General features: G+C 45.5%; 1 protein-coding gene across 1 annotated transcript; it reads left to right on the forward strand.

Moving 5' to 3' along the window:
• Window positions 1-21806: 21806 nt before the first annotated feature.
• Window positions 21807-103747, forward strand: ARFGEF2 (ADP ribosylation factor guanine nucleotide exchange factor 2). Its single transcript, XM_052650395.1, has 39 exons — window positions 21807-21988; window positions 35575-35605; window positions 36705-36828; window positions 44477-44623; window positions 45613-45792; window positions 46149-46380; window positions 51733-51801; window positions 53732-53883; window positions 56686-56816; window positions 58000-58234; window positions 59444-59543; window positions 60247-60386; window positions 61732-61840; window positions 62782-62950; window positions 64762-64873; window positions 65485-65690; window positions 66797-66881; window positions 66984-67155; window positions 67782-67933; window positions 69117-69245; window positions 70258-70416; window positions 74396-74543; window positions 75664-75763; window positions 78207-78247; window positions 78349-78518; window positions 81878-82029; window positions 83816-83988; window positions 86667-86827; window positions 88434-88564; window positions 88699-88828; window positions 90049-90184; window positions 90610-90748; window positions 90857-90911; window positions 92369-92483; window positions 95086-95216; window positions 98141-98309; window positions 99478-99616; window positions 102082-102199; window positions 102739-103747. The coding sequence occupies exons 1-39, from the start codon at window positions 21868-21870 to the stop codon at window positions 102913-102915; spliced, it is 5340 nt and encodes a 1779-aa protein (XP_052506355.1). The 5' UTR covers window positions 21807-21867; the 3' UTR covers window positions 102916-103747.
• Window positions 103748-117031: the final 13284 nt, after the last annotated feature.

Genomic DNA, 117031 nt, shown 5'->3' on the forward strand with positions numbered 1-117031 from the left:
TAGCATTTTATGATTCCATCTTCTGTACACGTATTGAAATCTGTTTTCACTTTTAAAACATTTACTTAAGAAAAAAGTATTAAAATTCCATGTCATCAGGGCTGGTATTCACTTGGTACCAGCGTGGCCACGTGGGTTGCTAGAACACTAGAAGATTTTCATGATGGTTGTTAAATAGCACCACTCTGAATCTCCCAGGTGCTCCCTGGATTTCCAGGATGCACCCACGCCCTCTCTTGGGACTCTCCAGCCTGACCTAAAATCTAGCACCTAAAGTGTTAAACCCAGGGCCAGCTGGAGCCTCTTGGACACGCTCTCTGACTAAGGTTACATGTTTTTTTATATCACCTCTGGATAATCTGTCGACTCGTCAATATACATGCATCAGATGGAAACACTAAATTATCAACTGTTCCACGAAATAAAAGCCTCACCCTTGATCCCTCGAATCACCAATTATTGTTAATTAAGTCGCCTCTTCTGATCCTAATGATGCTAGAGACATCGTTTTGCACAGAGGTGACCAAGCAGGCAAGGGCACCAGACCAAGCCCTCTTTTCCTCCCTGCCCATTATCTCGCAGCACTCCTTCCTTAATTTCCACATCATGGGCACATCTGTGACTCCTGGTGGCAATCTGATATTCCTTTTTTTAATTCACGATGACTGGCCTCACCCTTCCTCCACGGTGGGACATATGGTCCATTTTTGTTCAGCTTTTCAAATTTTAAAAACTCTGTTGGAAATTGAATTTCCATGTGGTGCCCATCTTTCTGGTAATAAGCAACGGATTTGCTTCCTGCTTTCAAACTCGTTTTACGAATCACAAGACGCAGTTTAACTTTTCGTCTGCAAATGATTTTTGTGGGTGCTCTTTGAAATAAGAATCTTGAGTTCGATTGCGTAATGCTGCCATTTAATAAATTATTTATTTTGACTCTAAGTCCATAAAGGATTTAAAGTGGTTTTTAAAAATATGTACAAGATGAAATCAATACATGAGGGAATCGGGGAGAAGGAAAAATAAAGAGCAGTACATCTGATAGGTATTGTGCTCAGCTGCTGGCAAGAGAAACCAGAAATAACACCATAGACATTTATTTTTCTCTTACATAACTAAAGTCTGGAGGGAGGAGGTCCAGAACTGCTGTGACAGATCCACAATAACTGAGGATACAGGCTCCTTCTAGCATTTTCCTTCATTATCCTTAGAATGTGGTTTCCATCCTCAAGGTCATTTCTCATGGTTTGAGGTGGCTATGGGACCTCCAGCCATTGCAGCCACATTTTAGGCAACAGGAAGCCAGAAAGGAGAAAACCCTGCCTAAGTGTTCTCTAAGGAGCTTCTTGGAAGTTCCAGCCCCAAACTTCTATGTATCTATCACTGGCCAGCATTTAGCCCAGCTGCATAGGAAACTGAGAAGTAAAGTCTCTTAACTGTGCATACTGCCACCTCAAATAAAATTAGGGCTTGGTTGCCAAGAAAGAGGGGTAATGGATAACAGGTAGGCCCCTAGGAATCTCTGCCACAGGTCAGAAAAGGGAAGAAAGCTAGGAGTTGAGCTGGTTCACAAAGCTGCCTACCGCCAAGATATTTCAGGTATCTGGTGATCCGATTGTCTTCAAGCATCCTAGTGACGATGGCAGAAAGGAATCTGTGGCTAAATACAAAGCCTTTTACCCAAACAAAGAAAGCAAACCTATTGCTGGGCTTCCCTGGTAGCTCAGTGGTAAAAAATCTGCCTGCCAGTGCAGGAGACATGGGTTTGATCCCTGGTCTGGGAAGATTCCACACACCTCGGAGGAGCTAAGCCCATGTGCCACAACTACTGAGCCTGTGCTCTGGAGCCCAGGGGCTGCAACTGCTGAGCCATGCACCATAACCACTGAAGCCCGTGGGCCCTAGGGCCCATGCTCAGTCACCACAATGAGAAGCCCGTGCACCACAGTTAGCGAGTAGCCCCCTCTTGCCGTGACTAGAGAAAAGCCCGCATGGCCACAAAGACCTAGCACAGACAAAAATTAATAAATAAAATTATAGATACAGATACAGATATACACAGATATGGGCTTTCCTGTTGGCTCAGATGGTAAAGAGCCCGCCAGCAGTGCCAGAGACCTGGTTTGATCCCTGGGTCGGGAAGATCCCCTGGAGGAGGGCATGGCAACCCACTCCAGTATTCCTGCCTGGAGAATCCCTTGGACAGAGAAGCCTGGCAGGCTACAGTCCGTGGGGTACAAAGAGTCGGACACAACTGAGCGACTAACACACACACACACATATATGAAAGCAAATCCATTGCTCAGAAGGAAAAAAACAAAACTGGGAATTTCCTGGTGGTCCAGTGGTTAGGACTTCATGCTCTCATGCCTGAGAACTGGGATTCAGTTCCCTGGTGAGGGAACTAAAATCCCACAAGCTGCACGGCCAAACTAACGAATGAACGAAAAAACTTACCTTTTCCAAATACAGAGGTTAAAAAGAAAGTCTCCCCACAGGTCTTCATGAGGAAGACAGGCAACATGATGGGTAATATCCTTAACAATATTCCTGCAATAAAGGGACAACACGATTCTGGGATTTGCTTCAGAAACTTAAGACAAGGGAGCGAGTGGGAGAAGAGCTCAAAGCAGATGGGCCATGAGTTGAAAATTGCTGGACTGGGTGATGGACACATGGGCCTGTGTTTTATGCTTCCCTTTGGTTTGGTTATATTTAAAGTTTTTCCATAATAAAAAAGGATTTAAACTCTGCAATGAATCCTTTCCAACAATTGCTTTTTAAATGTTCCTTTTAATAAACTTGCTTTAAGCTTAATTGTCAGGCAGTTTCTCTCATCACTATTCTCTCATATTTTTTTGGCCTTTCTATCTACTTTCTTTATCAACTTACTTTTTTAACAGCTTTATTGAGATGTAATTCACCTCTTGTACTAGTCACGCTTTTAAAACACACAATTCACTGGTTTCTCACAGAGTTACGCAAACATCAGCATGGCTAATTTTAGAATATTTTCATCAGCCCACAGAAGAGATCCCATACTTAGGAGAAGTCACACTCGCTTCCCCTCCCCCAGTCCCCCCTCTCTTACCCAGTCCTAGACGAAAACCAGTTGTCTGCTTCCTCATTCCATGTATTTGCCTAGCCTCTATATTTTGTGCAAATGGAATCATACAATATCATTTTTCCCATGTGTGACTAGCTTCTTTCACTTAGCAAAATGTATTCAAGGTTCATCCACGTCATGACGTATATCAGTATTTCATACCTTTTCATAATCAAAGAGTATTCCATGTTATTGATATACCACATTTTGTTTATCTAATCATTGGATAAAATGTCCATTGATGGACATTTTAGTTCCTTTCAATTTGTGGCTACTATGAATAATGAAGATATTAGCTTTCAAGTACAAGTTTTTGTGCAAATATATATTTTCATATCTCTTGCTTATATACCTAGGAGTGGAATGACTGGGTTAAATGATAACTCTATATTTAACATTTTGAGGAACTGCTGTTTTCCTAAGCGGCTACATCATTTTACATTCCCACCACTAATGTATACTAGTTCCAGCTCCTTCATAACCTTACCAACACTTATTACGGTCTATTTTTTATTTTAGTCACACTGGTAGGCATGACACAGTGTCTTATGGCTTTGATTTGCCTAATGATTAGTGATATTGACCATCTTTTAATGTGTTTATTTACCATTTGTATATCTTCTTTGAAGAAATGTCAGTTCAAACGCTTTGCCCACTCTTCAGTTGGTTTATTGTTTTTTTTTAATTTTTGGATTATAGGTGATTTTTTAAAATATATTCTTGTTACAAACCCTTTATCACATACATGATTTACAAATACTGTCTACCATTCTGTAGCTTATCCTTTCACTTTCTTGATGGTGATCTTTGAAGCAGAAGAGTTTTAAATTTTGATAAAGTCCATTTTATCTATTTTTCTTCCTAAGTCCCTTGTGCTTTTTTTGGTGTTAGATCTAAGAAGGCTGTATTTAACTCAAGGTCACAAAGATTTGCTCTGACGTTTTCTTCTAAAAATTGTATAGTTTTAGTTCTTACCTTTAAGTCTGTGATCCATTTTGAATTATTCTTTGTGTATAATGCGAGGAAGGGATCCAAATTTATTTTTTGGATGTGGACATTGACTGGTCCCAACATCTCTTGTTGAAAGATTATCCTCATTGAATTATCTTGGCATCCTTGTCAAAAAGCAACTATGGGATTTACTTCTACTCTTTTGGTCTGTTTCTTTGATCTACGTCTGGCTTTATGCTGAAACCACATTTTCTAGATTACTGTAGCTTTGTATTAAGTTTAGAATTTGGGGATTGTGAGTCCTCCAACTTTGTTCTTTTTCAATTCAATTCTGGATCTTTTGCATTTCCACATGAATTTTAGAATCTGCTTGTTGATGGGAAAGAAGCCACGTGACCATGATCAAGTTAAACATTCCCCTGTGCCTCAATTTCCCCATCTTTCTTAGCATTCTTACGAGAATTTAGTGAATTAATGCATGTAAGAATCTAGAAGAGTGCTTGGAACCTAGGCTGGGACCAGGGTGAGACGAGTAAGTAACTTCGTTCGTTAGTTCAGTCGCTCAGTCGTGTCCGACTCTTTGCGACCCCATGAATCGCAGCACGCCAGGCCTCCCTGTCCATCTCCTGGAGTTCACTCAGACTCACATCCATCGGGTCCATGATGCCATCCAGGCATCTCATCCTCGGTTGTCCCCTTCTCCTCCTGCCCCCGATCCCTCCCAGCATCAGAGTCTTTTCCAATGAGTCAACTCTTCACATGAGATGGCCAAAGTACTGGAGCTTCAGCTTTAGCATCATTCCTTCCAAAGAAATCCCAGGGTTGATCTCCTTCAGAATGGACTGGTTGGATCTCCTTGCAGTCGAAGGGACTTGCTTTGGTGCAAAATTTAAGGGACACCAAAAACTTGATGATTAAGATAAATGATATTTGTAATGCCATATTTTTAAAAAATCAAATGAATGTAAAAAGCTCATGATAGATAAAAATGTGTGTGTGTGTGTATGTGTGCTTAGTCATGTCCGACTCATTGCAATCCCATGGGCCACAGCCCGCTAGGTTCCTCTGTCCATGGGATCCTCCAGGCAAGAATACTGGAGTGGATTGCCATTTCCTTCTCCAGGGGATCATCCTGACCCAGGGATCGAACTTGGGTCTTCCTGCATCTGCTGTACTGGCAGGTGGATTCTCTACCACTGGGCCACCTGGGAAGCCCTGGATAAAAATAGCCAACATTTAAAATATACAGGAGCAGTACTATAGGGGACTGACTTCCCTGGAGGCTCAGTGGAAAAGAATCCGCCTGCCCATGTAGGAGATGTGGGTTTGATCCCTAGGTTCGGGAAGATCTCCTGAAGGAGGAAATGGCAACCCACTCCAGAATCCTTGCCTAGGAAATCCCATGGAAATTCCATGGACAGAGGAGCCTGGCCGGCTACAGTCCATGGGGTTGCAAAAGAGACACGACTTAGCAAGTAAACAATAGGAACAACAAAGCACTGTAGACTTTGCCTCTTGTCCCAGACTCCAATAGGGTGCAGCATGGCAGTGTTTCTGATCCTGTCCTTACAGAAAAGGTTAGCATTTTGTTCGTGGTAGATTCTTTGGTATTCATTTTTATTTTTGTAAATATTGCATTATAAATATCATTTCTCCCAATCATGGAGTTTTTTTGGCACCTCCTTAAATCTTGCCTGGCTTGCTTCGACCTACCTGGCCCCAGCCTTGTTTTGCATAGAGGAAGCATTCATCACACCCTTGCCATTGTTATTGCTTCTTTCGGTGGATTGCTAACTCTTTTGGTGACTTGCCTGAAAACTTTTATAAATATCTATCAGCTCAACAAGAAGAAGAAAAATAAGAAACAAAGTCAAAAAGCAAGGGACAGGATGGGAGAAAATATCTGTAGCTTATCCAAGCATAAGATTAGGGCCCAAAATATGTCAAGAACTCCTACAAATGCAAGACAAGGGAAGCTAAAATAAATAAGATATGAGGATGAGTGTACAGCACAGAGAATATACCAATATTTTATAATAATTTTAATTACAGTATCATCTGTAAAAATACTGACTCATTATGTCGCACACCTGAAACTAATACGATGTTGAAAATCAACTGTACTTCAATATAAAAATATATATATATATCTTTTAAAAAAAGAACTTCTACACATTAATTTTTTAAAGGACGAATGATCCAAGGCTACAGCAAGCAAAGGAGAGAAACAGGCAATTCATGGGAGAGGTAAACCAGATGATCAACAAATATATGAAAAACCTCAATCTCTCTAGTTATGAAACACACATTTTGAAACTAATGTTATCAAGTGTTGGCAAGAGTGTAAGAACATGGAATTATAAACTGATAGCAACCTCTTTGGAGGGAAATTTGGCGTATCTATTAAATTAAAAGTGTACACACCCTCTGGCTGAGCTATTCCACTTTTTTCTACTCCAGAGAAAAACATGCCCACGTGCACAAGGATGTTTATTGAGACTTCTTGAGACTTTGCTTATAACATCAATAAATTGGAAACACCCTTAGTGTTCTTTAAGGAGAAAGCTGATTTAAAAAAAAAAAGTAAGGACTTTCCTGGCGGTCCAGTGGTTAAGACTCCAAGCTTCCACTCTAGCGGACACAGGCTCAATCCCTGGTCTGGGAACATCCCACATGCCTCAGGGCAGCTGAGCCTGTCCACCACAAGAACTGAGCCCACACACTCCACATGAGCAGGGAGTAGCCCCTGCTCGCCACAACTAGAGAAAGCCTGAGCACAGCAATGAAGACCCAGCACAGCCAAAAAATTTAAAAAAAATAATTAAAAAAAACTGTGATATGTCCAGCAATCCCACACCTACCGGGGAGCCCAGGTCTGTGGCAGCATCTCTATCACCAGCCTTGATCTACGGGGGCCAGCTCCCCTGAGCTCTGTACTGGCAGATCCCAATTGGGCTTGATAATGGAGCAGTCCCTGGGCCCTTCTGCAGAACGGGCTCACAGGATGGGGTTTCCCCACTGTTACAGACCTGCCTGTCTGGGTCTTGGCTCCCTTCCTTCATGGTCTGCTAGGGCAGTTCTGGCATTTCTGTCACACCCCCTTTTTTTTTCAAGCTGCCTTCCTGGGAGCATATGAGCATCATCCTTCTCCTGGGGAAATGCCAAGGTGTTAAATCACAGGAAAATCCTCACAAATGCTGAGGTCATTCATAGGCAATCTCACGTTATCTCCCTATACCCCGCCCTCTAGACCCACTCCATCCGCACTCTTCTGGCTCTGGCTGGTACATGTGAAACTGATTGTGCAGAAGCTCCAGTATCTAATCCCCTAGGCAGGCTGCACTGCAATTTGGCTCTTGGAGATGGGGTTGGGTCCTGTTGGTTGGATCTCCTTGTCTAGAGGTGTCCAAGAGAGATTGGAAGAGTCCTTAGCTAGATCGCGTCAATTTCGGCCTCTGCAATCACATAGCCCTGGGTTCAAACTCAGGAGCTCAGTGCTTCCTAGTTATGTGGAAATTCACTCACTATCTGTGAGCCTCCATCTCTCCACCTGTGAAGGGCAGGGACTAGCACTGGCCTCATGGGGTTTGTCCTACGCATTAAGTGAGAAAGCACCTGAAGAGCTCCCAGCAGAGTGCCTACCTGGCTGAGCTGAACCACTTACACTGCGGTTGTTGCTCAGTCACTAAGTCGTGTCTCACTCTTTGGAACCCCATGGACTTCAGCACACCATGCTTCCCTGTCCTTCACTATCTCCCAGAGTTTGCTCAGATTCATGTCCCTTGAGTTGGTGATGCTACCTAACCATCTCACCCTCTGCCACCCCCTTCTCCTCCTGCTTTCAATCTTTCCCAGCATCAGGGTCTTTCCAATGAGTTGTCTCTTCGCATCAGGTGGCCAGAGTATTAGAGCTTCATCAGTCCTTCCAATGAATATTCAGGGTTGATTTCCTTTAGGATTGACTGGTTTGATCTCCTTGCAGTCCAAGGGACTCTCAAGAGTCTTCTCCAACACCACAGTTCAAAAACATCAATTCTTCAGCACTCAGCTTCCTTTATAGTCCAATTCTCACATCCATACATGACTACTGGAAAAATCATAGTTTTGACAATATGACCTTTGTTGGCAAAGTGATGCCTCTGCTTTTCAATATGCTATCTAGGTTTGTCATAGCTTTCCTTCCAAGAAGCAGGTATATTTTAGTTTCATGGCTGCAATCACCATCTGCAGTGATTTTGGAGCCCAAGACACTTAGATGAGATTTTACAAACAGGAAGAAATGCTTCCCAGAAACCAGTGGGGAATTGAAAGCAGTGTCAGGCTTTGGGGGAGAGGAAGAAAGGGACTTGAGGGGGGAAAGGAAACACACACTGGGTTCCGCTGCAGCTGCAGGGAGTCCGTGGGGTTCTCTCCAGATCCTTCTATATTGTGGGTACTGTCCTGAGCAATGAGGGATTAGTAACATCCCTGGCCTCTTTCCCCAGATGCCAGTAGCACTCCCACCCCACTGTGCCAACCTAGTATGCCCAGGAGAGCAAAGCCATCCTCAGTTGTAAACCACTGCTCCAAAAAGATTTAAGCCTCCCAGTGAAATTGGGAGAATAACATGTTAACATCTGCCTTGTAGGGCAGTGGGACAGATTGTCGTTATTATAATGCGTTTATTGCACACTTACTATATGCCGATGTCTGCGCTAATGCTTGGTGTTAATCAGCTCATCTAAACCTCCAGCCCATCCTACTTCTCACTCTCTCCTTATCCTCACTGTCCACACAAAGAGATTACAGACTTCTCTCTTTTCTTCAAATTCAACCAACACCTTCCAAAGGTCTGTCATGTGCCAGGACTCGGGGAGGTATTATAGGTATATAACCCCACTGGTCTGTGGGTCAATTCTGCCAAATGGAAGGCACTAGTTGGAGATTGGAGGGTGAAAGGAAGGGAAGATCCAGGCATTTTTCCTCCTCTCTCTGCTTCCAGCAGCAACTCCAGCAGCGACTGTGTCTCCTCTGTGGTTCCAACTGCTGTCCCATAGCCTCTGCCCCACAGGTCCTGGCTCCTGCTGCCTGTCAGGGCTTCCACCAGCTGCCCCAGGCTCTAACGATATGCGTGTGCACGCGCACTCAGTCATGTCCAACTCCTTGCAACCCTGTGGACTGTAGCCCACCATGCTCCCCAGTCCATGGGATTTCCCAGCAAGAGTACTGGAGTGTTTTGCCATTTCCTGCTCCAGGGGATCTTCCTGACCCAGGGATGGAATCATTACTACCAACTCCTGTCTTCCTCCCTCTACAAGGTGGCAGCCTCTTCCTACTATGGTTAATAACTGGGCTGCTTAATAAGCCCTGTTAGGCTTTTCAGTTCTTCCATCACCCACATAACCAATTCCCTGTGTTATCTTCCCTCAATTTGAATACTTGAGGTGCTTCTGCTTCTCTGATTGATTGGACTCTACCTACAGGATTTGGTTTCCTCCCGTGCTGTTAGAACAGAACGACGAACTCTGGGCAATACTCGGAATGTATCTCCTGAATACAAGAATAAAGATGCTTGATAAATGTGTTAGGACTCTTAATTATAAGTGACCAAAAACCCAACCCCAAATGGTTTAAGCAGCAAAAGGGAACTTATTAGCTTATATAACTGAAAAGTCCAGAGGATGTCCTGATTTCAGGCAGAGTTTGATCCAGGGACTCCAATGCTATCGTTAGCATGAATGTGGATGTTTACAGAAGCGAGAAAGGCCCGAATAAACTGTGGGAAATGTTGTGAGTAGTACCCCAGAGGCTTTTTTCTCCTCCTTTTCTTGACTTAGGCACAGGGCTGTCTGGAATCAGATGGCATTTTCACAAATGTCATATTTCCACAAAACACGTGATTTGGTGATCTGCACAAGATGGTCTCCTTTGTATATTGCTAAGTAAAGATTTCAAGATAAAAGAAAATTAAAGAGCTATTTTCCTCATTATTTCACAAAGAACATTTTAACCACCACTATCCCTTAAGGGGAAAAGACTAAAATATTAGAATAAACAGCAGATATTTATAAAAATTTCACTGCTGCTGCTGCTGCTGCTAAGTCACTTCAGTCGTGTCCGACTCTGTGTGACCCCATAGACGGCAGCCCATCAGGCTCCCCCATCCCTGGGATTCTCCAGGCAAGAACACTAGAGTGGGCTGCCATTTCCTTCTCCAATGCATGAAAGTGAAAAGTAAAAGTGAAGTTGCTCAGTCGTGTCTGACTCTCAGCGACCCCATGGACTGCAGCCCACCAGGCTCCTCCGTCCATGGGATTTTCCAGGCAAGAGTACTGGAGTGGGGTGCCATTGCCTTCTCCTAAAAATTTCACTACATTGTTGTTTTCCTCAAAGTACCATGAATTGGTTAAAATAAAAAACAAAACCAAAAACAAATCCAAAACCTTCCTCATTGTCTAGCCAGATTGTATGTGTGTGTGTGTGTGTGTGTGTGTGTGTGTGTGTGTGTGTATAGTTGGGGGGATGTTAGGTACCCCAGCTCTAGAAAATTCTGAGATGCGTAAAAAGTGGTTCTTGCCTTAAGGAGCTTCGGGTTCCGGGAAGAAAAAAAAATAGGATAATTGCTTTAATCCTTGAGGCACAAGTAATAAGACAACCCGGAGGCAGAAATCAGTTCTGACTGTGGGGAAAGCCAGGTGGGGAGCAGAGATCTGAGTGGGCTGAGATGAATTCTATGTGCCCATAAGTCTGGGAGGTAATTTTTCCCAGACCAGAGAGAATCTACTGTTCCTAGAGTCTTGGTACCTTTTAGGAGCAGAGATTCTATTGCCAAATAATCTCTTCCAGTTGGGGCATTCATGAAAGCAAGGAGAGGGTTCGGTATGCTCTCCTCCTGGGCCCCAGACACTCTGAAAACCATCCCCTCTGATAGAATCCGGCTTAGAAACTAGCTTTTAACTGCCTGCCCACCCCCGATCCCGGGCAGGTTTGGGAGGGGAGCAGCAGTCCCGGGGTGGGGGTGGGCGGGTGGGGGGTTGGTCAGGAGACAGGTGGGGTCCTCGCACCATCATGAGGGGCCACAGGTGCCTGGAACTGTAGACTTCACAGGGCTGGGCTCCATAAGACTGAGAGCCCGCGCCCCCCACTCCTAATGCCTCTTGGAGAATTCAAGGGACATACAGGGCAGTTGTAGCCGAACTCATGGTTAGGAGGAATTACCCTCTTACCTTTCTAGTCCCAGAGCTCCCTGCTGGAAACGCAGAAATGAGAACAGGCAACAAAAGAGAAGGTCAAAGATGGCGGTGGGGGGGGGGGGGGGGGGCGGTGGGAGTCACAGGGAGTATAACGCAGAGGTGTCAGTGTACCAAAATCTTGATTGATTTTTGCACAAGACTGGCAATGAAAATAAAAAAGGAAAAGTCCCCAGACTTTGTAAGATGGGCTCATGGGAAATTATGGTGAGGGAGATTTTTTTCTGATTAGCTCTGGGGAATGAAATAAGCTGGTATGCACTCACACATGACATAACTATCAGAGGTTCTCCGGGTGCCAAGGTAGCTCAGGAGAGTGACTCTAAGGCAAGAGGAGGAAGCCAAAACTTTTTTCCCTCCTTTTTTTTCCCCCCAGAAGAGAGTAAAATAGATCCAGGTGGCGTCTATCTGAACTGCCTGAACATTGGCGCCCTCTGATGGCCAAGATATAGATTGTGTGAAAGTTGAAGATAGAGGAGGAGTGGAAGGTCTTTGCCTTTTATGAGAAAGGGAAAGGTTAGTGTCTCAGCCGGTAAAGAGCCAGCCTGCGGATGCAGGAGACATAAGACACCACAGTTGGATCCCTGGGTCGGGAAAATCCCCTGGATACGGAAATGGCCACCCACTCCAGTGCTCTTGCCTGGAAAATCCCATGGATTGGAAACCTCGTGGGCTACAGTCGGACAGGACGGAAGGTGCTCGCACAGCCCTGCTCTCTCTCTCTCCAGGGTTAAGAGAACTGCCCATTGGAAAGGGTCATCTTGGAGCTGGAGTCTATAACACCCTTCTCCTTCTGAAGCCACCCCCTCCAACGTTCCCTGGCTCAACGTAAATGGCCTCACCACCTGTTCCCCAAATAAGAATCCTGGGGATGGTTCCAGACATTCTACCTTCCCTCATCCTCACATTCGGGTCGATCCTGAGACCCAATCGTTTAACTTTTTTCTAAACTGGTCTTGAACCTTCCTGTTTTTCACCACCTCTCCTGCGCTGGTCCAGGCCACCTTCCTTCCCCGTCAGCTGGAAAACACCAGAAGCTTTCCCCTTTGGAGTATTCTCACTTAGACCCATTCTAGCAGGACAATATTTTCCTTTGTCATCAAATTATTTTTTTAAATTAAGTAACTGTTCAGGTTACTGCACTGTAGAACAAATCACCTCAAACCTTAGTGGCTTTAAAAATTATTTTAATTTTCCAATTTTCCAATTTTCGTTCGTTACAACAACGAAAACTGTAGTGACTTAATCATCAGTACCTATCACTGTTTCTGTGGGTCAAGAATTCAGCAAGAATGTGGTTTTGGCAGCTCTGGATGGAAATTTCTTCTGTGACTGGAGGGTGACAGTGACTTACAGGGACTGGGGCTGGGACACTGGGAGGCAGAGCAGCTAAGGGGGCCAGGGGCGGGGGCAGGGTCTCCCTCCCTCCACCTGGGCCCTCCAAATAGGCTGCTGGGCTTCCTCACAGCATGCTGGACAAGGGCAGCATGCCTGGTTACAAAGCAACTCAGGGCTTACACACAAGTGTCCCGTGAGCTGAGAGGAAACCGAACCAATATTTATGATTTAGCCTCAAAAGCACATAGCGTCACTTCTGTCCTACTCTATTAGTTGATCACTGCCTCAGCAGTCCACCCAGTTTCAAGGGCTGGGACATAGATCTCACCTCTCCATGGGAGGAGTCTCAAAGAATTTGTGGCTATATTTTAAACCTGCCGCAACAACTAGTTCTTGGTAAAAATTTAAAGTATGATACAGATAAGGCTTCCAACACCCACCACGTTAGTTTACGTGTTTATCTGCTTCTCCACATTAGAAATTAAGCTCAATTAGGCATGTCACTGGTGATTCAGTGGCTAAGACTCCATGCTCCCAATGCAGGTTCTATCCTCGATCAAGGAACGAGATCCCACATGCCACAACTGAGAGTTTGCATGTTGCGCTAAAGATCCCACAAGCTGCAACTAAGACTCGGCACAGCCAAATAAATATTTTAAAAAACAAGAAGGAAATTAAGCTCAGTGAGGGTAAGGACTTGAGCATTTTGTTCGCCGCAGTGTCCCCAGTGGCTGGAACCGAGTGAGAGAACCATGGGGCAATGGGACAGAAGGAAATGTTGGTCGCCGTCCTCTCTGCCTAGATTAGGCTAAAGCTTCCTCGCTCCCTCCTCTGTGGCTCTCTCAAACTCCTGCTGAGGCACTCTACTAAGCCGCCACATCTTAAAACACAGCGTCCTGCAGACATGATGAGCTCAGCTCTGGGCGACTGGCAGCCTGGATTCAAACCCCAGCACTCATGTGAACCTGTGTGTGACTTTGGACAAGAAACCTCAGAAAGCCTCAGTTTTCTCTTCTATATAAAGGAGGTACTATTACCACACGTATCTCCTGGGGTGTGCGTGCTCAGTTGCTCAGTCATGTCCTGCAATTTTCAACCCCATCTTCTGGGGTAGTGTTGAGCTAATTTAAGCAAAGCATTTAGAACAGTGTGACCCGGGGGAAGTGTTGCTTCTGCTGCTGCTGCTGCTGCTAATTCGCTTCAGTCATGTCAGACTCTGTGCAACCCCATAGACGGCAGCCCACCAGGCTCCCCCGTCCCTGGGATTCTCCAGGCAAGAACACTGGAGTGGGTTGCCATTTCCTTCTCCAATGCATGAAAGTGAAAACTGAAAGTGAAGTCGCTCGGCCGTGTATGACTCTTAGCAACCCCTTGGACTGCAGCCCACCAGGCTCCTCTGTCCAGGGGATTTTCCAGGCAAGAGTACTGGAGTGGGGTGCCATTGCCTTCTCCGAATATGTATGTTACCCACTATTAACTCTCTTGTTTCTACATTGTTAGTTATTTTTCCAGTGTATTTTCTTTACTTTTAGAACAGCTTTGTTGAACTTTAATTCATATATCGCACAATTTACCTACCTCAGGTAGACAACAGTTTTTACTGTATTCACAGACTTGCTCAACTATTACCACAATCTAATATCAGAACATTTCATCACCCTCTGAAGAAACTCTGTATACATTCAGCAGCTGCTTCTCACCCTGTCTCTCCCCAGTGCTTGAAAACCCTTTATCTATACTCTGTATCTATGGGTCCGCCTATATCCGTGATATTTTATTTCTTGTGTTGCTTCACCCTTGACCGGGTCTTGTTTCCCACTCCTGATTGTAGTAGAAGATAATATAAGATCCGGGAGACCTTGCCTTCTCCTCTTTTATGTCCCATCCCGAATCTCAAACTGTTCTTCACCCAGTGGGCATCTACTGAGAAAGTTAAAAACTGGCTCTCTGAGTAAGAACAAATACAGAGCCCCTACTATGTGCAAGTTAATGAGCTACATGCTTTACATACACTGACTCATCTTCACACAAACCCACAAGGCTGCACTGCTACTGTTCCCGTTTTACTGATGAAGAAACTGATCTCCAGCCTCCCTCGTGTTGTGCGGCTTGGTTTTGCTAATCAGTCACACCCATACCAGCCTTCAGTTTGGAAGTGAGTGCCGTGAAGGAGGTATACCTAAATCCATCCAAGAAGAGTAGGCCTGCAGTTTGCAGACGTGGAGGTCGTGGAAATGACCTTGTCCATGGAGCCTGTATCCAGGATGATGGCAGGGGATCTTTCTGGGGTAGCCCAGGAATGAAATGTGGACATTGCATCTGGCTCCAGAGCCTCCAAACCTGATTTTCTGGCCCTCCCAGAGTTTGTATCAGCTTCTTGATTTATCTTATTTTTAATGTTTTGGGCTTCCCTGGTGGCTCAGACAGTAAAGAGTCCGTGAGGTCACCAAGAGTTGGACACAACTGAGCGACTCACACTTTTGCTTTCACGTTTTAGGATGCACAGTGCAGCATGCAGGATCTTAGCTCCCAGACCAGGGATTAAACCTATGTCCCGTGTAAGGGAAGTGCAGAGTCTTAGCCACTTGACTGCCAGGGAAGTCCCAGCTTTTTGATATATTTTAACAAAACCCTTTTCTGCTTAAATTATCTAGCATGAGTACTATTGTTCACAGTTGGGAACCTCATCTGATACACTCCCTGTCTAGATGTCAGTTTCTTCGACTGCTGAAACAAATTGTCACAAACCTAGTGGCTTATAATACCAGAAATTGATTACCTTACAGTTCTGGAGTCCAGAAGTCTGAAATGGGTCTGACTGGGCCAAATTCAAGGCGTCAACAGGGCTGTGATCCTTTCAGAAGTCTCTAGGGGAGAATCTGTCTTCTTGCCATAGACATTCTAGAGGCAGCCCACATCCCTTGGCTTGTGGTCCTCTTTTATCTTCAAAGCCAGCAAGGGCATAACTCTGACCTTTGCTTTAGTCATCACCTCTCCCTTCTCTGGCTTTGACTCTGACTCTTCCAACCCCCTCTTTCCTTTATAAGGACTCTTGTGATTATATTCAGCCCACACAAATGATCCAGAATAGTCTTCCCATCTCAAGATTCTCAGCTTATACACCTGAAACTAACACAACATTATTATTTTTTTTTTTTTTTGCCATACCTCACGGCATGTGGGATTCTAGTTCCCTGACCAGGGATTGAACCTCCGCCCCCTGCATTGGAAGTGCAGTGTCTTAACCACTGGACAGCCACGGAGGTCGACCTAACACAATATTGTTAATCAACCACTTGTTGTTGTTTAGTTGCTAAGTCATGTCTGACTCTTTTGCGACCCCATGGACTGTAGCCTGCCAGTCCATGGGGTCCATGGGATTCCCCAGGCAAGAATACTGGAGTGGGTTGCCATTTCCTTCTCCAAGGGATCTTCCCAACTCAGAAATCGAACCTGAATCTCCTATACCGGCAGGCAGTTTCTTTACCACTGAGCCACTAGAGAAGCCCATACTGTTAGAAGACAGAGTTACAACTCTACCGCAATATAAAATAAAAACTAAAAAAAAAAAATCTCAGTTTATTCCCATCTGCAAAGTCCCTTTGGCCACATAAGGTAACAGGCACAGGTTCTGGAGATTAGCACGTGGGTGGGTATCTTTGGAGAGTTACCAGTCTGTCTGCCGCAGTTGGGTTCTCCAGGAGCTCACTCATTCTGAGATAAGGATTCGGATGCACATGGTCTATTTGGGAAGTATCAGTAGGAGAGAGGGGAAGCGAGACAGGGGAGGGAAGGAAGCCACAACTGCGTGTGCGGCCAGAGCCGTCTGTTCACTGTTGGGTAACTCTCTCCAGCGTGTCAATCCACTGGCTCTGCTGGTCTATCCCAGGCTCAGCCAAGCACACATCTGTGTCCACGGAGAGCACTCAGGCCAAGAGGCTGGCATATTTAAAAACAAAATAAATACCAATACAGCGTGTAGCCAACACCGTCAGTGCCCCAGCCGTTTGCCCTGGGTACTCACCTCTGCTGCAAAAGCTTGCTTCCCATAAGCCCTGGGGCTCGTGAGCAGGACACAGTGTCAGAGCTGATGCCCCTAGAAGCAGCCTTTAGGTAATAATGGGTGGAAGTATGTGCATGGACACCCTGGCTCTCCCATCCCAAGGCTGGGATAGCTCTGCAGCATGCCTACCCTGGCTCCCAGAATTGCCCCGTGGGATGAAGCCCCAGATGCGCTCATGGTAATGGGCTTGATAGCACACCTGTCTGGGCTCCATTGTCATTCCTCTGCGGCTGTATCCTGGGATCACCTCCCAAACACACTGGAATCCTTGTCTTGGGGTCCTCTTCTCAGGGATCCCAAGCCAAGATCCAGGGACAAACAAGTAAACAACAAAACCCCACAACTGCGGTGTCTTAAATATTTACACGGGGCAAGTTAACACTGTTTTAGTGCAGCTGGACGCACAGACACAAACAAGGAGAGTAGGACTTCCCTGGTGGTCTGGGAGCTAAGACTGTGTGCTTCCAATACAGGGAGTGCAAGTCTGATCCCTGGTCAGGGAACAAGGACCCCACATGCCTCTGGGCACGGCCAAAAAATCCCAAAAAAACCAGAATACAATTGCCGTATACATAACCTCCTTTGGAGAGAATACCAGAGAATCTTGAAAATCTACATTTGAGGCTTTTCCTAAATATGAGGCCCCAACCAAATGGTGCTTCTGCCTTGAACCCCCTCCCCAGCCCTGCTGACAGGCATTGAGGAGGCTGCGCTGGAGTTTTGCTTAAAGTAAACATGGAAAATAAATTTGTTTCCAGGGAAACAGTGACACACAAGGGCACTGTGGGAGCGGGGGGCGGAACACCCTGGACGTCTGGGTTTATAAAGAGGCTGTGTATCGTGGGAAGAAACCAGACTGGCAGCTGGAAGGGCCGACAGCAGGCACAGCCCCAAGGGCCTTAAATGACTGGTACTTGTTACCAAGTCGAGACATTACTCAGAGGGGAGCGGGAGTCAAAGCAGACGGCATGGGCTGCCAACTTTATCCATCAGGACTAGACTCAGCTGCAACAGATAGGGAACTGGAAAGAAAAGGTGCTTATTTTTATCTCATGTAAAAGTTAGCACCCCAGAACTGGCATGGCACCCCAGAATTGGCATGACTCTCCAGAACATCAGGGACCCAGGTGCCTTCTCTCTTGTTGCTCTGCTGAGAAAAACTCCTACCCCAGGGAGTGCCTCATGGATCCAACACGGCTACTGGACAAAGGGAACTGGGAGGAAGATGGTTAGACAAAATGCAGTGTGCCTGGTTAAGTTTAAAGTTCAGGTAGACAGCGAATACTTTTCAAAATACAACTATGTCTCAATTATCGCATGGGACCTATTTATTCTAAAAACAGGATTTCTTGTTTAGCTGAAATTCAAATGTAATGGCTGTAACAGATGACCACAGGCTTAGTGGCTTAAAGCTATGCAAATATATGCTCTCAGGGTTTGGGAGGTCAGAGGGTGCAATGGATCAGCAGGGTGGTGTTCCTGAGCAGGTGCTCAGGGCACTTGTTTCTTGACTTTCCCAGCTTCTAGAGGTTTGTGTTCTTTGGCTTGTGGCCCCACAATCACCCCGACCTCTGCTTCCAACAACATATCTCCTCCTGACTCTGACCCTTCTATGTCCCCCTACTAAGGGCTCCTGATTACTCTGAGTCAACCAGATCATCCAGGATAACTTCCTCATCTCAAAACCTTTAACTTAAAACAAAAAGCTCCTAACTTTATCACATCTGCCAAGTCCCTTTAGCCTTCTAACATAGTCTATTCACTAGGGATTAAGAGGTGGATGTCTTTGGGGATGATTTTGTGCCAAGGAAAAACACAGAAGTTACTCCACCTCTCCCATAACTTGCTGATTAAATGACTAAGTTCGGTGGCCCCCAATCCAGCCTCCTTCATTCTGTCCTTCATTCATTTGCCCCACAGTTATCGATCACTTCCTGTGTGCTCTGTGCAGAGACGTGAACAGGACAGACCATGCCTCCAGCTGCATAGATGCATACTCTACCTCCGTTAACTATTCTGACATGAAATTCATAGACAATGGAATCTTCCCACACACATAATTTCTTGGAAAAGATAATGACCTAATAAAGATGAAACAAAAGGAAGGCAATGCGTAATTTGCAGATTTTATTTCAATGTATAAATGTTCAGGCACAATTACACTAAGAGATAAAGCAGTCAGCTGCTGGAACCTGAAAGTCGAACCCCCTGGATTATGACAGCTGCAAATGCCAGGGTGCCATTGGGCAACTCAAATATGATAGTTGACTTCAACATTGGTGATGTGGTTTTGAAATGGTGAACAGTATTTGGTCATGTTCCAGATAAAGTACAGTGTTCCCTTGAATTACAACCACAGTTGCATTCCTGGAAAATTCAATATATATTAAAACCATACTAAAAATGCTTTGTGTTTATAGGTAAAGCAGATATAGGTTCTAGGTTCACCTCATTATAGGTTTTTCCCTTCCAGGAGTGTCTAGTCCAGCCACAAGAGATAATGCGTTATTCTTTGCTATCTGGGCTTGTCCAGTTCTCTGCAGGATAAGGACGAACAATCCAGCTCTCCTATCATGACAATAAAAACACTTCCTCCACAAAGATCCAAAAATTCCCCTGAGGGTGGTCCCGCCTCATGGAGAAGCACTGATCAAGAGGAACAGAGGTGCCTAAGCCAAGCTCCGGATGGGAACAAAAAGAGACACAGGGTGGCTGGAGAGTTCTGATCGGGAGGAAAGGGGGAGAGAGATGAGGCCTGAGAAGTCAGCCACACTGAGATACTTAGACTCAGTTCCAAGAGTGATAGGGAGTCACTGCAGGGCTTTCAGCGGGGGAATGATGTGGCCTGACCTTGTCCACACGGGGAGGGCTCAAAACATCTGTCATTCAGTGGATTGCTCTGCATTCTTCTGAGTTTCGCGTGCTCATTCATTCACTAATTCATTCAACACCTGAGGACTGAGGAGCGTGTGAGTGATGTATGTACTGCTGTATAACAAGCTACTTCAACATGTAGTGGCTTACAATAACAATCATTTGTTGTTTTCCTCGAATCTGTGGGTTAGCTGGGCAGTTCCTCTATTGGTCTCACCAGGGTTTCTCAAGCTGTTGAATTTTGGTGGTAGGTCAGCTGGGGCTGCACTCAGCCAGAAGCACTGGGACAATGAACCTCTCTCTCCACGGGCTCTTTCTTCCAGATGCTTCTACACATCCATCTGAAGACCTCAGGATGCCCAGGTTCTGGAAGAGCACAGCCTCACTTTCAGCACATTCATTGGCTAAGGCAAGTCATGAGACTAGTTCAAGGAGGTAGAGAAACAGACTTTTTTTAAAGATAATATTTATTTATTTTAAACTTGACTCTGTTCCAGAAAGTCTTTAAATATATATATATATTGAAGTATAGTTGATTTACAACGTTGTGTTAATTTCAGCTATCCAGCAAAGTGATTCAGTTATACATGTATATATTCTTTCCATTATGGTTCATCACAGGATATTGAATATAGTCCCCTGTGCTAAACAGTAGGACTCTGTTGTTTATCCATCCTGTACAGACTCTACTTCTTGACCTGAGGAGCTGCCAAGTCTTGAGACGGCAAAGGAACTTAAGGCCATGAAACCTGCAACCTGGCTCCAGGGCAGGCCCTGGAGATGTAGCCTGCCCCTCTGTGGCCTGTACCCTAGTCAGACAAGGAAGTCAACTAGGGAAAAAGGTCAGAAAGTGCTGGAGGGAGACAGGGCCTCCCTGAGATGTTGGAGCTGACACCTGAGAATCTGAGCATGTCTGCGTCAGAAGTTTAGAAGATTCCACGGAAGACCCTGCTCTTGCATGATCCCGGAAGCACCACAGCCCCCCCCCCCCCCCCCCCCCCGGAGGGGAAGCTCAAGGGAGGGTCCAGTGGAGATCACCGCTGGTGTGACATCACTGGCTGTGGGAGACAGTGGGCTGGAATAACTGTCTCCTACCCTCCCTGGTAGGCCTGTGACCCTGGCCATGTTTGCCTTCTTCCCCTGTCTGATGCCCCCAAGTGCCCCCCTCCCCCACACCCTCCAACCCGGGCCTGAGACACAGAACTGGGAAGAACCAGGGATTTACGGGAATAGATGGATACACTCCAGGGGGAGGTGCACTGGGGTGGTCCTTGCTGACACCACCGCGCAGGGACGCAGCACCTGGACTGAAAGCCAGGAGTCGGCTCTGCTCCAGGGGCAGGAAGGCTGCGTGTCTTGCCACTGAGGTGGGGAAATCCCGTTTGGAGAGTGCGCATAAACACACCTCCTTCCAAACGCTGTTTCTGCTTCAGCCTTCCCTTCACCTGCCCTTTCGCCCCACGCCTCACCCCGCCTTCCCTTGCTCTCTCCCCGTCCCGGCCTGTTTTCTCGCGTCCTCCCCTCCCTGGCTCCTCACGCCCCTCTCCCCCGTCTTTCCCCCACGCCCCTGCTCTGCCCCTGAGCGCTCCTCTTCCTCCTTGCTCTCTCCCCGCGGCCCCTCACTTCCCGCCCACCTCCTCCCTTCCCTCACCTGCACTTCCAGCTTCCTCTCGTTTGTTCCTCCTGACTTCCCCTGACTCCCCTATCATCTCTCCCTCGCCAACTTTCTCCCCATTCTGTCCCTCGCCTCCTGTCTGTCCTCTCTCGCCATCTCTCGCTTTTTTCCCAGTCTTCTCTTCCCTCTTCCTTCCTCTCCAGTTCCCTGTCTTTCCTTCATCTCCCACCCGGTCACTCCCCCGTCCTCACGCTCCTCGTTGCCTCTTTCTCCTCACACCTCCGTCACCCCCACTCCTCCCTGTCACCTCTTTTCTTCTGTCCTTCACGTGCCCCCTGCCTCCGCCCATTTCTACTCTCTCGGCAACTTTTCCGCCCTACTTTCCCCGACCCTCGCCCCCTCGGCCCCGCCCCCTGCTACAGACCCCGCCCCTGCCACCGGCCCCGCCCCCAACCACCGGCCCCGCCCCCGAGGTCACGGGATGGACGGGCGCCGTCGCTGCTCCGCCGGTCACGTGGTCACGTGACGCGCTCCAACATGGCGGCGCCGTGTGGCCGCGGCGTCGCTTCCTGACTGGGTGGCGCGGACGGACGCAGCTGGTGCAGGCGGGGACGCCGGGCCCGCATCCTCGCTCGCCCGCCCGCTCGCTCCGTCGGCCCGCGGGGCTGCCAGCCCCCGCTGGGCCGGGGCCATGCAGGAGAGCCAGACCAAGAGCATGTTCGTGTCCCGGGCCCTGGAGAAGATCCTAGCCGACAAGGAGGTGAAGCGGCCCCAGCACTCTCAGCTGCGCAGGGCCTGCCAGGTGGCGCTCGGTGGGTGAGCCGCCCCGGCCCGGCCCCGCGCCGGCCTCCCCATGCCGGCCGTTACCCCACCCGGCCTCAGCCCGGCCTCCTGGGCGCCTCTTTCCCCCCGCGACCCCGAGGCCCACCCGCCCGGCCTCTTTATTATATCCGAGGGGGACCTGGTACCCTGGCAGCTCGGGACTGGCCCAAGGTCACCCAGCAAGTTGGTGACAGGGCCGGCTCTCCAGCCTCCCAGCCCTGGGTTCTTGCCACGACTCCCTGCCGTCCCGTTTCCTGGTTCGTTCCCTCGTCACCCTCAGAAGCAGCAGCTCTTCCTCCAAGTTTTTCTTTACGTGGGTTCTGCTGGTTGGAGTTGTCCCTTGTGAGATGGGCAGGTGGGAAGAGCCGCCCAGCTGGTTTAGGGAAAACTGAGGCCTGCTTTGTAAGTGCCCAAGTGGTGACTGTTTTTCGTTCATTTGGGATCGCCCATAACTCCTTCCAGGAGGGAATGTAGAGAGGGTTATCCTGCACCTGCCAGATATTGTAATGTGCACGAGATCTACTCCTTCTAAGAGGGTCTGTGAGGCTAGAGATACTTGTCTTATTCACCGCAGGAGCCCCAGCAGTGTCTGGCACACGGTAGATGGTACTGACTTGAATGGACCGACAGATGACTGAGCAACAGTGAGAAGTCTTATTCATCCCTAGTTAAAACCTTAGTAGTTGATTCCATTATCAACATCCTTTTAGTTTTCGGTCATTCAGCAAATATATATTTATCAAGTGCCCACTGTGTACCAGGCACTGAGGATACAGTGGGGAAGAAGACAGACAAGGTATTTGTTCTTACAGAGCTCATAGTCTAATAGAGGAGATGAAATAAGTAAATTTAAAGATTAATAAGACCTTTTGAATACTAATACATACTTCTGTACTAGTAAACTTTTTTGTAATTACTTTTGTAAAATTTTTTGTAAACGAGCAAAATGTAATAAAGAGGGCTTGAGACAGCATGGTCAAGAAAGTAGTCCTTTCTGAGGAGGGGACATTTGAGCCAAGTACTGAAAGTCAGGAAGTATCCACCATGAGGAATTTCAGGAGAAGAGGGGGTGAGGATCAGTACATTTGACCGGAGTTGGGTCTCGGATTAATTCGCTGTCCCAATGCCTTTGCTTTGGAATCTGTAAAAAGACCTGTTTTCCTAACCAGTGACTGAGTAAAAGGAAAGTTTTATTTTCTTCTGTCACCTTTTGAGGTTTGAGGTTACCATCATCTTTCTCCCTTCATTTGGTGCAAGGAGCTCTGGGAGTCTTCTCTTGCGGCCTAGGAATGGGTTTGTGAGCTTTGCCATTATTTTTCTGGAAGGCCCTAGCTTTTGTGGGTCTGAGACACCCTCAGGGATCAAGAACTATTGATAACAAAGGTGGTTGTTGCTGGGAACAGATGCTAGTCTTGTGAAATTCAGGATCAATGGAGGAACTCACTGAGACTTAGATTTGTAAAGCTTTTTTATTCAGAAATCCAGGGCTAACTGTTGGATATTGTTTTATCAGGAATGCAGGATAAACCCTACGAAGCAGTTAGGCGAAAGCGGATATTTACAACCCCACTTTGAAATCTGCCTGCATTCTATTCTCTCATTGTTACTTTAAGTGAATTGTTGCAGAAGTTTGCAAATGGTTATTTGGCAAAGTTTTCATTCTCCCTTCAGAAAACTTAACATCAAAATTAAACTGAATCATATATCACTTTGTTGGAACCTACTTATAAAATCATCACATGGGTTATAAAAAGAGCCTAAACATTGGGAGGTTTCTTGATATGTTTAGATTATATCTTTGTTGAGAACTCCAGATTTTTCCAACCTGAATTGTGGAACACACATTCAGTATTTTGGTAGTGAATTGAAGAAATAGCCTATTCTGAAAATATAAATTCTCCATTAAAAATATTTTTCTTGTCAAACAATATAGATGAGTTAAATAAAATATCCCATATAATGTTATTTAAGAAAAAATTAACTTATAAAGGAAGTAATTGACACAGGTAATTGAATAGCTGATTGTCATGGTAGCTCATCATCAAATTGAGTAATTATTATAAAGTAACCTGTGTAAAGTGTTAAGTTAAACTGATCATCTTTTTTTTTTGTTTTAAGACAGTACTTGTGTGTCATTGCTGTTAAGTAATAAAGGACTGCAGGAAAAAAGACACAGCAAAGGATCTGGTGATATTTTACTCTGCATCTCAAGGCCCAGTTTTGTGTCCAGTAAACATAGCTGAAGGGGGCTTCCCAGGTGGCTCAGCAGTAAAGAATGCACCTAGTGCGGGAGATGCATGTTCAACCCCTGTGTCGATAAGGTTCTCTGGAGCAGGAAATGGCAGCCCACTCCAGTGTTCTTGCCTGGAGAATCGCATGGACGGAGGAGCCTGGCAGGCTGCAGTCCAGGGGATTGCTAGGAGTAGGACATGACTGAGCACGCGCATGGAAAGTGGCTGAAACATTGCTGTGCACAAGAAGCATTGCAGGGCGGCGAGTAGTGTAGAGATTTCCTATCATTTTGATAAGAGGAACTGTAAGGGACCACTCAAAGTTGAAATGTTGACCAATAGGAGCTGTTCCTGGAAACAGCTTCTGTGACCTTCCAGGAGTTGTGGTGTATTGGGGGGAGGGAACAGGGGATGCGGGGGCTGTGTGGTGTAGGGGTTTGGAGTGTGTTCTCTGGACTCACCTGCCTGGCTTCAAATCCCTTGCCTTCCAATTGCTATCTTTGTGATCTTGAACAGATGTTACACCTTCCTGTTGGGGCTGTTATAAAGATGAAGTTAATTGACATGTGCACAGCATTCAGTAGGTACACTGTATAGGCTTGCTGTGCTGTTTACTTTTACTATTTGAATCTGTGACAAACCACAGACACTGTAAGCACCTGGCTTGATGTTCTTAGCTTAGGTTGGTTCTTCATTCAGGAGTGACTTATTGTTCTATTTGGTTTGTAGATGCAATAAATAAGAATATAATTACATGACTAAAAGCCTGTGTTTAAGAGAGTATTAACTTGCCTAGCTCAGTGAAGACAGGAGTTGTTCCTTGTGAAAGCAGTGAAGATCAGGATGAATAGGTTTGGAGTAATCTCAGGGATTCATGCAAAGGGCCGACTCATTGGAAAAGACTCCAATGCTGGGAAAGATTGAGGGCAGGAGGAGAAGGGAACTATAGAGGATGAGAAGGTTGGATGGCATCACCGACTCAATGGACATGAGTTTGAACAAGCTCCAGGAGGTAGTAAAGGACAGGGGGAGCCTGGGGTGCTGGGGTCCATGGGGTCACAAAGAGTCGGATAACGACTTAGCAACTGAACAGCATTCATCTTCACTACAGGCCAAAGGCATAGGTAGGGTCTGCCCAGTTAGAAAATCGTGGCCCTCCAACCTCTATTGAGAAATCAAAAGAGCCTGTGAGTGTATTCATCACCCCAGGGATGCTGTTGCTCTTTACTTTCATAATGAAGTTTTGAGGACTGCAAGGAGATCCAACCAGTCCATTCTGAAGGAGATCAACCCTGGGATTTCTTTGGAAGGAATGATGCTAAAGCTGAAACTCCAGTACTTTGGCCACCTCATGAGAAGAGTTGACTCACTGGAAAAGACTCTGATGCTGGGAGGGATTGGGGGCAGGAGGAGAAGGGGACGACCGAGGATGAGATGGCTGGATGGCATCAGGGACTCGATGGACGTGAATCTGAGTGAACTCCAGGAGGTGGTGATGAACAGGGAGGCCTGGCGTGCTGCGATTCATGGGGTCGCAAAGAGTCGGACACGACTGAGTGACTGAACTGAATAATCTCGAACCTTTCACCCCTCCAGTTGGAGCATATAATTACATTTTTAAATCTTCCTTTCACACCTGCCTTACTTGAGAGTTATTCTTTCCCATGATCTTTTTATATGTCTGGTTTTAAACCCTGTGATAGAATCCGGAAAAGTGGAACTGATGAACCTATTTGCAGGGCAGGATTAGAGATGTAGCGGATGGATTTGTGGACACAGTGGGGGAAGGAGATGGTAGGACGGACTGTGAAAGAGTAGCATTGAAATATATTCGTTACCATGTGTAAATAGAAGCTAGTGGAAGGCTGCTGTATAACAGGGAGTTCAGCCTGTTGCTGTGACGACCTAAAGGGATGGGATAGAAGATGGGAGGCTTGAGAGGGAGGGGATATACGTATCCTTATGGGCGATTCACATTGTACGGCAGAAACCAACACTTTAGAAAGCAATTGTCCTCCAATTAAAAATAAATTTAAAAAAAAACTATGACGTTTAGAGACTTGACAAGATAATCTGAGCATTTTTAAATGGTGTGGGAAGATTCTGAAATCTCCAAAACTTGAACTGAATTGTTCTAACATTGCTCTTCATGTATAGGAGACGGAGTGTCTTATTTCATCATTTAATACCCACGAAGCACCATGTAAGGGCTGAGTGCTCTGTAACTGCCAGCTGTCATTAAACATACCTGTGTTTTTCGTATGAAATTCAGTGACTTTAATCTTGGAGCAGTTTTAGGTTCACAGCAAAATTGCATAGGAGGTACAAGGAATTCCCGTATTCCCCCCTAACACGCATGCTATTACCAACATCCCTCAGCAGAGCTGGACGTTTTTATAGTGGTGAACCTCACATTGCTGCATCATTATCACCCAGTCAAGTGAGTGACTTTTTAAAAATCACGTCATGTGATAACTATATGAAATCAACCATGTGCTGAGCGTTTCTGTGCTCCAGGCATAGTGCCATATGCTTTACCTGCAGTTTGGTTCTTATGATTATTGTCCTTATTGAGGCCTAAAGAACTTGGCCGGCCGACTCAGCCAGAAAGCCGTGGAGCCAGGCTGTGAACACTGGCATCCTGGCTCCAGAGCCCACGGTAACCATCACCACCACTGCTTCTCCGCAAGGAAGCGCTTGTGCTGTATGAGGTACTCAGTGAAGCCTTAAACAGTCATTATATTGAGGCGAAGTTTCTATGCAGTGATGGTTTGGTAATGTTTCAGTAATGTTCAGTAAGAGACCATAGTTTTTGAGTATGGTTGAATTGAATTTTGAGATGTAGTATTTGAAAGCCTGTAATCAAAAAGATCACAGCTTTTTCTCTGCAGCTTTTTACTGCATATGTATTTGGTTTAATTTCGGGTCTAAAAGGAAGAAAGAAATGAGAGTAAAGAGCTGGTTTCCCATAAGCTTCATTTGATGTATTAAGTCTTTCTGATTAGGACCTCTGTCTCTTTATCAGCAGTAAATTCCCTCTTCTTCATTCTAGAGTTGTGACATTTAATTGATGTCCATCTTTGGATACAAGCAGGCAAAGGGAAACCAGCTCAAGGGCAACTTGCCCCCATCTGTCCAGCCAGGTGGGCAACAACTACAACATGCAGCTGACATATAAATCATAAAGTCCAGTTTTGGACTTGAAACTGTTTAATATACAGGGTTTAGAAACATGTGGATCATTGGTGATCTTAGCTTGAGCTGTTTTGGTGGCATGATGTGGGTGAAAACCAGACCAGAGTGGGCTGAGGAGTGAGTGGGAGGTGAGCAACACACAAACCTTTCCCAAAGATTGGCTTTGCCGTGAAGGGGAGGAGGGAAGTGTAGATCAGAGGAGTGCTCTGGTTTTTCTTTTTTTTAAAGATAGAAAAACTCAAACTTGTTTAAATGTCTTTAGGAAGAAGCCAGTTAAGGGAGTACATTCATACATTTTCATTCATTCATTCAGTTGCTAAATTATGTTTGACTCTTTCTGACCCCGCCAGGGTAGCAAATCCAGGCTCCTCTGTCCATGAGATTTCCCAGGCAAGAGTACTGGAATGGGTTACCATTTCCTTCTCCGTGCATGCCAAGTCATTTCATTTGTGTCCAACTCTTTGCGACCCTGTGGACTGTAGCCCTCCAGGCTCATCTGTCCATGGGATTCCCCAGGCAAGAATACTGGAGTGGGTTGCCATTTCCTTCTCCAGGGGATCTTCCTGACCCAGGGATTGAACCTGCATCTCTTAACATGTCCTACACTGGCAGACAGATTCTTTACCACTAGCACCACCTGGGGAGCCACATTTCCTTCTACAGGGGGTTTTGGCAGGGGTTTTGGATACAAGCAGGCAAAGGGAAACCAAGGCTCAAGGGCAACTTGCCCCCATCTGTCCAGCCAGGTGGGCAACAACTACAACGTGCAGCTGACATATAAATCATAAAGTCCAGTTTTGGACTTGAAATTCTGTTTAATATACAGGGTTTAGAAACTAAACTAAATTTTAGTTGCATATTAATATACAAAAACATTCAGCATTCACATGACCATATAGCATGGTAAGTTGCTTTTTTCCCTGTACGCTGTTGTTCCTCTAACTTTGATGTGTTCAAAATAACTGTTCTCACCCTTAGAAGGAATATAAGTGCAAAATTTGAAAAATATCAAAAATATCCCTAAATTATCATAAAGTAAGGCTTTCAGTTGGAATACAGAATAAAACTTTAATGTTAGCAAAGTCTGGTGTTTTGATTAGACATTTTGTTTATGAGTGCTGTGAATTATAAAAATTTTGAGAAATAGTAGGACTCTTTTTTAACTGACATTATTTTTTGTTGAGAAGCTTTATGATTATTTTGCAGGAGGAGGTCCTCTGTCTAGAAGCAGCACTAAAAATTGGATTTTGTTTATTGAAAAGGATTTATTTATTGGATTGGCAGAAAATTCATTGGCAGCTGTGTTGGAAACTTTGCACATTGATTAGTCTTGTAATCCTGAACTGATAATTTAGCTTTTGGGAGCCTTGGTTTCCTGGGATGAGAAAGGTGATAATACCTGTATCACAGGATTATTGTAAAGGTTACATGAACTAACACAATAAATAACTGACAACGTACCTGGCACCTAACAAACGACCTACTGAAGTTCAGAGGCATTGGCGTTACTTGCATTTAAAGGAGAAGGAACTGAATGCTTGTTCTTCTCTGCCTCCCTTATTAATTGGTTTATGGACGTCTTTGCTGGTCTCTGACATTTCAACACCAGCAAGGCAAGTGGTTGGAAGAGTTTAGAGCTCTGCCCTGTGCTTGTAAATCTCCCCTGAGATTACAGAGTCTCTGTAAGCGGTGCTGGGGAAAACAGTAAGATCATTCTTTATGGAAAAGCGCAAACTTGTGAAAACGTGTACTTAATCAGCAAGTACATGGAGTCTCTCATATAAATAGCTCAGAACTGTGTTTAATTCTTACCATTTTCACCAGGCCTAGGGGGCCTGCCAGGAAAATACTTGACTTTCTTTCCAGGAAGGTTATCTTAGAAAATACTTACATGTTTACTAGTTCATTCCTGGAGTCTTTCTATAAGAAGCTTCTTTGGGATTACTGTCTTGGTTGTAAATGAGTCTTTGGGCTTTTTTATTCGGTATTTCATTAGGTTTTCTAGACTTGTAGAACAGCCTTCTTATGCCGGGACCTAGAAGTCTTAAAATTGTCCTCATTCCTAAAGAATGGTGGTCAGTGTGTTCTCGTTCTCTACACAGTCCTTTTGTCTTTTGACTGAGCCAGGGTGACATTCATTCAGAAGGTATTTATTTGGGTGTCATACCTGCTGTCAGGACACACAAAAAACAAAGACCTCGTTCTCATGGAACTTGGAGTTAATGGGGAAGAAGGGGCTGTTCAAATAAGCACGTTTTCTGAGTCATACCAGAAACGTGAAAAGTCCTGTGAAGGAGAAAAACCTGATCCCACAGGCAGAGTGGACAAGGGGTGAAGGAAGGTTTCACTGAGGAAGTTGAGAGCTGGATGACAAACATTGAAGAGGTGAGGGTGAGAGGCACTTTGGCAGCAGGGGCAGAACAGCGTAGGCAAAGGCCCTGCGGCAGAGAGGAGTAAGGCAGTTCGGGAAAACGAACAGATACGACTGCCTGTGATTCTACAGTTACCTTACAAGTTTTTTTTTTTCCCCCTAAGTTTTAATAATAATAATTTTTTAAAAAAGAAACTAAAGGAGGCCACTGACTGGGGCATGGCAGATGAAGGGGGAGAGGGTTTGGAGGTGAGGCAGGAGAGGCAGTCCAGGCCCCCAGCACACAGGACCTTGGAGGCTGTGCTGAGGAGTCTGATTTTTAGACCAATAGCATTGAGATAATACCGCAGAGTTCTAAACAGGGAAGAAGTTGATAAAGAGGTTAGTATTTTGGAAAGATCACTTGAGCCATTATGTTCAGAACATCTTTGAGGATGCCCAGAGGGGTTGCCCAGGGACCACTAGGGAGGCAGTTATCATCATCCAGGGGGGAAGTGCTGGGGCCCAGCCTTAGAGTAGTGCCAGGGGAAACCGAGTAGAATGAAGGGATTCCCCTCTGGGTTAGAAGGGAAAGCTAAGAAAACCTGATGTTGGATTGGACAGTGCCAGAATGTGGATCAGTAAGGCTGACTCTTAAATTTGTGACTCACCCAACTGGATGGATGGTGGTGTAGTTCCTTAAGATGGTTGTGGAAGACCATCTGGAGAGAGGTGGGTGGAGGAGCTTGATCTGAGTTGGGACTTGGATATTGGATGAACGTACGAGGTTCGTGTTCCTAAGGCAGGCCTGCACCGGAAATGAGGACTGGGGAGTCGTCCGAGCCCAGGTGGGAATCGAAGGGGCAGGCGAGGCTGCGAATGCCTCTGAGGAAGAGCTGAGTGTTGCAGAGAAGGAAAGGCAGGAGAGCCTGGGCCCGAGGAAGCCCGGCCCGCCTGGCTGGGCAGAGACGGCTGAGTGTGCCAAGGAAATGGAGGAGAGATGGGGCGGGACGCAGAGGGCCAATGGCAATGTGTGCTTACGAGGCCAGCTGTGCAGTGTGCTCAGGCTCGCTCAGTCGTGTCTTCATGACCCCGTGGGCTGCAGCCCGCCAGGCTCCTCTGTCCATGGGGTTTTCCTGGCAAGAGTACTGGAGGGGGTTGCCATTTCCTTGTCCAGGGGATCTTCACAACCCAGGGATGAAACTTGCATCTCCATGTCTCCTGCATTGCAGGCGGATTCTTTACCACTAGCGCCGCCAGAGAAGCCCTTAAATCGAGAAGATTTCTGTGAGGGGAAGTCAGTAAGGTCAATCACTGCAGAGAGGTCAAGTCAGACAGCAACTGGAAAACTGCCCATCAGCTTTTGAGCCCTGCGGGTCATGGGTGACCTTAGCTGGAGCTGTGCTGGTGGCACAGTGAAGGTGAAAACCAGACCGGAGTGGGTGGGGGCAGGCGTGGGAGGTGAGGAAACGGACACGACTCTTTCCCAGGCTTTGCCTGGGGTGTGAAGAGGGAGAGGTGGATCATGGAGGGTTTTTTGGTTTTATTTTTATCTTTGTTTGAAGGTAGAAGAGACTTGCAGGAGGCACTGGCACCCCACTCCAGTACTCTTGCCTGGCAGATCCCATGGACGGAGGAGCCTGGTGGGCTGCAGTCCATGGGGTCGCTAGGAGTCGGACAGGACTGAGAGACTTCACTTTCACTTTTCACTTTCATGCATTGGAGAAGAAAATGGCAACCCACTCCAGTGTTCTTGCCTGGAGAATCCCAGGGACGGGGGAGCCTGGTGGGCTGCCGTCTATGGGGTCGCACAGAGTCGGACACGACTGAAGCGACTTAGCAACAGCAGTAGCAGCAGAAGAGACTTGAGCTTGTTTCAACATCATTGGGAAGGGAGCCATTTAAGGGAGAGGTTAACTAAGACAAAGGATGGTTTATTCATTCAACAAATATTGAGCGCCTGCTCTGTGTCTAGGAATTCCTAGATGCTGGGGATTCAGCAGTGACCAGAACAGACCAAAGTCTCTGTTGTCACAGAGTTTATGTTCTGCTGGGGAAGTCGGAGTATAAGTGAAACAGAGTATGTCATAAGTGGTAAATACGGTGGTGAAAGACTAGAAAAATTGGTGTAAAGTGAAAAAACAGGGCAGGTAAGGTAGTGAAGAGTCACAAGGAGCGGTCGGGTGGCAGTTTCAGGTAACGAGGGAAGAGGTGACATTTGAACAGTCATCTGAAGGAATCGATGAGTGAGCCTGTGGATATCTGGGGGCTGGAGGGCGTTCCAGGAGGCAGGAGGAGCTGGTGCAAAGGCCCTGGAACAGGAACTGGCCATAAATGAGCTGGGGTGGGGGGAGGTGAGGTCAGAGGGGATCACAGGGGCCCAGATCTTTCAGAGGCTTGGAGGCCAAGATCAAGACTGTGAGTTTTACTCTGTGTGAGATGAGAAGCCAGAGGAGTTCTGTGCAAAGGAGCAGATGTTATCAGATTTACTTTATAATGGTTATGGATAATCTATTTTGAGCAGATATAATCTGATTTATATTTTAAGGGAATCCCTCTGGCTGCTGTGTAGAGAACGCTGTGGGCCATGAGGAACAGTGAGAGTTGAAGGCATGAGACCAGTTAAGAAAGAGGCTCTCGGTCCAGGCAGGAGATGGTGACAGTCTGGCTTGGCGTAATGGGGGTGGTCCCCCGTGGTGAGAAGTGGTCAGATTTAAATAGTTCCTCAGAAGGCAGCAGGGACAGGACACTGCAAAGGTGGAGGGAATTGACACTACTGTTTTCCAGCAGGAGAGAGTGCGGGTTGGCCAGTTTATGTATTGGCTAACAGGAAGTTGAAGGAGTCTCCTTGTGGCTTTTAATTTTTGCATGAAATCGGCTGTTTCATTGGTTGTGAGTAAAGAGGAATGGTGACATCAAGAGGGAGAGATAGGGTATTTGAGGACAGAACGCGATGCGCAGTAGTCTTCGTGGAGAGGTAGAGAAGGTGGGCTTAACCAGCAGTGTCTAGGTACTGCTGTGGTTGGTCGTCAGGGCCTTTAGAGACCTGCCGGCTTTCCCTGCTGTCAGGCCTGTCATTGGGTGGAGACTGGTCAGAAGGGAATGGTCATACAAGCTTGGTATTTGGCCAGAAGTTAACACTAAAAATCAGAGGACAAGTCAAGCCTATTGTTTGGCAAGGAGAGGAACCAGTCAATCCTAAAGGAAATCATCCCTAAATATTGGAAGGACTGATGCTAAAGCTCCAGTACTTTGGCCACCGGATGCAAAGATCCGACTCATTGGAAAAGACCCTGATGCTGGAAAAGATGGCGGGCAGGAAGAGAAGGGGGTGACAGGATGTGATGGTTGGATGGCATCACCAACTCAACGGACATGAGTGTGAGCAAACTCTGGGAGATAGTGAAGGACAGGAAAGCCTGGCGTGCTGCAGTCCATGGGGTCACAAAGCATAGGACATGACTTAGCAACTGCACAATCACGGCAACAGATTACAATCCTGCTAATGGGATCTGTCCTGGGAAAATGAAGAAAGGGAAAGCTGACAAGTTGGTCTAGTCAAGTCTGACAGGCCAAAGAAGGGTCCTACTGGGGCCAGTTAGTAGGTCAACTGGAAGGACAGGAGCTGGGCAGGTACAGGGAGGAGCTGGAAGTTCCAAACAGGGATAAGATTCAGAGTGTGACCAGTCCCTCCGGCCTGGCTTGCGGGGAGGGGAGGGGGAAGGCCTTGTGGATTTGCGTGGTGGGGGGTGGGGGTGAAGCAGATCGGATGTATGAGGGGAGGTGGAGGTTCCAAGGGATGTTGCGGAACCTTGCAGAGTTGACCAGCGATGGCGTCGTTGAGGTTGGTCGTGGTCACTGTTGGACCTAGCCTGGGAGCGGAGCAGAAGGAGGTGAGCTGGTGCCAAAGTCATCAGTGAGCCAGGAGGTGTGACCCGAGGGGTTCGTACAGGACAGTGATGCCCAGAAGGCGTTTCCCGGGGAGACCGCGTGGCCTCGCCGCTGCCGCACCCGCCCAGGTCTCCCTCCTCTCCAGCCTGCTTATTTATTGCTGCTAATTGCCCAGTTGGCAGTTAGGAGAGCAGGGCCTATTAAAACGTGGGGCAATAAACCGGAGCAGGTGTGCCCCGCCACCTGCTCCTCCCCTTCCCCCCTCCCCCCGTCTCTGGAGCAGACAGCCGGGCTGTGAGTCCTGCAGTGGCGCTTCCTGGCTGTGGCCGTGGGCAGGGGACTTCACCTCTCTGGGCCCAGATTCCCACCTGCACAAGGTTAGGAGACGAGCCTCTTGTCTTCCGGAGGCGTGAGGAGGGCCAGATGGGCCCATGCCCTTGTGAATGTCAGCTGTTCCGTGAGTTGTGTTCCCTGAGTTGTCTTCTTTCCCTTGGCTCTCTGCAGTGCACCAATGGCAGTAGAGACTTGGCACTGTTACTGACTCCTGTCTTAAGGGCCAGAGAGCTGACGTTTATTGGCCACCTGTGTATGCTTGACCCTGCCTTAGCCATGAACACTTCGGGTTTCTGAAAAGTTACCCACACCCACCTGCCTTGTTAGAGTCTCTGGAGCATATGGAGCTGCTTTTTATCATGCTCATGTTTTTTTAGAGTAGGACATCAAGATTCAAGGAGGTTTAATAACCCACCTGGTGTCATTCAGGTGAGAGATATCCATGCCAGAACCTAGTTCTGCCAGAATTGCCAACCCATTTCTTGGCTTTCTCTCACCAGGCTGTGTCATGTTGAATTCTGCAAGCTGAAAGCTTGGCCACCAGCCTCTTGGGCTGGATTTCGCTGGCCACTCCTGCAGCCTGAGGCCTCAGCTAGAGGAGGCCAAAGCTGCTCCTTCATGGATTCTTGTCCTGGAGGGGCAGGAACCACACCACGGAGCTCTGTTTAGCTGACCCAGTGTGTCACAGGCCTTATGGTCCCTGGGCAAGATGTTTGATATTAGTCATCCGGATGTTTCTCTTCTGCTTTCTTATGTGTGTAGAAAGAGGACATTGAAAGATTGGCTCAAAAGTTAAAATTGCCACCTCTTGTAAAGTTCAGTTACTCGGTCTTCACTTCCTAAAAGTTAGTCTGGAATAGAGTTGTCTGGGAGAGGAAATCTGTCACCCCCAGCACCATGTTCTACGGTTGCTAGGATAACTAACGCAGTGTCTGTAGACGACTGGCTCACAAGAGATTGTATAAAGAAGGCTGGCCTTTTGGAGGTGATCTGAATACATGGAATTCAGGTGGACCGGCTTCACTGGCCTGCTTTGATAATACCGTGAGCCTGCCGAACGCACCACGTAGGAATGCATTCGACTAAGTGGATGCAAGGGAACCAGCGTGTTTAGATAGGATGTTCTTGTTTCAGTGGTGCAAAATCGTGTCCTCCTAGAAATAAGACTCTCTTTGAGATCGTGATTGCTGAGTGTTGACACTGTATCCGTAACCATAACCGTGTAGTTGATGTTCCCTCCATGGTAAAGGTTCATAAATTAATTTTAACTCATAAAAATTATGTATATATATTATATATATTATAAAACTATATATATAAAGTATAATTATATATATTAGCACAGTAGAAATGTCCTTAATGCTGCTGAACTGTACACTTAAAAGTAATTAATATGATAAATTTTGTGTTAGCATATTTACCACAACTTTTGTAAATGCTAAACCAAAAGTATATATACTTACCGTAGAAAATGTGGGAAAGAAAGATCATCATCGCTTTCAGTATTTTGTTCTGTTTGTTTTCTTTTATATATACCTTACCTGCTCCTAACATGCCTCTCTTTCTTCCCCACCAGATGAAATTAAAGCAGAAATAGAGAAGCAGAGGTGAGCCCGGGCGCCTTCTCCTTGCTGAAGCGCAGTGTGACGGGAACTGGAGGGGGCTGCGGGAACTCCTTCCTCTGCGTGTTTCCTCCTGTTCTGGTCCCGGGTGGAGGGTGGGGCACACACTCTCCCAGCATAGTGCTGGACACACGGCAGGACTCTGTATCTGTGTACTGATGCCAGGTTAACTGACTGCTGGCTAGCAGCTGCACATTTGGAGGAGAGGGTGTGTGCATGTGAGTGCTAAGTTGCATCCGACTCTTTGCACCCCCAAGGACTGTAGCCCGCCAGGCTCCTCGGTCCATGGGATTCTCCAGGCAAGCATACTGGAGTGGGTTGCCATGCCCTCCTCCAGGGGATCTTCCCAACCCAAGGATTGAGCCCCAGTCTCCTGCGCTGTGGGCAGATTCTTGACCGCTGAGCCCCCTGGGAAGCCCCCACGGAAGGCTCACCAGCATTAACTTGACCTTCCTTAGCCTCTCCTCTGGGGCTTCTCCTGTGGCTCAGCAGTAAAGAATCCACCTGCCAATGCAGGAGATGCAGGTTTGATCCCTGGGTCGAGCAGATTCCCTGGAGGAGGGCATGGCAACCCACTCCAGTATTCCTGCCTGGAAAATCCAATGGACAGAGAAGCCTGGAAGGCTACAGTCCTTGGGATCACAAGAGTTGGACCCGACTTAGCAACTCAGCACCAGCAACCACCTTCCCTTGACAGAGGATGCAGAGCCCTGGCTCGTGCAGGTCATGCTTCCTCAGGCAGGAGGACAGCATATGCTGTTACAGGGTGGCCCCTCATCCTCAGAGTATTGAGGCCAGAGTCCCCCCTTCAGAAATGCAGCTCTGACGTGGCATCTAGGATCTGTACCAGGCTGCTGACGTGACAGCCTGTCATCAGAGATCTTGTTCTCTGCGTGTGGCGCCTTAGTGTGTTTTTCCTCTAATGCGTGTCTTTAAACTCCTCCCTGTCTAGCCCCCCAGATCTGGTTTGCAGGCACTTTTAATTAAATGATTGCAAGTGGGAGTGGAAATTAAAGTGGTGGGGGAGAGTAGCAAAAGCAAGCTTTTTTAATTCATTTCCCCTCTCCGGCCCTCTCTGCTTTAGGCTCGGTGCTGCTGCACCGCCAAAGGCAAACTTCGTTGAAGCTGACAAGTACTTCCTTCCATTCGAGCTAGCTTGCCAGTCCAGGTCCCCCCGGGTGGTCAGCACGTCCCTCGACTGCTTGCAGGTACTGTGTTTCATCTTGGTGGTATACAGGGTGTTCTCGCAGGCTACAGGCCACGGACCTGCCCCTGCTCTCAGATCAGCTGCGACAGCAGACTAGAAACAAAGTGTGCAGTGAACGTAAAGCGCTCGGATCGCTCTGAAACCACCCTCCCTGCGCCCCAGTCCACGGAAGAACTGTCCTCTGTGAGAGCGGCCCCTGCTGCCATAAAGGTTGGGGACCACTGCCACAGGAGCTGTGCCCATGACCCTGGTACTCAGAACGCTCTGAACTGGTGGACGGAGGAGCTTTTCACCTCATTCTTTATATTACTGTCAGGGAGAGAAGAATGAGAGGTCTGATCTCTTTACTTAAAAAAAGAATTTGATTCCCAGAAGTATTTTGTTGATCTCTTTGTGTGTTTTCCTAAATAAAACCTCTAGCATTGATTGAATTATTGGTACATATGCAGGCACAGAAGGTGTTTTATGCAGCTTCTTTATTGATGGCATTAATACTCATCAAGTAGAGAGAGAGAATCAGCTCACGTTATTTGTGGTGATGGTCTGTAAAGTCGCTGTGAACACAGAATTAGCGAGTCCTGAAGCGTTGTTCCTGGATGAACTCCAGGACTAGGCTCCTGCAAGCCTCTCCAGTCACCTGCTCACCAGTTGACGGACATACAGCCTTACTCTCTGTGGGTTTCTGTCTGCGTACTTGCCTGCTCAGTTGTGTCTGACTCTCTGTGACCTCATGGACTGCAGCCCTCCAAGCTCCTCTGTCCATGGAATTTCCCAGGCAAGAATACTGGAGGGGGTTGCCATTTCCTCCTCCAGGGGATCTTCCCGACCCAAGGATTGAACCTGCATCTCTTGGGTCTCCTGCATTGGCAGGTGGATTCTTTACCACTCAGCCTTCGGGGAGGCTCATGTTTCTGTTTAAAGATACCTTATTCACAGCAACCTGCATTGTTGGTTTATTAGCCTTGAGCTCATGATCAGCAGCACTGTGATACATGCCTGAACAAAGCTGATCACACGTCCTTTCTCTTCAGGGCACATCCCTGCCTTCTTGTTCTTAGCCACACTAAGAGAGCGCTCAGCTCTGTGCACGCGGGCCTTTTTAAATGGTAAAATCACCAACAAAAAGGACAAGAATGTGAACACCATGGCACTAAAGAGATCACAGAAAAGTCACTGCTTACAGTAGGAAAGCTGAAACAAGACGGCAAAGCAGCTCCTTGTTTGACCTCAGTTGGGAACTTGACCATCAAGTGATTCAAATTTTTCTTTGCACTGTGGGTGTCCACAAATGACCATATTAGTATCCCAAGTATTGATTTGGAACTTACATTTTAGTAAACGGGAGCATTCACAAATGCAAATCTATGAATAATGAGATTGACTGTATTTAGGGCCACAAGTAGCCTTGTTATAAATTCCTTCTGACTGGAAGCAGCCAGCCATGCAGAAGTTAGGGTGACTTGGCTAGTGGTGTGCAGGTAGTGAGGGACAGAAAGAGCACTACAGCTCAGGCTTCTTAATTTTTGGTCCAGCATTCTTGAATTTTTCCTGAGGTCTACTGAAGCTTTGGTTTCCCCAAGAAACATTTGTTTTTAACCCCCGTGGGAACCTACAGCAATGAAAAGAGCTAGGAAAATTTTTTTAAAATACAGTGGAGAGATACACAGTTTACCAGTACTTTCTAGAACAGGAATAGGGAATAGTTTCTGTATTATGATTGCTTAGAAAAATTATCTGGAGCCTCATCTGGGTTTCTTGAGAAAGTGCCACAGTTGATTGATTATGTCTGCTGAGACCCAGGACTGCCAAGTGGCGGTGGGCATGCCACACTTTTGGCATCTCTAGTCTAATATTTACTCTATTAATCTCTCTTCTTTGCTATAGCTATTCTTAAAAATTGATGACAGTTTCTTCACAGAAGCAGCTCTTCCAAATGAAAAGCCATTTCTCATTCAATATAATTCTGTACAGATTGTCCTGTGTGAAGCGTGTCATCAGCCAAGAATTTTCAAATACCAGGCTCAAATCCTACTTCTAGCCTAAAATATTTGTTGCTGTGAACATTTTCTGAGGAAAATTTGGCTTAAGTTTAATTTTCATTGTTTTGTCCTCATGTTGAGGTTTAGTTTGGAAGCTGGTGCCGATAGTTAACATTACTGATGTGCTAAACGACAGCTGACATCTGGAGCACTCAGCCTGTGCTGGGCCCTGTGCTAAGAGCTTTATCCCCATCATTGTGTTTAATCTTCCCAACACCTGTCTGAGCTTCTTACTCTCATCCTCATTTTTTAATTAATGAAACTGAGGTTTAGAGAATAAAGTGTCCAGCTCTGCCAAGTTCCCCGAGCCAGGCGGTGATGGGATTGGGTGGGTGTCTAGGACTTGTTTACTCCAAGCCTGTGTTTTTAATCAGGGGTCCTTAAACTATCAGTTCAGTCGGTTCAATTGCTCAGTCGTGTCCGACTCTTTGCGACCCTATGGACTGCAGCACCCAGGCCTCCCTGTCCATCACCAGCTCCCGGAGTTTGCTCAAACGCCTGTCCATTGAGGTGGCGATGCAATCCAGCCATCTCATCCTCTGTTGTCCCCTTCCCCTCCTGTCTTCAGTCTTTTCCAGCATCAGGGTCTTTCCCAGTGAGTCAGCTCTTCACATCAGGTGGCCAAAGTATTGGAGTTTCAGCTTCAGCATCAGTCTTTCCAGTGAATATTCAGGACTGATTTCCTTTAGGATGGACTGTCTGGATCTCCTTGAAGTCTAAGGGACTCTCAAGAGTCTTCTCCAACACCGCAGTTCAAAAGCATCAATTCTTCGGCGCTCAGCCTTCCTTACAGTCCAGTCTCACATCCGTATATCACTACTGGAAAAACCATAGCCTTGACTAGACAGACCTTTGTTGGCAAAGTAATGTCTCTGCTTTTTAGTATGCTGTCTAGGTTGGTCATAGCTTTTCTTCAAGGAGTAAGCGTCTTTTAATTTCATGGCTGCAGTCACCATCTGCAGTGATTTTGGAGCCCCCAAAAATAAAGTCTATCACGGTTTCCATTGTTTCCCCATCTATTTGCCATGAAGTGATGGGACCAGACGCCATGATCTCAGTTTTCTGAATATTGAGTTTTAAGCCAACTTTTTCACTCTCCTCTTTCATCAAGAGGCTCTTTCTGCCATAAGGGTGGTATCATCTGCGTATCTGAGGTTATTGATATTTCTCCCGGCAATCTTGATTCCAGCTTGTGCTTCATCCAGCCCAGCGTTCCTCATGATGTACTCTGCATATAAGTTAAATAAGTAGGGTGATAATATACAGCCTTGATGTACTCCTTTCCTGATCTGGAACCAGTCTGTGCAAATCTGGCCTGCAGCCTGCTTTGGTGAATAAAGTTTTATTGGAACATAGCTGCCTTACTCTGTGTAGACTGATGTAGCAGAATAATACAGACAAGAGACATTTATTTTCCACAGTTTTCTGGGGGCTGGGGAGTCCATGATAAGGACCAGCTGGTTGAGTTCCTGGTGAGCCCTCTTCCTGGTTTGTAGATGGCCAGGTTGTCACTGTGTCCTCAGGTGGCAGAGCAAGCCAGGAGTCTGGTCTCTCCTTCTTGTTAATGTTTATTTGGCTGCACTGGGCTTAGTTTCAGCACGCAGGATCTTGGTTGTGTCATGTAGGATCTTTGGTTGCAGCGTGCAGGCCCTCTAGTTGTGGTGCAAGGCTCCAGAGTGTGGGCTCAGTAGTTGCGACACGCAAGCTAAGTTGCTCCACAGCACGTGGGATCTTAGTACCCCGACCACGGATCACACCTGTGTCCCCTGCATCGCAAGGCAAATTCTTAACCTCTGGACCACCAGGGAAGTCCCTGGTCTCTTTTCATGGAGCATTAATCCCGTCGTGAGGACCCCACTCATGGCCTCATCCAGATGTAATTACCTCCACAAGACCCTCCCTCTTGCTACCATCACATAGAGGGTTAGGACTTCAGTTGGGGAAGCACAAGCATTCAGTTCATGACAACAGCTGGGCGCTTTCGTTGGCTGCCCTCCATCTCCTGCAGCTGAGGTGAAGGGTTGGAATGGAGTTCACATGACCTGCAAAGCCTGATGTTTAGCAGGTGGTCCTCTGCAGAAACAGGCTGCCGGCCTCCACTCGTCACTGGTAGCCTGTACTTCTGGCCTCTTTAATTATCAATAGGCTGGGTTTTCCTAGAAATGGTCTTTTTTCCTGAAACTCGGTGTACATGTGAGTATGATATCTGGTGGAAACATTGACGTCCTGCTTTGCTTCAGCAACTTGAGTTACAGTACCTGTCTTAATGCTTTTGGCATATGGTTAGCTCTCTTTTTTAGACTGGAAGTTTTCTGTGATGTGGTAGGTACACCAGGATTTCTTTCCTTAGTATACAAAATGTGTTGTCCTTTTTATGACAGTAAAAAGTGGCTAGGTGCTCCCGGGAATACTGAATGAAAAAAAATGATTTCCTTTTAGGGTTTGTCCTTGCACAGCCTGTTCAACTGGCTTTTCCTGGTGTGGGCGAGGTGACTTCTGCCTTGAGGTGGAGGGCCAGTGTCCCAGAGGAAAGGTTGGTTTGGTCAGGGTTGAGGCCAGCTGTGGTGCATCTATCTTGTGCCCTGGACGTTTTAGGGCATCCCTTTTTTAGCCTGGGAAGTTGAGCAGGTAGCAGAGATGCTTTGGGTTTGGTTTGTAAAAGCACAGAGCTCAGCGTTCCCTTTCCCTTATTCTCATGATAAAGATCCTTTCCTTCAGCTCCTGGTCTCCACACACTACCCTAAGGCCAGGACCCGGAGGGGAGAGAACTAGTTCCGTCTTGCCTAAACTAGTGAGTGATCTCCAAGTTTTCCTGGGCATAGACCAACCACAGAAATTATTGTTGAGACTATTCTCTCACAGTATTTCTTCAATTATAAGATCATATAAATGTGCTACTGGTATCACATTACATATATTATAAACCATACAAAAAGAGACCTTTAAAAGAGTAAGATAAAAAGTAGATAGAGAGTTCTAATATTTTATTTCTACATAAAGCCGTGGGAAACCTGGTCTAAGCTACCTGGTTCATACCACAAACATTATCTTTTAGCTTTTATTTCTAAAAGACTTTGTATGTCTTAATGCTCATTTTAAAATCGATATGTAATAATATAAGTTGTACATAACTACATTCTCTGTTAGAAATTTCTTTTAGAACTATACAGATATGGCTGAAGTTCCTTAGACCACAAGCCCCAGACCCAGTTGCCTGTTTCGATGTTTTAATTCTCTCTCTTTTTTTTTTTTTTTAACATAAATGGTACCATTTATGATAACATTTTCCTATAGAGGACTGCATGGTAAATATTCAGGTGTTTTGCAGGTCATATAGTCCCCGTTCCAACTCTTCGACTCAGCCATAGTAGCTGGAAATTATATCATAAAGCATTTATACTTGTACAGATTTTTCTATGGCTTGCTTTTTACAACATTGGTTTCAATGTCTGTTAAAACACCCCATGCAAGTAGAGGGCATTACTGATAAATGATATTTTACCATTTTATTTATCCCTCCTCCTTCTGAGACTTCCCAAGTGGCTCATCTGCCTGCTAGTGCTGAAGACACAGCAGATATGGGTTCAATCCCTGGATCAAGAAGATCCCCTGGAGAAGGATGTGGCAACCCACTGCAGTTTTCTTGCCGGGGAAATCCCATCGACAGAGGAGCCTGGCAGGTTACAGTCCATGGGGTCGCAAATGAGTCAGATATGACTTAGCAGCTAAACAACCACCACCACAGCGCTGCCCTCACAGGAAGCCAGCCTGCGGAGCCGTGATAAGAGGGAATGACACAATGGGCATCTGGGCTTGTTCTTCAGGAACACACTTGAGGGGCCTCCTTGGCAGCCAGGGACCCTGCACTGCACTGCACAGCACGGGGTGCATGTTGGATCCCTGGCCGGGAATGTGAGGTCCCACGTGGGCTGCCGGGGCCAGAAATAAATAAAAACCATGACCACGCTGGAGCACCTCCCTGCCTCCGTGTGGCGCTCCCTGGGCTTGATCTTGAGCCCCACTGTGTGCAGGCCTCTTCCTGCTCGCTTGGTCCAGCAGTGTCATACTTCTGCTCTCAGCCTCTCTCTCAACCAGTTTTTCTTCCTGTGTGTTGAACGGCGGTGCTTTCGAGGCTAATAATGAGGAAAAGCCATTGAGAAGTGGCATGAGGCCTCGGCGGGGGGCGTGTCTGCGTGTCGCAGGGGCCAAGGCCCTGTGATTGCCTCTGGAGCTGTGTCACTCCGGGCAGGCAGATCAAGAACGTGACACACCAGAAACGAAAAGGATAAAGAACAGAGCAGCATCTGTCAGAGTCTTTACTAAGTCGCTGGAAGCAGAGGGTGCCTTAAGAGTTCACGGACCCCAGAGGGCCTATCGCAGATGAGTGGTTCTTTTTATTCGGTCAGCTGTCAGGACAACCTGGATGACTTGGAGAAAAACATCGTTTCCTGGGCTCCACCCAACCAGCCTGGTCGAGGACGTCTGCGTTGAGGTCCAGGAGGCTGTTGCTATCACAGATCCCTCTTTGACTCTGAATATCAGCCTGGCTTTGAAACCATCCTGACCTTTGAGTTCCCTTCCAGTTCTCAGATTGTCCCTGACGAAATCCAGGTCAGGAGGGAGGAGGCCCATGTCCAAACTGATGTGTCACCTGACCCTGAGGGCACAGCCTGGACAGCCTCTTGTCTCTTCAGTGGCACGGGTGACATGCAGTTTGATAGTGTTGGTGCAGAATTCAGTGAGGATTTTTACTTTAATTTTTGGAATGAAATCGCACGGGCCTGAGTCACCATTCAGAAAGAAGGAAAGCCTGAGCCACAGTATGTCTTAGTCCTGCTCTTGCTCACAGCTGCTTAGTTCTCCCTGAGCTGGAGCAAGACTTGTTATCGTTAGTTTTTAATGCATCTTGCCTTTTGCAGGGGCGTGGGGGGGAGGTTTTTTTTAACAGCTTGAGATACAGTTCAGATGCCTGTAGCTCACCCGTCTGAGGTGTACAATTCCATGACTTTGGTATGTTGACGGAGTTGTGCAGCCAGCCCCACAGTCTAATTAGAGACCGTCTTTATCCTCCGAAAGAAGCGCCATATTTGCTCATTTTTGCAGTCGCTCTCTGTTTCCCTGGAATCCCCCAGCTCTAGGCAGTTGCTAACAACTTCTGTCTCTGTTATATATAGTTTTTAATTTCTCATTTTTGTTTTTTTTAATTTATCTGGCTGTGCCGGGTCTTAGTTGCAGCGTATGGGATCTAGTTCCCCAAGCAGGGATCAAACCCAGGCCCCCTGCTACATTAGGAGCCAAGAGTGTTAGCCCCAGACCACCAGGGAAGTCCCTAACTCCTCCATCTTTCACAGAAGTGGTTGTGCACTGGGGGCCATTCTGCACATGCCTTTTCCCCTGGCCACTCTCAGCGTTGTGGGCTCTTCTGCCATCAGGAGTCAGGCTGGGTGCTGTGCTTTTGGCGTGACCATGCCCCCCACACCCAGGGGGAGCAGAGGGATCTCTGGGAAACGGAAGTTAGAGGCCAAGCCCACCGCCTGCCTCTTAACCGCTGTGGATGGGCTCAGCCTTGGCCAGGCAGAAACTCCTCATGTCTGTGCTTTCTGTGTTTAGAAACTCATCGCTTATGGTCACATCACCGGCAACGCCCCCGACAGTGGTGCCCCCGGCAAGCGGTTGATTGACAGGATCGTGGAAACCATTTGCAACTGTTTTCAAGGCCCTCAGACCGATGAAGGCGTTCAGTTACAAATCATTAAGGTATTTTTGTCTGTCTGCCTAGTCTAGATTTTAAATGAGAAAACTCATCCCCTCTGGGAATTTTAATTTCTAATTTACCATGTGTTAATTGTCTCAGGAGGCACTGAGCTAGAGCAAAAATATGTAAGCATCACTTAGATCTTTTGTGAAGTGTCAGAACTGATTAGCGTGGACCAAGACAGAAGAGCAGAAACAGGTGTGTTTTCAAAGTAGATAGTTCCACTAATAATCACATAAATTGCTTGTGAATTAGATTGACTTGAAATCCTCTACTGTCTCCCCTTGAATTTCTGGATTCCCGGACTGCCATTTCTCAGCAGGTCCTATATCGATACTTTTATCACCGGTTTGCCCCCGTCCCTTTATTCTCCCTTCCCATCATCCTGTTCCATTTCTGCTGCCAGGAATGGTTTGGCATGGGATGGTCCCGTCTGCTTGTCAGAACCAGTCAGGATAGATGTGGTCAACGTTTCAAATCCTAAGTCCTGGACATGTTAGCTTTGTGAGGGATGGCTCTGTGCTAGCTGCACCCTACTTAAAGCTCCGTTGAAAATCCACCAGGGAACTGGGAAGCTGATCTCCCCACCCCACCCCACCCTACACCTCCATCAAAACATGTATATTTTGTGATCAACGTATGTGAGATCAGGTTGGAGCATTTTCCCTCCTGAGAGAAGTGTCTGGGTTTTTTTTTGCTTTTAAAAAAGTAACCTGGTAGAGAGCACACTTCACAACACAGCTCAGTTACTTCACATAACTTGGGTTCTATGGAGTTGTAAGTGTGTTTAAACTTTTTTGAACTTGGAGCAGCAGGGACTTGGCTCTTGGTACTAATCATCCAGTTTAGCTCACAGAGCCATCTTCTTAAACCAAACCAAATAAAAACAAAGGCAAACCTTTGGTTTTTCCAATTCCAATAGAAGAGTTGGACTCTGAGAGGATGGGCAGCGGGCACTCCTGAAGATGAAGGTTTTGGATTTTTGTTTCAGGCTCTTCTCACTGCGGTCACATCCCCGCACATTGAAATTCATGAGGGCACCATCCTGCAGACGGTCAGGACATGTTACAATATCTATTTGGCCAGCAAAAATCTCATCAATCAAACCACCGCCAAGGCTACCCTCACTCAGATGCTGAACGTCATTTTCACCCGCATGGAAAACCAAGTGGTGAGTGGTAGCAGTTACCAGCTGCTGTGAGTGGGACACCATCCCATGCTGTGAAGTCTTTCCTGTGTGGCCTCGGTGCCTGGTGAAGAGTCTTTGCATCTTGTAATTAATCTCTTCTTCCTCTGAATTCTCTGCACTCTGTTTTTGTCCTTGCTTTAAAAAGCACAGAGAGAATCTCGATGGGTTTTGAAATTTGCATTCCAGATTTGGTGTGAGTTTGTTGAAGGAATTGATTTCCTTTTTTAAATTCTATCCTTCTGTTTGGATATTCTTTATGCAACAGGCTGGCTTTTCTTCTGTTCCTTATCAAAACGCTGTATCCATTTAGATTGAATCCCTTTTTCATCGCCTTTCAGTTGCAGGAGGCCAGAGAATTGGAAAAACCAATCCATTCGAAACCACAGTCCCCTGTGATCCAAGCTGCAGCAGTGTCCCCAAAGTTCAATCGTTTGAAGCAGAGCCAGGCACAGAGCAAACCAACAACTCCTGAAAAGACAGATTTAACCAATGGCGAGCATGCCAGGAGTGGTTCCTCGGTGATCACAGAGAACGGACATGCCCCCAGAGAGAGAGGCCCGTCGCTCTCAGGTACGGCCCCTGTGCCTCCCTGTCCCCCAGTGACTGGGCCGTCTTGCATCCAAGGGGCCGGTGAAGGAGCTGTCTGGTGTCATGACAGGAAACCTCCAGTAGCTCTTTCTGGGCCTCCCCTTGACTTCCTCTTTGATTTTCTCTTATGAAACACAGCCCAGGAGGCCGAGTGTCTCAGATCCCGTTGTCAGTTATGAGTGTTTTGGTTGTGTTGTGTTTTTTTTTGGTGGGGGGGTTGTTCTGGAATATATCTAGCTACTGCTGTTTGATGTCAACTGTAGTGCCATGGGTCCACTGTGGAGTGCTTGTGTCCCAGGAGGTAATCGTTTGGGTGGTTGAGCCTTTAATGTCTGTTTCATCTCCCAGAAGAGGACACGGACATCATTTGTCACTTATACACAGGCTTTCTGTGCTCTGCCCACTTACGGGCAGTTAGTCACTATTTATGGACATCTTCGAAGGGAGCCAGAAGGTGGGTGGGTGGGTTCATAGAGGAATAGGCACACAGACAGCTCTGTCTTCTTCTGAGACCAAGTACACTACTACTTGGTTGTGCTTGCTTTTTTAAATGAAAGGTCTTCTGCACCCGATGATAGTCTTGAAGTAAATAAAACATTAGGTGTGAAAGTTTTGAATTGGGTTGTCACGTAAGATTATTTTTTAATATTTACCTATCTTTCACTGTGCAATTTGTGCAAACAAAATTCTAAATTCATCTATTTTTCAAGAACATACCTTATTCCCAAGTGATTTCTGCCAAATAATTTTTCACTCTAGCTGATGGTTCTACAATGAAGTATCTGACCCGCCTTCATAACTGGCCTCATATCTTCTTCTGCCCCATTATTGGCAGTGAGGTCTGTTGGTGGTATGTTGGCTACCCAGAGCCCATACTTGAGCAGTTTTTGTTCATCTGTAACTTACCAGAGCTTGGCATGGGTAGGAAGAGACCAAGTGTTGTTTCTGGAATGTTGTTCTGGATCAGTTCACCCAAGGCAAGGATCAAAGGAAAAGCTGCCACAGGGAATCACACGTGTCTTGGGTGCGCACTGTTGGCTGCCCAGTGTCACGTGTCTTGGAAGGTGTTCAGGAAGTCCTGACCCACCTTCTATATCAGTTTTCATCTTTGCCTTATTAACTCTCAGAGCAAAGAGCAGGCAGGTTTTTACTGGAACCTTTATCAGACTGTGGCCAATCAACAAATATTAATATTTAAACACACTGTAGTGAGTGTAACTGTGCAGATGGAAAAGCAGGTCTTTCTGAGCTGCATGAAAGTGCTTCCACTGCAGCCCATTTTCCACTCAGCAGCCAACATGATCTTTTAAAAGCATGGATTAGATCAGGACCTCCCTCTGCTTCAACCCCTCTGGTAATTTCCCATCCTGTCCCATTCATAATGACGTCTGTGCCTGTCCCATCTCCATGATGTCCAAGGCCCTGTGTGTCCTGCCTCCTCCCACCTCCCTGTACCTTCCTTTGCTCCCTTTCTGCTTGTTTGTTATAGGATGTGCAGGTGGTGTTTCTGGTTCTTGAAAATGCAGCGCTTGCTGTTGGTACCTCGGCACCTACTGTCCCCTACCCCGCCTTTGTCTTCAGGCTTCATTTCTAACTGATCCCCTCTCTGAAGCTCCCCGTCACTCTGTCCCATCACCCTCTCTTATTTTCTTCATGGCACTGATCACTACTTCAAATCACTGAAGAGTTTGTGTTCACTTGTTCCTGGTCTAAGGCATCAGCCACCCCATTCACCACGATATTCCCAACACCTGGTTTGGTGCCCAGTACGTATAGTCAGTAAATACCTTTTTTTACTGAATGAATGGAGTGTGGGGGGGATTTGATTTCTAGAATATGGTTTTACAGAAACCCAGGAACCTAAAATTCTGCTCTAACACAGAAAGCTTTACACTTAGCATATTGCTGTGGATTGTGTTGCCTCAAGGTGTAATACACCCCATGAGGCTTCTCCCAAGATGGTGGGCATCAGAGTGCCTCTAGGAATCAGACCACAAACCTGCAAGTGGACGATCAGAGTGGAGGTGCACCATCGCCCTTAAGAGGGACAGGCAGGCCTCCACTTGTCCAGATGTGGCTCTAAAGAAAGAATGCGTCCTTCAGGAGAACCGGATGAGGCACCTGGGAGGAAGGGCAGCCTGAGAGGCAGATGGCAGAGGTGCTGGCCGACAGACACAGCGCCCTGGGTTGGAGTCCAGGCTGCCGAGGCCCCCAGGGGCTCCAGTGCCTGTGTGACCAAGATGACCTGTCCAGCTCTCCTCTTGGTTCCCTCCCCTAGACTGGCCATCAGGGAGGCCCCGCTGCCCCGAGCCAGTCACTGTGCCAGGCGTGGTCCTTGCTCCCTGGGCACTCCACATGCGTTGTCCTGCTTCACTGCGAACCTTCCCGGCCTTCCTGAGATAAGGTGCCTCCTGGCGGAATCTGTGTGGATGACAGCTCACCAGCAGACCAGAGGATCTTCCTCCCCTTGGCAGATTTTCATCCCAGGTTGATAAAACTGATCATCTGTCAGTCTTATCAGCCTGTGCAAGAAGTGGATTGTATTGCTCTTTGTAAATTCACAAAATGAGATCTTTGAGCCTGCAACATGCTAGCTTCTGTGAACCTTAGGGCATGGCCAACAGGATTCCCTGGGGACCTCACCCCATTTGTCCATTCACAGCCCAAAGACCCAACTATTCTTGTCAATTTTTTAAAAATACAGGTTTATTGAAATTCAGTTCTGTAAATTCACCTGTTTAAAATGTACAGTTCAGTTCTTTGTAGTATGTTGACACAGTTGAGCAACAGTCAATCACCACAATCAGTTTTAGAGCATTTTTATCATACCCAGAAGAAACCCTGTACCCAAGAATAGTCACTTCCCATTTTCTTTTTATTTTTAAGATTCTTACTTTTTAACTCCCAGCATTAGACTTAAGCATTTACACACATGTACAGCTAATATGTAGTATTGTAGGTACAGTTACCAGTGTGCTCACAGACGTCTTCGCTCACTCTTTTTGTCTTGCATCCCATTCATTAAGTGAAAAACAGCCCAACAACTTACCAAGCCTGCAGCTCCTCTGATGAAATATATTCATCGGGCTGCTAATTCTTGGGTGTTCATTGTGTACAGGGGACTTTGGAATGTTTAGTAGAGATTAGACCCTGTCATCACAATTCTGTTAAATCATAGCATCAGAGAGTGTCGGAACTAGAAAGGAACTTAGAAATACCTAGACACGTGAGACACGTGTTTACCAAAGCATGATCTAGATGAGGTGATTTTTAGATGGCTCATAGGTGAATGGTTTTTATTTTAATAGTTATACATTTGTTCTAACATGCATTAACAAAGTGTGATTAGTGTTTGAAACCTTTGTTTTGTGAATATTAATTATTGCTTACAGTGAGTTAAAGATCACTGTGATATATATGTATACACATGTAATATAATAAATGGTGCATGAAATGGCAAAAATTATGAAGGTTGTGTGTGTTGTAGCCCCGTGTTCCGGGAAACAAGCTCACTCAGAAGGACAGTGCAGATAGTGGAGTGCAGTTGATTACACTGGCCGGCCCAAGGCAGAGTCTCCTCTTAGCCAAGGACCCTGACCAACATTTGTGAAAACCTTATATACCCTAAGTGTATAAGGTTCTCTGAAACTAGTGTGAACAAAGGAAAAAGAAAGATACAATCATAGTTGATCCGTGATTCATATGCCTTAAGCCTAGGTAGTTAACAGTGGACAGTTATCAATAGGCTTGTGGTCATACCCCAGTAAGCATAATAGAATGTATGATTCTATTTGGTTACACAGATAATTAGGGTATTCTTTCAGGTGATGGAGAGCCCTGGGGCTCTTCCTTCTGGGGGCCTGGTTTTCCTGTTGATATGTCGTTTCCACAGATACTGAGCATATAGCTCAAAGTCCACAGTCCGGCCCAAGATGGAGTCCTGCTTTCAAGAGAGAGCCTGTTCTGTTTCCTTCTTCATAGGTAACACTGATCTAGACTGAATCGTCTTATTTAGATGAAGAAACCTTCTAAACCTTTAGAAGATTTTGCCTGTGACTGAGGGCTTTCCTAACCTCCATTCAAGTTCTTTTTGCCCTCTAAGGAGAACATTTGTTATTGTTTACTTGCTAAGTTGTATCTGACTCTTTTGCAACCCTGTGGACTATAGCCCACCAGGCTCCTCTGTCCACAGGATTGCCCAAGAAAGAATACTGGAGTAGACTGCCATTTCCTTCTCCAGGGATTTCCCTGACCCAAGGCTCTAACTCCTGTCTTCTGCATTGAAAACCAGATTTATCAGCCCCATAAATTTAGTGCTTTCCAGTGTACAGGCTGGTGCACGACTCTGGGCTCACTGAGATCATTCCTTTGATGTGTATCTCGGCTCTCTGGCTCCAGTCTCCTGTGTGTTCCTATCCTGCGTCCCCTCAGGGTGCACCCGCTGGAGGGGGTGGCTGAGGGCTCCAGGACCTTTGTCTCCATCCTGAGCTCCCTCCGGGCCTGCCACAGGGGGCGTCCGGAGTGGTTTCAAGGCTGCGGCATCCTTTGTTCACTGATCTGATGTGTGGAGCGGCATTTTTCTTTCACTTGGTTTAAGTGCCCAATGGAAATGAAAACACTTCCCTGTTGCTTCTCCAGGACCAAAAGCAGCAAATCGTGGCCTGATTGGCCACGTTGTTAAAGATCATTGTTAAAGAAGAATTTAAAGCATTATTTTGGTTTTCTTTAACATGATGGCCCTTAATATTTACTTCCAAAAGACTAGTCGAGTGCTTGTTTACTGGTTCTCCCAGAACTAGTTTTCTATCAAAACAACTGGTAGCACGCCTTTTCCACTTAAACAGTTACCATCTTATAGAATAAGTGCATTTAGAATGTAGCAAGTTCCCAACTATCACGTGAGAAATCTCATGCTAAGTTCTGGGTTTACACTGTGGGAAAAAGAAGCAGCCAGAGGCACACCATTTACCAAAGCTCTGGGTATACGAGGTGAAGGGGCAAGATGACGCTTCTCCTTTTGTTCTGTCAGAAACCATAGCTGGATAATATCCAGCTGCTGCCTGCAGCCTGGGGGTGGTGGAGGGGGCCCTGGCCGGCAACTGTGACTCAGGACGGAAGAGTGTCTAAGACTGTGGGGTCTTAGAATTCCACTGCTGCCCCCAAGTTTCCACATTTTCTGGGACATGGTCAGATTTGGCTTTGGAGAGGGCTTATTTGCACTCTTGCTTTGGACTGTGACTCTGGAGAACACTGACTTAATCTCCACCTTACTTCACTTTCCTTGGAAATGCCCACATATATATGCTTGCGTTTGTGTATTTGGTGTGTGTGTAGGGACTGAAGACGGAGCCCAGGAGGTGGTAAAGGAGATCTTAGAAGATGTGGTCACGTCTGCAGTTAAAGGTGAGAACCAAGCACCCAGCCTCCCCTCCTCCTCGCTCCTCCACTCAGGCCCCCAGCCAGGTGTGTTAGTGGTAGAGTGCACCGCCGCCACCGCCTTCTGCACGCTCACGGAAACCAAGTCTGCCCATCTTTAATATGGAGTTTGGAAGTCACTTGTGACTCGCGATGGGGTCCATTCTCCCTCTGGTTGGGTTCAAGATGCGCAGTCTGACATTGTAGAGTTGGGTGTGCCACCGCAGAGGTCCACGCCCTGTAGAGCCAGGTTTCCCAGGAGTGGGCGGGGAGCCCTGAGGCAGTGAAGTTTCCGGGCTAGACATCAATGTGTCCAGGGGACAGTCCCCACTTCAGCAGGTGTCAGATGCACAGAGAAGCTCTGTTAGTTTTGTTCGACTTCATTCATAACTACCCCAGTTTTTGGTGTAGTTTCAGTGGAATTAACCTTGTATAGCTCAGAATGACTGTTAGATGATTTTTCCTTTTGTTTTTACTCCAACTCTCAGGTCAGTGGTTATGTGCTGAACACTGAACTTTGGGGTCAGTAAACCATTAATGAGTTGAGAAGTCAATAAATTAGTGGTTTGTAATCCATCTGTTTAAATGGGAGACAATAAAACAAAAATAGGTACAAACTGGATGTCTCGCATGTAGTAGTGTTAAGCACTGTTCCATGAAACATGTTTCAATGATTTATCTTTGTGCACACATGTATACGGGGTCCTAACTTTTAAAATGTATCTCTTAACGAGTGAGCATCAAGGTCAGAGAGTTTTGACCCAAGCACTGTTCCATGAAATATGTTTCAATGGTTTATCTTTGTGCACACATGTATACCGGGTCCTGACTTTTAAAATCTCTTAACGAGTGAGCATCAAGGTCAAAGAGTTTTGACCCACTGCTCAAAGCCCTGTCTTTTTGTTAATTTAAGGTACCCCCAAGCTATAGTCATAGATTTCATTGTTGGTTTAACTCTTTGAGAAGTGTCTTTAAAAATAAAGTGATATTATTTCATACCTTTAGATTTTTCTTTCCTGGGGCCAACATATGAGTATATGAAGTCCTCACATGGTGAACCTTGTCTGTCTCACTCATAGTGTCTCCTCCAGCCCCTACCCTAGAGCTTGGCATATAGTAGGCACCTGATAAATCTTTGTTGAATATGTTTCAGAAACCATTTTTGAAGATTGTGCTACTGAGTTGTTTAGTGTCCCTTAAATAAATTAAGATAGCAATCCACATGGTAAATTTCTCATAGAGTTCACCTGTTCTGCTAGTCATCAGATATGCTTTCTCTCATGAAATGATGGAATCCATTTAATTCTTTGTCTTTTCCTTTTCCACATGGCTGCCAGGAAGCTCAGATCTCCTTTTTTTCCCCCTCCTGTGACTAAGGTTTTCTATCATAGCTATCAGCCTCTTCATTTACGTGACTCTTGTTCTCTAACTCCTACATTAGTAACCCTTTCTGTGCATTTCTGTTTAGCTGCTTCTAATTATCTTCAGAAGTAGGTAGGGGTGGACAGGGCTGCTATATTGCATATTTCTGAAGGTACCATTGACCCAGACTACAGTATAAAGTAACCTGGAAGTGGGGCTGTGGGTAACAGACACAAAAATCCAGAAAGGGAAAAAACAGTAGCTTGGAGGTTAGGTGAATGACTTCCTGGGACTTCTCTGTTTAAGACAACGTGCTCCTAATGCAGGAGGTGCAGGTTCGATCCCTGGTCAGGGAGCTAAAATCGCACATGCCTCATGGCCAGAAAACCAAAACATAAAACAGAAGTAATGTTGTAATGAATTCAATAAAGACTTTAAAAATGGTCCACACCAAAAAAAAAAAAAAACCTTAAAAACCCCAAAACTTCTTCTTGGTGTCAGGCCATCTTTTAGGGTAAGTACTGACTTGATGATGACTTTTGCATTGTGTTTTAAGAAGCAGCACAAAAGCACGGGCTGACGGAGCCCGAGAGGGTCCTGAGTGAACTGGAGTGCCAGGAACGTGCCGCCCCCCCTGCAGCTGATGAAAACTCCCAGACCAACGGGATAGCGGACGACAGGCAGTCCTTGTCATCAGCAGATAACCTGGTGCGTTGGTGATCGTCCCATCAGACTCCTTTCGATGTTTACTTTTTCTGTAAGATGCAGAATTATATCTCTGTCAGAAGAAGCCAGTGAGAACCAGCAAGCCCTGTTTAGTTATTTAGTCATACCATCCTGGCCTGATATTCTGTGTTCTTGAAACATGCTTGTTAATGCTGGTGGTATGTAACGTTGTTAAACCCTATTTATTCAGAACTTTTAAAAACTTAACATTTCTTGCCATTTTTCTCAAAATGGTATACACTGATTACAGAAAGAATAAGGGAAATACAGAGAAAGAAAAATAAGGAAGTAGAAGTCATCCATAATGTAACCCAGAGATAACATTTGTTAAGGTTTTACTTACACTGTAGATTTTTCTCTCCCTCCCATGTTTAAACCACTTAAATGTAATAACATGATATGCATGCTGTTTTGTAACCCGCTTTTTAGATTTAAGGTACATTATGAACATCCTTTCTTAAGTGTGTCTGCTACATTATTTTTTTAGATAGCTTTGTTGTTCTATTGAAAATGCTATCTATAAACATTCAAAACAGGAAGAAATGTGATCTGAACTTTGCCTCCTGAACTCACTCAGTCTCTCCCTTCTCCTTTGTGTCCCAACTGTTCAAATGATCACACACACACACACACAGACACACACACACACACACACACGAGCCTTTTTATGTATTTCTTTTTCCTATTCATCACCCTGTTTCATGGAATGTTAGTTACTGATAAACTAGATACCTGTTTATGTACTGTATGTTTATCCACTTTATGCATAAAAATAATAAGATTTTCTCTACAACTATTCCCTACTCCACCCCACCCTGACTGTTGCCCCTGTCTCAGTCTGTTTAGGCTGCTTTAATAGAATACTGTATGCTGCTGCTGCTGCTGCTGCTAAGTCGCTTCAGTCGTGACCGACTGTGCGACCCCATAGACAGCAGCCCACCAGGCTCCCCCGTCCCTGGGATTCTCCAGGCAAGAACGCTGGAGTGGGTTGCCATTTCCTTGTCCAATGCATGAAAGTGAAATATGAAAGTGAAGTCACTCAGTCGTGTCCAACTCCTGGCGACCCCATGGACTGTAGCCCACCAGGCTCCTCTGTCCATGGGATTCTCCGGGCAAGAGCACTGGAGTGGGGTGCCATTGCCTTCTCCAGAATACTGTATACTGGATGCCTTATGAACAACAGAAATGTGTTTCTCACAGTTCTGGAGGCTAGGAAGTCCAAGGTCAAAGTATTAACAGTTTCAGTGTCTGGTGAGAGCCTGTTTGTTTCCTGGTTCATGGACAGCCGTCTTCTTACTCTGTCCTGGCAGAAGGGGCAAGGGAGCTCTCTGAGGCCTGTCTAACAAGAGCAGTAATCCCGTCCGTGAAGGCTCCACCTCACTGCCAAAGGCCCCATCTCCAAATTTCATCACATTAGGGATTAGGTTTCTACATAAGAAATTCAGTGAGGGGCTCACAGATATCCAGACTGCAGCAGTCCCCTTGGGGCTCTGTCATCCCCATTGAGAAGGCACTGGTGGGGGATGCCCTGGGCCTGATGGATATACAGCATTGACGCATGTATAAAATTCGACGACAGTGAGAACCTGCTGTATAGCACAGTGCTCTGTGGTGACCTAAATGGGAAGGGGGTCCAGGAAGGAGGGGTGCATGCATACGTACAGCTGGCTCACTTTGCTGTACAGTAGAAGCTAACACAACCCTGTAAAGCAACTGTGCTCCAATAAAAAATATTTTTTTAAATGAATGCACGTATATAGGGATGTGTATAAATTCACACGCGGTATCTGTGTCACGTATTAGACTGCAACTTGCTTTGTTCCCTCAACACTTTTTTGGACATCTTTTCACATCAGTAGTACGTATATGTCTAACTAATTTTTTAATGGCCATGTGAAATTCTATCATGGATTACCATAATCTATTTAACCAGTTCCTATTAGGTTTTTGGATTATTTCAGATTAATCACAGGAGACAGTTCTACAGTGAACATCCTTGTAGATAGATCTTATTCTTTTGTGACCCCGTGGAGTGTAGCCAGGCTCCTCTGTCCCTGGGATTTCCCAGACAAGAACACTGGAGTGGATTGCCGTTTCCTTCTCCAGGAGACTTTCCCGACCCAGGGATGGAATCCACATCTGCATTGGCAGGCAGATTCTTTATTACTGAGTTACCTGGGAAACCCAACAGTATTCTTAGAAATATCTTTTTTACCCAAACTAATATAATTATCTATATTCGTTTTGGGTTTTTTATGATTTAACCTTTGCTCAAAGGCAATGGCACCCTACTCTAGTACTCTTGCCTGGAAAATCCCATGGGTGGAGGAGCCTGGTAGGCGGCAGTCCATGGGGTTGCTAAGAGTCAGACAGGACTGAGCGACTTCACTTTCACGTTTCACTGTCATGCATTGGAGAAGGAAATGGCAACCCACTCCAGTGTTCTTGCCTGGAGAATCCCAGGGACAGGGGAGCCTGGTGGGCTGCCGTCTGTGGGGCCACACAGAGTCGGACACGACTGAACCGACTTAGCAGCAGCAGCAACATTTACAAAAAACCACTCACCACCACTTTTTGAAGGACTTGGAAGGAAGTTTTAGAATTGCTGTGACAACTCCCCCAGAAGCTCCTGTTTTGACATATTGTTTCCTCCCCCACATCCTTCACCTCCGCCAATGAGTAAATAATTTACATTTTCATGAGATAATTACATTTCTTATTTTTGAGAAGAGTCATCCTTTTGTTTGGACCCTTTGATTTTTCTCATCTCTGTTCTGATCTTAGGAGTCGGATGCTCAGGGACACCCAGTGGCCGCCAGGTTCTCCCACGTTCTGCAGAAGGATGCCTTCCTGGTGTTTCGCTCCCTGTGCAAGCTGTCCATGAAACCCCTTGGCGAAGGCCCCCCGGATCCAAAGTGAGCGGACAGCAGTTCTTGGCCGTCTATAACCCTAATGATCCAGGAGGGTCTTAGGGGCTCCAAGAAACCCCACTGCCTTGTCCCCTGGTTGGTGTAAATGCAGGAATTTACGGGACGGTTTTACAGTGTTTTCAGGCTCATGAAGGTCCCACAGTCCTCTTATCATAGATTGTGTGCCCACCAACCAAGATTATTGGGCCCAGTTTTGCTTTCCTTGGTTTATATACTAAAAACAATCGTTCGGTTGAAAATTCACCCTCTTTCTCCTGACTGATGAATTTAATCATCTGAAGGTGAGAGTCCCCCACCTGGATGCATAGAGAACCTCAGTTTCTTGCCCTGAATGGAAACTTCTGTTTTCATGGATACAGATTTATGCCCCAGATCCAACCCAGAGAAGCCAGACCTTTAGAGTGAAGGATGTGCCACAGGGAAGGTGGTGCTGTGGGGCATCAAAGCAGAGGTTTTGGAGCCACGGGGAGCTGCCTTCAGCCCTGGCTCACCTGAGACCAACTGCATGGCCGTAAGAGCTACGGAACCTCATCTGGAAAATGGGAATATGGAAAATCAACCCACAGGATCATCTACCTAAAATGGTAGAATGATATCCCGAGCACAGGGCCCAGTAGTTCACGGTAGTTTATAGTCACTGTTATTGTCATTATTACTAGTTGCTAATTACAGTCCTCTTCTGTTGAGAATATGATGACCATTAGGGAAAAGTCTCTTGAAGGATTCCCTTTCTTTCCATCCCTGTGGGCAGGGATGGGAGCCTGAGGCAGGTAGATGAAGAGCCCTGTTCTCATTGTCTCTAAACGTAGAGTGGGACAGACAGTCTCACATGATGGATGTGAAGTAATTGCTTCTGTTAGATTAGTTGCAGAACCAGGTTTCCAGAATCGGTTTGCACTTATTTTGCTCCTGCTGTATTTTCTGCTTTATGAGTGGGAGAGAGAAACAACAGTTGGCAGCTCTCGTTCTCCCAGGGCCTGCAGGTTCTGAGAACCCACCTCATGCCAGCTGCCCTCCCTCTCTTGACATTTTAGGTGCTGTTGCTGATTCTTGAGTCCCCGGCTTCTGAGAAAATCCTCACTGATAGAGGAGTGAGACCTTGTTGAGAAACATCCTTTCTGAAATGTTGACTCTCAGCGCTGCCCTTGTTCTCTGCCTCCTCTGCCAGGTCCCACGAGCTGCGTTCCAAGGTGGTCTCCCTGCAGCTCCTCCTGTCCGTGTTGCAGAACGCCGGCCCGGTCTTCAGGACTCACGAGATGTTCATCACCGCGATCAAGCAGTACCTCTGCGTGGCGTTGTCCAAGAACGGCGTCTCCTCAGTGCCTGATGTCTTTGAGCTCTCTCTCGCTATTTTTCTCACTCTTCTCTCAAACTTTAAACTGCACCTGAAGATGCAAATAGAGGTATGGACTCCAAGTTGACTCTTTGGGGGTTTTTTTTTTGAAGTTTGATGACGCTTTTATATGATGTGTTAAATACTGGTGGGAGCACAGTCTACTTGCTGGCACCCCAGAGAACTTTTTGAGCAAGAGAATTCCTTTTCATAAAAAGTTATGCCCCCAAATCTTGTATATGTGTGTTCACTCATTTGTGTCTGACTCTTTGTGACCACATGGACTGTAGCCCACCAGGCTCCTCTGTCCATGGAATTTTCCAGGCAAGAATACTGGAGTGGGTTGCCATTTTCCTTCTCCAGGGGAACTACCCAACCCCGGGATCAAACCCATATTTCTTGCATTGACAGGCAGATTCTTGACCACTGCACCACCTGGGAAGCCCCAATCTTGTATACCTTTCATTATAACCAAAGGTTTAAATTGTGTGGTCTTTTGTTGGGCTCAGTCCCCCAGACATGTTTGTTTAGCCTATAAATTGTTTGAAATAACTTGAATTAGTATCCAGACTGAGAAGTCAGGGACTTCCCTGGTGATTCAGTGGCTAAGACTCCGAGCTCCCAATGCAGGGGGCCTGGGTTCCATCCCTGGTCAGGGAACTAGATCCCATGTGCCATAACTAGAAGCTCGAATGCTGCAACGAAAGATCCCAAGCGCCACAACTAAGTAAGACCTGAAGTAGCCAAAGAAATAAATATACATATTTTAAAAATCAGGAAACACGATTCTCCATATAAATCCATATTTCTGATTTCCTCTCAAAAACCCACAACTCCAATTCTGCCTTTCCGCGTGGCAACTCTTGGCTTTTTCTCTGGAGCAACTGCACACTCTGATGGGGCTGTGTTCACTGTGGTCCTGCCCTCCTCACTCTCCCACACACACTTGGGTTCCTGTGCTGGGCAGCCACCTGCACACACAGACACACAACCGGGCAGCCACCTGCACACACACACACATACACAGCAGCCACCTGCACATACACAGACACACCCACACCCCCACACCCCCCCGGCCTCCCTCCACATATACACCCCCCTCCCCGGCCTCCTTCCACATACACCCCCCCTCCCCGGCCTCCCTCCACATACACCCCCCCCTCCCCGGCCTCTCTCCCTGCTTTACGAATAGACTCTGCCTGCTTGTAAAGGCTTCAGGGGTTTTGAGCCCTAATTTAAGCTATTAATTGCTGTCCTCCTTTATCTTCTTGTCGTATAGGTCTTTTTCAAAGAGATTTTCCTGAACATTTTAGAAACATCAACAAGCTCTTTCGAGCACAGGTGGATGGTCATTCAGACCCTGACAAGGATCTGCGCAGGTACTGTCTCCCAGAGTGGGGCTCATCCTTTTGACCTACCCAGAAGCACTTCTGAGGCTTTCATTCTCCACAGTCCAGATGAAGACCTTGATCCCCTCCTTTTAACGTTGTAATCAAGTGCTGAGGAAACCGTTCCCTTAAAGGCTGCTGCTCACCTGATGACAAGACTGTTCTGCCTGGGATTTTCTGACTGTAGCACAGAAAATCTCATGTCCTGGGAAACCTCTTGATCCTGAAAAACTAGGACACTTGTCACTGTCCAGAAGCTGAACATGGTTTATAAGTCACAGAGTCCCAGGTCTGAGTGTCCTAACTCCTGACTAGGTGCTAGAGTAAATTTGCATTTCCCTTCACCCAGTTGTGTGACGATAAACTGAGCGTCTATTTGTCATCAAAGTAACCTCATCAGAGTTACACGGCTTTAAGAGTTGGATGAGGCAGTGGTTCTCCCTTTTTGACGAGGAGAGTAAGCTGTGAGAGTTTGAGTGAGCAGCCTGAGATTTCAGTGAGTGCCAGGGCAGGCCTAGGAGGGCCTCCTGCATTTCTAGTCCTTCCATCACACACTTCCTGAGTGAGTGTGTCCAGCCTGAGTTAACTGATTCACTGGGAAAACTTTTTGACCAAGGAATCTCATTTAATAAGGAAACATAGCTGTTCTCTGTGTTCAGTCAGAATTTCTAACATCCATGTGTTATTTTCCAAGATGCCCAGTGCGTTGTAGATATTTACGTCAACTACGACTGTGATTTAAATGCTGCTAACATTTTTGAGCGCCTCGTAAACGATTTATCCAAAATCGCTCAGGGAAGAAGTGGACACGAGCTGGGAATGACGCCTCTGCAGGTAAAACCACTGAGAACGTTCATGTATGTTTACAGTTGATTCACTTCAGTGCCCGTTTGTCAAGCGCTGCCATGTGCCAGGCGCTGTCCTTGGTGCTGGGGATGCAGCAGTTAACAGAACACAGACGAGCACACTCACGTGCACAGTTGCTGTGGTCCTGACACTTAGAAGCAGACCATGAAGAAGCAAGCTGCAGGGAGAATAAAGCAGGGACGATAGGGGTGTTGGAGGCGAGGGTGGGGCCATCAGGGTCGTCTCCCTCAGAAAGTGACGCTTGAGCTGAGACCTGTAGGGAGCCTGTTCACTCTGTCACCTTTCCATAGATGGCGTGAACACAGGATCCCAGTCTAGAGTAAAGGCAAAGGAGATTGCTTCTTTCTAGATCCCCTCACTATTCCCTCCCTACAAAGACAATAGGGTTCTTAACCTGAGGTCTCTGAAGAAGCTGGTTGGAAGGTCTGTGAGCCACCTGTAATCACACGTAGAGTGTTGGTGGATATGGGCGTTTTCCTTCGACAAAGGTCTACAGTTGTTGGTAGGTTGCCCAGGGAGATCCAGACCATCTTAGATGCTATTTTGAGTCTAAAATGTTTGCAGTTTTTAAAAGATGATTGGCAGCTCACATCCACATTCAGCTTTTTAGTTGAGAACAGTGCTACTTTTCTTTTTTTTTAATATTTATTTGTCTATTTGCACCAGGTCTGTACTTGAAGCATGCAGACTCTTTAGTCATGGCATGTGGGATCTAGTTCCCTGACCAGGGATTGAACCCAGGTCCCCTGCCCTGGGAGCGTGGAGTCTTAGCCACTGGACCACCAGGGAAGTCCCGAGAAGTGCTACTTTAAAAAAAAAAAAAAAAAGAAAGTATTTTTATTTACCTGCAGAGTAAGCCTTAAGATGAAATGCTTTTGTGGATGTTCAGGGGATGGTGGTGTCCACGGTCATTCATCTGCTACATAAGATTCTTTTCTCTTTTTTCAGGGTCACTAGTTAAGACTCTCTCCCTTTTTTTAAAGTGTGTTTTAAATGTTTGGTTGGTCGTTTTTTTAGTTTATATAAGCAATGAATGAGAATTTCACTTTAAAAATCCAAATAATACTCTTCACTTTAGGAAAGTACACATCCCATATTTTTGCAGGTAGGGAGTTTGTAATGAATACCTTTAAAGATGATCATGGCTTTTGCAGTGAGCCCTCAGTGTTTACATCACAGGTTCCCTCTTCCTTGGGTCAGTAACTCTAAATGTCAGTGATTATCTTGTATCGTCACAGGGTTCCCAGAGCCCTCCAGACATCTGCACTTAGTTTATCCGCTGAGTCTCTGTACTTGTCACCTTGTCCTTTAGGAGCTCAGTCTCAGGAAGAAAGGCCTGGAGTGCCTTGTGTCCATCCTCAAGTGCATGGTGGAGTGGAGCAAAGACCTGTATGTGAATCCCAACCATCAGACCAGCCTGGGTGAGAGACCCTCAGCGCACACACTCACCTCCCACCTGCCACCACCCGCCGCTCACAATAGGCTGCCCACGACTTTTGGAAACAGCTATCCTGATATAGTTGTCTTGCTAAGTTGCTGCTAAGTCACTTCAGTCGTGTCCGACTCTGTACGACCCCATAGATGGCAGCCCACCAGGCTCCCCCGTCCCTGGGATTCTCCAGGCAAGAACACTTGAGTGGGTTGCCATTTCCTTCTCCAGTGCATGAAAGTGAAAAGTAAATTGAAGTTGCTCAGTCGTGTCCGACTCTTAGCGACCCCATGGACTGCAGCCCACCAGGCTTCCTCCATCCATGGGATTTTCCAGGCAAGAGTACCAGAGTGGGTTGCCCATAGTTGTCTTAGAATTAGCAAAATACCTTAGTTTGGGAAATACCTGAAGTATTTTGAAGGTTCTGCTTTTTAATCCATCTGGAACTTGGGTGTGGGGGGGGGTGGTTGGAGATAGTGTGAATTGTGCTCTAACTTCATTTTTCCAAACAGAGAGCCATTCATTACAACTTCTTTTAGCAGTCTTTCTTTCCCTCACTGATTTGAAGTGCCACCTTGACGGTATATCACTTCTCCCTGTGTGCATAACTGTTTCTGAATTTTCTGTTGTATTGATTTTCTGTTCCTCCACCAATCCCATGCTTTTCAAATGCCTAGAATTCTACAGTGAGTTCCAGTACCTGATAGGACAGGTTCTTTCTTGTGCATTTTTGCACTTTTATTCTTTCATGTGAATTTTAGCATTAGCTTATTTTCCACAAGCAAGTTGTTAAGTAACCGTGATAGCAAGGTTTTCATGAACAAAGCTTATTGTTACAGGTCTAGGAAAGGGAACTGCACAGCCAGACCTCAGCTCAGCTGCACCTGCGTCCCATCTGCTCATTTGATTTCCTTTGCTTTTATGTCGTCGCAGGTCAGGAGAGGCCCGTGGATCAGGAGATGGGGGACCTGGCGAGGCGGAGCAGTGTGACGTCCATGGAGTCCACGGTGTCCTCAGGGACTCAGACAACCATCCAGGACGATCCGGAGCAGTTTGAGGTCATCAAGCAACAGAAGGAGATGATTGAACACGGCATCGAGCTGTGAGTGTGGCTGTTGCTCTGATTGAGTCTCTTGGGAACCTGGCTTTGACTCCTGAAGATGAAACGCCTGTTACAACTGGGGCTGGTGCTTATGGTCAGGCCCAATCAAGTCGCGCCAAGTGCGCGTTGTGAGTGCGTGAGAGAGAAATCTCATAGCTTTGTGAGGTTGATGCCTGGTCTTTTTTTTCTTTATTCCTAATTTATAAAATTTAACCAGTTTAGAAAATGCAGAAAAGTATAAAGCAAGAATGTTAAAATCACTCATAAAATTACTACCTAGAGGAACTCGCCATTGGTAACTATTGTAAAAAACTTCAGCATACAAAAAAATTAATTCTTGCCATATCTGTGTTATCTATTCTTTTTTTTTCTGAACCATTTGAAAGTAATTTGTAGCCATCACATTACTTAAGCTCTACATGGCTGAAAAATAAGGACCTTCTCCCATATAATCACATCATCATCATAGAATCATGAGTAAACATGGTTTCTTTCATCTTTTATACATAGAAATGCATATTCTCACATGTTGTCCAACTTTTGAATGGTTAGTCAATTTTGTAAACTCCGTTTATTTTAAAAATTGATGTTACAGTACTCATTTATTGGATTGGCCTAAAAGTTCACTTGCATTTTTCTGTAACATCTGATGGAAAAACCCAAACGGAATTTTTAGCCAACCCCCAGTATGATTATTTCTATTCTCACCATCCCTGCATCCCCCCTTTGTGTTCTCCCACAGCAGCTAAAGGAATCTTTTGAACACTCACATCAGTCTTAGCACTCCCCTGCCTGCACTCTCTCCAGGTTTCCCATTTCCTCCCCACATCCCTATCCAGCCTCCAGCCTCCCTCTCTGGTCTCTTCCAGTACTCCTGGATCTTACATGGGTTTCAGTCCCTTGAACATCTCAAGCATTTAGCACCATTGCACCCTCTGCTTGGAATATTCTTGGGTCTTTTTCAACCTTCAGGCTTGACAAAGCATCTCTTCCTCAAAGAGGCCCCCAGTAACCACACTCTCTGGACAGGTCCAGGGTCACCTCTGTCCCAGCAGAGCCTTTCTTTGCAGCTCTTGCTACAGTTCGTGCTTCTGTGCTTCTGTCAGTCCCCAGTGCGTGGCGTGGTGAATAACAAGTTGAATTTATATAGCGGTTATATTTGCCTGCCTTTAACAGGAAATACAGAAGTAACTACTCAAGTGCCGTTGGAGGAAATCCCAGAGTACAGAGTCTAGGACTGTTAGAGTGGCTCTTATGAATGGCAGAAACCCAGGCTGCTTTTATCTTTCTGCTTCACCATCCTGAATACAATTTGCGTTTTCACCGTTGCCTTCTGGTTTAAGATGACTGCTGGAGCTCTGGTCATCACACATGTATTGTGGGGAAGAAAGGGAAAAAGCTAAAGACGCATACCCCCTGCCCCCCTCAGCCAAGTCAGCTTTGCTGTAGAAGTACCCACACCAGTTCTAATCTCTCACCGGGCAGAAGTTTATCAAATTGCCATACTTTGTCTAAGGGAGGCAGGGAAATGTGTTTTTTTTAATCCCAGATAGTTGTGTGCCCAGCTAAACAACTAGGTCTTATTAGTGTTGGAGAAGAAGGAAATGGATTTGAGGTGACAACCAGCAGATTCTGTTAGATCTAGGTCAGAAATTAAAGGTGGAATTGAGAAAAGCTACCAGGACACACAAGACTTTGTGTGCTGATATGGGATGACTTGTTCACGTATTACTGTAATTTGCCTCAAATGCCAGCTGTTTCCATCCCCCAGAGTTTGGAATCAGCAACCTGTGTCCCATGTCTTGAAACAGATTCAACAAGAAACCCAAGAGAGGGATCCAATATCTCCAGGAGCAGGGCATGCTGGGAACATCGGTGGAAGACATTGCCCAATTCCTGCACCAGGAGGAGCGTCTGGATTCTGTAAGATGGGTGGCTGGGCGCATACTTGTGGGTTCTTCCGTGTGGCTCTGAGACCTTACTGGCTTTCATCTAGAGACTGGCCGACCCCTGAGTGCAGTGCCATTGTCTGCACTCCTGTTTACATAGTCCTGTTTATCCTTTTGGCTAGTGTTGCCAGAAGTTCTTTACAGGGAATAAACTAGCCTCCTGACAGGTGGTGGTTTCTTTGGGGGGAGATGGTGATGGACAGGGAGGCCTGGCGGGCTGCGATTCATGGGGTTGCAGAGAGTCGGACACGACTGAGCGACTGAACTGAAGTGAACTGTAGGAGCTAAGTGTCCCTTGACTGCCAGAAATTGTTCTTTCGGGTGCTCATCTGCAGCTCATCTCTCTGTTGAGTGTGTCTTATCATTCCTCCATTTTTCAGTGCCTTTCTTCATGGCAGTGCCAACTGAACCTGGGATGGTTTGGTTGTTGGCCAGGCTTAGGGAGTGACCCAGCTTTTCTAGCAGCCCAGCCCATCCTAGGTATTGAGAGCCAGGGCACTATTCCTCGCCTGTTTGACTGAAGTGTCTTTCACTGGGTGTTCATATTTGACAGTTTTTAGGTGTGAGTGAGTGTGTATGTTTCAGACCCAAGTAGGTGATTTTCTGGGAGAAAGCATGAAGTTCAACAAGGAGGTGATGTATGCCTACGTGGACCAACTCGACTTCTGTGAAAAGGAGTTTGTCTCGGCCCTGCGGACATTTCTAGAAGGTTTCCGCCTACCTGGAGAAGCTCAAAAGATTGATCGGCTAATGGAGAAGTTCGCTGCAAGATACATAGAGTGCAACCAGGGGTGAGCACTGTGTCTGAGTCTCTTCCACCATGTTTTTGCCCTCCTCAGAGCATCAGTCTTACTGTGGTTGGGGGTTCGGTTTAGTCTTTTTAAATCTGTGTCCAGCCACTGAGGTTTCTGTTCACTCTGCACCAGCAGGCGCTGTACTGAGGGATTGTCTCATGTAAGAGCTCCTATTCTTTTTTTTTTAAACATAGAGCATTGTGTAAATTTAACATCTACAACATTCGATACATTTATATATTGTATTATGGCTTCCCTGATGGCTTAGATGGTAAAGAATTTGCCTGCAATGTAGGAGACTCAGGTTCGATCCCTGGGTGGGGAAGATCCCATGGAGAAGGGAATGGTTACCCTCTCCAGTAGTCTTGCCTGAAAAATTGCAGGGACAGAGGAGCCTGGCAGGCTGTCCATGGTGTCACAAAGAGTCAGACACAACTAAATGACTAACGTAATATGGTTGCCATGGTAGTGATGATTAGCCCCTCTGTCATCTCATATTAACTATTTCTTTTTATCTTTTGGAAGAATTAAGATCTAGTAGAGAAGGCAGTGGCACCCCACTCCAGTACTTTTGCCTGGAAAATCCCATGGACAGAGGAGCCTGGTAGGCTGCAGTCCATGGGGTCGCTAAGAGTCGGACACGACTGAGCGACTTCATTTTCACGCATTGGAGAAGGAAATGGCAACCCACTCCAGTGTTCTTGCCTGGAGAATCCCAAGGACCGGGGAGCCTGCTGGGCTGCCGTCTATGGGGTTGCACAGAGTCGGACACGACTGAAGGGACTTAGCAGCAGCAGCAGCAGCCGTTGCTTTAGTGATATGAAACATTGTAGCATATAAAAAAGTGAGTTTCTTTTTTTTGGTTCTCATCTCTTCTGGTCTTTTTTGTTTGTTTTTAAATTTAATTAATTTATTATTTACTTATTTTTTCTTAACTAGGCTTTTTTAGACTCTGGATCATTAGTTATCATTAAGTGGCGATGGAAGCATCTGGGGAGCAGTTGGCCTGCTTTACAGCAAGCGTGTCTCCCTGAGCCGTGTTGCCGCCATCCAGCCTTGTCTCTGTCCGTGTTCTCACATCTGAAATCTTTTTTGTTTTTTAGGCAAACTCTGTTTGCTAGTGCTGACACTGCGTACGTCCTAGCATATTCAATTATTATGCTAACTACAGACTTGCACAGCCCTCAGGTAACATAGTTTAATGACTTAAATACTACAGTAGCTAAATAAATAACTGTTTGGGCCCTTGGATGTCTCCTAAGTGGATTCTTCATTTTTTTTAAATTTCAGGTAAAAAATAAAATGACAAAAGAGCAGTATATTAAAATGAATCGGGGTATCAATGATAGTAAAGATCTACCTGAAGAATATCTCTCAAGCATCTACGAAGAGATAGAAGGCAAGAAAATTGCGATGAAAGAAACAAAAGAACACACAATTGCCACCAAATCTACTAAGCAGAGTAAGGTCTAATGGCAAATTATTTCTCAGTTCCAATGTTCAGGTGTATCAGAATGCATGGTTAAGTTCCCTGGTGACAGATTTAATTTGCATATCTAGCTATCTGAATAAGAAATGTGATTAAATTAGTGATTATGATTACATTGACACTCTCACAGTATCACTTAACTTCTTACTAGATTTGCAGTTAGTTACAAGAGGGAATTTAAAATAATCTGAGAGCTAAATTACTCCCAAAAAATGTTTCTTAAAACTCTGCTATAATACCAGTGGTGATTGTGTCAACCCTGATTGGAATTCTCCTACTTAAGACCCCTGCGAGGCTGTCAGTCTCACTGGTGAGGCAGCAGGGTGTCCGGTTTAGAGCGCAGGCTCTGTAGCCACACTGTCTGAATTCAGGTCCCAGCTCTACTGCTTGTTAGCTGTGTGACCCTGGGCAAGTTACTTAATGTTTCTGTGCCTCATTTCCCATCAGTGAAATGGCAGTAATACTTGTTACAGACTCAGGAAGTGGTCCTCATGAGGAGGATTTGTGAGTTAATTGCTGTAAATCTTTTGAAACAGAGCCGGGCACATAGCAAGCACTCGGTGAATATTAGCTGTTGTTACTCTCTTATTTTTTTGTAGGTGTCGCTAGTGAAAAGCAGCGACGGCTACTATACAACTTGGAGATGGAGCAAATGGCGAAAACAGCCAAAGCTCTGATGGAGGCCGTGAGCCATGCCAAAGCCCCATTTACGAGTGCCACTCACTTGGACCACGTCCGGCCAATGTTCAAAGTGAGTATACGGAGAAGTTCAGGCACAGCTGAACCTGATTCTAGAGTTGATCAGCCAGAAGCTCACCAGTGAGTTTATAATGGTGAAGAGATTGGGGAGGGGAAAGGCCACATCTGGTGTTTCTTTCTGAATAGTAACTAAAGCGAATCCTTCCTGGAAGCCCCGTGGTGTTGCTGGGGATGCGTCAGCACGGGCTCAACAGTCAGAGCATCTAGTTTAAGCCCTGCCTTTGCCACTTTGTTGCTCTGGGACTTGGATCAGGTTATTCAGCCTCTCGCTGTTCATCATCTGTGAAATGGGTCCTGCAGGGCTGCTGGGGGGATTGAATGAATTAATTATTCAGGCAAAAGAGACAGTTTTATTGTGATGTCTCATCTCAGTGGCCTCAGGGTTAGCCTACAAGAAGACATGAGGTAGAAGTAAAAGACGTATCCGTGGGACTTCCCTGGTGGTCCAGTGATTGGGGCTCTGTGCTCCCACTGCAGGGGGCACAGGTTCAACCCCCAGTAGGGGAGCTAAGACCCCACATGCCAGTTGGTGCAGCCAAAAACAAAAAAACAATATCCTAAGTTCTCTATTTTCTAAATGTCTGGAAAAGGTATGTGTTCTAAATATATAGCACTCATGTTTTCTCTTAAGTTTTTAAAGTAACTGCTGATATCCTGTTGATCACTTCTAGATTTTTGTGTGCTTTTATTTTCAGGGAGTTCACAAGAAAGTTGGAGGAAAAGTAAACTCTTAAGTAATCTGAATTAGGAAGCTTTCAATAAGCTAAGTTGATAGAACCTAAGTTGCTTATAGATTTTACTTTGCATGCCAACCTCTGATTGGCAATAGATGCCTGCTGCACCATGTAAAGGATTCTCCAGCCCCGATTAGACTAAGCAGGGAGTGAGATCTCTGATGGATTAGTGATGTCTGCCATGAGTACAGTAGACGTGATGGTGGCCCAGTAGCCACGTACGTGCCACCCTTCCTTTAGAACTGTGCGTTTAGTAAACGGCATGCTATAGTGATGGCTTTGACCCCGGTTTAGGAGGAATTTTTATTTCGTGTTGTGAATGAATCAGAATAGCCGTGAACTTGACATCCTGGCTGTGTTTGTAACTAATAACAGTGTGGCCTCTAAGTGCTCTTCCACACTGAGATTCCAAACGTTTTCCAAACCTTCCTCCCCTGGTAGCTGGTGTGGACACCGCTGTTGGCAGCCTACAGCATCGGACTGCAGAACTGTGACGACACTGAGGTGGCCTCGCTGTGTTTGGAAGGCATCCGGTGTGCGATCCGGATTGCCTGCATCTTTGGAATGCAGGTGGGTGTACATTAGCACAGCTCCAGAGAAACTGGTGGGCTGTGTTCTTCAGGATTTGGCAAAATTTAGAAACGATCAGATATTTCCAATTAGCTGAAAACTTCTCAGCAGACACCTTACTCATGCCCACTGAGAGGAAGACGACAGATTTGTGCTGGCAACAGCCTGACTGGGGGAAGAATTGGCAATTTGGATTAAAAACCATTTTTGAAGGTAGGTGGGTGTCCAAGCTACTTAATCGGACTTGACAAAACAGCCTTCCTATCCATCTGGCTAGGTGCCTGGTGCTGGAAATAGTGTTTTTCCTTTTAAAACCAGCTTATTATTTTAATTTCCCAGGTCTTCTCTGGGGAAATAAGTAGTTCAGTGGAAAATGAATGTGTCTGTAAATCTTTTGGGTCTTGAAAAACTCAAGCAAATAAGCAAAATACAATTCTAAACTCTTATGAACTCAGGAAGTTGTCAGTTTCATATATCCTAAATCACTAAGAATTTGTACCCCTCTATTTGGGAAACCTCAGTCTTCTGTTACCACGTATCTTACAGATAGACGTTTTCTTTTGTACCAAGACCCCAGGCTTGGACTGCAGACAGTCTGGGTTTCACACCTCACCTGCTGCTTCTCTAGCTTAACGTTGGTCTAGCCACCTCCTCCCTGAGTCACCCTTTATTTCCTCATTTGCAAACTTGAGATAATAGACCAACCTGCAGGACTGTTGTAGAAATCAGCATTTACCTGACAGCCTTAGCATTCAGCAGATTGCTCCGCCGCTCCCTCAGAAGGGAGGTCAGTGGCAGAGGAGAGGCTCGTCCTCAAACGTGCGATGAGGTTTTTGGGTAGCGGGAGGACAGAGGCATGGAGTACCGGGTGTGGCCTGGGTGTGTTAATGTGCGTACAGCCTGTCCCCACGCACACGGGAGGCAGCAGAGGAACCGGTGCTCAGTCCCTTCCATGCGAGACCCATCTCACCCAGGCCGGGGTCTCAGCGTCCCCTCTCTGCCTCGCTTGCAGCTGGAACGAGATGCCTATGTCCAGGCCCTTGCACGCTTCTCCCTGCTGACAGCCAGCTCCAGCATCACGGAGATGAAGCAGAAGAACATTGACACCATAAAGACGCTCATCACTGTGGCTCACACCGACGGCAACTACCTCGGGAATTCCTGGCACGAGGTGGGTGTCTCTGAAAGCCCGGTGGTTGCCTTTTCTCAGTGAGGATGAGCCCCAGCTTTCCTTCAGTTCAGGGTCCATCTCTCTTGGGTCGACTCTGTTTCTCTGCAGTCAAGCCTCTCTTTAACTCTGGGTTTTGTCTTACTCCCTGTGTTCCTCATGTATCAGAAAGTCAGCCTCCCTGGGGCTGCGGTGAGGGAAACGCCTCCGATCCGCCACCTCACCAAGTGCCCCCCGACACCATTGCCAGTGCCTATGCGGAGCAGACCTCTGTCGTAGCCGCTCTCTTCCCACATCAGCGCCTCTTTCCCCAAGTCCTTACGCCCCTCTTGAGAGCTCTTACTGCAGGGAGTGGATTTAAAACGAAGCACGGAGCCCAGTTTCTCTCCCAAATGTAGCAAAAAGGACAAGGTCAGCATCTAACGTGAGCCGTGAGGAAGGTTGCCAGCAGGCTCACTTTTGTTTTTTTTAACTAAACCATGTTCTAAGAGTTTCATCTAAGGACATACTTACCCATGTGTCCAGACAGGTGTTTTAAAGGTCATGCATCGACATTTTAGTTGTTCTAGGGAGAGATTAGATGAAGGACAGCCTAGATTGTCCCATCAATGAGAGATTGATTTTTTTTTAAAAAAGTGTAGTGTACCACTCCTTCGGAGAAGGCAGTGGCACCCCACTCCAGTACTCTTGCCTAGAAAATCCCATGGACGGAGGAGCCTGGTGGGCTGCAGTCCATGGGGTCGCTAAGAGTCGGACATGATTGAGCGACTTCACTTTCACTTTTCACTTTCATGCATTGGAGAAGGAAATGGCAACCCACTCCAGTATTCTTGCCTAGAGAATCCCAGGGATGGAGGAGCCTGGTGGGCTGCCGTCTATGGGGTTGCAGAGTCGGACACGACTGAAGCGACTTAGCAGCAGCAGCAGCAGGGAGAGATTAGATGAAAGACAGCCTAGATTGTCCCATCAATGAGAGATTGATCTTTAAGAAAAAAGTGTGGTGTACCACTCCTTCGGAGAAGGCAGTGGCACCCCACTCGAGTACTCTTGCCTGGAAAATCCCATGGATGGAGGAGCCTGGTGGGCTGCGGTCCGTGGGGTTGCTATGAGTCGGGCACAACTGAGCGACTTCACTTTCACTTTTCATTTTGCTGCATTAGAGAAGAAAATGGCAATCCACTCCAGTGTTCTTGCCTGGAGAATCCCAGGGATGGGGGAGCCTGCTGGGCTTCCGTCTCTGGGGTCGCACAGAGTCGGACACAACTGAAGCGACTTAGCAGCAGCAGCAGCAGGGAGCCGAGATCCCACATGCCTCTTGGCCAAAGAACAAAATATGAAGCAGAAGCAATATTGTAACAATTCAGTAAAGACTTTAAAAACCGTCCACATCAGAAAAAAATATTTAAAAGAAAAAAAGATAATGTTTCTGAAGGGAGAGACAGCCAGCATTACATGCTCCCTGATGGAGGCACACAATAGCACTTAAGAAATGTTTTTGCCTAAAACTCCAGCCTGAGTCAGTTCAAGCCTCCACTGCTTATTTAAAGGAAACATAGGGAGTGGAGGAGCACGGTAAGTGGCATCATAAGAACACAGCCTGCGAGCTGTGGGACACGACAGACTCTCAGCAAATGACCAGGTTCTTCAACAAATAAATGGGAAGAAAAATAGTAGAGGGGTGAGGGAGAGAAGGAAACAGAGAGAGAGAAGTCTCTTTCTGTAAAGAAACTTCAGAGAAAAACCGATAAAGATGCTATTGAAGATGGTCTTTAATACTTTGATCACAGTGTATTAAATTAAGAAATCACTGCATAAGCATGGTGTGGCATCATCCTTCATGCCAGGCGTACACAGAAAAGGAGACTTGGAAAGATGAACGTGCATGTTAGCATCCTCTCTGTGTGACAGAATTATGGAGACGATTTATTTCCTCTTTTTCCTTCAGTTGTACTTTCTAATTTCTCTACCGCCTGAAGGTATTACTTTTTTGTTTTAGAGGGAAAACTAAGTAGAGTAGAGGCTCGCGTGTGGAGAGTGGTGGGGCTCTGATGACCTGGAAAGGAAGTTGCTGGCAGCCCCCTGCCGCCACAGGGATCACACAGTTCAGGGCGAGGGCCCGGGGCCAGACAGCTGGTCTGGGTGTCCGCCTCTTCTGCCTGTATGACATGGCAAGTTACTTCCTCTGTGCAACCTTCAGAGGGTTGTTGTGAGAAGGAAAGGAATTAACATGTGGAAAAATGGATTAGAACTGAATTTGGCAAGAAGAGAAAGAAGTGGCAGCCCAGTCCAGTATTCTTGACTGGAGAAGCCCGTGGACAGAGGAGCCTGGTGGGCTACAGTCCACGGGGTCGCAGAGAGTCGGTTATGACTGAAGTGACTTAGCACGTACAGGAGCTTAGTAGCTCTTAGCCGTTAATCACTGTCATCATCGTGGCACATACCTTAGTCGTTTTTCACCCTGTCATTCCTTTCTCTCTCGCCACTCTGAAGTGTTCCGTATTAGAAAACATGGGAGGGGCAGGTTGTCATTGTTTTGAGTTGTGTGCTTTATTAATAAATTATTTCCTGTTTCCCGAGGAATCAGTGTACCCTAATGAATCAGTAGATAGCTGCTCTCTCCCCTAGAACTTTCTTTTTCTTTTAACTGAGATATACGTTCATGTGGGGCCCCTGCCAGTTGCCGAGTGTACAGCGGCAGCTGGAGATGTTAAAAATGAATCAGCCAAAAAAAAAAGCCATCACTGATTTGACGGTCAGACACTCTGAGAAGTCAGGTTGGTATCAGTAAGTCCTTGGCCACAGGTGTTACATACATATCCCAGCTTCTGGAAAAGGAGGTCATTAGCAGCTTACCAGTAATAATTTAATAGTGTGACACGTGGACTCCCTGTGGTTCATTCGAGTGCCTGTCTTAGTCAAGGGGAAGGCAGTTTCTAAGTGAAAATCCTCAGCAGTTCTCCGTGGTGTCGTAGAGTCCCATACTCTGGGACTGGGTTATAAGGTCACCACGGAAAGCAAAACTCAGCCGTAGTCAGAAGTCCCCATGGAAATTCCCTAAGAAGGGTTTACCTGGAGATGTATGTGCCGTCCCTCCTCAAGTTTCAAGCAGCCAGTTTCTGCTGCAGTAGAAGTTGAAGCCAGTCTCTGTATTCAGATAAGCTACAGCTGGGAGAGGGCCGTGTGCGGGTATGGCCTCTCCAGCGCCTGAGCCACCCCATGGGGCTGGGAGATCGTCTTTTGTCCTACCACCCACCCATGCCAGGGCACGCCCTCATTTATTCCATTAACCAGAAAATAATCGTCAAGTGCTGGGGATTCAGCAGTGAACAAGACAGAGTTAATGCCCTGTTGGCACAAAAGACAGAGAACAAATACGTGACATAATGCCGGAATGTAAGTACTTAAGAGAAAAAACAAAACCGCATGGCCAGGAGATGGTGATGGGGAGGGTGTGTGATCACAGGTGGCTGAGGGAGGTCCCTGGGGACACAGGTCTGCGCTGGGAGTCTGAGGGGTGAGCCATGGGGAGGAGCAACAGTAACACGTTCAAGCATGAGGAGCAGGCGGTGTGCTGTCGATCTGAGGGGAAGGGTGGGAGGGAGGTGGGGATGGCTGAGGGGGGGAACGGCATGGTGACCGGAGTGCCCCACTCTGATCAGAGGCTTTGTCTTTATGGAGCGCTTATTTAAATTTGCCTAAATGGACATCCATCTTGCCTCTCTGTTGTACTAGTTTTTCTTCTGCTCGTTTTCTCTTTCCCTTTTTAATGGTTTAAAAAATAAAGTAACGAGGTCTGTCTTCCAGACCCACACTCAGAGGGTTGCCTAGCCAGAAGTAGGGAAGCCAGCCTGAGTCTCTCAGATGTTATCCTCTCCTGAAAGGCTGCATGTTTCAGAGAACTCTGTAATGACTGAGTTAAGGGGGCACTGCCCTTTTCGGCCAATGAAGCGGGAACTCATTTCTTCACACCCTCTTTCCTCAGATCTTGAAGTGCATCAGCCAGCTGGAGCTGGCTCAGCTGATAGGAACCGGTGTGAAGACGCGCTACCTGTCTGGCTCCGGGCGTGAGAGAGAAGGGAGCCTGAAGGGCCACACGCTGGCGGGAGAAGAGTTCATGGGCCTTGGCCTCGGTAAGGTGCCAGGCCCCCCAGCCGGCCGCTGCGGATTCACGGTTAACAGGCACGAAGCCCTTGCCTCGTCAGGACCGTAGATCACCTGTTTCTTGCGTGCCAGCTGACAGGATGCCTGTTAACGGAGTGGGAATGCCATCTCAGCTCTCAGTTGTGATTAAACTGTCGAGTAAATGCTAATTTTATCGACATCAGCAGGGTGCATCACTTTTCTTTCTATGCATATAAGTATGTTGTGGGGTGGGAAGCCATCTGGTGTTCAAGGAGTGGGTGTGCATATCTTCAGATTTCAAATAAATTCAACCTCTCTTCCCTGTTCATTTGGGAGGCTTATATTAATAGGTATTCTTATGAAAGTAGGGTTATTTCTGGTGATACATTGAACTGAGAGACTCTCTTGTCAGTGATACAATGATAACAGTAAAAAAGGGCAGACATCGCAGGCCACATTCTAAGCACTCAGTTTGTATATTTTAATTCATTTACTCCTTGTAACAACTCAGTGAGATTGGGGCTATTATCCCCATTTTGTAAATGAGATAAGTGAGGCAAAGGGGGATGAAGTGCTATGAACGAGGTGCCGTTTGGAGGAAGGAGCAGAGGTAGGTTTCAAGCCCAGGCCATTTGATGCAGAGAGCAGACTCCTAGGTCCCACGGAGCACTGGTTGGAGTCGTTCAGTTAAAAGTACAAACTCCAAACATGGGGGAAGGGTAACAGCACCTTCTTCTCGGGGTGCATGTCAGGATGACTGAAGTAGAACGCCTCAGATCTTCAGTTTTAAACCGTTACATGTTCTAGGAGCCCTGAGTTAGTATCAATCAACTTGAATTTGTTTTTTCTAAACACAGACATTTAATACTGTAAAAAATACAGAAGACTGTTATGACAGGGAGATGGATGGTAAAGGAAGAGAGGGAACTTGTATAAGAACGTATTCTAAATGCAAAAATGCCAAAACCTGAGTTAGTTTTATTTTGCCATCGTTGGAGGGTTGTGTTTTTTTTTTCGCTTGCAAACCAGTCTCACAGTCTCTTATCTGTGCACGCTGATGTCACAGGATACTTGGTTCTCTGCTTGACCGTTTCAGAAGCACCATTGCTTTTGTGCACTGTGTTTCAGGTAATCTGGTGAGCGGCGGAGTGGACAAGAGACAGATGGCCAGCTTGCAGGAGTCAGTCGGCGAGACCAGCTCTCAGAGCGTGGTGGTGGCTGTGGACAGGTAGTGAATTTGTTCTCCAGGGAAGCTGGGCCAGCCAGTGCCTTGGCACCTTCTGATAGTGCTGGGTGTGGAGGATCCCTAGTCTGTTTGACTGCTGTGTCTCACCCCAGATCACTCAAACTGAGCAGCAAAAAGCGCAGCACGTTTGGCCCACAGCTGCTAACCACCTTCACATTCACTTGGATTTTGATCTTGAACTGTCATAACCTTTTTAAAAACTATATGTTGGGGAATTCCTTGGCAGTCCAGTGGTTAGGACTCTACACCCTCCCCGCCTAGGGCCTGGGTTCAATCCCCAGTTGGGGAACGAAAATCCCACAAGCCATGCAGCACTGCCAATAAATAAATAAAATTATAACTTCAACTTTGTGGCCAAATTATGTCAGAAAGGAGTTTTTGCTTGTTCTAATGTTTTGAATTTCCTTGGTTTAGAAGTTACTTTTTAGAAAATTTCGGAAAGCGTATTGGATTTAAAGCCTGTCTGTGAGTGAGAGTTGGCCAAGTTGACATTTCCATTGGTTTTTCTTCACAACCTTTCAGTTGTTTCTTTTTACTTAAAACTTGACCTAAACATCCAAGACCAACAGAGATATTCTCATTTGAAGATACTCATTATGTTGTTGTTTAGTTGCTAAGTCGTGTCCAACTCTCTTGCAACCACCTGGACTATAGCCCACCAGGCTCCCCTGTCCATGGGATTTCCCAAGCAAGAACACTGGAGTGGATTGCCATTTCCACACTAGGGCTTAAAATAGGAATTTTCTTAAAAGTCAAAAAACTCCTGAAAATTGCCATTGAATGATCATATACACTAAATATAAATAATTTCAGATAATAGCAGTATAGAATTTATGACATCATTTGTATTGCTGTCAGAACAATTTTCTTAGTATTTTAAATTCTTAAAAGCGTCTGCCTCTAATACGGGAGACCTGGGTTCGATCCCTGGGTCGGGAAGATCCGCTGGAGAAGGAAATGGCAACCCACTCCAGTATTCTTGCCTGGAGAATCCCATGGATGGAGGAGCCTGGTGGGCTACAGTCCACGGAGTCGCAAAGAGTCGGACATGACTGACTTAACTAACTTAGCATATTTTGATCATCTTGCTCCTGCTGCTTTTCTCCTTCTCTCCAATAGAAATACTGTCTGCAACACACTTTTGTTGAGTTTTTCCCAGTTTTTCCTCTTAGGTTTGGGCCGATAGAACAAAATGTTTGTTCCGCTATTAACTGCACGTTTCTTCCCTGTTTCTCTGCCTTAGCGAGATAGTGGACAATAGTAGCTTGTCTAGCACCTTTCTTTGTGCTTATATTTCTTAAATTGAGACATAATTCATACATCCTAAGACTTACTCTTCTAAAATGTACAAATAGTCAGTGGTTTCTAGTATATGCAGAGTTGTGCAGCCATCTAATTTCAGAGCTTTTTCATCACCCCATAAAGAAGCCCCACATTTTTACAGTTCCTGTAACCACTAGTACACTTCCTGCCTGTGTAGATCTGCTGATTCTGGACATTGTTTGGATTGTTTTATTTTCCCCTTTCAAGTATGTCTTTTTTGCACATGATTTTGGGGCTCTTTTGTTAGTTGCTAAGTCCTGTCCAACTCTTCGAGACCCCATGGACTGTAGCGTCCTCTGTCCATAGGATTCTCCTGACAAAAATACTGAAGTGGGTTGCCACTTCCTTCTCCAGGAGATCTTTCCAGACTAGGGATCAAACCAAGTCTCTTGCACTACAGGAGGATTCTTTACCACTGAGCCAGCGGAGAAGCCCCTCTGTTGTTAAACACATATATATTTACAATTACTAGATTTTCTTCACATATTAAATCATTTATCATTGTGAAATATTCTTTGTCTATAGTAATGACTCCAGTTTTAATTCTGTATTGTCTGATATCAGTACGGCTACTCTTGTTTTCTTTTTGTTAACTGTTTACACGTGATTTTTTTTTCACACTTTTACTTTCAGCCTATTCGGGTTTGAATCTAAAGAGAGATTAGCAGGATGGATTAAAATAAACATGGTCTAAATATATGCTGTCTAAAAGATTCAGCCATTTTTCTTGAATAAATATTGTCCCAAGCCTTTGGTAATTTCCAGAGTTCAGATCTGAAAAATCTGTTACATTTTTGTCAGTTTTTTGGTTGCTCTTATGGAGGAACAGCTTTTTAAAGGTCCTCAGTCTGTATTCCCCCTGCTGTGGAATACCGTATTCCACACTATCATATTTTGACTTGCCCCCATCCTTTTTGAGGTTGCTTTTCTCTGCCTACCAGTATAAGCATTTCTGCTCTCAGTGCGCCTCGTTGACCAGTTCTATACCTCTGATGGGAAGTGCCAAACCTGAAATGTTGCCTTTTTGTCTTTTCTGAGTGTTTGAAATTGAACCTTCATCTTCCAAATTTAATTTTTATTATATCTGGAATTTTCTTCCTAGAATTTTTACTGGCTCCACCAGGCTGGATGGAAATGCGATAGGTAAGTATTTGACTCACCTGTGACAACTACAGAGCCTCCTGTTATAACTGTCTGACCATTACTAACGCGGCCTCGCATGTGTTGTTGGGTCTGGCCTGTAGTTGACTTTGTCCGCTGGCTGTGTGCCGTGTCCATGGACGAGCTGGCTTCCCCCCACCACCCCCGCATGTTCAGCTTGCAGAAGATCGTGGAGATCTCTTACTACAACATGAATCGGATCCGACTGCAGTGGTCCCGAATATGGCATGTGATTGGAGATCACTTCAATAAGGTAACTCTTCAGATTCAACAACCACTCTATTGATGTCCAAAAAAAAAAGGCAGGCGACTTCAAAACACAAGCGATTGAGTGTTTAGGTGCCAAAATTCACTTTCCCTGTGGATTCAGGAACAGCTGATAGCATACCTACATATTGATAGAACTTATAGAGAATGAGTTAAAAATCCATTTGTGTATAAAATACTTTAATATCCCATGTTTAGGATATAGGCTCACACCATAAAAATCATTACGATCACTGGACAAACATATTGGTGCTTGAAAGCACAGCGAGACCCTGACGCGCCTCTGAATGACCAGAGATTAAGTTAGGTTCTTTACAGTCGCAATATAAATGTCACTGCTGCCCGTTTTCTGGCTTCCATCGCCACCCCTCATCTGAAATCTTTTTGAGGAAACTAACATTTATTTAAATCAGAAACAAGCCAGAGACTTCCGTGTTCTAAACTGAAAACTACAGAGAGAAAACCAGATTGCTCTCCACAAGAGGTTTCATTGTATACATATAGACACATGCACGTGTATACTGAACAAATGAAATCAAAATATATATTACATACATAAATGTATGTATCTGTAATGTCATTTGCTTTTTAAGGGAAAACTAACAGCTTAATAATACTTTTTCCTACCAAAACACATTTCATGATTTCCAAACAATTTTCTCAGGCCTGGAGATAAAGAGTTGTAACACAGATGCTTAGAAATAGTGTGAATAAAAGACAGCTTATCCAAAAGAGAACTGCGCTCTCTACATTGAATAGAAGAAAATCATAAGTAATCTGCCATTGGGATTTAGAGCAGACAGTTGAGCGACGGTGAATCATTTGTAGCGTTTGCCAATTTCTGTGGTATAAATACTGCACAGTGGTCGATGGACAGCTCCCAGTTTGGTGTCACTAAACGCAGACTGGGGAGAGTTGGGCACTGTCGGCTGTCCCAGGCAGCTGTGGGACCCCACTGAAAGGAGGCACGGTCACATGCAGCCTTGTTTCTAACTTGGCGCATCAGCTGATCTGTCAGCAGTGACATTTATATTGCAACTGTAAAGAACCTAACTTAATCTCTGGTCATTCAGAGGCGCTTCAGGGTTTCGCAGTGCTTTCAAGCACCAATATGTTTGTCTTTGTTACTTTGCTTGCTTATCAGCTCTATATGAGGCACTTCTGAGCACACCATCTGTTTAACAAACTAGCTGAGTACCTTGTACCAAGTAGTAGACAGATGAGGTCCCTGCCCTCATGGAGCTCACTTGCATTCTGTGATAAAATTGTTTAGCCACTAAGTCATATCTGGTTCTTTTGCAACCCCATGGACTATAGCCTGCCAGGCTCCTCTGTCCATGGGATTTCCCAGGCAAGAATACTGGCGTGGTTTGCCATTTCCTTCTCCAGGGGATCTTCCTGACCCAGGGATTGAATTTGCATTTCCTGCATCAGCAGACGGATTCTTTACCACTGAGCCACCTGGGAAGGCCTCGTGATAAAATAGCTGATGGTAAAGGGTCAGGCATTGCAGTGTGTCCAGCCTCTCTGGAGGTGACCTTTCTGAACCCTCGGTGAGGAAGGAGCCACAAGAGCCTGTAGATGACCCAGAGTAAATGTTTGTTGAGCAAAGGGTAACATTGCCACCTAAAGTAGTCAAACCACTCAGCACTCATGTTTCCCACCATTCTGGGTAAATAAATTCCTAGTGGACATCATTGATAGGAACTTGTTTGAGAGAGTAAATGTGAATCATTAGCATGACTGCACCTTGTATTCTCGTCCAAGCCTGTGACACGCTTGAGACCTAGGCTGGCAGGTAGTAATTAGACATTTCATGGTTGTCAGCCTCATTACATATGCCCGTTCCATGTCATCAGTGCTCTGAAGTGCGAGGTTGTGGCCTGCTCGGTTGCTCAGTCTGGGGCTCTTCACTCTTTCCACCACCTCAGGATGTTCCATTCCCCGTGGGAGCCAGAGCACATGAGAAGCCTGTGGGTTTGAACAGGCGGGTGGTGGACTAGAGCTCTCGGGATTCCCGCAGTCATTGGGACAGTCACATGTTTCTCCTCTTCTAGACAAGGGCACAAGTGTATCCAGGGGTGCGCAAAGCTGCACAGTAAGCGTAGAATGTATTCCTGAAGCTGCCAGGGATTTTTAGCTAGGGAATAATAATATTGCTGCTGCTGCTGCTAAGTCGCTTCAGTCGTGTCCAACTCTGTGCGACCCCATGGACGGCAGCCCACCAGGCTCCCCCGTCCCTGGGATCCTCCAGGCAAGAACACTGGAGTGGGTTGCCATTTTCTTCTCCAATGCATGAAAGTGAAAAGTGAAAATGAAGTCACTCAGTCGTGTCTGACCCTCAGCGACCCTATGGACTGCAGCCTACCAGGCTCCTCCGTCCATGGGATTTTCCAGGCAAGAGTACTGGAGTGGGGTGCCATCGCCTTCTCCAAATAATATTGTTACTAGTCTCTAATTACATCAACATTACATGAACACTTTATTTTTTATTTATTTATTTTTTTTTACATGAACACTTTAAAATATTACAGTTAACAGCACCTTTGACCATCAGCAACCCTCAGCCAGACTGTCATCAAAGCTAGTTATTTTTTTAATCCATTCGATATATAGGCCAACCTCAGAGATACTGCAGGTTCAGTTCCAGACCAAAGCAGTAACGCGAATACCACAGTGAAGTGAGTCATATGAACTTTTTGGTTGGTGGCTCAGATGGTAAAAAACCTTCCTGCAATGAAGGAGACCTGGGTTCAGTCGTTGGGTTGCAAAGATCCCCTGGAGAAAGGAATGGCTACCCACTCCAGTATTCTCACCCGGAGAATTCCATGGACAGGAACCTGGCGAGCTACAGTCCATGGGGTTGCAAAGAGTAGGACATGGCTGAGCGACTTAACACTTTCAAACAAGTTATGCTTACTCTATACTGTAGTCTATTAAGTGTATAATAATTTAAAAAATGTACATAGCTTAATTTTAAAAGTTTGTTGCTAAAAAATGTAAACCATCACCTGAGCCTTCAGCAAGTTGTAATCTTTTTGCAAATAGTAACATCAAAGATCATCGTAGCACATGTAATAATAATGAAAAGTTCTGAAATCATGTATGAATTATCAAAACGTGACTCAGAAACATGTGAGCATATTTTAAAAGCAGGTTTAATGTATTTTGTTGTGAAACTTTAAACTGTACAGGTTTAATAGCCAAGAAAGAGCCTTTTCCTCCTCCTGAGGTCTGTTTTCCCAGAGCATTTATTTTGAAGGCAGGCTGTGTGTGAGGTTCAGAACCCCACATCCACAATTGTTCCACTGTGCCTGTTTCACCTCTCCTCCTGTTCCTGCTTAGGTTGGCTGTAACCCCAATGAGGATGTGGCTATCTTTGCTGTTGACTCATTAAGGCAACTCTCCATGAAGTTCCTTGAAAAGGGAGAATTAGCCAACTTCCGTTTCCAGAAAGATTTTTTGAGGCCTTTTGAGCATATTATGAAGAAAAACAGGTATGTGCATTATTCTGGAAGACCCTTAGACCCCTGTTGGGGTCTAAGAAGGTCTCCTAACAAACTGAGTACCTTGTACCAGGTAGTAGACAGATAAAGTCTCTGTCCTTGTGGAGCTCACTTGCATTTTATGATGAAATAACCACACAATCGGTCTTTTTTCCTCTCTTGTTGATGGAAGCAGATAAAATGAGCTGGACTGTGATTCACACCTCTTGTCTCTAAGTAGATCCCACTGAGATCGCTTCATCACCTCCACAGAGGGCAGATCACACTACTGCAGCCCATAGACATCATGCCTTCTGACCTGGGCTGGTGCCAGCGGAGTTCAGAGAAAGGGCCACTGCCAAAGTATCCTTGAACAGGGGGAGACATTGGCCCAGCCTTTATGCCCCAGGGAGGTGATAAGAGAGGTCAGGACAGCTGTCCCCCTGAAGTATCACTCTGTTCATTCATTCACTTGGCCTGTATTTTTTGAGGCCTGCCATCTGCTACATACTATTCTCGCTGCCAACCATACAACAAAACAGAAAACAGTCAAAAGTTCCTAGTTTGTTTGGCCCTGATTTGATGATCATTGCAGCTAAGTGATGGGTCTATGTGTGTTTATTACCCCATCTTCTCTTTTATGTAAATGAAATTTTCCATAATAAAAATTTTATAATCCCTGTTTATAGTCCAATGAGACAGATAAATAAACCCAATGTTTAGTCAGTGGTGATAACCACTCTGAAAAACAGTGTCAAGGTAAGGGGAGCACTCTTACATGGGCAGTCAGTTGAGGTATGTTAACAAACATACATTCTAATCTACTATAAATATCCAAGGAACACCATGTTGAACCTTGCAGCTGCTTTAGGAAATGGACCATTTCTTCTGTCTTCAGGTTTTGTTTTGTAATAATTTAAAATATTCATCTTAAGTTACAATGTATATTCCCATCCAAGTGTATGTATTTAGCATACACAAATATCTTTGCCCAGAAATCTAAGAGGATATGTACTTTTAGGAATGGTGTACACAGGCCACATCTCTGGATGGAAGAATTAAGAGTATGTGATTCTAAATGTTTGGAGCCAGAAAAATTGACCACAAGGCTATGGACTGTTTGCTTAACAAGTCAGAGGCAGACAGTCCCAGCGTTGGTCCCATAGCCCAAATTGTGACCAAGGAACCAGGCTCTTTCTGTCCCTTTGTTTGACCTAAAATGGGGTACTTTTCTTCCTTGAGTTTATTGTTTCATGATTGCTGGATGGAGGCTTCAGCTCCAGACATCATGCTGTGTTCACAGTGGGAGTGATTGGGAACAAGAGGAAAAAGGGCAGCGCCTCACAAGTGTATTCCTTTTAAGACAAAAGCAGAACCTTCCCAGAAACCCCTCCCCTCCCATGCACATAGATTTTTCTCTTACACCTAATTGGTCAGACCACATGGCTCCCCTTGGAGACTGGGAAATTGAGGATCTGGCACATGAGACAAGATTGTCACATTGCTCACACTGTTTATCCTGGTTCCCTGAGATCGAGCATGTGGCTGCCCAGGTGAAATCAGACTTCTGTTATTAAGGAGATGGGAGGATGACTGCTGACTAGGCAACTAACTGTCCCAATGACTGTCCTATTATTTTCTTCTTTTTGTCTGTAATTTTTTTCTTTTTAATGAATCTGGATTACTACATGCTTTAAAAAAAAATTTTTTTAAGTATTGCTGTTATGGATTGAACCATATTCATTTATCTTCCCACTGTCCAAAGTACAGATGACATGGCTGCCCGTTCCGTCCTCAGGTCTCCAACCATCCGGGACATGGTGATCCGCTGCGTCGCCCAGATGGTGAGCTCCCAGACAGCCAGCATCCGCTCAGGCTGGAAGAACATCTTCGCCGTGTTCCACCAGGCGGCCTCGGACCATGACGGGAACATCGTGGAGCTGGCCTTCCAGACCACAGGCCACATCGTCAGTGAGTGTCTCCGTTCCCTCCTGACTGACGCCCCACATGCAAGTCTAGGAGGGTGACCACTTACTTCCCGTCTAGTTTACTCTCAAAAGGGGCTTCCTTGTTTCAGCTACACTGTGATGTACTCATCTGTCACGTGGTATGCTGGGCTCTTGACGTTTGCTTAACCATGAAAGGAAGCACAGTCGACCCTCATGTTTCTATGTTTGTGAGTTCATGTACTCGCTAAAATTTATATGTAACCCCAAAACCAAAATTCCTGGCCCTTTGGTGGTCGTTTGCTGACATGAACACACACACAGCAGCAAAATGCTTGTCACCCAGGGTGCCTGTTCCCAGCTGAGACTGAACAAGGCCTTCGTGTTTCAGCTTTTTTACTGCAAATAAACAAGCGGGGACTTCCCTGGCTGTCCAGTGGTTAAGAGTCTGCACTTCCAGCGCAGGGCCTGTGGGTTTGGACCCTGGTCAGGAAACTAAGATCCTGCGTGCTGAGTGGCGCAGCCAAATAAAAAACAAGTATCCTTTCTGTGGTAAAAAAAAAAACAAACACTCACTGTTTTCTCGGCATCTTTGTCTTAGTTTGTGATTTCACCTTTTAAATTAGTTCATAGCACAGTTCTGATGTGCTAGCCAGTGTTCCTAAGGGCAGGACGTCTGTGGTCCTTTATGGAGAAAATACATGTCTTAGCTTCGCTCAGGCATGAGCTGCCTTGCTATTGGCTGCAAGTTCATTGTCAGTGAGCCAACAAAATATTCTAAGTATAGGAGATCAGTCCTGGGTGTTCTTTGGAAGGAATGATGCTAAAGATGAAACTCCAATACTTTGGCCACCTCATTCGAAGAGTTGACTCATTGGAAAAGGCTCTGATCCTGGGAGGGATTGAGGGCAGGAGGAGAAGGGGACAACAGAAGATGAGATGGCTGGATGGCATCACCGACTCGATGGACATGAGTTTGGGTGAACTCTGGGAATTGGTGATGGACAGGGAGGCCTGGCGTGCTGCAGTTCATGGGGTCACAAAGAGTCGGACACAACCAAGCAACTGAACTGAACTGAACTTGTCTTTAGACAGGACTGCACACAAGGCAAGTTTATGTGTTGATAGGTTGATGAAAGTATTGTGCGCGTGGGCTCACAGGAACCTAACTCTGTTTCCCCGAGGAGTGATGGTTCAGTGTTTGCCAGTGCATCGCTCACAGCAGCTTTGTAGAATGAGTACCATGAGTAACAAGAACTGAGTACACAGTCATCCCTTCATATTGGTCAGAAACTGGTTCCAAGACCCTCCTCAGGTACCAAATCCACGGATGCTCAAGTCCCTAAGATGAAATAGCATAAAACCATTGCACATCCTCCCGTATACTTTAAATCAAGTGTAGGTTATTCATAATACATGATACAACATAAGAAGGCTACGTACCTAGTTGCCAGCATGCAGCAAATTCAAGCTTTGCGTTTTGGAACTTTCTGAAATTTTTTTTCCAGGATAGTTTTGGTCTGGGGTTGTTTGAACCCACTGATAAGAAAACCAGTACTTCCCCGTTTCACTGAAGAGGAAACAGACGCAGGAGAGTAGGGTAGGAGAGCTTGTCTGAGGTCATACCGCCAGGAGGTAGTGGAGGGAGACTGCCGCCTGCACTACGGCCCAGAACTCGCGCCCTGTGCCCTGCACTGACCTCAGTCCCTGGGCCTGCCTGTTTGCCGGTCTTGCTGTTGGTGGACATTGTAAGACATTGGGTCAGCTTTGATTTTTTTTGAGGTCTTTTAACTTTTTTAAAATTATTGTCATTCATATTCTTAGGTGGTATCTGTAAGATTTTGAAAACCGTCAATTTTAAACTGCCTGTCAGCTTTGGCTCACTGACCTTCCCTGTCTCACTTTGTCCTCATAAGGTCCCAGCAAGGTACCACCAGGTGTGATCTTAGGGCGGCAGCAGCCAGGGAATGAAGGGATGTGCTCAGGGTCACAGAACTGGGGCCAGCGCTTCCCTCAGTGTTCAGCTTCCGTCAGGCAGACCCTCTGCGCCAACCCCATGTGCATCCACGTTTGTATATCTCTCGCAGTTCCACTGACTCCATGCTAAAATGGACAGCTTGTCTTCCTGGTGAAGCTTGGTCGTCTCTTGGCGATCCTCTCACTTCCCAGAGTCCTTCCGCCGCCACCAGCCTCTCCTGTTTTTTGTCCCCTCACCCAGCACCCACCCCACCTGGGATTATTTTACGTATCTACTGATTGAGGTGATTATTGTCCATCTTACCCACTGGAGCAAAGGCGGGAAATTCAGCTGCTTATCGCTGTCCCTGGGGCCTACAACCACACTTTGTGGGGGTTTTAATTTCCCATCTTATCCATAATTTTATTTTTTATTAATTAATTTCTATTGCAGTATAGTTGCTTTACACACTTTGCATGTGGTTGGCACTCAATAAATGTTCATTGAATGAATGAATATTTGGGCCTTTACCTCGTTGCTTGAGCTCAGGAAGCAGCGCAGTTTAGCCCTAGTTGTACTGAGGGCACTCATTCCTGAATAATTTCATTAGAAACCCTGTCTTCCAGAGACCACTGACATGCCTTCCTTAGATTTTTCACTGCAGTAATCATCTCCTGTGTTTGTGTATGTGTTTAATCCTCGTTTCCAAATCCTGGTCTTATTAAAAATGTGCCTTTGTTTCCCAGCAACCATTTTCCAGCACCATTTCCCTGCAGCCATCGATTCCTTCCAAGATGCTGTGAAGTGCTTATCGGAGTTCGCCTGCAACGCTGCCTTCCCTGACACGAGCATGGAAGCCATCCGGCTCATCCGCTTCTGTGGGAAATACGTCTCCGAGAGGCCGCGGGTACAGTGTTCCTCTTCGCACTCTTTGAGCCGTGGCGGGGAAGGATGCGTGGACAAAACACCCTTGCTCTCCTGGGAAAGAGCTTTTCCAGCTGCTCTCTTACAAATGTGTGCTTGCCCTAAACTAGATGTTTATTTCCACATACTGCCGTAACAGGAGTTCTACCTTTCTGGTTAGTTTGTATGTATGAAAGTATTTTATTTAGTCTGAACTTTTATATAGTATCCTACAGATTGTTTTTGTAGAAGATAATAGTTTAGCTGTGAATTTTGGCAAAGCTGAAGAAGCTAGACATTGTATTTGAGAGAGACCAAACCTCTCTTTTAGGAATGACATTATGCCTCTGTGATATAGCCAAGAAATCACATTTAGAGATCACCTTTTGTTTTCTCCCAAAAATGCTGAGGGTTTTTCTGTTATATCTCACTTTCCTAAAGTGGTTCAGCTGACAGCCTCAAAACACTGCAGTTGGGTGAAAACAAGCAGGACTAAACTGATGGCCTGTACGGATCTCTTTTTTAAGCATTCTTCACAGGAGTGCATGCCCCCGAGATGATACATCTGGTCCCGGCAACAGCTCAATGAGATGAGATGACGATGAGACCACTGTTGACTGAGCACGCAGAACGTGTCAGGCAGCATTCTAGGCATGTTCTGAGTGTGGATACCTTTAACCCTCGCATCAGGCCCATAGGAGGGGTAATTACATTCCCGTTATACAAGGGCAGTAAGTGAAGCACAGAGAGAAATCGCCGAATGCTAAGTAACCAGAGTTGATACAGAAACTCCATTGCAACAGAGCGTGCTTCTTCAAGAGTGGTTAAGGATCAGAGGGCTGAGGACCCCAGAGACAGGGCAGGAAGTAGGGCTTCACATCTGGACTGTGTAAAGACGGCCAGCACCTGCCTACACACGTGGCTTTGGGCCTCTTATTTAATCCCTTAGTGCCTCTGTTAACTCACCTACAAAGCGGAACCATTAATTTCTACCTGCTTCAGGGAATTGTGAGAATTGTTAACTCATGTAAAACACCTTTACAGCTCCCGGCCCTTAGCAAGTGCTTAGTCAATAGTAGGTGTTCCCCCTCCTATTTTAAGTAATACAATTACAGTTGTTCAGTTGCCAAGTCGTGTCTGACTCTTTGTGACTGCAAGCATGCCAGGCTCATCTGTCCACCACTATCAACCAGAATTTGCTCAAATTCATGTCCATTGAATCAGTGATGCTATCTAACCATCTCATCCTGTTGCCCCCTTCTCCTTTTGTAGTAATGTTTGGGAACGGTCTGAGATACTGAATCATCCTGGATGTTTTGCTATCACCATTTGACCTTTATCGCTTTTCTTAATGTAAAACCTCCTGCCGCCAGGATTCTTGTGATCTGCCTCACTCACCTTACTCTAAAACCCACAAAGGTCCATAGGGAGAAACCGCGCATGTGCCTTTGGGACAGACTGGTCTTTATCTCTGCAGGATTCCCCAACAGACCCTTGCTAAACTGAGGTTTTTAGGAGGGGAAATGAGGGGCTTTCATCTTCTTGTAGTTCTGGTTCGGCTCCTTCCTTTCACCTGCTGGGTCTGCCTCTGAGGGATGGTCTCATTGTAGGTGCTGCAAGAATACACAAGTGATGACATGAACGTGGCTCCGGGTGACAGAGTCTGGGTCCGCGGCTGGTTCCCCATCCTCTTTGAGCTCTCCTGCATCATTAACAGATGCAAACTAGATGTCCGGACCAGGTAACCCCATCCCGGCTCCCCTCCCGGGGGCCCCTTCCCCACCTCCCCGCCTGGGTCTCAGTCCCTGCCTCCCCTGGCCCCTGCCCTCTTCTCCCACCCACCCCCTCCTCTGTGCCCGGCTTTGTTTCCCCCAGAGGGCTCACAGTGATGTTCGAGATCATGAAGAGCTATGGCCACACCTTTGAAAAGCACTGGTGGCAGGACCTGTTCAGAATCGTGTTCAGGATTTTCGACAACATGAAACTCCCCGAGCAACAGTCGGAGGTGGGTGATGACAAGAGCACTGCCCCGGGGAGATGGGAGAAGAGCCGCTCTGGGCCTCGTCTGTGCCCGGGGTTGCGTCGTCAGCATCCACAGCCCACAGAAGTCCTGCACAGCGAGCCGTGTCGGGTGTGTTTTGAAAAGGAAAATGCCCTTCCTGGCCCTCCTCTCCCAGTCATCGAGTAGTGCTGAGGAGCTTCCCATCTGGGGATGAGGGAGGGGAAATAAATCTCCACTGTGCGCCCACTCGGCCCTTGAGCACCGAACGTGCCGGTTCAGCAGGCACCTCGCGGTCCTCTTCCTGTTTGGTTCATACCAACTTCTGAACAGTTGGGAGAACATGAGGTTGCATATGTTTCTTCAGCATCGTGTTCTCATTTCCTTTAGGTGTAGGATTTGTTGAATCATATGGTAGTTCAATTTTTTGAGGAACCTCCATACTGTTTTCCATAGCAGCTGCACCAATGTATATTTCCATCAACAGTGCCCAAGGGTTCCCTCTTCTTCACATACTCTCAAGCATCTATTATCTCTTGGCTTTTTGATGATGGCCATTCTCATAGGCCCGAGGTGTTATCTCATTGTGATTTTGATTTGCATTTCTCTGATGATGAGTGATTTTGAGCGCCTTGTCGTGTATCTGTTGGCCATTTGTATATCTTTGGAAAAACCTGTCTATCCAACATCATTTTTAATATTTACATTTTTGTGTAAGGTGTATTGAACATAACTAAAATTTTTGAATGTATCATTGGGCGGGGGGGTTGTTTTTTGTTTTGGCTGTGCCACACAGCTTGCAGGATCTCGGTTCCCTGACCAGGGACTGAATTGGGCCCCAGCAGTGAAAGCACAGAGTTGTAACCACTGGACCTCCAGGGAGTTCCCAGAAGTATCACTTTGAATGACTGTTTAAATTCTGTCATATGGATGTTCCCAACTTAACTGCCGCATTACCAAGCATTAATTTATGTCTGTGTTTACAGTAGATAAATACCCGTGTGGTAAACATCTTTATTCATAAACCTTCAGCCACAGATCTTTATTTCTTCAGGGTTCATTCCTGGAAGTAGTGTTACTGCATGAGTGGATGTGCACATGTTTAAGACAGTTGATCCCTATTGCCAAATTTTGTTTCAGAAAATTTTGCCAGTGATATGTGAGAATTCCCATCTCACCAAAAGGAGAGTGGCTTTTAAACATTATCTTTTAATTTTTTTTCCCAGAAATCTGAGTGGATGACAACAACTTGCAATCATGCACTTTATGCTATTTGTGATGTGTTTACCCAGTTCTATGAAGCTTTGAATGAAGTTCTTCTTTCTGATGTATTTGCACAGTTGCAGTGGTGTGTAAAACAAGGTACTTTTCATGTAGCTAGGCTTTATTTTTCTTGACATAGTCTTTAGTGAGAGATTAATTTTTTCAACATATAGAAGCGTGAAGGCTGAAGAGTGCATTTATAATTGGTGAAAATGAGTATTTTTTAATTAAATTAGAACATAACAATTTCTCCTCCGAGTCAGTTTATAAATCATTTCTCATACAAGTACCAAAATGTTGACCTTCTTCCATTCCTAACAATAAAGTTTAAAAAATAATTTTACCTCTTTATAGCCTACTTAAACGCTAAAAACTTTAATACTATCCCTAGCAGTGCTTCATTAATTAGAGGCCTACTAGCCTACCAGTTGCATTGTCTCCCCACATCACAATATGCGGCATCAGTGATCAGGCTGGAATCAGAACAGCATTTGAGGTTTAATGATAGATGTTTTATTTTGCAGATAACGAGCAGTTGGCTCGATCAGGTACAAATTGCTTAGAAAACTTAGTAATATCCAATGGAGAGAAATTCAGTCCTGACGTCTGGGACAAAACATGCAATTGTATGCTGGATATCTTCAAAACAACCATCCCCCACGTGTAAGTGTCAGTGTGATTACTGCTGTTTACTTCTGTGTTCAGTAGTTGTTTTAAAGCTCCAGGCTGCCCTTCATATTGATTATTTTCCTTCTCTTGCGTTCCTTAAAGTCTGCTGACGTGGAGACCTGTAGGAATGGAGGACGATCCAGCAGAAAAACATTTGGTAGGATTTTTGTGTTTTCAGTTGTCTTTTCTCTGATCACATATCATAGTAAAAAGTTAAGGAGTTTAGGCTTTTCTGATGGGAAGTGAGTAAAAAAGGTTATAAGAGCTGAAAGTGAAAGCGTTAGTCCCTCAGTTGGGTCCAGCTCTTTGCGATCTCATGAACTGTAGCCTGCCAGGCTTCTCTGTCCGTGGAATTTTCCAGGCAAGAATACTGGAGTGGGTTGCCATTTCCTTCTCCAGGAGATCTTCCCTGACCCAGGGATGGAACTCAGGTCTTCTGCATTGCAGGCAGATTCTTTACCATCCGAGCTACCAGGGAAGCCTTATAGGAGCTAAACACTGTATATATTCATTAATGTGGTCTTTTGAAAGTGGAAAGAAGTATTAAGAAAATAAGTCACTTCACTCAATAAAAGCTAAAAGCACCTCTAGCTTTTGTTTCTGTGACTGAGCACATGCAACCCACATTTGCAGTTGAGGCTCACTTCATACCTAATGTATTAATACCAGTTTGGACATTTTTCCGTATTCTTAAATAGTCTTCGAGGACAGCCTCTTCCCTGGCTGCGCATTATTATAATTTATTTAATGGATTTTCTCTTGTTGAACTGTCAGTTCTGTCCTTTCACTGTTGTAAATATTGCTTTGGTGTAATTATTCTTATTTATTGGCCTCTTACATAAAGAGTGCTTTCCTGGGACTTCATGGTGGTCCAGTGGTTTAAGACTGTCTTCCAATGCAGGGGGTGTAGGTTCAGTCCCTGGCCCAAAAACCAAGATCTCACATGCCTCATGGCCAGAAAAAGAACCAGAGCAGAAAGCAATATTATAACAAATTTAATAAGAGACTTAAAAATGGTCCATATCCAAAAAAAGAAATCTTAAAAAAAATGCTTTTCTCTTCACCAATGAAATAGTTTTTATTTTTGTGTAAAACCCCATAAAGAAGTTTTAGTTCAAGTATCCCTTTAAAATACTGTGATTTACAGGGTAAACCTTTAGTCTTACTATCTAGCTTCTATTTCCAAATAACTATAAAGGCATTATATTTTGAAAGGCTTTCGGGATATAGCGATTTAAAAATAAAGCACAGCATGTAAACATTTTCTGTTTAACTTTCTGCTGTCAGCTTTAAAGAAACCTCCTACCATACTCATTTGTTTTTGAACTTGATCTCGTTAAAAATTGTCACACTCATCATGAAATCATAGTGTGTAGAGAAATGCCACCTAAGTTGGAATCAGAAGATGTGAAATTTTAATGGGAGAAAGAAATTGTTGAAATTCATAATCTCTCCCATGCAGCCTCTGAAAAGTGCTGCACTGTACTTCAAGCTCAGCAGGACACTTACACATTCAAGTTGGGCCAGCAGTGTTAAAACCAGGCACATCTCTGCGCAGGCCCTGCATTGTGAATGGAGGAGTGAGCATTGTGTTTCTCTCTGGTTAACTTCCAGGATGTGGATCTGGACCGCCAGTCTTTAAGCAGCATTGATAAAAATGCCTCTGAGAGGGGTCAGAGCCAACTCTCTAACCCGACCGACGATGGCTGGAAAGCCAGACCATATGCAAGTAAGACCCCTTTTCTTACTGTGTTTGTTTTTATTTGTTTGTTATTTTTTAAGTAGGTAAGACATGTACATGATTCAAATATTCGGCAGGTGCAGAGAGGTAAAGAGGCTATGAGCCTTCCTTCCACCCCTGGGCCTCAGTCTGCAGCTCCCCTCCCCTGTGGCAGCCAGTGTTACCAGTTGCTAATAGTCCTTTCTAGAGATTCGTGTGTAAGCAAATACCTATCCAACTACACAAGCATATAATGCGTGTTTATACTTACATATGAATTCTCTTCCACCCCTTTTATAGACATTATAGAATGCCGTTCATTGTTCTTTATCTCTAATGTACCTTAGAGATCATTCAAAGTCGGTACCTGAGGTGTTCTCACACTCTTTCATGCTGCTGTATGTTGTCCACACTGCAGCTGTGGTATTATTTGCTTAATTGGGTTCCTGCCAGTGGATATTTATGTTATTCCTAGTCTTTTTCTGTTATAAACAACACTGCATTGAATCACATAATACATGTGTTATTTGTGAGTTTATCTGTACAGTAAATCCCCAGAAACAGAATTGCTAGGTTAAAAGAGAAGTGCCTTTGCTATTTTGATAGATAATTCCAGGTTGCTTCCTATTAAGGTTACATCTGTTAACATGATCTTTGAAAACACCTGGGTGATACTTGGTATCTTTTGAGTAGTCTTAATATGCAGTTTTTTAATTATGAGTGAAACTGAGCAGTTTTTCCTGTGTTTAAGAACCATTTCTGTTTTCTGTGAGCTATCTGTTCGTAATACTGGCTCATTTGGTACTGATTGTTGATCTTTTTATTGATTTGAGGGGGCTCTGTGTGTTAGAGATCCCTTTGCTGAATATAAATGTCAAATTACTTTTACTGATTTATCCGTTAATGTTGCTTATGGCGTGTTTTCCTGTCTATCATTTTAAAAAATAGGTTTTCCAGTTGCTGTGAGCCAGGCACTGTGTGTCCCATGTGTGTATAGTCCTTATCCTTGCCATGATTCTTATCCTTGCCGTTTGAGGGGGTACCATTTTACATTTGAATGAATTAGGTCTCAGATGACATGACTTGCTAATACGTGGTAGAGTCAAGATTCAGACACTTTTGACTGAGAAATTGAACCATTTCTGGTGTTAGTCTGGTCTTTTTTAAAGTTGTGGTTGATATTTTTCTTCATAGTGGTTTCACCTTCTTCTCAACACACCAGTCTGTAGGTGTCCACATTGGCATGAACTTCTGAGGCAGCGCATTAGACAAAGCCCTGTGTGGTCACCATGATCTTCTGAAGGCTAGAAAATAACCACCCTCAGAATTCATTCAAGAGGCGCCACCTTGGAGACTGCAGGCCGCTCCTCCATGTCTGTGGCATGGCCAGGGTATCTCCAAGGTCCAGACAAAGGATGAGCTGAGTCCTCATCAGCCCCAGATAAAGGAACCAGTGGACGTTTCTTTCAGTGGAACCACTGGGTGCAGCAAGATACTTAGATTCTGAGAGATGCCTGGGACTTGAGACCCTGCCATTTCTCTAGGGAACAGAACTTTGTTTCTCCCAGTTTTCTGTCTCCACCACCTCCTTTTCAGGGATGAGCTCAGTGCATAGAGCAGCAGGCACAACCCTTTACACACTTGAATTGTTTACTGTCTTTTTATTTTGGGTCCAGGGTGGTGGTGTCATTGAACAAGTATAAGTTAAGTGTACATCTGTTGCAATTTCCACTTAAAACTCATTCTGTGTGGAGAATTTTTATATGTATAATTTCATAGCTATTTTCAAAAGCTTGAAGATGACCCAACTCCCTGTTAACGTTTATCTAATACTTTCAGCATTCTGGTTCTTTAACAGTAAGTTGGAAAGGATGCTCTGCTTGGACTGGAGTCAAATCAGCCATGGACTGTCCCAGAACCCAGGGATTAAGAAAATGAGACATTAGTTGGAGTCTAGTCCGTAGGCAGAAACCACATCAATAACCTAAGCAGGGAAAATGCTCCACAGAGAATTATTTTAGCCACTGAAACAGGCAGAAGAGCTTCTGAAGGATATGGAAGCGGAAAATGTGGGCAGTGACTGCTCCATCTAGCGATCCAGGAGCCAAGAGTTTATATGAGCTGCGCCCCTTCCCCCGACCCTCGCGCCTGAGATTTAGCCCTTTGGCAGGGCCAGCTACCACCAGGAACCTGTAGCCTCTTGTGGACAGAGCACAGCCCAGAGCCAGTCTGTAGAAGCGACCCTTTGGGCAGCAGAGAAATGTGCTGGAGAACAGGGACCCGCGTCACTGACACCCTTCACCTCTTCAGGTGTTTGCTCAGAAAGCACATTTTCAAAGAGAACCTTTTCTGGCCAGCTCGTAGCCCCACCTTGACAGCCCCCCTTCCACCTCCCAACCCCCACCTTGTGTCCTCGTTGTGTGACATCCTATATCTTATGCTTAAATAGCTTGTTTACTGTCCTTCTCTGCCACGGGGGGCCAGGGATTTTTGTCCAGCTTATTAATTGTTATGCCGTAGCATCAAGATCTGTGCTGGCACACAGGAAGAGCTCAGTGAACTCAGTACTGGCTGAATCATTATTAGGGTTAATCTTTATCATCTAATATAGATCAGAAACTGTTTGCCAGCCTCCTCATCAAGTGTGTGGTCCAGTTGGAATTGATCCAGACCATTGACAACATCGTGTTCTACCCTGCGACGAGCAAGAAGGAGGACGCAGAGCACATGGTTGCCGCCCAGGTGAGGGCGGGCCTGGAGAAGAGCATCCTTGCCGGTGGGGAGGTTGCCCGGGTGCGGTGATTTGCTGGAGCCACTTGGGTTGGCCGCGAGAGCCCCTCATGCTCACTGCCCCCAGCCCTGTGTTCAGCGACAAGGGTACTGGTCACTTATTATTGGCCGTAATGGGAGTGTTTACCCCACAGAAATCACCAAGCACTAAAAATCGGCCTTTCCCAGAGAGCCAGTTTACCAGCATTCCACTGCTGAGATTCCACTCCTTGCCTTGGTGCTTCAAAAAAAATGTGTTATTAATCATAGGGACTGCTCCTTATCATTGATCCACAGTTAACCCATAACTAACTGAGAAGGAAAAGTTATGTGGCTAAAGGTCCCAGTTTTTCCTTCAGAAAGAATACCTTTTTGTTTTGTATATGCAACCTTTTATATATACAGTATGCTTGGAAACAGAACTCAGTGTCCAAAAGTGGGACAGTAACCTTCCACCACAGGTTGCAGACTTGAGTGCCTCGTGGCCTGGGCGATGCTGTGAGCAGTGGCAGCGAGCCGGCGGGCACAGTGGGAGGCCGCTGAGCCCTGCCACCTCCCTGCTGCAGGGCTGGTTGCCACCAGGCTGGTAGCTGTGACAGTCTTCCAGTTTTTCAAGCAGAGTCGGAAATCAAGATTTCAGGGGATGTTCCTGGCGGTCCAGTGGTTAGGACTTGGCGCTTTCACCCTGCAGGTGCAGCTCCATCCCTGGTCAGGGAACCGAGATCTCAGAAGCTGTGCAGCAGGCCACCCCCCTGAACAATGGAAATCTCTTGTTTGTATTTAAGTGTATAGTTCAGTGGTTTTAGTATATTCACAAAGCTATGCAAACTTCCCCACGAATTCTAGAACATTTTAATCACTGCAAAAGAGAACACCCTGACCATCAATATCACTCCCCATTCCCTTCTTGCCCCAGCCCTTGGCAACTGGTGATCTATCTTCTGTCTCCGGGTCTGTCTAACCCAGATATTACATACTATGTTAGTTGTATAACTTGTGAGCTTTTGTGTCTGGCTCCTTCTGCTCACTGCTTTCCAGGCTTGCCATGCCAGGGCATGTACCCCACTCCACTCTTCTCACCTGGGCTGAATAATAGCCCCTTTTGTGCCCAGGCCTCGTTTTGTGTATCTGTTCATCAGTTGATGGACATTTGGGTTGTGTCCACCGTCTGGCTGTTACAGATAATCCTGCTGTGAACATTTTTGTACAGATTTTAATGTGCACATACGTTTTTAAATCTGTGGAGTATAAACCTAGGAGTAGAATTGCTGGGTCATATGGTAGCTTTGTGTTTGCCTTTTTGAGGAATTGCCAGACTGTTTTCCAAAACAGCCAGACTATTTTCCATTCCCACCAACAGTGTGTGAAGGTTCCGGTGTCTTCACCTCCTCGCCAGTGGTTATCACTGTGTTGCTGGTTTTATTTAAATTATTTTAGGCATCCTCATGTGTGTGAGGTAGTAGCTCATTGTGGATTTGTTCTCATATTTGGAGAAACACCTATTCAAATCCTTTTCGTTGGATTATTCATCTTTTTATCACTGAAAGAGCTTTTGTATTTCCTAGATACTAGCCTCTTAGCACACGGATATATGATCTGTGCCATTTCGCGCATTATCTTTTCAATTTCTTGATGGTGTCCTTTGAAGAACAAAAGTTTTTAATTTTGATAAAAGTCATGTTACTGTTTTTTCTCCAGTTACTTTTAAAGTTATTTCTGAAAGCATTGCCCTAATTCAAGGTCACAGAGATTTAGGCCTACATTTTCTTTTAAGAATGTTTTAGCTCTTATATTTAGGTCTTTGATCCTTTTTTTTTAGTTTATTTTTGTATATGATGGGAGATAGGGAGTCTACCTTCATTCTTTTACATGTAAATACTCAGTTATCCCAGTACCATTCGATATAAAGACTGTTTTTTCCCCGTTGAATTATTCTGACATCCATGCTAGAAATCTCTTGGTCATAAGTTTGAGGATTTATTCCTGGATTCTCAGTTATTTTCCATATGTCTGTCTTTATGCTAGAATCACACTGTCTTGATTAGTGTAGTTTTTTTTTTTAATAAGTTTTTTTTAAATAGGGAAGTATGAGTCTTCCAGCTTTGTGCTGCTTTTTTTTTTCCCCAAGACTGTTTTGGCTGTTCTGTGTCACTTACATTTACCTATGAATTTTAGGATCAGCTTGTCAGTTACTGCAAAGATGTCAGCTGGAATTTTGATGGAGATTACACTGAATTTATAGACCTATTTCAGGAGTATTGCGAACTCTGCCCTTTTGTAACCTCTGGCTTGTAGGGAGGGATGTGGTCCATTTTCCTTGAGGGCTAAGCAAATACAAAATCCCTAATTATGTCCCACGTTTCAGGCAACATGTTGAATAAAAACTTCTAGCATTTCATACCTATTTTTATGGTTTTTCCCTTCATGTTTAAAAACACAATTGTCAAACCTACTGAAGTTCATTGATCATGTGATGAGGCTTGAGATGAGATGCCACGTGGGCTTTGGCTGAGAATTTCTTTCACTATGCTTTGAGCCTCACAGCTTCTGTCACAGGTACTACAGATTGATTTTCTCGTTTTCCACTTTCTTTATAAAATAAGCGGACAGTGCAGTCGTGTAATGAAATCTGTAATAGCTGGAGAAACACACCCTCCTGTTGATGCAGTGAAGGCAGTACTGACACGGCTGAAACTTTGGCCGCAGAGCCTGCCGTCGTGCAGGAGCGCAGCATGTCCTCTTGCCAGCCAGGGGCCAGAGTCTGAATGGAAGAGCGTCGAAGCTGCTGAGGAAAGCAGTGTGCCTCATAGAGAGGAGGACCCTGGAGAGCTCTGATACCAGCGTGTCCAGAGCCAGTCTATCTTCTTTACTCAGCTCTGTTATCCTCCCCTCTCCAGCAAGACACACTGGACACAGACATCCACATCGAGACGGAGGACCAGGGCATGTACAAGTACATGTCTTCACAGCACCTCTTCAAGCTCCTGGACTGCTTGCAGGAGTCCCATTCATTCTCAAAGGCCTTCAACTCCAATTACGAGCAGCGGACTGTCTTGTGGCGAGCAGGTAAGGCAGGCTACACAGATGGGGCAGCTGGCTGCCCTGGTCACCGTCGTAAACCATTAAAGCCTTTGGAAAGTCCCTGGTATGGTACACACAGCTGGAATAACTTAACAGGTGTTTTCATGCTTGAGGGAGAAAGAAGGGAAATTTCATCCCAGAACCAGGAATATGGCCTGGCACACAGGAGATTCTCAGTATTTGATGGAATAACAAATTAGTTTAATCTAGCAAGTCAAGAAATTTTACATTAGATTAAAATTGTAAAGTTAAATATGATGGTATAAAAACTGTGGAAGTCTAGGAGAAACAGACACACTGGTACATTTTCTGGGGCTTTTAGGGGTTTTTCTCTCCCACCTCCATATGTAAATACACAGTCCTGGACATGAGTGATGTGTGTGTGTAGACACACACGTATGTTTGTATAGGAGTGAAGACAGTAGGAGTCTCATTTTGTGAACTTTGTATGAAAGTGATACTTTATATATAATTCTTGTATTATTACCATTTTTTTCCCCAGATGCCTGTTTTAGCCCATAATTTTAAAATGTCATTTTTCTCTTTAGGTTTAAACTTTCTAGGTGTTTTAGGTTTTTGCCAATAATAAGATTTTGCTTATTAGAGTGGTTTACACATCCCAGTGGCTGATTGGTATTGCTTTGTTTAAGAAAATGTGTTCTTATATATGCTTTGTGGGGGAAAAAAAAAACAACTAGCACCTCAAGAAACATGCTAGAACTTTAAAGAGCCATAACACTTGAGAAGATGAAATGAATGGCTTCAGCCCCCAGCGAGCAGAGTCTGAATGGAGAACAGTTCAGGGTGTGTCGAAGAGCAAAGTATGTCCTATACGGAGGGTGCAACGTCAGGGCTGCCTTTGTCCAGTATCACAATTGAGCCGTGTCAAAACTGTGAGATCAAGACTTCCCTGGTGGTCCAGTGGCTAAGACTCCATGCGCCCAGTGCAGGGGGCCTGGGTTCCATCCCTGGTCAGGGAACTAGATTCCACATGCTGCAGCTAGGATCCTGTGCAGCCAAATATATAATAATTTCATTCTTTTTTAATGTGAGATGGTTAGATATTTCCTAAAGTAACTACGTTAGGTTCCCCCATGATTTCTCAGCACTACCCTAGGAGTGTGCACAACTTACGTGACTATCTGATCCCTAGGTTTTAAGGGCAAGTCTAAACCCAATCTTCTAAAGCAAGAAACCAGCAGCCTGGCCTGTTGTTTGAGGATCTTGTTTCGAATGTATGTCGATGAGAACCGCAGGGATTCCTGGGAAGAAATTCAGCAGCGACTTTTAAGGTAAGAAGAAATTATTTCTGATTAGATTTCTTATCTGTAATACACCAGATGCTTTACAACAGTACTGTGATTTGAAAAGAGTAGGAGAAAAATACCTCTATGTTGACTGCCCGAGAAACTGTTGTCCTTTTTGTTTTTTCTTTCTGTTGGGTGACTCTTCTATTCCAGTTTTCTTAATGCCCTAAAGAGGACAGGGCCTCGCTTCTTCCATGTATCATTTCTTAAAGCACAGAAACCTCAGCAGGGGAAAGTGCCCTGAGCTCAGAGTCATCAGGCCCCAGTCCTGGCTAGGTCCCCTCTAGAGCACTGTCAGCTCTAACATCCCACCATTCCTGCTTCCCAAGAGAAGCATGCAAGAATCACGTGGGCCCCAGGATGCACTCACTCTGTGCAGAAATTCAGCAGTGGGCAGGGAGTGGGTGCCATGGGGAGAGCCCTCTGCAGAGAAGTCGATCTTTGCCACCCAGTTTCTTGGGCAACTGTGAGCAAGACGCCGTGTCTGTGCCTCTTTTCACTCCTTTAAGATTTGAAGACATTAACGTGGAGTGCTGACAACCATGTGACAAGACACATGCTCTTCTTGCACCACGGGTCTTCCTAGAAGTCACGGGGCATTTTACATATATCTGTGTATATATATGTATACATGTATCTCAAGAGCCTTAAAGAATTCCATCTCTCTTTGACTCAGTAATTCCACTGTTAGGGAATCACGATTCTCACACAGAACGTTCATTGCAGATATAAAGAGAAAAAATTTAAAAGAGCTCAGCTGTGTATCAGAGTATATCATAGGATATACATTACGGTATATCCTATGATACAATATTAGGCAGCCTTTAAAAATGAAGTTTGGTGGAAGTCCCTGGTTGCCTAGTGGTTAGGATTGCAGGCTTTCACTACCATGGCCTGGGTTCAATCCTTGGTCAGGGAGCCGAGATCTCACAAGCCACATGGCACAGCCAGAAAATAAATAAATGAAATTTTGTAAATGAAGTGTTTAAAAAATAATTTTCTGGAAAAAAAATAATAGTGATTTTCTGGGACTTCAATGGCAGTCCAGCACAGATAACCCCAAGCTTCCAATGCAAAGGGCGCAGATTTGCTCCCTGGTCAGGGAACTAAGATCCTGTATGCCACACAGTATGGCCAAAAAATTAAAATAATTTAAAAAAATAAAATTTTCCTTGATGGGGAAACATGCTCAAAACACAAGTTTCACCACAAAAAAGCAGGAAGTAAAACCATATATACTTGTAATATTTCAGCATTGCTTTTTAAAAGTCACCAAAAATAGCTGGAAGTAAATATGCCAGAATAATGTCATGTGTCCCTTAGAGTGGGCTTCCCGGTGACTCAGCAGTAAAGAATCCACCGTAATTCAGGAGACACAGGTTCCATCCCTGGTTGGGAAGATCGCCTGGAGGAGGGCATGGCCACCCACTCCAGCGTTCCTGCCTGGAGAATCCCACAGACAGAGGAGCCTGGCCGGCTGCAGTCAGTGGGGTCGCAGAGAGCTGGACGTGACTGAAGTGACATAGCACGCACACATGTTCCTTAGAGTGATGGGGTTGTGGGAATTTTTTTCTCTTCAGTGATTTTTTTTTCCCTTTTCAGTCATCTTACAAAGAATATATGACAAGTCATAAACTGAAAAATGAATTCATTAATTAAAGGGGACAGCAGCAGCTCCTTTCAACTTAACATCAAGTCCAAAAGAGAACTACCTACATAGTCTCATACAGTTTCTCTGGAGGACATACATAAGTGTTAAGTTTCTAACCCAGCCTGTTTTAAAAACTAGCTGTGGTGTGTTGTGTGAGAAGAGAGTGGGGGTCCGTGGTTAATTGTGGGTAACAGGCTCTCGTGCTGGGCGTGTCGCAAACTCTGCCTGGCCGAGCCCCCGCCACCGGCCCAGCCTGCACTGGCCTTACGTTGAATGTCCTTGTTCAGTTTCATCCCGCAGCAGCCCCTTGAGTTTGGCACAGTTGTTTATTCCCATATTATAGCTGAGCAAACTGAAGCTCAGGGATTTGCTCAGGATGGCACGGCCAGAGCAGGTGCTCGTTAGAAACTCACTGCAAGAGCAGAGAGTTCTCTTTGTGGTTGCTGATGGGGAGGATGGGGCAGAGGGATCATTAGGGAGTTGGGGATTGACATGGACACTCTGCTGTGTTTAAAATGGATAACCAGCAAGGACCTGCTGGAGAGCACAGGGACCTCTGCTCAGTGTTATGCAGCAGCCTGGATGGGAGGGGATTTTGGGGGAGAATGGATACACATATATGTATGGCTGAGTCCCTTTGCTGTCCACCTGAAACTGTTAATACCACAGTATTATTAATCACTTATACTCCAATACAGAATAAAAAATCTAAAAAAAAAAATGAAAGAGTTCTCTACTCCAGTGAAATGTGTGACCTTCCTCTTCTGTCTGACATGCACCCTTCCACTGCTTCTTCTAGTGTGTGCTCCGAGGCCCTGGCCTACTTCATCACAGTGAATTCTGAAAGCCATCGGGAAGCCTGGACAAGCCTCCTATTGTTACTTCTAACAAAAACGCTCAAAATAAATGACGAAAAGGTATAAACAAGTACTGTCTTCACCAGAATTGGGTTTGGGTTGGCTTTATACTGAGACTTTGAAGTAAGTACTTTCCCCATTCTCCCAAGGATGGTTACATAACCAGCACCATTCTCAGAGCATTGGCGAGAAGCTGATTCATTATGAACAACGGGTGTCTGAGGTTACTGGGCTTTTTCTCTCAAAGAACCCCAGTGGAGAAAGGCAGGTTGCTGTTAAACAACTACCTGATTTTCACTGTGGCTTTGTTGGAAGAGAGGGTTGAGGTTGTGAAAGCCTGGATTAGAACTGGAATCTTGATTTACTGAAATGAAGACTGACTTTGGTAGTAAGGCTGTCCCCAGTTTGTTTTTGGCATTAAATATAACTAAAAGAAGTTTTAAATGGCAATTTTTTGCACCTATTTTCCAACAGAGAGGAGAAAAGTGCCAATATTATTTGCAAGAAGTTCCAGGGTGAGATGAATACTTTCAGAAAACCAGGGCCATAAAAATAGTTCCACGTCTAATTTTCTCTCTCTCCTTCTCTCCCACCTCAAGTTTAAAGCACATGCTTCCATGTACTACCCCTACCTGTGTGAAATTATGCAGTTTGACCTGATTCCTGAGCTCCGAGCCGTTCTGCGGAAGTTCTTCTTGAGGATAGGCGTTGTGTATAAGATATGGATTCCAGAAGAGCCATCACAAGTCCCAGGGAGCCTGTCACCAGTCTGGTAGCCCTGGCCCCTGCGGGCACCACTGTATCTCTGCGGAACTGTCCCCATGATGCCCCTGCCTCGCACATCTCGAGAAGGGTCAGACCACAGAAAGTTGACATCCTGAAGCTAGAGAGGCCTGGGTAAGGATGGTTCCATCAGAGTCCCGGGACTCGGGCATTGCGGTGTTTCTTTAAACTGCTGCGTACCCAGTTGACACAGTAGGTGGGGAGTCTGTCTCATTTCCGTCAGTCTTTCCTCATTACCCATCGAACTGCGTGTCACCTGTCATTGCACTCGCCGTCACTGTCATACAGAGTCCCATAACTGGCTATTCACTCCCGTCAGAGGAAGTCACTCTCCTTGAAAATACTGAACATAGCTGTATAGGTTCGTGATTACTAGAGAGTACATTAATAAAATTTCTTGTAACGGCTAAGTGCCACTTAAAATACGCTGGGTTTTTTTTGTTTGAGTGTGCTAGAGAAGTTTGAGTGTTTTTGTCAGTTGTGAGTCAACTGTAGTTATGTTAGCCTGGGGAAAGGTACAGGGAAAAAACTGTTCTTTGTTCTTTTTCCCCCCTGTTTTGTTAATGTCTGGGTGATTTTTAAAGCATTTTTTAAAAAAAAGATATTACTGAGGATTTGACTGAAAGCAGAGCTTAGTAATAAAGTTAGAATTAAGAGCTTGCAAGGTTTAAAAAGCAAACGTAGTGCTTCTGGCTCTCCCTGTTTTAGTAACGGGGGGAGGAAAAGCCTACAGGAAAAAGGAAACAATTGAATGAAGATGGCTAGTCTTCCTTGAAGTATTTGTAGAGGGGGTATTAAAATTTCCAGAATACATTGTCCATCTAATATATGGAGTAGTAACAAAAATGAAGTAGTAATTTAAGAGAGTTAATTTATATTTGAGTAAACCTTTTATTTTTACCTCGGAATAGTGAGTATACCAACAGTTAGTATCTCTGCTTGGCACAGTCCCCAGCATCGGCCAGCCCTCGAAAGAGAGAGAGATGGGGGAGGGTGCTGGGCACTCTGCGTGAGGAGGGGGCTCCTGTGAGCCTCCACAGCCACGTGTTGCGGGTTGAACCCAAGCAGACACGTGCCATTGTGAGGCCAGCGCAGCTGACCGTGACCTTGGCAAGAGGTGGCCGATGTTCAGTGCTTCCGTTAATTGGAGCCAAGGAGCTGAGTTCTCTGGAGGGGTTAGGTTCTGGCGTCCTTACGATGTTAGTGATGGTGCAGCACTCTTCGCTGCCACAGAACTGAGTTGTGGTGCAGCTTGTGGAGTAGGCAGTCTGCGCGTACGGCCCAAGGCCTGCAAGCAGTCGGTCCGGAAGCTGACTTGACTCAGGTCGGTGAGAAAGAACACAGGCTTCATCTCTGCCCTCACTTTCTGCTCGCCAAGAGCAGCCCTCAGCATTAGAACCGTTACAGAGGTATTAAAACACGCAGACGGCTACCTACGCCCTGTAGTCCTATAAACTGGGTTGTGTTGAGGTCAACTCTGGTGCCTTAGAAGTTAGTCAGTTGGGAACCTAATCTAAAAAAAAAAAAATCAGATAGTTTTTCTTTATAGAGAAAGATTTCTGGTGCTTTTGTTTACTAAGAGACCGATTTCTCACATTTTTGTGTGTGTGTGTTCTACCAGCCTTGAGAAATGTTTGGTTTTGGCCAGCAGTACTTACTCCCCACCCCCCCCAAAAGTGTTTTAATTTCTCTACCAAAGAAAAAAAGAGATGTTTAGGTTTTTACGTTGTTTACGTCCATGAGAGAAGAGGGGCTCTGACACTTAACAGGAAGGGGCAGGGGGAGAGTGTTTTTCACTGTGAGTGGGAAACGTTAGCACAGATGACGTCCTGGTCCTAAGCTCCGTCACATCCTCACCCTGCAGCATGGAAGCCACGCGGGACTCCCTTGCTGGCTCTGTGGTTCGTCACAGCCTCGGCAAGTCGGCCGTCCCCATCGACACCCTCACTGAGGGTGTAAGTGGGGCGCACGCAGGTCCACTCATACATTTTCTGTCCAGCCGTGTCCCTGCGTGGAGATCTTCGCTTCCCTTCTGAGGGTCTCATGGGACATTTTCTTCACTGGATGGGATGGCAAGACTCTGCCCATGTATTCCTGCCTCCTCTTTCATTTCTCCCTCTGCTCACAACGTAGGAAATGTATAAGTGCATTTTGTTCTTGCCGAAACATTCAGGTTTGAATTTCTTTTCAGCTGCATTTTTTAAGAGATTCGATTTTCTGAGTGAGGCATTTGAATTGTACCAGCATGGACCTTTTAAAAACTGGATGTCAAACCATTTAGGGTGATTATTTTTCTTGTCAGTGGACCGTGACATACAGATGAAAATCCCTTACCTCCAGTAATAAGCCATTCAGCCTAAATTCTCTTTTGTGAATAAATCTATCCCAGCTCACGGCGAACGTGGTGCATGCCACCCCGCAGACAGCCAGGAAGGGGGTGACCCCGCAGCCCTGGGCCAGCGGCCGCTCACTCACAAGGGTACAGAGGAGAGCAGCGAGTTTCCAAGGCCTTCTTTCTTTCTCAGTTGCTTTAAGTGTTGATTATTTGTGCTGGGTCTCTAGAGAAGCTTCTGTTTGTTACAATACTGCTGCTTTGAGCAATTCTGTTTTTCTTCATTGTCCTTTAGGGAGATCACCAGCTTTGGCATCTTAACAACAAACAGTGGATGGGAAATTTTATTTCTAATAATGCATCTTTAGTCAAATACACCTTTTTCCTGTCACTCCTCATGTACAACCAAAGAACATACGTAATGGGAATTGTTTAATAATATCTGGAAACAACATTTCCTCTGAGAGGTGACTTTTGTACAAAATGCAAAAAAAAAAAAAAAACCTAAAAAAACTAAAATTTCTCATCATTCTTTTGTGATTATGGCTATACACTGAGTAGTTATTACAGGAACCTGCTGATAATTGCTAGTATGACCATCACATTCAGATGTTTGTTGTTATGATGCGAATGGATATTGGTTTAAATAGAAACTGGGTTCTCAACTGCATTTTCTGAATTCTGTTCTAATACTTGTGTTAAAAGTAGGCATAGTTTAACTCATGCGAAGTCCTGGAGTTTGCGATCCGCAGCTTTGTAATTTGGGAAACAAAGAAACCAAAGCTGAGTATTTAAAAGAATGACTCTACGTGAAAGTCTGTGCTCTCAAAAAAAGACACTCATCAAAAGTGTAGTTTTTCTCAGTATTCTGATTTTTAAAAAATTTTATCTTGCATATTTGCATCAAATATTTCTTTATGTGCAAATGTATGTTTTACCTCCTTAAAAATGCCTAAAAATTAGTTAATAGCTACTTTTGTTTAATCTATACACGATGATTAAGTGCATTTAATATTGGTAATTTAATGAAAAGCATTCCTTGCCCAATGGATGTACACATTTTTGAAAGAATAAGCAGAATTATATAATACGAAATGCTATGTAAAGTTTTCTATGTAAAAATATTATGTATAATACTGTTAAAATAAATATCCCATGCTTTAATCAAGTGGTAAAACAATAAAGTTTTAAAAAGTAAAACTGCTTTTAATGTAGTAATTAATGTATATTAAGCCATTATGCATATCAGACTTGATCATGTGTGGGGCTTCCCTGGTAGCTCAACTGGTAAAGAATCTGCCTGCAATGCGGGAGACCTGGGTTGGATCCCTAAGTTGAGAAGATCCTCCTGGAGGAGGGCATGGCAACCCCACTCCAGTATTCCTGCCTGGAGAATTCCCTGTGGACAGAGGAGCCTGGTGGGTCGCAGAGAGTCGGACATGACTGAATGGCTAAGCGCAGCACAGCACATCAAGTTTTGGGTTTGTTCTTGTGGCAGATATATGTTTGTACTTTATCAGTTGGTGGTAAAATGTGGCCTTTATATTTAACTAATTAATTATTAATGGGAGAATATTAATTGTGGGTTTTAATTTTTTTAAGTAAAATTCCCCTTTCATCCCCCTCCTCATGAAAGAAAATATCCAGTTATGAGGTCATGAGAAGATTATTTCATCTCCTTAATTAGTTTGACCAGTGGCTTAGTTTCCAAGAGGAGACAGAAATCTCCTCTTGCTGGCATTGAGGGCAAGATTGCAGAGGAGGACTCCCAGGGAAGCCAACTGGGCATGAGTGGGAGGCCATCCTAAGGTTCACACAGGGAGCCAACCTAGGAAGCTTGCCTTTCCTGCTTCCAAATGCAGAATCTATTTTTCTTTTCTGGGTTCGCCTCATGGCAAAACCCCCCACCCCCACCCCCACCCCCTCAGCAGTGAAAGCACAGAGTCCTAACCCCTGGATTGCCAAGGAATTCCCCTGCAGAATCCATTCTGAAATATCTCACATTGTAAATCATGACTGTAATTAAAATATTCCACTGCTGAAATTGACTAACACATGGTCGTCTTTACTAATTCATTGGTATAAAACATCTTTCTCTGGTACCACATTTCAGATGCTTCCAGGGAAGAACAAAAGAACGGCCCTTTCTTTTGGAAGAGCTTCCCTGGTGGCTCAGATGGACAAAGCGTCTGCTTGCAATAAGGGAGACCCGGGTTCAATCCCTGGGTTGGGAAGATCCCCTGGAGAAGGAAATGGCACCCCACTCCAGTACTCTTGCCTGGAAAATTCCATGGATGGAGGAACCTCGTAGGCTACAGTCCATGGTGTCGCAAAGAGTCGGACATGACTGAGCAACTTCACTTTCACTTTTCACTTTCTTTTCTTTTGGAAAAGGTTTCTGAAGAGTCTTTTATCTCTTCAGAGCAGATACTGCCTGAGTTTTATCTAGAGCACTGGTTTTCAACCTGCTGCCAACCAGTGGCTTTCAGTTCTGCCCCCAACACTTGGCAATGTCTGCAGACGTGTTTGGTTGTCATATTTTTGGGTGGGGGTGGCTGTGCTGCTGGCATCTAGTGAGTAGAGGCCAGAGATGCTGCTAAACAGCCCCCGACTCCGACCCGCAAGTTGGGGGCAGGAGTGGGGGCTGTAGTGTCAGTAGTGCCAAGGTTTAAACACCCGGAACTAAAGTGACTTCCTCTGAGTAACAGGGCTCCTTCAGGATGTACTGTAGGACCCGAAAGTCCCTCTGCGGCGGATACTTTGAGCTTGTTTTGGCCGTCCCGTTAAAGTCTCTTGCTCACCCAAGTGGAGGGCGTGCTTAGGTCACTGGCTTATTTCAGGTTACTGATTTAAGCACTTTGAAAGGTAATTTTAGCATTATACTGCATTTTGTAACCTAACAGACTGGTGTACATTTTAGGCAAAAGTACATTTCCTTTTTCAGAGGACCAGAGTGGTTGCCTTCCCTGGAATTTTTGCAAACGTGTAACATGCCCGTTGTCTAGGTTTTGTTGCTGTTCAGTCACTAAGTCGTGTCTGACTCCTTGTGACCCCATGGACTACAATACATCAGACTTCCTGTCCTTCCTTCCTATCTGCCAGAGCTTGCTCAAACTCATGTCCATTGAGTCGGAGATGCCATCCAACCATCTCATCCTCTGTCATCCTCTTCTTCCGCCTACAATCTTTCCCAGCATCAGGGTCTTTTCCAATTAGACAGCTCTTCACATCAGGTGGTCACAGTATTGGAGCTTCAGCTTCAGCATCAGTCCTTCCAGTGAGTATTCAGGGTTGATTTCCTTTAAGGTTAACTGGTTTGATCACCTTGATGTCCAAGGGATTCTGAAGAGTCTTCTCCAGGACCACAGTTCAAAAGCATCAATTCTTCAGTGCTCAGCCTTCTTTATGGGGCAACTCATATCGGTACATGACTACTGGAAAAACCATAGCTTTGACTGTGCAGACCTTTGCCAGCAAAATGATGTCTCTGCTTTTTAATACACTCTCTAGGTTGGTCATAGCTTTTCTTCCAAGGAGCAGGCATCTTTTAATTTCGTGGCTGTAATCACCATCTGCAGTGATTTTGGAGTCCAAGAAAATGAAAAGAAATCTAAATTGTCCTTGGGTTAGTGATTTGCGTCACATCTTAGGAACATCCAGGTTAGTAAATGCAGTTGCATACCAACAGCAAGAGGAGAAGGACGAGGACTCTAAGGATTCTGCAAAAAATGATTTTAGTACTTTTTTTAATGCCTCTTTCCAGACACAAGCCAACCTTATCTGGTATTCAACTGAAGATTGAGCTTTTGAGGATAATTTTATGTAATAGTCAATTTTCATCTTTCCCAGAGATTCATAATCTTCACATGACGCTTCTATAGCTTCCTCTCCTTTAACCTAATTCAGATTTGCTTAAAGAATTTATCTTGAGCTATGTCCAGGAAATACTCATGTGTTCTAATAAACGTCTTAGCTTGAGTAAATTTGGGCTTAAATAATGGCATATTGATTTCCTTCAGAGTCCATGGGTTTCTGAGAAAAAAACAAGCTGTGTAGGAGAGGCCAGTGGTCAGATCATGGAAGCTGGACGGAAGAACTTTTTGTTTAGAAGGATTTGTTGTGTGAACTTTCTGCCCTTAGCGGGTAGCAGCATTAGATGAGGACACGGAAGGCCAGTGAGGCCGGATCGCACAGCAGGAATGCGGCGGAGCTGGGACTCTGGCCCAGACTCTGTCTTCAGAGCACACACACACTACCCACTGTGCCCGTTCCAGGGGATGAGGTGGAAAGCCCAGCAGGGCATCCAACAGAACACAGTCGTGGTCTCAGGATCTTATTTTCCAAGGATCCTGTTTGTAAGTTGAACTGCTTGGGTATTACAAACACCTGAGTTGGAAACCATTGTTATCAGATCTCTTACACTGCCTTTGTAGGATTGTACCTTCAGACCCTTTCCTGACTAGCACAGACATTCAGAAGTCAAGCAAAGAAATAGCGACTAGCAGAGAAAATGAGAGGAAGCGAGCAGATGCCGAGGCTGGGCCAGTAAGCCCTCGTGGTTTGTGCCTTCATTTTTCCACTTTAATACACATGTGTAAAAGTCACCAGTTCACAAATGCTGGAGAGGGTGTGGAGAACAGTATGGAGGTTCCTTTAAAAAACTAAAGACAGAATTACACACGATCCAGCAGTCCCACTCCTGGGCATATATCCAGAAAAGACAAAAATTCTCATTCAAAAAGATACATGCACCCCAGTGATCATAGCAGCATGATCTATAATAGCCAAGACATGGAAGCAACCTAAGTGTCTATCAGCAGTTGAATGGATAAAGAAGCTGTGGTATGTTTGTTTAGTCGTTCAGTCGTATCTGACTCTCTGAAACCCCATGGACTGTAGCCCATCAGGCTCCTCTGTCCACGAGATTTCCCAAGCAAAAATACTGGAGCAGGTTGCCATTTCCTTTTCCAGTTCCTTCCAACCCAGGGATTGAACCTGGGTCTCCTGAGTGTCTCCTGCAGGTGGATTCTTATACTACTGAGCCACTGGGGAAGCTGGGTAAAGAAGGTGTGGTATACACACACACATACACAGGAATATTGCTCAGCCATTAAAAAGAATGATATAATGCTATTCACAGCAACATGGATGAGCCTAGAGATTATCGTACTAAGTGAAGTAATAAACAAGAGTTATCAAAAGGGAAAGGAAAGGGGAAGAAGGGATAATTTAGGAGTTTGGGATTAACAGATACACACTACTGTATATAAAACAAAAAACAAGGACCTACTGTAGAGCACAGGGAACTATATTCAATGTCTTGTAACCACTTATAATGGAATAGAATCTGAATATATATATATATACGTAAATCACTTTGCTGTACACCTGAAACATCGTAAATCAACTATGAAAGTGAAAGTGAGAGTCACTCAGTCGTGTCCGACTCTGCGACTCCGTGGACCGTACAGCCCATGGAATTCTCCAGACCAGAATACTGGAGTGGGTAGCCTTTCCCTTCTCCAGGGGATCTTCCCAACCGAGGGATAGAACCCAGGTCTCCCACATTGCAGGCAGATTCTTTACCTGCTGAGCCACCAAGGAAGCCTCTATACTTCAATTTTTTTTTTAAGGCACAAATTCGTGACTTCTTTAGAGTTCCACACTTGCTCCTGCCTCCGAGCCTTTGCTCCTGCTGTTTCTCTTCCTGGATGTGTTTTCTCTGGGCTGCTTCATGGCCACTTCCTCCTCCTGGATTCCAACTCAAAAGCTAACTTCTTGAAAAAAACAAGAACGAACCTCACCTCACGTTTGGCCGCCTAGCCCCTGTCTGCATCTCTCACCTCCACTACATCCCACCCCCAGCCTTTTTTTTTTCTTTTGGCCACACTGCATAGCAGAGATTTCCCTCCACCTGCAGCCTTGATGTTCCCTTCAGGCCTTCCCTGAACAGGGATCTCACACAAGGGAAGGGTTATTTAATGCGTTGGAAAATGAAGTGAAAGTTGGTCAGTCGTGGCCAACTCTTTGCAACCCCATGGACTACACAATCCATGGAATTCTCCAGGCCAGAGTACTGGCGTGGGTAGCATTTCCCTTCTCCAGGGGATCTTCCCAGCCCAGGGCTGGAGAGCAGCTGAATGAATATAGCTCACTGGGGCACTGGCTCCAGAGGGTGCGCATAGCCCACTACTGACATCTGGTGGCTCTGGGGCAGAAATACAACCACCATGGGCTCATGCGGTTGGCGCTATCCTGTCCTACTCTTTGCAACCACATGGACTGCAGCAATCCAGGCTTCCCTGTCTTTCACTATCTCCTGGAGTTTACTCAAACTCATGTCTCCAACCATCTCATCCTCTGTTGTCCCCTATTGCCCTCAATCTTTTCCAGCATCAGGGTCTTTTTACTTTACCAATGAGTCGGCTCTTCACATCAGGTGGCCAAAGTACTGGACCTTAAGATTGAAGGTAGGAGGAGAAGGGGACGAGAGAGGATGAGATGGTTGTATGGCATCACCGACTTGACGCACATGAGTTTGAGCAGGCTCTGGGAGTTGGTGATGGGCAGGGAGGCCTGGTGTGCTGCAGTCCATGGGGTTGCAAAGAGTTGGACATGACTGAGCAAATGAACTGAACTGAACTGAACCTGCTTCCTCGATAAATACTTTCATAATACCTGCAAGTCTCGGTTCAAAAGTTGCATTTCCAGGCTCCCCAGCGTTCCATGCCAGAACAGAGCGGCACAGGGGGAACTGGCCTTTGTCCTGCACCCCTTCTCCACCGCAAGCCACAGGCCGCACCGCAGGGCTTTGAACACGTGTGGATACACAGCTCCATCCAAACCCTGCTGCGAACTCATTTGCCTCCATCACACTTCCAGCTTTGGGACGCTCCCATTGGCTGCACATTTGCTCTCAGAACTGACCCAGGCAAGAGACTTCTACAGATCTTGGAGAAGGACTCAGGGCCCAGGGGTGGGGACTTCCAGGGTGCTGGGCGACTGGAACATGATCTGAAAGGGGATGGCATAGGTTCTGGGTGAGCAGAGAAGCTCCCCAACTTGGTCCGTGGACAGGGAGTGGTTGGAGGAGGGCCAGTGTGGAGCCCTCTAAAATACAGGGGCCAAGGGAAGGGTCCAAAGGCTTGCCCAGGTCTAAAGCAGCACCACCTGAGAAAAACCGAGGGCTGGGACAATGGAAGGGCGTCACGAATACTCTCCCGGGACTTCCTTGGCATCCAGTGGTTAAGACTTCACCTTCCAACGCAGGAGATGCAGGTTCAATCCCTGGTCAGGGATAAGATCCCACATGCCTCTCGGTCAAAAAAACACATAAAACAGAAGCGATATTGTAATAAATTCAATAAATACTTTAAAAATGATCCACATCAAAAAACATCTTTGTTTTTCAAACTTTAAACTTTTTACTTTGATTGGGGTGTAGTCGACTAACAATGTTGTGATAGTTTCAGATGAACAGTGAAGGGACTCAGCCATACATGTGTATGTATCCATTCTCCCCAAACCCCCACCCGTCCAAGCTGCCATATACCATCTAGCAGAGTTCCCTGTGCTATAAATAGGTCCTTGTTGATGGTATCCATTTTGAATATAGCAGTGGGTATATGACCTTCCCAAACTCTCTAACTATTAATATCCCTTCCCTACCCCCGACAACCATAAATTCACTTTCCAAGTCTGTGACTCTCTTTCTAGTTTGGAGTAAGCTCATTTGTATCATTTCTTCTTAGATTCCACATATAAAGGATGTGGTTGCTGTTGTTCAGTCATCAAGTCGTGTTGGACTCTTCACGACCCCATGGACTGCAGCACGCCAAGGGATGTGGTATGATATTTGAAAAAAAATACACTTCCACTGGTCATAAGAAATGGTCATAACACCTAACACTGTCGGGTACTGTTTCCCAGTTGCTTTTTCATGGGCCTCATACATATCATTTTTTCATACTTATCATTTCTTCATACATATCATTCTTTATCTTTACAACCACCCTAAGAGGAAGAATCATATTATTGCCCCTATTTTAGAGATTAGGCAACCAAGTTAGAAGTAACTTACCCAGTGTTACGCAGATGGCACTGGGGTCTTAACCTGGGTAGTCTGGCTCAAGTTCATGCTCTTAACTAGTATGATATACAAAAGGATGAAAGAATTCTGGCAATAAAGAGATGCTGAAAAGGATGTCCATTATACCTCAATAAAACGGGGAGGAGAAGACCCAGGAAATGGTTACAGAAAGAAAGCAGGTCCAACAGCATTGATATCAGACAAGATTGAATTGGAAGAGGAAAGCTTTGAAAGGGCCAAAGAGGAATATTTCACATTATAAAATGATAAACATCATCAAGAAGAAATAGCAGGAACCCTTTATTGACCTAATAGCTTCAAAATATAAATCAGAAGCTGACTGAAGTGCCATTTAACAATGACAAAGTCAGAATCACGATGGGAGACTCATATGCCTCTCAGAGAACATTAATAAAGAATATTTTTAAAATAAGAACATAAAGAACTTAAATATTCAATAAGTTACCTACAGCTAATGTCATACCATGGCCACAGGACTGGAAAAGTTCAGTTTTCATTCCAAAGAAAGGCAATGCCAAAGAATACTCAAACTACCGCACAATTACACTCATCTCACACGCTAGTAAAGTAATGCTCAAAATTCTCCAAGCCAGGCTTCAACAGTATGTGAACTGTGAACTCCCTGATGTTCAAGCTGGATTTAGACAAGGAAGAAGAATCAGAGATCAAATTCCCAATGTCCACTGGATCATCGAAAAAGCAAGAGAGTTCCAGAGAAACACTTACTTCTGCTTTATTGACTATGCCAAAGCCTTTGATTGCGTGGACCACAACAAACTCTGGAAAATTCTTAAAAAGATGGGAATATCAGACCACCTGACCTACCTCTTGAGAAATCTGTGTGCAGATCAGGAAGCAACAGTTAGAACTGGACATGGAACAACAGACGGGTTCCAAATAGGGAAAGGAGTGCATCAAGGCTGTATGTTGTCACCCTGCTTATTTAACTTATATACAGAGCACATCATGAGAATTGCTGGGCTGGAGGAAGCATAAGCTGGAATCAAGATTGCCAAGAGAAATATCAATAACCTCAGATATGCAGATGACATCACCCTTATGGCAGAAAGCAAAGAACTAAACAGCCTCTTGAGGAAAGTGAGAAGAGGAGAATGAAAAAGTTGACTTAAAACTCAGCATTCAGAAAATGAAGATCATGGCATCTGGTCCATCAATCACTTCATGGCAAATAGGTGAGAAAACAGTGACAGACTTTATTTTTTGAGCTCTAAAATCACTGCAGATGGTGACTGCAGCCATGAAATTAAGACGCTTGCTCCTTGAAAGAAAAGTTATAACCAACCTAGACAGCATATTAAAAAGCAGAGACATTACTTCACCAACAAAGGTCCATCTAGTCAAAGCTATGGTTTTTCCAGCACCCATGTATGGATGGGAGAGTTGGACTAGAAAGAAAGCTGAGTGCCAAAGAATTGATGCTTTTGAACTGTGGTGTTGAAGAAGACTCTTGAGAGTCCCTTGGACTGCAAGGAGATCCAACCAGTCCACCCTAAAGGAAATCAGTCCTAAATATTCATTGGAAGGACTGATGCTGAAGCTGAAACTCCAATACTTTGGCCACCTGATGTCAAGAACTGACTCATTGGAAAAGACTCTGATGCTGGGAAAGATTGAAGGCAAGAGGAGAAGGGGATGACAGAGGATGAGATGATTGGATGGCATCACCGACTTAACGGACATGAGTTTGAGTAAACTCCGGGAGTTGGTGATGGGCAGGGAATCCTGGCGTGCTGCAGTCCATGGGGTCAAAAAGAGTCGGACACGACTGAGTGAGTGAACTGAACTGAATGTCCTACCTGGGCTTCCCTGGTGCCTCAGTGGTAAAGAATCCACCTGCAGTACAGGATATGCGGATTCCATCCCTGGGTCAGGAAGCTCCCCTGGAGAAGGAAATGGCAACGCACTCCAGTATTCTTGTCAGGAAAATCCCATGGACAGAGGAGCCTGGAGGACTGCAGTCCATGGGGTTGCAAAAGTTGGACATGACTTAGTGACTAAACAACAATGTCCTAATTAGTGAAAGACCAAAGGCTATTTGTACCATGTGAGTATTCCACCGTGTGCCCAAGAAAGAAAGTTGCCTTCATTAAAAAAAAAAAAGTGAGAGAGACTTCCCTGGTGGCACAGTGGTTGACTCCCCTTTTCCACTGCAGAGGGCACAGGTGCAGTCCCTGGTGGGGGAACTAAGATCCCACATGCCATGCAGCACACCAAAAGAAAAAAGACGCCAACATTAAAAATATAATCAATAAAATAAAAGGTAAGAAGCAATCAGGCCTGTCTCAACTTTAGATATCAACACTCTTCTGGATCTCAGCTGGACTTTTAAAAGTGAGACAAAACCAAACTTAGCCTTGTTTTCCATGCACAGTCAGATGTGTCCATGTCTTTCTGAATCCAAATCCAATGTAAGTGTCTTCCGCTTTCAGAAAGTCTTTCCATACAGTATATAATGTATATACTATTTTATCAGGATTTGGAAAGAAAGAAGACTACATGCATACTGACTTCTTGCTCCTGAAAATGGCTGAATTGTTTTCTTTGGTTTTCAACACAGCAGCAGTTGTAGCAAACCTAAGAGTGTGTGCATGTGGTGAGCGAGCAGGATGGAATTCCCAGGGACTTCTCATGGGTCACCCGGGCCCCACAGACAGTAGAGAGGGAAGACAAGCCTTTCCATGGCCCTCACCTGCATGGTTCTAGGGCTGCTAAGGGCAAGGGGAGATGGCCCTGCTGGAGCCACTTCCACAGACACGATAAAAGGGGCACAGCCTGTGGGCTTCCTATGTGCATGCTAAGTCACCTCAGTTGTGACCGACTCTTTGTGACCCCCGTGGACTGTAGCCCACGAGGCTCCTCTGACCATGGGATTCTGCAGGAAGAATTCTGGAGTGGATTGCCATGCCCTTCTCCAGGGGATCTTCCTGACCCAGGGATTGAACCTGAGTCTCCAGCATTGGCAGGCGGGTTCTTTACTATTAGCACCACCTGAGAAGTGAGGGGCTTCCTACAAAACCTGGTAATCATGCTAGACAGACACAAGATGCCAGCCAGCTTCCTTCCTGATTGGCATTCAGGGATGAAAAACTGTTAAGTCATCAGGGTTGCTCTCACCTGTACTAGAGGAAAATGTCCAGAAAAGCAGACTAATATGACCAAGATGATTGCTTGTACTACTGCTGCAAGGGTAGAAACACTTCTTTTCCACCAGTGTTCTAATAATGTACACCTTTCGCAATGAACTTCACCTATTTATATACGGCATTTAATTCAACATTCAGCAAATATTTATTGAATATTACCTTGTGTTAAATGCTGGGATACAGCTGTAAATAAGAGAATGCCCTCGTTTGAACAGAGTCCTTAGGTATGCAGTCGGGGGACAACTGAAAAAAGAGACAGTTAATTGCAAGGAGTGATAAATGCTGTGAAGAAAATATAACAGAGCTAGGGCCACCAAATAAAATATTGGATACCTGGTTCTATGTGAATTTCAGATAGACACTGGTTGTGTTTTTTTTTTTTTTAGTGTAAGTATGTTCTATGCAATATAGGCCTACATCATCTGGCCCTGAAGATCTAACTCCTTCTCCTGTCATGCTCCACTTTATTTTTTAAGCCCCAGAGTAGCCGGGTCCTGTCTCAG

The sequence above is a fragment of the Budorcas taxicolor genome, chromosome 13 (genome assembly GCF_023091745.1).
Source record: "Budorcas taxicolor isolate Tak-1 chromosome 13, Takin1.1, whole genome shotgun sequence".
NCBI classification, from domain to species: domain Eukaryota; kingdom Metazoa; phylum Chordata; class Mammalia; order Artiodactyla; family Bovidae; genus Budorcas; species Budorcas taxicolor.

What these genes read in the sequence shown, in the direction of transcription:
- ARFGEF2 (XM_052650395.1), top strand. Translation starts at nt 21,868, where the DNA reads ATGCAGGAGAGCCAGACCAAGAGCATGTTCGTGTCCCGGGCCCTGGAG. An exon ending in ATTGAACACGGCATCGAGCT is followed by an intron (nt 62,951 to 64,761) that starts GTGAGTGTGGCT and finishes GTCTTGAAACAG; the next exon opens with ATTCAACAAGAAACCCAAGA. An exon ending in TCCCCGAGCAACAGTCGGAG is followed by an intron (nt 88,829 to 90,048) that starts GTGGGTGATGAC and finishes TTTTTTTCCCAG; the next exon opens with AAATCTGAGTGGATGACAAC.